Below are 134113 nucleotides of genomic sequence, written 5' to 3' on the forward strand. Positions count from 1 at the left end.
TATATATGTATATATAGTAACTGATTTTGATGTACAAATTATATTTTTGTTTTAAATAATAATGAGAGACCAAAATTATAAATATGAGAATTGAAATATTTAAAGAGTAACTTGTAGACTGTATGTTAAAAAAGTTGGCAATCGAATATAGTCGTGTATTCGACTCTCGTTTCTTCTTTTTATTATCTGTGATAAAATAATCATTAAAAGTATTTTATCTTTTGTGTTAAATTATTTAGATCACGAGTTGAATTTTTTAATTTTATTTTTTTTAACATCTGATAAAATATTTTGACTTTGATTATTATTATTATTATTATTATTATTATATCAAGTTTGTGTTAGGCATGGCTTTTTTTTGGAGGGTTTTATGTTAGGATATCTCTACTACAAATGAAATATATTGTTGTCGTCGACCATTATTAGAAGGCTTTCCCCACATTACATCATGCATGATTTGAATATTCATACTCTTCCCAGCTAAAAGACTAATGATAAGATAAAACAATAATAAATTAGAGAAATAATCAAGAATATGGGACAAAGGACTAGATAGATGAGGGTGCTAGAAATCTGATTTTATATATTAGGTTGTATTTGTTTATAGATATGAAACATTGAAATAAGGAAATAAAGACATAAAATTATGTTTAATAGATGAGATATGAATAAAAATATTGTATTTAATAATATTAAATTAATATATTTTGTGTTTATCTTAATAGAAAAGATTAATATATTAAATTAATATATTAAATAAAGATGGATTAACGCACAATTGGAAACTTGTGTGTAGTAATAACTTTCTCTGTATCCAATAATAAATACAAAAATGTTTTTTTACACCGAAATCAATCACTAAAATTAGTCACAAATGTATTTGTGTATAAATACATATGCGATTTAATTTATTTTTAATGTATATTTATATTCCAACATATATTTTATACTGGTAGCTAATTTTGACAATGACTGCTTTTGATGTACACGCAATATTACTCTAATAAATAATATGGTATTATATTTATATGAATTGACAGATCTTATTTAGAACACAAGTGTTACTTCTACACTAAAATCAGTCACCAATGTATTTGTATATAAATATATGTGTAATTTAATTTATTTTTAACATGTATTTATATTTTAGCATGTATTTTATATTGATAGCAGATTTTGATGATTGATTTTAGTGTACACATAACGTAATCCTAATTAGGATACGCATGCTACATGGTTCATGCTCATTGAACAATAGCATTTTGTTGGTAGTACTTATGTGTAAACTAAAAAGAATATGTGTAATTTTATGTTTGAATGATCATGTTAAGAGAAAACAAAATTAGCCAAGAATCGCAACAAATACGCAAAATTCTCGCTCTTCCCTAATTTAGTTTTCTTTTATTTCTTGGGCCGCTCAGCCTCTGCTTATAAAAAACCGCCCTAAGGCCATGCTCCTTTTTTTTATCCAAATATATTCAACCGGAAGCCCAGCCGATTAAGTATTAAACCCAAATCACATGAAGGTCCATTCCTCTTTCCCCAAGTAAGTTTATTACGATCATGATGAGCCCATTATGTGGAAGAGAACTAAGGGAATCTTTTTGTCAAGTCTTTTGTCCAAAAACATATATCATTCGAGTTTATGTATAGAAATGGCTCTGTAGTCTTAGCTGAATTTTTGACAAAAAGTTACCGTACAAAAATAAGAGCCATAGAGTGTCACAAAAAGAAAAAAAATAAACAAAAATAAAAAGAAAAAAAGACAGATAGATCTCTAACTTTTTAAATTTTTGACAAATATATTCCCACAAAATTTAAATACAAAAAATTTACTGACTCTAACAAATGGAAGACAGTTTAATCATTTCATCTATTTGCTTCTCATACATCAAACAGAACTGACTGACATGGTTGAAACGGTGTCCAGGTATCCGTTATGATGCCACGCTGAAAGAAGAATAAAGTTCGAAGGACAAATAGGTTCTTGCTAATGAAAACAACGTCGTTTTGCAAATAAAGTTCGAAGGACAAATAGGCCCTTGATATAACAAATTCTAATACACAAATAATGCACAAGTAAACTAATGCACTCTTGATGCATAAATGAACTAATGCTAACTAATGCCACTGGTATGAGAAAACTGAACTAATGCAATTTATCAAATTCTAATCTAATACAAGAATGCACTAATGCTAACTTAATACATGAATGATGCACAAGTGAACTAGTGCACTTTTGAAGCATAAATGAACTAATGCTAACTAATGCCATGAGAAAACTGAACTAATGCAATTTAGCAAATTCTAATATAATACACAAATGCACTAATGCTAACTTAATACATAAATGATGCACAAGTGAACTAGTGCACTCTTGAGCATAAATGAACTAATGCTAACTAATGCTATTGGTACGAGAAAACTGAACTAATGCAATTTAACAAATTCTAATATAATATATAAATGCACTAATGCTAACTTAATACATGAATGATGCACAATTGAACTGATACTAACTTGATGCATAAATGAATTGATGCTAACTAATGCCACTGGTATGATGAAAACTGAACTAATGCAATTTAACAAATTCTAATATAATACACAAATGCACTAATTTTAACTAATGCTAACTAATGTGAGAAAACTGAACTAATGCAATTTAAGAAAAAAAAGTAGAAACAGAACAAGTCTAATTTCTGTAATTTTAATACAAATAATCTAAATTGCAGAATACAACAAGTTAATTAGATTTTAAAATACAAGCATAATTTTATAAACTAACTTCTCATAATAGAAGCATAATGAGCTAAATTCTCAAGAACATATTTGTCCTTTCGAACTTTATTTGCAAAACGACGTCGTTTTCATTAGCAAGGATTTATTTGTTCTTCGAACTTTATTCCCCTTCTAGCGTGGTACCGTAACGGACACCTAAATACCGTTTTAACCACGTCAGCCAATTCCGTTTAGTGTATGAGATGCAAATAAACGGAAGAATTAAATTATCCTCTATTTATTAAAATCAAAAACTTTTTTGTATTTAAAATTTGTCAGAAATATATTTGTCAAAAAATTAAAAAGTCAGGATCCATTTTTCATTTTTTCAAATAAAAAAGGTAGAATATTCTAAATTTAGGTACCCACCTTTTAGGTAATATGATATCTTAATGCATACTTGATCTATGTTATCATTATTATAAATACATTAATGTGCTACAATATATATATATATATATATATATATATATATATATATATATATATATATATATATATATATATATATATATTCATCATTAGCTTCCTTTTTTATATTATTTAAAATTTAAAATGTACTAGAACACATTATTACATTAATCTTAAATATATATAAAAAAAATATTGGTACCCTTAATTAAGGGTGTTGAAATTTTTTGATAAATTTGTTAAATTTATTAATCATAAAAATATATTATGAATCATGATAACTTTACATTTATTATACACTAACATTAAAGTTATTTATATCTTCCTATGTCTAGTCCACAAAATACAAATACAAAAATCACCCAAAACTATAAACTCAAGACTATATATAGGAGCTTAAAAAATTTGAAGCATACAAATTAAACAAAGAAGAAACTTACTCAATTAGCTAGCATGTAAACTTATTTAATGTTATTACATTAACAATTATAGCCTTTTGCATCTATATATTAGGTTATTTAAAAAAAATTGCTTACGTTTCATTCATTTATTATTTTTTTTTTTACTTTTTTTTTAAGATGTTGTCTACTTGTCTTCACATATGGAATAGAACGATATATTTGTAAAGGTTTTACTTTCTAATTTTCAAAACCAAGATCTTTTTCCAAGAAACTATTTTTATATACACTTAGAGCATGGTAGTAAGTTAAAGTAAGAATAAACTAAACTTTGCATTATCCAATCACTTATTGAGACCAATAGCACTTGCAATAATTTGACCTATCTATATATATTATCATTATCATTATTGCGATTTGTGGAAGCTTTACATTTCACAAGGGACAGTTGAGAATTGACAACAAACTAACACACACACACACATATACACTCCACTGTTTCGGTTTTTTTCAGTTGCAAAAGTGGCAACTGCCATGGCCTAACAACATTAAATATCGAATCTTTGACTGTCCCTTGGTTTGAGTGGAACTAGAATCCAAATTCCAAAGTGTTGTTTTTCAGCCACATACATTTGCACGTGAAATCATTACTCAATAGTTCTCACAAGTCATAACAAAGGAACAGAATGTGTATATATAAATAATTTTGTTGATATATATATGTAGTTGATTATATATACGAAGATGGCTTGCATAGCATTATTTGGGGTTTGGGCTATCCGTAATTTCATCTTAATATATATACACCATTAGCTCCTCCTTTTGGCTTATATTATTAATCCTTGACTTATTATTTGAGTACACTAGTTCCTTTAATTATTTCAAATTTTCATAAAATAATCACGATTATTCCCGTCTTATAAATATTGGTTTGGTTCATAATCTTATTATTCGATCGAACAAATTATTAACATAACAATCGTACAATTATTTTTTTAAGAGTAAATAATTATTTTGATTTTCAAAAGATCTTCATTTTGACAAAATAATTCTTATAAAATGATAACGATAAAATTATCTCAAAAAATATATTCTGTTTGATAAAATGATCTAAATATTAGTTTATGGTTCATCAACTGTTAAATTTGTTATTGTTGTGAAATAAATAAATAAATAAGAGGTAACAAACATAAAGTAAAGAAATATAATTAGATAAAATTAACCACAATTACTATCTCAATATAAAAGAGATGATTCAAATATATTTATATATATGTAGCAACATAAAAAAGAAGAAGAGAAATATTAACAATGAATAGAAAAGGAAGAATATTATTGCTGTGTATAAAAGAAAGAGAAAGTGGATATGTTATTGTGTTGTTGTAGTGCACAATGTACAATTACATTTTACTATTTATAGAAGTGAAATGTTTACACTTTCAAACCTCTTTAATGTAATAAGTTTTGAGAATGTGTGAGCCGCCCATAATGAATGGGCATCCACATCATAATCTTTATCACAACACTCCTTCTTGGATGACCATTCAGGATTATGCCTTGTTAAAACCTTACTAAAGAAAAACCCAATGGAAAAAAAACTTTAGTGAAGAAAAAAGAGTACATTATCCTTTGTGATGAGAACTGCTTCGTTAAAAACCTTGTGCCGCAAGTCGAGCTTTGTAGTGCACAACTTCATTTTTCTCTTTTTTTTTTCTCACAAATACCCATCGGTATCCAACAGGTTTTACATCTGCAGGTATACGGACTACAGGTTCAAAGACTTCACGTTTTGCAAGTGAGTTTAACTCAGCTTTCATGCCTCTTTCCATTTTGGCCAATCATTCCTTTGTCAACATTCTTTGACTGATCTTGGCTAAGATCCTTACTTTCATGCATGATATTCAATGCCACATTATATGCAAATATTTCATTGACAATTGTCTTATTTCGGTCCTATTTCTCTCCTGTAAAGACATAATTTATCGAGATCTCGTCATTTTCACAATTTTCAGGTACTTGAACGTCTTCTGGCGTTAAAACTATATCAGAATTTTGGACAACTACCGGTATCTTTACTATGTCTTTTTCAACAGGAATCGTATTTGCCTCTTTTCTTTTTCGAAAATTTTTGTCTTTGGAACCGACAGGCCTGCCACGCTTCTGACGTGAATTTGCTTCAGTGGCTACTTGTCCTACTGGGACATCAGTTTGAATTGGGGCATTTTTCGCTGGTATATAAGATTTAGTTATCCTCTTTGTATCAGAAAATGCGTCAGACAATTCATTTGCTATTCTTTGCAAATGTATAATCTTTTGAACTTCTAGTTTACATTGCCCTGATCGAAGATCTAAATGCATCAACGATGATGCATTTCAATTAAGTTCCTTTTCAGGAAGCTTATTCTCTCCCCCTAATGTTGGAAATTTTGATTTATCAAAATGACAATCCGCAAAACCGGGTTTTAAATACATCTCCAATTTGTATCTCAATATACCTCACTATAGAAGGAGAATCATATCTAACATATATCCCCAATTTTTTTGGGGTCCCATTTTGGTGCGATGAGGTGGTGCAATGGGAACATATATCGCACACCCAAATATTCTTAAATGGGAAACATTTGGCTGCTGGCCAAAAGCTAATTGCATAGGAGAGAACTGATGGTAACTCGTTGGTCTCAAACGCATAAGTGCTGCGGCATGTAAAATAGCATGTCTCCAAATCGAGGTTGGGAGATTTGTTCTCATAAGCAAGGGTCTAGCAATTAATTGGAGGTGCTTAATAAGTGATTCTGCTAACCCATTTTGTGTGTGAACATAAGCTCCTGGATGTTCAACACTTATTCCATTAGCCATACAATAAGCATCAAAAGTTTGGGAAGTAAATTCACCAGCATTATCAAGATGAATTGCTTTGATTAAATTTTCTGGAAATTATACTTTTAATCGAATAATTTGAGCCAGTAATCTCGCAAACGCCAGGTTGCGAGAAGATAATAAGCACACATGTGACCATCTCGAAGATGCGTCTATTGGGACCATAAAATATCTAAAAGATCCACATGGTGGATGAATAGGTCCACATATATCACCTTGAATCTTTTATGGGAATTCAGGGGACTCAAATCCAATCTTTACTGGTGATGGCCTTAAAATTAACTTTCTTTGAGAACATGCAGCATAACAAAATTCACTTGATTTAAGAATCTTCTCGTTCTTTAGTGAATGTCCATGAGAGTTTTCAATAATTCTCCTCATCATGGTTGTTCCCAGATGACCCAATCTATCATGCCAAGTTATGAATTTATTTGGGCTAGTAAACTTCTGGTTTACAATGACATGTGATTCAATTGCACTAATCTTGGTATAATACAATCCAGATGAAAGTGATGGTAACTTTTCTAATATAACATTTTTATTTAAATCATGAGTCGTGATACATAAATACTCATGATTTTTCCTCATTCATTGTTTCAATATGATATCTATTTTGGCGAATATCTTTGAAACTCAACAAGTTCCTCAGAGACTTGGTAGATAATAGTGCATTATTTATTATAAATTTTGTTCCTCCGGGAAACAAAATTATAGCTCTTCCGAAGCCTTCAATCACATTGTCTGAGCCAATAATAGTATTAACATATTCTTCTTTTAGCACAAGATGGGTAAAATATATAGTACTTTTAAAAATAGTGTGCGAACTTGCACTATCCGCAAGGCAAATATCTTCAGAATATGTCCTTGCCATTTTTCTTCAAAAACAAATGATAATAATAATAAAATGAGTAGAAGTACATGCACAGTAAAATTATTCACATGAATACTTAATAAACACATACATATATCAAACTATTCCATCATTGATCCAATAGCCAATATTTCCTTCAGAATCCTTAAAGAAATTAGATACATCATAATGAGTGGTGAAATTTCCATCATTTAAAACAAAATTTGTTTCCTTTTCTTTGTCATCCTTTTTCAAGAATGCTTGATAAAGATCAACTAGGTGCCTTGGGGTACGAGAGGTACGTGACCAATGGCCATTTCCACCACAACAGAAGCATTTATCCTCAATTGATATACTTTGCCCATTATTTTTTTCTTTATCCCACTTCTGGTGAGATCTTTTCTTGTGAACATAATTTCTTTTCCTTCCATAATTTTTATTGTTATCAAAATCTTGCCATTTACCTCTTCTATTATAATTTGCTGCATTTGCTTCAGAAAATGGGGCGGTGCCAGCTGGGTGCGCTTCATAATTTCTTAAGAGCAACTCATTGTTGCGTTCAGCAACAAGAAAGCAATAAATTAGCTCAAATTTTTTTAAATCCTTTTTTCTCGATATTGTTGCTGCAGGAGCACATTCGAGGCATGGAAGGTCGAGAAAATTTTTTTTAACATATCGGGCTTGAGGAAGTATCACCGTCTTTTGATGATTGTACCTTTCTTCAAGGTCTTTCCATAGATCTGCAGGATCTTTTAATGTGGGATCTTCATTTTTCAATCATACGTCAAGATGACGATGAAGGAAAATCATAGCTTTGGCTTTATCATTTTGGGATGTATTATTTTTCAGCCTCAATGGTATCTCCAAGATCTATTGAATCAAGATGGATTTTACCATCTAGTATCCATGATAGATAATTATTTTCAGATATATTAAGAGCATTAAATTCAAGATAAAAGAGTTTTAACATAATGAAAATTTTTTACCTTGAGTCTTTCTAAAATTTTGTTAGAGTTTCGTGCTGATAACGTGTTATGAAATAAATAAATAAATAAGAGGTAACAAACATAAAATAAAGAAATATAACTAGATAATATTAACCACAATTACTATCTCAATATAAAAGAGATGATTCAAATATATTTATATATATGTAGCAACATAAAAGAGAAGAAGAGAAATATTAACAATGAATAGAAAAGGAAGAATATTATTGCTGTGTATAAAAGAAAGAGAAAGTGGATATGTTATTGTGTTGTTGTAGTGCACGAATGTACAATTACATTTCACTATTTATAGAGGTGAAATGTTTACACTTTCAAATCTCTTTAATGTAATCAGTTTTGAGAATGTGTGAGCCGCTCATAATGAATGGACATCCACATCATAATCCTTATCACAACCGTTATGATATTCTTGATTTATATTTGTCTTTTTTTCCCTCAAATATCATCAATATCACTTTTGTTCTCTCTTATTCTATCCCACTACCACCACCTTATATTATTGCCGTCATCCATTTTTGTCACCATCAACTTCTATCCTACACAATTTTACTGTCACTGCGCATTACCCATCCACCACCATTCACCCACGGTTGGAATCATCATCATCATCATTACTGATAATACTATCATATCCCATCTTATTGCCACCAATCCACCTCACCTGTCGCACCTTCACTCATTGGTAATATTATCATCTTTATCACACCTTATTTTTCACAGCCTCTCACCTACTACTATTGTCACTTTCAATCTCTACTATCAAATACTTAACCCTAACTCTTTTATCGCTATCATACACTTAAAATTATTATCATCATCAATAATAATAAAAAAAAATTGGGAGGAAGAAACAAATTGAAAATTGAGAGAGAGAGAAAATGATAGAATAAATAGAAAAATATAGTAAGAGAAAATTTTAAAGAAATGGAGGTGGATGTGATAGTCAACGAGGATAATGGCAACGATTGAGAAAGTGTGACAGTGATAAGATTGTAAGACGATGCTAATGGGTGTAAAGCGGCGACAATGAGATGGTAGCAATGGAATAAAATAAGTTAGGGATGAAAAAATTGGTGATGAGTAATGGTGATGAAAAAAGATTGATGATGGTAATTTTTATAAAAAAAAAGGAGAAAAAGAGTTTATCACGAGTGATGATGATGAAAAAGAGAAAGAAAATTTAAAAAGAGAGAAAAATAGGATAAAAATTTTATAAGAGAAAATAAAGATAAACTGATAATTTTGTAAAAATTTTAATGATTGACTAAGTAAAATAACCATTGATTAAATAAAATATATTTTTTAGAGATTATTTTATTATTATTTTATAAAAATCATTTTGTTAAAATTACAATCTTCTAAAAGTCAAACTAATTATTAACTCTTTTTAAAAATTATAAATAACATTCTTTTAAAAGTGATCTATAAACCGATTAAAATATAAATTTAGTTGGTATATATGATATATGATGATAATTCATATTGGAATTAGTGGCATGGAATTAGGTGAAACTCTCCTCAAAATTCAAACATTCAATTTTAGATCTAGTTATGTATCTAGGACTGCATAACAATTTATTTTTCTTCCGTTTTTATGATAATTTCCTTTTAGAGTTAGCAGGTAGAGAGTTCAAACACAAACACTTCGATGGTTTTACTAGAGCTTCAACTTTAATAATAGAACATTAAAGTTTCTTTATCTTTAGAGTGATTTGATAACAATCTTATTTTTTAAAGGTAGTTTATTAAAATTAATTTTTAAAATATAGTATTTTAAATATTTTAATATTATAATTGATAAATTAAATTAAAAATATTTTTAATAAATAAATAATAATTATTTAGTAAAATAATTTTAAAATCTTAAAATATCATAATATATGTAAATATAAGAGTAATTAAATTTAAATAGTCATTAATATATGAAATTATATTAAATATTTTATTTTGATAAATACAGATTTTACCAAACATAAATATTATTTCAAAAAATATAATAATAAGAGTTTAATTTTAATACGTTGATAATATAAAATATTTTATTAAATTGTCTAATCATATTTATTCTTTTAAATCATTTTAGAAGATATGCATAGGTTGAAGAAATCGGATTTAACTTAGTCCATATTTAATTCCAAACATATCTATGTCATTTTTTCAAACTTTACTTGATCCTAAATTCAACAAAACTTCAATAATTCTGGCCAATTTTATATTGGGTCTCTACTAGATTTAAATTTGAATCTAAATTGAAAAAAGATGTCAAATAGCATAACAAACAAAATAACAAATTAAACAATATCATCAACACCACAACAGATTGCATATATTCAAATTTCTTTAATTTTGTGTAAATAACCTCTAATAGAATCAACAATCATTCGTATAAAAGAAACAAATTGAAAATTTTGTCCATAACAATGCTAAATTTAGTCACAAGAAAAGAAGAATGAGATATAAGAATAAATCTAAAATGACGTGAGCTCCAAAAATAAAGATATAGAATAAAAGTTTTGATGAAACAATACAGAATAAAAGTTTAACAAAATAAAGCAGAACAAAAACGACGATGAGACAAAGCATAGAAAATTTTTTTATCAAACTAATCAGAAGTCTTATGATTGAATTATATTTGTTCGTGCCTTAATTCAAAGCATAAAGTTAAGCCCAATATGAATAAAGGGCCAACCTTAAAAGGTAGCCTCTATTTCATACTCAACCTCTTTTAAGAGGTTGGACATTAACAGAGGGTCCAACTCTACTTGTTCAAATAAGTAATTGTCTCTAAATATTCCTCCGCTACATTTAGATAGGGATCTTAACAGACTCCCCAAAAAAGGGAACATTTATCCATAAAGATAGAACTACTCTAATAAAAGTGGTTACTGACACTACTATAAATACACGGACATACCTGAGGTATAAGACACGTTCTAATCTACTAAAAATTTTTTTACCTAAAGTCCTTGCTAACTTAAGCATCGGAGTTTTTTGCAAGTATTACCCCCACCTCTTCACGAAGAACTCGGACAAATAGCACATCGACATCAATAAGTCGGACGCTGCCATACAAAGGACATGGACCTCACACTCAGACCCAAATAAACGTTTCAGGTAACTCTCGGACCAATATTTATCTATAATTCACATTGCCAATATAAAATATAATTATTTTTATTGATATAATATTATGCAATAAATTATATATATAAAAATTAGAGTAAAGTATTGTTTTTGTCCTCAACGTTTGGGGTAAGTCTCAAAATTGTCCTTAACGTTTGAATCGTCCTATTTAAGTTCTTAAAGTTTCAATATTGACTCAATGTTGTCCTGCCGTTACGAATTTGTTAGCAGAATTGACAGTGGGACAAAATTAAGATGATTTTAAAACGTTAGACACTTAAATAGGACGAAAACGTTAGAACAAAAAAGATACGTATAAATAAATTTTAATTTTATCCTTCACTAATATAAATCTTTTATGGTACATAATTATTCAATTATTTTTTAATCACATTTAAGTTAATTACACTTAATCACATTATTTTGATTCTAAATAAATTTATTTTTTTATAATTCTACTCTTAAAGATTTTTACTCATCATGAAATGTTTGTAAATAACTAGAATCACATTACTTTATTGTATATATATCATTTTTTTCCACAAATTGATGTACTATGATGAGTAAAAATTTTTAATAGTAAAATTATAAAAAAATTATTTACAATAAAATAATGTGATTAAGTGTAATTTACTTAGATGTGATTAAAAAATAATTGAATAACTATGTATTAGGGGTGTGCATGGGTCGGGTGAAACCGGGTTTGATGTGACCCATACCCGATCCGAAATATATACCGAACCTATTTATTAGACTCGAACCTGATCCTAGACCCGATGAAACCTATACACTTTTGGGCCACGATTATACCGGGTAAAAATTTGGGTGAAAACCGAGCCGTTAACATTACATTACCTTAATACCTTCTTATAAGCTAGCAAGTGAAAATATCCAAATTTCTTTAAAGGCTCCAACTATTATTTGACATGGTAAAATTCATTTAGAAAAATATAACAAGAACCAACTCTTCTCTAAAATTAAAGCATAATCATAATCAATACTAATATTGTATAATATCACCAAATATTTAAATCAATACAAATAATACAATATTATGCATTAGTCTAAAATCTTATGCATTTTAAACATAAAACATTAACTTATAGTATAATAACTAATAACACAAAATATTAAGGTTTACAATACTTAAATTCCACATAAAAATAGCCATCATCCATCACTAATAACACAAAATATTAATTGTGTATGATGACCGGGCTATCGGGCCGACTTCGGGTGACCCGAAATAATGACCGGGTCTATTTGTGAGACCATTACCCGACCCTAAACCCGATGAAATCACACCGAATTAGCTCCTAAAGTGCTTGGGGCTGGGTCGGGCCTGCACACCCCTACTATGTACCGTAAAAAGATTGTTTTTGTCCCTAATATTTTCGTCCTATTTAAGTTCCTGACGTTTTAAAATCGTCTCAATTTTGTTTCGCATTTAATTCGGTTAACAGACTCCTAATAGCAGGACAATATTAAGTTAATTTTGAAACATTAAAGATTTAAATAGGACAATTCAAATGTTAGAGACAACTTTAAAACTTACCGGATAAAAATGATAATTTAGCCTAAAAACATTGTAATAATAAAGTGATTTAATATAAACTCCTAGCTTTGAGCGAGGAGGGAGGGAGAGAAAGAAAGGGCAAAGGGGAGAAGCGGTTAGGGGCAAGGCAATATGGAGAAAAGTGGAAATATCAAATTTTCGTTTGATGCGATGACGTATATCTCTCGAGATTGAGAACACTCAAAGAAGACAACACAAACCAACCCAAACCCCCAATTTCTCGCTTCCAATGGAGGAGAAACGCCGCGATGCCGCACCTCCACCTCCTTCCGCCACCGCTGATTCACCCGCATCTGAGCCTACATCCACGCGCCGCCGTGCCGGAGCTCAGAAGCGCAAGGCCAGCTCCCTCTCCGGAAATTCCTCCTCCTCCACGCCTTCCAAGCGCGTCACTCGCGACAAGCCCTCACCTCTCCACCACCACACTCCTCCCCTTCACCACAATGGTCCTCTCACTAGGGCGCGTCAAATCCCCGCCTCCGCCGCCTCTGCGTCGTCTTCCGCGCCCGGTTCTGCCGCTGCTTCTGCTTCTGCTCCGCCGGCTGTGAAGCACTCGGAGCGCTGTTTAGGCGCGGACGCGGTGGCGCTGGCTGAGGAGATCAGGAAGGCGAGCGAGCGGGAGTCTCTGGAAGCTTCGATGGAAGCTGCTTTCGAAGCTATCAGATCTCGTGGAACTGATTCTCATGTCGTTCCGAGTCATTGCGGTGAGGATTTGTTCCTAATTTGTTCTTGTTTAGCTTTGGGACTTAAATTTTATGGTTTCAATGTTGTGAATTGTACATGACACATTCTTTATCTTACTTCATGTGATAATTGTTCACTTCGGTCTCTTGAAATGAGTGATTCAGCTTAACTGGCGTTTGAAGATATGATAGACTCTGTCAATTGGCATTTTACTTTCAACCATTTTGCATTTTGATTTTTTTTTCTTTAGTTCTATTGGTATCTGCAATTGTTGTATTATGTTACCCTTAGTTTGTATATTTGGTTGAAGAAGGTGAGGAAATTGAATGTGTTATTCTGAATTCAGAAATTTGAGTTAGGCAAGCTTAGCGGGTTTCTTCTCAAAATAAATTTTCAATGTTTAGTTATTGACTTATGATTTATCCTTTCACATTTGGCATTGAGTTTCAGGTTGGTTTTCATGGACTGATATTCATCCAATTGAAAAGTTTATGATGCCTTCTTTCTTTAATGGCAAAACTGAAAGTCGTACTCCTGATATATACATGGAGATAAGGAATTGGGTAATGAAGAAGTTTCATGCAAATCCCAACACACAAATAGAAGTGAAAGATTTGTCAGAGATTAATGTTGGAGACTTGGATTCTAGGCAAGAGATAATGGAGTTTTTGGACTATTGGGGTCTAATTAATTACCACCCTTTCCCATCTATGGGTTCTGCTGATGCCAGTACAAGTGATGATGGGGAGGCGGAAAGGAATTCCTTGCTTGAAAAATTGTACTATTTTGGAATGCACCAATTGTGTCCGCCTGTTGTTCAAAAGGCTAGCCTAATGACTCAAGCTACGACCTCTGGCTTGTTTCCGGAGTCTGCAATTGCTGAAGAATTGGTGAAACAAGAGGGGCCAGCAGTTGAGATGCTTGAGTATCATTGCAACTCTTGTTCGGCTGATTGTTCCCGCAAGCGTTACCATTGCCAGAAGCAGGTTGTTATCTGACTTTGAGTTAGTCATTGAAGTTTGTAATTAAGTGGTTCATGAAGGACTTTTTCATTTGCCTAACCTTAACTAGATATATTTAATTTATAGTTCCTACTGTACTTCTCAAATATGGTGTTCTTCGAAGCTTGATGTTCTTGTAGAAACACAGGGTAATGTACATTGTTTAGTGTAGTTGCATTTCCTATACCATCTGAGTAAAAATTTTAACATGTTTTGCTTCTAGAAATCTTATTTGGTAACTTCTATTTGTCATCTCTGCAGCAGATATATTGTGTCAGATTTCAGATACCTTGTGGGTTTATGGTTCTGAACCAATTTTAATCTTACCTGAATTGAATTAGATCTCTCAAAATATTTGTTCATTAAGTGCCCTATAGTAACATCTATCAGTGGCGGAAGCATAAGCAGAAGTTAATATGTTACGAACATCATATTCAATAGTTCTGAAAAATCAACTCAGTGACCTGTTCAAATACTGGCTAACTTAGAAGAGAATGCATTAGGCCTGGTGTTTGCAGATTTAGAATGTCCTTATTCATGTAGGTTTTTTGTTGGCATAATGATTTTCGTTTAGTTTGCAACTAGTTGGTTTAACTATTTTAACTTTTAGTTGATTTATCAAACATGCATTGTTGGAATGCTTGTTCCATTGATGATTATTTATTTGCATCTTTGTTTCATGTTATATATTTCATCAGTTGTGTGATGTGTCTGACAGGCAGATTTTGATCTATGTTCCGACTGCTTTAATAATAGAAAGTTTGGCTCCGGGATGTCCTCATCGGATTTTATACTCATGGAACCAGCTGAAGTTGCAGGAGTTAGTGGTGGAAAATGGACTGATCAGGAAACCCTCTTGCTTCTTGAAGCACTAGAACTGTATAAAGAAAATTGGAACGAAATTGCAGAGCACGTTGGCACAAAATCAAAAGCTCAATGCATTTTGCACTTTGTTCAAATGCCTATTGAGGATGCCTTTATGGATTGTAAAGATGATGTTGAAACCAGTTGTAAAGAAACAGCAGATCCAGCTGCAACTAACAATGATGCATCTGCAAATAAAGATGCTTCTGAATGTAATGAGAATAACACTGGTGATAATACTGAAGGCCATGGTGAAGCTTCTAAGTCTGAAGAGGTTAAGGCAAAAGTAGATCAGGAGATTCCGAATCAAGAGGATGGTGTGGGTGAGAAAACCTGTGAGGGAACTTCTAAATCAGAAGATGCCAATAAAGTCAAAATTTGTCCAGAAGAAGGCAATGACTGTGCCCTGATTGCTCTCAAGGAAGCATTTGTAGCTGTTGGTTATTCTCCTGAACCTGAAGGCCCATCTTCATTTGCTGAAGTTGGTAATCCTGTCATGGCATTGGTAAGTTAAATGCTTGAGTGTATGAACAATTGCATTTCCAATTCCCATGTTTTTGGACAGTCAACAAGAACTTGGTCTGAATTATTTATTTAAAGTCTTATCAGTTCAAAAAAATGATTTAAAATTAATTTTTATAGTTTTCTGTATATGTTGTTGCTATCATCTTGTTTTATACTGTTATATCTATTTCTTGCATGATAAGTAACAACTAACTTGCTAGTATTTAATTTTTTTTCTTATATACTATTCGTTACTGCTTAACTAATACTATGCTTCTACTTCCTTTCCTTCATCTCATGTATATGTCTCCTTGTCAATGTTCAGTCTTATGCATTGATGTCATGCTTTTTCTTTCTACAGGCAGCTTTCCTCGCACGCCTGGTGGGTCCTGATGTGGCTGTTGCTTCAGCTCATACCGCCTTAAAATCCATTTTGGGAAATTCTCCTGGCACCGAGCTTGCTGCAAGGAATTCTTTTATTCTGGGAGATCAACCAGATAATAAGGAACCAACTACGAGGTATGTGATGTTATGGAAAGTGTGCACTTTTGGAAATTCCATAACTATTCCATTTATGATTGGTTGGGACTTACAACTTTGTATCCAATATTTTCATAGGGATTCTAAAAATGAGGAAGGCCAGGATGGGGTAAATGCAAAGCAGGATAAACCAATCTCAGAGGACAAAGATTTAGCGAGTGATCACAACAACATGGAAATTGAAGATAATGTTCCAGAAGATAAGAAACAGCTAGCTTCTGAAAATGGAGACTTGGAAAAATCAAATACTTCAAAGGAGCAAGCTATTATCAACCATGAGGGTGGACTTGACAATGGTAACGGCTCCAGCAATTCGAAGCTACCCAATGATCAAGCACCATCCACTCTGCATGATTCTGGTGGTTCAACATCCAAGGCTGAAAATCCACCTAGTTCTGAGGAGCTACAAGAGCGAAGTTTGAATAAAGAACTGTCCCATTCAGAAGTGGAAACAAAGGACATGCCTGCTTCGGACTTGTGTCTGTCGGACAAGAATGGTCTTCGGCAGTCTGTTAAAGCTAATCTTGCAGGAAACCATCCAGAACCAGTAGAGAAAACAAAGAATACTGATGTTGTGTCTGATTCTGTGCCCTCAGACAAGGACAAGTCACAAACGCTATCTTCAAGTTCTGCTGGTGACACTCTGCAAAAGAAAGACTCCGTAATGGATGTTGAGCTGCCAGAGAAAAGTGAATCTCAGCCACCATGTGCTTCAGTTTCAACCGAACATAATGGGAAAGAAAATGATGTGGATATGATGTCTCCTTCACATCCAGTTGGAACAATTTCTGGTGCTGAAAATGGCACAAAAGCAGGTCTGTCCTTTTTTCCCAACATCCAGACACATTTAGAAGAAAAACGAATGCAGTGGTTATTTGTAAATTAATAAGGGGTGTATGTAGAAACAAAGGTCTAATTCAGTATGAGTTTTTTTTTTGTCTCTTTAATTTTTATTTTGGGTGCGTCATAAATATATCAGTTAATGAAAACGAATATAACCTTCATATAATGACAGGCAAAGATCAAACAGAGAATGGTGCAAAAGGAGAAGACGATAGGACGGAGAAGAAAGATCATAACAATTTTGAGAAAGTAAAATGTGCTGCAGTCACAACACTTGCTGCAGCAGCAGTAAAGGCAAAAATTCTAGCAAATGAGGAAGAGGACCAAATCCGAGAACTTGCTTCTTCATTGATAGAAAAGCAGGTAATCTCTTTGCTTGTAAGGTTCATTGCATTGTATTTATATGTGCTGATTCGTTGACTTTGTTGGTGAATTTCATCAACTTGCAGTTGCATAAGTTGCAAGCAAAGTTGGCTTTTTTCAGCGATATGGAGAACTTAGTAATGAGGGTAAGGGAACATTTGGAGCGATCACGGCATAAGCTTTTCCATGAGCGTGCTATGATAATTGCTTCCCGGCTTGGTATACCACCTTCCTCATCTAGAGGTGCACCACCAAACTTGCCAGCCAATAGAATTCCTATGAATTTTGCAAACTCGCTCCCAAGACCACAAATGATGATGAATCCCCAAAGACCACCAATTCCTCGACCTTTTAGCACGGCAGCTGCTACCATTCCAAACCCATTAGCATCTGCAACTGCAGCAGGAAATGCAGTTCGGCCACCGAGCCAGGAAAAACTTTCGTCTGTTGGGACAAAATAAATGTAGACTACATATGGAAGAAAATAGTTATAGTCGTCTTACTTACTGATCACCTGCCACCACTTTGACAATGTGAGTAAACATTTTGATTTTGTCGTGGTTCATTTCCTTCATCAAATGAATGATGACATATATTAAGATAAATTCTGTGTATAGTTAAGCAGACAGACCAGAACTAGGAACTGCAATGGAATTAGAATGAACATATGCAACACAACTTGAGAATATACATGAAATCAAATATTCCTAGTTAAGAATACATAAAATCCTATTTCAATTGATAGAAATCATGCTTTTTACACGTAGATTGCTCTTCTTTCAACCTGTTTTTCACTCTGGTATATTGGGGATATTTACAACTAGATTTTGTTTTCTTTGCCCAGCATTGTCCTCAGCTCCCCATTCTTCTAAGTATGATTCCATTTAATAAATCTGATTATGATAGACTACGAGAGGAATGAATGAATGAATGGTTAACCAGTGCTTCATTGCAAACTACTTTTTCTTTATTGTAAAAAATGTGTTTGATCCATTCTCCTTCCACCTTCTGTGCTGGTTTAGTTTATCCTTATAAAATGCCAGAGCAACTGGTTGGTTTATCCTTCTGTGCTTGTTAATTTATTTGACAGCCCCAAATGGCTTGTTTGCTGCTCTAGTTGCTTATTTGGTTCTAATCTTGCTACTTTCTAGAGATTAGTTGCTCTTGTTTGCATTATTAACTAATGATCAGTATTTGATGCAGTCAATTTGACGAAGGTCAAGTGCTGGTGAGGACTAACTCTAAATTGACAGCTATTGGGAGCTCAGTGACCACAATAGTGCATTGTTGTAGGCTCATCTTTTCTATATATAATGAGTGGCTAGAAATGAGAGGATGAAATATTTAGTGATACGATATATATTTGAATTTGTAGAGGGCAATTGGTTTTGTAGTTTTGAGGATGGTTTGATAACTTGAACAAGTGGATAGTTGTGCAAAACTGGTGCGTTCAATCCCTGTAACTTAAAAATGCTATTTACTATTTCATTATTGGTTAGGAGCAGCATATGGAAATTTGGGCGACTTTATTAAAGAATATTTTCACAAGTTGGCAAGGCAATGCTGCTCGTTTTACCATTCTCTTTTATCCAAATCCGCTTCCCAACCGAACTTTGAAAATTAAGGAATCTCCCCTTTAAGCGGTTTTGAAGACGTATTTAAAGGGTGTACTTAAATATTTTGGTTACTCGCAGACGGGAAAACATTAGGTTATGTTTTTCCTTGACATAAGTTCAGTGGAATTGCCAAAGCTCAAACATGATAGAGCGAACCAAATTTAGATTATGTTCGTAGATGTGTGTAAAAATTTTATCGAATCCTAAGGCGCACCTTATATAATACATGTGTGTGTGTCCTCACATTTATTCATTCTGATAGCTAATTATGATTCAGCCGCAATCCTGGTGCCAAAAGCCCAAAATCATGCTTGGCGAATTTCAATCAACGGGTAATTACTGATCATGCCTCAACCGAGTCACAACGACAATTTATTTTTTCTATAAACCATGTCTTTACCCATCTAATTTGAACAATGTTTAAACTAAATGAAATAACAATTATCAACTAGTGACCGAGGAAAAATCATATTATTATCCTTGATTCGTTGAACTCTAGGCGATTGTATCTAATAAGAAAAATAAGCAATCAAGTATTCATAACTGGAGGATTATCTTAGCCGTGCAAGCCTGTCACAATAATGGAATGACATACAAGGTGAAAAATTAATCCGATCAAACAGGCACCATGCAAATAGGTCTTGACCAATATGTTTTTGAGCAAACACCAATGTACAATGAAGCCTCAGACACCAGAAATAGCTAACACAGACAAATTTTATTGTATTGAAAACAAGTCTATATCTCAGCATTCACAACCTGTTGTCCGTTGCTGACTGCTGGTTCCAACATCAATTGTGTCGGGTAGGTATCTACAATAAAACAGTTACCACAATCAGAGCTTCGGTCAAGACGCGAAATCAATAACATATCGGATTATTTCAGTTTTTCCAAATTATATACGAGATCTATAAGGCTGTGTTTGTTTCCAGACACGGGATACTGAGATAAAGACACAATCATATTTGGCAAATGAGAGATGGACACAAACATTGTGTCTAGAGTCATTGAATTAGTATATTTTGTTTCCTTCATGACAAGAAAGAGACTAGGATACTAAAAAACGACAATTTATTTTTTCATTTCTTCTTTTATTATCTATCAGCTTTACATAATTATATTTTTTATCTTTATATTATTTTCCCTAAAATTTTTTGCAAGAAAAAAATGATTAAATTAGACTTTCATAATTTATTCTTTCTTATATTTAATTTATCATCAAACAAAATACAACACTCATTTTTGTGTCCTTGTCATCTGTGTCTTGTTCTCAGTATCCTGTCTTGTTCTGTTCTCAGAACTGAACACAGCCTAATATCTGGTAACTAAATCAAGAAAAAAATGAATCGAAGAGCTAACTTAAAAGAATCGGTTATACTCATTTGCAGGGTATGATTATATAAACTGGAACCACTATATCCAATGTAACTTTAAAGTGCGGTGGTACTATCTAATGTAACTTCAAGGTTTAATAATGAGTAGTCAACTATTCAAGGATGCCCGCCTTATTATTATTATTATTATTATGTCAGTAATGGTTTGTAATTGTTTCCATAATCATCATTTATAGATCTTCCCCTTTGAAGAGAGTGAGAGACAACATGTCTCTTGTGAGCTAAAACACCAATGGAATTATAGTATGTTCCCCCAACCAATTAACTGATGCTATAATCAGGGATTCTAAATGTATTTGTGCCTGCATTTGTCCACATACACTAAAGAAGAAGAGAGATAACATTTGAGAACTTACAATTCCTCTTCTTCCCCACTTTTCAGGGCATTCTTGGCTATGCACTGGAATGCTTCTTCAACGTTAATACCTTCCTTGGCAGATGTCTCAAAATATGGGATATTTCCTTTTGATGCACACCAAGCCCGAGCCTTCTTTTCCGAAACCTGCAGTGACACAATCACTTTCTTGTGTTAAGTAGTTCAGCTGTCCAGCAGTATATTTCAGGTATTTTATGAGTATGAACACATCTGAGCTAATCAAACATTTGACGGAAAGAAAAGAAACATGGAAAACAGCCAACTCTAGGAAAGAGAAAACGTACCACTCTACTGTTTCCACCATCAATATCTACCTTGTTTCCTATAACAACAAAAGGAAAATTCTCTGGATCGGAAGGACTAGCCTGAAAAAATTATTGCACAGCTTAACATTTGAAAAATCACTTAGACATTGCTTGTGATAATAAGACTGAGAAATATGTCCAGCAAGAGGAACGCAGGCCTACCTGAATCAGAAATTCCTCCCTCCAGTTGTTAAGGTTGTCGAATGATTTCATTGAATTAACATCATATACAAGAACACAGCAATCAGCCCCACGGTAGAAAGCAACTCCTAGGCTTTGGAATCTTTCCTGACCAGCTGTATCCCAAATCTGCAAGGAGCAAATATTAAAATAAGAATAAAGAATAGTAAAACTTGACAACTGTTGTAGCTTAAAACTTTCAAGAGATAACAAGAGAATTGTTGTGTCATGTATGTAGATAAGAGTCCAAGCATTATTTATATGACAAAGTTACATAGATGTATCAGATAGCACTCCAAGAGTGAGATCATTATATCTAATCACATGTATGTGCCTCATCGAAATGTGTCATATGATGAAAAACAATTTCTGAGACACAATAGGAAACAGTACCAACTGATACAACCAAGATCCCATTTTCAAAGACATCAAGAAGAAGAACCAATAGGTTTCAAAGACATCAACTGATACACTTTAAGGCTTAGGCTTTCTAATATTAAAGGTACAACAAGGAAAGAATCTTAATCCGAGAAATCATCACAAATGGTAAGAGTCTGGGGTAAATATGTTATGCATTTCCAACTAAGTGTTTTTTTTTCCACAAGCTGATATCACTCAGAAACAACATATCCAACTTCGTTCACTTAGAGAGTTGCAGCCTAAGTTCTTTACCTAAAATCAGTATGTATTATGAAATATAACATATAAAATACAGAAAAATCTAAGTAGTATCAGATAAATTAATAGTCCAACACATAGCATTTTTCAAGCAACTAGTCAGATATATCCCCGAGATTCGCCACCTTACCTAATTATCCAGCTTATGCATATGGATATGGTCAAGCACACACACATGCACAAAAAAAAAAAAAAAGCACAACTGAGTACCGTTCACAAACCTGCAAGGTGAAAAGCCTATCTTCAAATTGCACCTCCTTTGTTAAAAAGTCCGCTCCAATGGTTGCCTTGTACTGGTTGCTAAACTTCTTATTCACATATCTAAATTATATTTGTTAGGGAAATGCATGCTTTTAAGTCTACTCAACCGAAATTCAATATGTAACCCCTTGGTACAGCGCTAAACTATACCAAACAAATCGCGTAAAAAAAAAAAAGAAAGCAAGGACGAATGAATTTGAAGAACCAAACACCAAAGGATACTGATTCATCAAAGATGTCTTCCCTACCCTGCAACAGCACAAACAGTGTTACATAAACGCAAGCTGCTACCAAGATTGAAAGTGCACATATGATTCAAATCACGATCAAATATAGTGAAAATTTCTTTCCAGTATCAACCAATCGTGCGTATGCATCAAGAAAAAGAGTTGAAAACAAAAGGCAATTTCCGCAGCAGAAAGCGACAAAAATACAAGATCCTAGGGAGAAAAAAAATTCGATCGAATTGAGCTAAGTAGGTGGCAGAAAAACGGAAATCGTGAAGGTTAAAGCAAAGATCTGCAGAGAAATCATGATTGCAACAAAGAAGAAAGACTGGAATCGAAAAGTAACTTACCCGCTGTCACCGAGAATGATGACCTTCAATAGAGTTCTTCTTCTGGAAGGCATGGTTACTTTTTCACCGATCGGGAAAAAAAAGTGTAACCGCTTTTTGTTGTTGTTGTTGTTCTGTTAGAGAGATCGGAAAAAGGTGTAACCGCTTTCTGTTGAGAGTCTCAGCAAAGCAGTTGCGTTGAGAGTTGAGACTTGGGGCGAGCTTTCTAGTCCTCCTCAAATCAAAGCACACACACAACACAACCCCCAATCTTTTTTCTTCTTCTTTTTTATTTTTTTTCTTCTAATATTGAGAAGAATATTCCCCTGCTGACAGCTGTAGCTGATTCACACACTAATTTAATAAATAAACTTCACTTAAATGGCAAATTACAAATTAGTACAAATTTCCAACTTTCTCTTTTTTTTTTTTGCCCTAATCCTATTTCTGCAGTTCACTGTTGTAACTTGTAAGACCTAAGAACACGAAACGAGCTAATTAACAAATTATGTAGATAAAGTCTATTGTGCATTTTCCGGACAAGAAAACTACGTGATTAAGTAACTTCGCATGAGTTATGCAAATTTATGTGTCATGTATAAATATTGGTGAAAATTTAGTTGTAGTTAATTTGATGTGAAATTGATAATCGAGAGTTTTAGATAATAATTTAATTAAATTACTCAATTTTTTTAATAATTTTTAATTATCAATTTTACATAAAATTAATTGTACCTAAGTTTTTACAACAAAAGTTATGTTATAAATAAAAAATTTTGTGTTATGTAAAAAATTATGTTATATTGATAAAATGTTTTTTGTATAAATTTTTTTGTATTGTTCATAAAAATTTATGTACTATATTAATAAAATTTTGTACTTTTTAATAAAAGATTATGTGTTGAAAAATACAAAAAAAGTGATACATGCACACATTTTTTTGTTAAATTTGTGTAACTTAGTTAAATTTAATTATAAAAATATTTGTTCTAATGAATTATAGTTCAAATAATATAATTTAATATTGTCAATGAATTATAGTTTAATGGCATAATTTTCTCATATTCACTTAGAAATTATGGGTTCGAGTCTCCTTATATTTGATAGAAAAAAAAAGGTATAATCTAATATCACCATGTTTAAGGATTAACAATTAGTCTCTATTTCTATTGGAGGTTATAAAATCTATTTATAGGAGTCATTTTAAAATATAAAATTCAAAATATAAAGTTTAAACAAGCTGAATAATTATTATTTATATAGAGAAGATGATAAATAAATTTTTTATTTTTAATTTAAAAAATTAATTAATAAAAAATATAAAAATATTTTTCATCTTTTGTTGCAGAAGACATATGACTCAAGATAATAGTTGTGTTGCTTGTAGTAATTTCAAGTATTTGTTAATCGTCCTCTGCAATTGCATGATTGCTCATAGAACATGAAACTATGAAAGAACTTGGATGTTAGATTGAATTGTGATAATTTCTTCAACAAACCTCTCTTAGCTTGGTTAGTGAAGAATATATATCTGCCCAATCTCTCTTTAAAGGAGTTTTGTAGCCTCTTATTTTTGTATGAGTACTATATGGTTCTATTGTAACAAATTCATTTTTGACAGATCCAACGCCTTGGAGGTGGAGTCATATTACTTAGCTAAAGACTATTATTTGGTCCAAACAAAATTCTCTCAAACAAAAAGAAAAATTGGTGAATTTAAGAAAGACAAATTCATTGACATTTTCACAAATAACATTTTGCTAAACTTGGACAGTTCAATTTATAAGGATGGCAAAGCAGCATATGCTGGTATCTTTAGCATATGATGGCAAAGCAGCATATTATGATATTACTCTTGAATCTTTCATCTATGAAAATAGTGGGCGATTTCTTTTCTAAATATATAAGAAATTAACCTATATTGTAGCAGTTATTCATTAAGTGGACAATATTAATAATAGTGAAAGAACAGTTACTTATTCTTCAAGTCGGATGAGATATAGATAATGATATTCGTGTTTTAAATAAGTTGGGTTGGACACACTCTCCTCTAAACACTTCTTTAGGTCAATTTCTTTTAAATAACTCTTTTTCGACCATAACTTTAAGTGTTTAAGCATGGTATGAACTATTATCATATTTTTTTCTTCCCTTACTCCTATATTTCTCTTTGTTATCATGATTACTCTATCAAAAATTTCTTTTTTTATAGTCATTTTTGTCAAATTTTTGCTCTGTTTTGCATAAAAATATGTGTTTAGATAAGTTATTTTGAATGAAAAAATATATTTTTTCAAAAACAAAGTATTTTTATTCAATTTTAAATCTATTTGAATATATTTTTTTAAAAAATAAATTATTTATATTTTTTAGAAGCTAACAATATTTTAGTTAAAAAGATAAAAATAAAAGACATTTTTAATACTTAAAAATATTTTTTAAATAATCTAATCCAAATATAAAATAATTTTTGTCTATTAATTTTTAAAAAAAAATATTTTTTTTTTTAAATTCAATCTTTTCATAATAATTTTTGGTAAATATAAATAAAAGAATAATAAGATAATTGATTTTTGAATTTATAAATTGTCAAAAAAATACCAACAATTTTTTCGAAAAAATTATGATAAATTTTTAAAAAAATAAAGTATCAATTAAGTTTTAAAAAATTAAAATGTTGGACTTATAATTTTTCAAATAATTACAATATTCACACAACTGATAAATTCGTGTTGTAATTTTTCATTTCGTCAAGTACTTACAGTAATTTGTATTGTATTATTAGTCAAATATAAGGTCCCAAATACAAATAAATAAAGAAATAAAAAATTAAATTACCACCTCACCTATTATCATTGTTCTGCTATGCGTTTAAGCTTCACAATAACACATTTTCTTCTTCCTCTTATTCTTCGTATTTTCCATTGGTGGAGTTAAGTGGTGCACTAGCAGAGGCACCTTCAGACAGAGAGAGAGATTCGCATAGCTGAATCTTCCAGATCTTGCAGATTCATCTTCTGCTCCTCCCATGGCTCAGCCGCTAGTGAAGAAAGACGATGACCGCGACGACGAAGGTCATTCATTCTCTCGCTTGCTTATCTCTATCTTAATTCGATCTGTTATCTACGTGCTTCTGCTTCGCAAATTCCTAGTTTCTTTTCTCTCTATGCTGCTACTGCTTGATCGCTAAGTTTCGCTTCCAGATCCAATGCTTAATTCCCGTTTCCCATTCTAGATGCGATAGGATTTGCTTAGATCGTTCGGTTAGTGTGCTGTTGAACCTCTCGCGTGTTGATCTGGTTCCATTCAACATCGTTTTAACAAACTTGAGTTGATCTAGGAACGTAATTTGCAATGCGCATCGTTAGTTCTGCGCAATGGATTGTTTAGAAGTAGGAATGCTTATCCTGCTGAGTTGATAGATATTCTAGATAGATTTCTTCATAACTCCATTTTGCATTTTTAGTGCCAAATAACGGTGGTATATTTTGATGAATTGGACTATGCTATCATGAATGTAAGGTATATTGGTGTTGATATATTTTTTTTACTCTGGTTATTTTAACAGCCGAGTATTCTCCCTTCTTGGGAATTGAAAAGGGGGCCGTCCTTCAGGAGGCCAGAGTTTTTAATGATCCACAACTAGATGCTAGGAGATGTTCACAGGTTTCTATTTATTTATTTATTTATTTATCTGCAGCTGCATAATTTATATTGTTTCCCTTGAGTTATTCAGCAGTTGAATTTTGACGTTGTTTTATGTTGTACATTTTCAAGGTTATCACAAAACTGTTATACCTACTGAATCAGGGAGATACATTTACAAAGGTAAACAGTTTCACCTGAGCCTTTTAATTTGTTTATTTTATGGAGTTATCTTTAATATATATTAAAGATCCTTGCTTATTTATAGAGTCCTTCTTAGCCCCTTTGCATAATTTGTTCTTGCTGCAATTGCATAGATCGAAGCCACAGAAGTTTTCTTTGCCGTGACTAAGCTCTTCCAGTCTCGAGATCTTGGGCTAAGGAGAATGGTCTACCTCATAATAAAGGAACTTTCACCGTCTTCAGACGAGGTTACAAATTCTCATCCAAACTTTATTACTAGTCAGATATAAATATTGGTGTTACAAATTTAGTTTCTGACTGTTCTATTTCCATTTTTATCCCCCCCCCCTTCTTCTTTTTTTGTTCCAAAGGTTATCATTGTCACAAGCTCTCTCATGAAGGACATGAATAGTAAGACTGATATGTATAGGGCAAATGCCATTCGTGTGCTTTGTCGTATCACGGATGGAACTCTCCTCACCCAAATTGAGCGGTATTTGAAACAAGCAATTGTAGATAAGAATCCTGTTGTTGCAAGTGCGGCCCTAGTTAGTGGTATTCATCTACTCCAGGTATTACTAAATTTTATTTGTTTTCTTATTCTGCATATTCGATTACATTGCTTGCTTATCTCATGTCACTCCTTTCAGACAAATCCCGAGATTGTAAAAAGGTGGAGCAATGAGGTTCAGGAAGCTGTTCAATCAAGAGCACCTCTTGTACAGTTTCATGCACTGGCTTTGTTACATCAGGTATACTGCACAAATGGTTTGATAATATACAGGCGGCTATAGGTGTTTCAAAATAAATTATACTAAATAATGTGTCATCATTAATAACAATGTTGTAAGTCAATGCAAATTCTGTTGTTCATTTCTGTTCCTCTAAAGTTCTATATAAATATCCACATAACCTGATCTGGTTTACCTTCTCAAGATACTAATTTTATTATTACATTGTTACATAGTAATCTACTAAGCATTATAAACAGAGTTAGTGACCTGTGGTGGCTTATGCCATTGCAGATACGGCAGAATGATCGACTAGCTGTTAGCAAGCTGGTTACCAGCTTGACAAGGGGAACTGTTCGCTCGCCTTTGGCTCAATGCCTTTTGATCCGTTATACTAGTCAGGTGTGCTTTCTTTTTCATGGGTAGCTATCACTGTCTTGATATTTATTTGCATGCAATTCACTTAGCATAGTCTTTGCAGGTTATCCGTGAGTCAGGAAATAATACACAACCAGGGGACCGTCCTTTCTATGATTATCTTGAGAGTTGCCTACGTCACAAGTCAGAGATGGTTATTTTTGAAGCTGCCAGAGCAATTACAGAGCTCAATGGTGTAACAAGTCGAGAATTAACACCTGCAATTACTGTTCTTCAACTCTTCTTGAGTTCTTCTAAGCCAGTTTTGAGATTTGCAGCTGTCCGCACTTTGAACAAGGTCTACCTTCTTTAATTGTTTGAATTTCATAAGAAATGCTTGTTATGCTTGTTGATTTTGGGAAAGGTTGCATTACAACCCTTGTCCCCCTTAAGGAAGCATTTTTTCTGTTACATTTTGAGGAAAGTTGGTTGATTTTTCTTTCTTTATTTTTTTGTTAATAGAAAAATCTTCTGAGTTTCATAAATTTTCTTTTACAGCGAATGCATCTCAGGATTTAAAATTGATCATTACTTTTATTTATAACTAATGAGTATTGCTTTGAACTTTGCAGGTTGCAATGACACATCCAATGGCTGTAACTAACTGCAACATCGACATGGAAAGTTTAATTTCTGACCAGAACAGAAGCATTGCTACACTTGCTATTACCACTCTTTTAAAGACAGGAAATGAATCAAGTGTAGACCGTCTTATGAAGCAGATTACAAATTTCATGTCTGATATTGCTGATGAATTCAAAATTGTTGTTGTAGAAGCAATAAGATCATTGTGCTTGAAGTTCCCTTTAAAATATAGATCTCTGTGAGTATATGCGTCACTCTATTGGTCTCTTTTCACGGATGTTACATCTTTCTTATGAATATCTTTCTAGATAAGTGGTCTAAGTTACCAGGTTCTGTTATGTTATTATTCAGGATGAACTTCCTAAGTAACATTCTCAGAGAAGAAGGTGGTTTTGATTACAAGAAAGCAATCGTAGATTCAATTGTGATTCTGATTCGAGATATCCCTGATGCTAAGGAAAGTGGGTTGCTCCATCTTTGTGAGTTCATTGAAGATTGTGAATTCACTTATTTATCCACACAGGTATTATCTCTTGTTTTGTGCTTTGTTCTTTACCATTTGGTTTTGGAATTTTATCGTTTGGCATCAGTCATTTTTCTGTTGTACCCTAGATACTACACTTCTTGGGAGTTGAAGGTCCAAAGACATCAGACCCCAGCAAATATATTCATTATATTTATAACAGAGTACATCTTGAGAATGCAACTGTTAGGGCCAGTGCTGTGAGCACACTGGCAAAGTTTGGTGCTGCAGTTGATGAATTGAAGGTGCTACTTGGCTCTGTTTATTAATTATTTTTTCTAGTTGATGGTATTTCTCTAGGATTTTACTTTTATTTTTTTTTTTGTGACAATTGGTATTAACTCACTTTAAAACCTCATATATGCCCTTTTCAGCCTCGCATATTTGTTCTGCTAAGGAGGTGTGTTTTTGACAGTGATGATGAGGTAAGTTTTCTTTTGGAGAATATGATTGTGAAAAATATGAACAATTGATTTGCCTATTGATATTGACAGTAGAACATTCATATACAAAAATGTAAAAGACTATAGTCAGAACTCAGAAATTACAATAACTGAGAGTGATACTTTTTTAGGTGTGCATCGTTTCTATAAAGCCAGTTACTAGGTTTGCATAGTTTCTATGTAGACCATGTTTCTTTCCAATATTTCCCCTCAAGCTGGAGCATATAAGTTAAATGCTTCAAGTTTGCTACAAAAATACTAAATCTGAGGTCCTCTGAGAGATTTCGTGAAGATATTGGCTACTAGTTGTTCCCTGGAGCTTACTGATTCAGTCACTACTTTTGTGTGGACTTTCTCTCGAACAAAATGACAACCAACTTCAATGTGTTTTGTTCTTCCCAGAAATACTGGATTAGAATCTATATGAAGAGTTGTCTAATTATCATAATATAATTTTGTTTCTTTGAAGTCACCAAATCTTAAGTCTTGAAGGTGTTTGATCCAAATGAGCTCACAAGCCATAGCATGGTATTCTGCTTCAATACTAGAATGAGCTAAAATATTTTGCCTTTTACTTTTCCAAGAAAAAAACACAATAACTTGTAGTAGATCGCCTATCAATAGGACAGTCTGCCCAATCTGCATCGCTGAAGCCAATAGTCTGAGAACTCCCTCTGTCTTCCTAAAGTATCCGCCGTCCAGTAGATCCTTTAATATATCTCAATATTTGCATTATTGCATTCCATTTATTTGAGCAAGGAGATTGCAAAAATTGACTTACTACTCTAACTGTAAAACAAATATCAGGTATAATAATAATGAGATAGAGGAGGTTTCCACCTAGTCTTCTGTACTTTTCAGGACCTGAAACTAGTTCCCATTGATTAGGTAATAACTTGAGATTCAGATCCATACAGTCATCAGTTGGTCACAATTTATCATCCCATTTTCCTTCAGTATATCCAGAGCATACTTCTTTAGAGAGATAACAACACCTATGCTTGATTGAGCAACTTCAATTCAAAGAAAGTATTCTAACTTTCCTAAATCAATGAGTAGATAAATGTTCTCTTATTGGATTAATCCTCTCATGAAGGGAACCTTGAAGAATATGATTGTGAAAAATATGGACAACTGACTTGTTTATTGATATACAAAAATATAAAAGGCTATTGTAAAACGTTATAATAAATTAGAGTGATAATTTTCTAGGAGTGCTTAGTTTCTATGCAACTAGTTACTAGGTTTGCCTAGTTTCTATGTTGTCATTAGTCAATGTTTCTACCGACAACAATTACATGGTTTATGATATCAGCAGATTTTATGCCCTAGAGGTATGTGAACTGCTTCCCTCTTTGATTTTTTGTTGAACATTTTCATTTCTATGCAGGTCCGTGATAGGGCAACACTTTATCTGAACACACTTGGAGGTGATGGTTCAGTTGTTGAGACAGATAAAGATGTGAAGGACTTCCTATTTGGGTCATTTGATATTCCACTTGTCAATTTTGAGACTAGTTTGAAAAATTATGTAAGTGCTTTCCATTTTTCTTGCTCTTCATTTGTTAAGGACATACCTCATGTTCTGTATGTGAATGCAGGAGCCTTCCGAAGAGCCTTTTGATATTAACTCAGTACCCAAGGAGGTGAAGTCTGCACCTCTTGCAGAGAAGAAAGCAGCGGGTAAAAAGCCAACTGGTTTGGGTGCTCCTCCTAGTGGGCCTCCATCTACTGCAGATGCATATGAAAGGATGCTTTTGTCCATTCCTGAATTTGCAAACTTTGGAAAGCTATTCAAGGTTCTTTCACCCAACATTTTCAGAATGTTTTAGTTCTGTAATTTTCTTTGGATGTCTTGATGTCTAGATATCTAATTTGAAATGTATGCTGACATCATGTCTTTCCAGTCCTCAGCACCAGTGGAGCTTACTGAAGCAGAGACAGAATATGCTGTTAATGTTGTTAAACACATATTTGACAGGCATATTGTGTTTCAGTACAACTGCACAAACACAATACCAGAACAGTTATTGGAAGATGTAATGACCAATATTAGATACTGTACATTTTTATTCTACAGTTAACTCTGGTTCAATTATATTTGATCTTTTCCCCCCAATACCAGGTTATTGTAATTGTGGATGCTTCAGAAGCAGAAGAATTTTCCGAGGTGTTCTCCAAGCCTCTCAGGTCTCTTCCTTATGATTCACCTGGGCAGACTTTTGTGGCATTTGAGAAGCCTGAGGGATTGCCAACAGTTGGAAAATTTTCTAACATTCTGAAATTTTTTGTTAAAGAGGTATGTTTCCCTTTTATTCTTCTAAGCTCTTGGTTCTCTACTTCTCTTTGTCCCAGTCTCCCAATATGTATGATGATGTGTATGTTTCATGCCTAGAGCTTGTATTCTTTTTTGACACCAAGAACTTTTTAGAAAACAAAACCTACAATATTTTTGTGCAAGGAACATAGTAGACAACAAGTATTTTTGTCAGAATTTTATTTGTAGAATGATGTTACAATGCCAGTAACCCTCGCATAAATAACTAGGTCAGTCTTTCCACTTTATTTCATCCAACTATCACCATGTTTTGTGTAAAAAAAAATTGGTTGCATTTTGTGGTTGTGGAAACTTCATCACTACTACATAAATTTTGATCAGGTTGACCCATCCACTGGTGAGGCTGAAGAAGATGGAGTTGAAGATGAATACCAGCTGGAGGAACTGGATGTTGTTGCAGCAGATTACATATTGAAAGTTGGGGTCTCTAATTTCAGGAATGCATGGGAAAGTATGGGAGCTGATTGTGAACGAGTAGATGAATATGGTCTTGGCCCAAGGGAGAGTCTGGCCGAAGCTGTAAATACAGTCATCAATCTTCTTGGCATGCAGCCTTGTGAGGTAGCTGTCAATGTCAATTACTGCATTGGTAGATGTTTTTGTTTAGAGGTCTTTATTTTTGGTCTGGTTACAAGCCATTTGTACATTGCTTGGTGCTATACATGATAATCTTCTACTCCCTAGGTTTTCTGAGTTATAGATATATCTCGTATATATAGATTCAAATATGGTGACCCATATGATGATATAAAAGACTTTCTTGCTCTGATTCATCTTTTCCTTTGAAAGAATGGGAAGTTGAAGTTTGTTAGGAAAAAAGTTGAGTTTCTTAAATATTTAATATCTGCTTATGGTTTATTTACTGGTATAGTGTTATTTTCTTCAGAAAAGTGGTGTCTTATTAACTTTCATCTTGTCCACTTTGCAGGGCACGGAGGTTGTCCCACCCAATTCAAGGTCACACACATGTTTGCTGTCAGGGGTATACATAGGGAACATTAAAGTGCTTGTACGGTTGTCCTTTGGACTCGATGGTCCTAAGGATGTGGCGATGAAACTGGCTGTCAGATCTGAGGATGAAGCCGTGAGCGACGCCATTCATGAGATCGTGGCTAGCGGCTAGTTCACCAAGTCAAGAATTGTTGATTCAACTCGGCCTTTCTTTTTGTTAAGGAAAATGGAGTTAAATAGCAAATAGATAGACGTGTGTAAAGAATTGCAGAACTGTACGCTTTGGACGCATTTGCAATTTATGTCACTTACTGCAGGCTTGTTAGACTAGCAACCATACTCGGAAGTCGTGATTATTTTACTTTTAATCTTCTATACATCATTTTCTTTGTAGCAAATGTATTATGAATTTTGCGGATTCGCCATATAATGTTTGTTTCGTCAATGAATTTGACATTTTGTTCAATCGCAATGTCTACTGCGAAAGGTTCAAAGGCATTCTCTCTTATTTAGGTTTGAAATATATTCTTTACACATCATTATCGGGATAAGTTTTGGTTCAGTCAGTTTACTTCAAAACACAAATGAAATGAAATGATAAGTTTTGCCGCATTCACTTAGTTAAAATAGTACGCACGACTGCATGAGCATTCTAAAATTGGAAAAATACTCTAATTTTTTGAACACCAAAAGAAAGATAAGACGGTCAGCACAACAAATTTGATTTTAATATTTTTATACAATTCTACATAGTATTGCATGCTACATTGACATTGGAGAGGCAAGAAATCAAAGTCCATTATGGTTTACACACATTGACAAATGGACACAAGGGTAAAATGATCAGTCGCCCTAGTTCCAATGCAAAAAGGTTATAACCTTCGCATTCCACACTATTCTTCTCCTACAATGGAGAAACACCTGCACGCTTCTGAAACATTTAATGAATGCTCCAGGAACATTCACATCCACCAATAATGCTTTCATATCAATGGACCTAACAAGGGAACTCAATAAGTCTTTGCCCCACCTTCAATGGCTCAGACCATCCTCCTATGCCCTCCAAATGCCCATATCTGCTAAGACAGCAAAGTTGTTAGCACACAAGATCTACAAGTGAAAAAAGCATACTAGATTCAGTTGCATCACTGTTTTCATCCTATAATATCTATTGACTATTGGAAACTCAAGTCAAGCACACATATAACCTAATTTCATAACTGGTAACCCAACTTTGTAGCATCTTACTCTCTTTTTATCAATGTATCTAGATACAGTTATCATCCTAGATAAAAAAGAATAGAGGGGATATTTTATAAGGCCAAAGTGCAATGATCACCTTTAGGTTTGTGTCCCAACTTCCTGTACACAAGGCACTTCCATCAGCTGCCAGACCTAAACAGCTGATCCTGCCCTCATGAGAGTCTTGAAGAGACCCTAAATTCAACACCACCTGCAAAGGAACAAATAATCAAGCATACCTTACAAAATTTAACAAGCTTTCAAATTACATTACATTAAGGCACAAAGTGAGAACCTTTGCCAACAAAGTGTCCCAGACATAGCAATCTCCATTTGTGTATCCAGCAAAAAGGAGTCTTCCTGATATGGAGAATGCAATGGAGGTCACGGGTGGAATGTCATTGTCACTGTGCTTCTGACAATATACTTGAAGTTGGTGTCCAGTCCGAATGTCAAACAATCTGCATGTTCCATCATCTGAGCCAGTACCAAATCTATTTCCATCTGGAAAGAACTTGACTGAATTAACATCTCCTTCATGCCCATGGAATGTCCGAACTGCTCGACTTGCCACACGAGTATCCCATAATCGAGCAGTGGCATCACAAGAACCAGATGCAAATATTCTTGAGTTGGAGCCGTTAATGGAGATGCTGAGGTAGGACAAAGTAACAGCATATTCCTAAGATATGATTGCATAATAACATATATCTAGCCACCATATTGATCACCATCAAAATTTCAAAATCTTATCAATGGAAGTGCAGAAGAAAAAAATTATTCAAATTATATAGATACTTCATCTTATGAAGCTAAAGTGGCCAGATTATTCTTTCCTCCCCCAACAAGTTAAAAACAACAATTGTACATCGATAGTGTGTTACTCTCCTCACCCTAATACATGTACCATTCATAAAATGCCAAATAATAAGATTTCCAAAGTAGTATCATGCCTAACAAGTTCTTTGACTAAAAGATTATCTGACGAGTGTCCTGTGGTGAAAGGGAAGAGAACATTCAATATTTTGGTTTTAATTCAAAGCATTGGACACTTAAAGCAATCATTTAACTCTGCCGCACCCTAAAACAAATGTGCTCTTCCCTTTTCTCAAATTTAAAGATGAATGGCATGGGAATAATATTTGACTATGAAACATCCATGATAAATTGAATCAAGTAAACCCAGCACTGTTTTGAAGTTGATGCAATGTTTTCCAAAAAGAGATGGGAGTTATTTGTATGTCTGTGTAATGAAAACGGAAAAAGGTATGGTAAATGCAAAGTACAGTGACGGGGATAATAATATACTCCATGCTCTGAAAAACAAATATCGACACAAATAGTAAAATTAGTTTCAGCAAATCACCAAACATACCTAAGTACATCTGCAGTATGTCCAGACTGAAATTCACCTCCGAAGACAGAGGTTTTAAGGCCAGTTGTAATATCCCATAGAACACAAGTCTGATCACCAGAACCAGTAATTAAGTGAGTGTCTTCATCTGGAACATATTGACAAGATGAAATGTAACCCTTGTGTCCGCTAAGCATCCGGGAAACAGGTAGATTCCCATCCTTGTCAGTGGCAGAATTCAGATTGAAAATAGAGCAAACACTATCAAGACCACCGCATGCAACCGACTGACCAGTTGGCGAGAATGCAGTTGTCATGACCCATGCACAAGGCAGCTTTATGGCATGGATTTTCTGCCTTGTTAGAGCATTCCAAACGATTAATCGGCCATCTTGGGATGCACTAACAATCCGATTCCTCTCAGACGTCCAATCTAATGAATACACCTATAACATTTGAATGAAAATGAAGTTATCTAAATTCTTCAAGTTTCATGTTCAGTAAGCTACTCTAAATTTTGTCAATATAACTGACCAATGAAGCAGAGAAGGAAGAAGTAAACAACTCTTTTGATCAAGCTTAATTTCTTAAACAAATTTGTTAATGCAGCTAAGCTATATAAATAGAATAATCTCCACTCTACAGCTTCAACTTTCAAGGTATAATCTTTTCCATAATTCTTTAAGTCTCAACATACTAACGCTTGATATGATAAGGCAATTCCATAACCATTTACAACAAATGTGTTCTTGAGACCGAAAAGTCAAACCCAAGCTTACTGAAGCAAAAGAACAAGCAAATAATGCATAAAGAAGAGGATGAAAAAGGGTACCTTTCCTGTATGTCCCTGCAAAGTTCTACAGCAAACCAGATCGGTGGGTCCAAAAGTCACAGGACTCTTGCCCTGAGACCTCGCATACCCAGCAACTGAAATCAACAAAACAAAAATAGTTCAAACAATGAGTTCAGTAGATCTAAACCAAATTCCGCAGTATAGAGTAAAAAAAAAAAGAAATTGTTTTTGGGTTTACGATCAGTATCAAGCAAAGAACGGCGTGTATGGTTTAAACGTTGTTTGAGATTGTTGAGTGTGTCAGTGGCAGCTAAGTGACGCTCCTTGAGCTCAGCAACGGACATTTTGGGTTGAGAAAGGGACATATGAATATGAATGTGATTTTTCACAGCGCAATACAAGTTCAGTTTGTTCACAATGAATGCAAGTTAGGAAATTTATGTGGATCGAATGATGGGTTCTTCTTCTTCAGTAGAAAATCGGAAGAAGTCAAGAAGAAGAAGAAGAAGCAGCAGCAAGGTGTAGTACCTGAGCTGAACTGGAAGTGGCAATTTTTTTTTTCTTTCTGAAATACTTAAATAAGATTTTTTAAAAAATTTAAAAACACCAACATTTTTACTAAAAAAAAATTAAAGAATTGCATGCTGTTAGTTCTAAGATAAATATAAAAAATATTGATTACTTAATATTTATTATATGAATAATATCAAATGATTTAACTTGTCTGAAGTCATTGACTTATTTTAATGATGCAAATCAATTTAAGTGGATTATTTTAGAGGAGTTGGATCTAATATATTTTATTTTTTGGTATACATAAATACCAATATGTTCTATCAAAGTATTTAAGAATTAACTTAATCTAAATAAATTTCAATGTTCCTAACTATGTGATTTATTTAAACAATTTAATTTAATTACAACTTTTATGACTATTCATATAGGTGTTGCAAAAATAATTATTTCTTATTTACCAAAAACAATACAAAAGAATACTTAATATTTAAATTTTTTTAGACAAATTTTTGAATATCTATTAATAGAAGATCCATGACAAATTTTTAATCTCATTGAAATTCATATTTAAAAAAATTACAATGTAGACAAAATAAATTTTTTAAAATACAAATAATAAAATAAACTAAACGCATATAAACAAATTAATTAAATATTTAATTGAATTTGTCAAGTAAAACATATTTTTAAAAGATTATTTTATTATTTATTTTTTTGAAATTTATTTTGTGAAAATTATAATATTTAACGATCAAAATTGTTACTTACTTGTAAGAAATTACTTAACTAGATCTCTGTGGTTTATGCATTGAAATTTAATTTATTCTTTTTTTTTTAAAAAAAAGGTAGAACTTGAAGGTACACCCCGATTTTGCGTTTAAACTTTACAATACCACATTTCTTCTTCTTCTTCTTCTTCTTCTTCGTATTTTCTTTCATTTGTGAAGTTAAGTGGTACTCAGCAGAGGCACCTACATAGCTGAAACTTCCAGATCTCGCGGATTCACCACCTTCTGCTCCGCCCATGGCTCAGCCTCTAGTGAAGAAGGACGATGACCACGACGACGAAGGTCCTTCATTCTTTCTTTCCCTTTCTTCTTCCTACTTTCTTTCTTTCTCTGCCACTCCTCCATCACTATGTTTCGCTTCCAGATCCAATGCTTAATTCCTGTTTCTCATTCTTAGATCCTCGTGTCGGTGCCTTGTTGATCTGGTTCCGATTCGACATAGGACCTAGTTTATTAAGATACTTGTGTTGATTTAGGCACGTAATTTGCAATGCAGATCGTTATTTCTTTGCAATTGATTGTTTAGAATTCGTTATACTGCTCAGTTGATTCATTCATATTCTTCATAGCTAGTTTTCGCATGTTGCTCCGGAGTCACGCTTGTATACTGAGATGAATTTGAGTGTACTATCATGAATGTGTTGTATTAATTTCATTTTTTCTCCGGTTTGTTTAACAGCTGAGTATTCTCCCTTCTTGGGAATTGAAAAAGGGGCTGTTCTTCAGGAGGCCAGGGTTTTTAATGACCCGCAACTAGATGCTAGGAGATGTTCACAGGTTTTTATTTATTTATCTATCCTCAGCTAGGTAATCTATCTTGTTTCAGTCGAGTTATTCAGCAGTTGAATTTGATATTGTGTTTGTTCGTTGTACCTTTTCAAGGTTATTACAAAACTGTTATACCTACTGAATCAGGGAGATACATTTACAAAGGTAAAGAGTTTTGCCTAAGTTTCCATTTATCTGTTGTGGAGAGTTATCTGTTTTGTACCTTGAACACTTGTTTATAGATTGAGCCTGCATAATCATGTTAGAGTCATTGATATTTTGTAATTTATTCTTGCTTCAATTGTGTAGGTTGAAGCCACAGAAGTTTTCTTTGCTGTGACAAAGCTCTTCCAGTCTCGAGATCTTGGGCTTAGGAGAATGGTCTACCTCATAATAAAGGAACTCTCCCCTTCTTCAGATGAGGTACAAATTCTCACGCAAACTTCATTATTTGTCAGATAGACATTGATCTGTGCATTAAAAATTTAGTTTCTGACTGTTCTCTCTTTTGTTTTTTCTTTTGTTCCAAAGGTTATCATTGTCACAAGCTCTCTTATGAAGGACATGAATAGTAAGATTGATATGTATAGGGCAAATGCCATTCGTGTGCTTTGTCGTATCACAGATGGAACGCTCCTTACCCAAATTGAGCGGTATTTGAAACAAGCCATTGTAGATAAGAATCCAGTCGTTGCAAGTGCAGCCCTCGTTAGTGGCATACATCTCCTCCAGGTAATACTTAGTTTTATAGTTTGTCCTTATTCAGCAGATTCTATTGCTTGCTTATCTTATATCACCCCTTTCAGACAAATCCTGAGATAGTAAAAAGGTGGAGCAATGAGGTTCAGGAAGCTGTTCAATCAAGATCACCTCTTGTACAGTTTCATGCACTGGCTTTGCTACATCAGGTATGCTGCATGAATGCTTTGATAACATACATATACAGGTTCTTGGTGTTGCAAAATAAGTTGAACTAAAATAAATACTTTATTGATCATTATAAATCATTTAGTAAGTCAGGATCCTAGTTTTATTTTTACATGGTAATCAACTGTGAATTACAAACAGTTTAGTGACACATGGTGGTTTACAACATTGCAGATACGGCAGAATGATCGACTAGCTGTTAGCAAGCTGGTTACCAGCTTGACAAGGGGAACTGTCCGCTCACCTTTGGCCCAGTGCCTTTTGATTCGTTATACAAGTCAGGTGTGCTTTACTTTTCGCGTATTTCTATCGCTGGGATGATATTTGTTTGCATAATATTTAATGCATATTGTTTGCAGGTTATTCGGGAATCAGGAAATAATACACAAGCAGGTGACCGCCCCTTCTATGATTATCTTGAGGGTTGCCTTCGTCACAAATCAGAGATGGTGATTTTTGAAGCTGCCAGAGCAATTACAGAGCTCAATGGTGTAACAAGCCGAGAATTAACACCAGCAATTACCGTTCTTCAGCTCTTCTTGAGTTCTTCTAAGCCAGTTTTGAGATTTGCAGCTGTCCGAACTTTGAACAAGGTTAACTTTCTTTTATCATTTGAATTTGAGGGGAGAAAAAAAAAATGCTTTTTTTGGTTTCATTGATTCTGAGAAAGGGTCCAGCACAATCCCTGTTCCCCCCTCAAGGGAGGTTTTGCCTTTTGCCTGTTATGTTTTGGGGGAAGTCAGTTGAAAAACTTTTAAAAAATCTTCTGAGTTCATAAATTGTGTTAGCTAATGCATCATAGGATTTATGTTGGTCAAACCTGATCAGTTACTTTTATTCATAATTGTTGAATATAGCTTTGAACTTTACAGGTTGCAATGAAACATCCAATGGCCGTCACTAACTGCAACATTGATATGGAAAGTTTGATTTCTGACCAGAACAGAAGCATTGCTACACTAGCTATTACTACTCTTTTGAAAACAGGTAACGAATCCAGCGTAGACCGTCTTATGAAGCAGATTACAAATTTCATGTCTGATATTGCGGATGAATTCAAGATTGTTGTCGTTGAAGCAATAAGATCATTATGCTTGAAGTTCCCCTTAAAATATAGATCTCTGTGAGTATATGCGTCATTCTGTTGGTTTCCTTTTTCCCAGATGTTACATATTTCATACGAATATCTTTCTAGATAAGTGATTTAGTCTAAATTAATGGGTTCTGTGATGACATTATTCAGGATGAACTTCCTGAGTAACATTCTTAGGGAAGAAGGTGGTTTTGATTACAAGAAAGCAATTGTAGATTCAATTGTGATTCTGATTCGAGATATCCCTGATGCTAAGGAAAGTGGGCTGCTCCATCTTTGTGAGTTCATTGAAGATTGTGAATTCACTTATTTGTCCACACAGGTATTATTTTTTTACTTTGTTCTTTATTGTGTGGTTTTGAAATTTTATCACTTGTCATCAATCATTGTTTTTTCCCTGTCATACCCTAGATACTACACTTTCTGGGAGTTGAAGGCCCAAAGACATCAGATCCGAGCAAATATATTCGTTATATTTATAACAGAGTACATCTTGAGAATGCAACTGTTAGGGCCAGTGCTGTGAGCACGCTAGCAAAGTTTGGGGCTGCAGTTGATGAGTTAAAGGTGTAACTTGCCTCTCTTTATTATTTTATTGTTATTATTATTATTTTTTTTTTCTAGTGGATAGTATATCTGTAATATTTTCTTTAGTTATTTTAATGTGAAGTTGCTATTAAATTAGTCTGAAACCTCATATGTACCCTTTTCAGCCCCGCATATTTGTTCTGCTAAGGCGGTGTGTTTTTGACAGTGATGATGAGGTAAATTTCTAAACATATCTTTTAAGGGATTTCTGTAATTGCATGGTGTTTGATATCACAGATTTTCTCCCCTGGAGATGTGTAAAACTGCTACCTGCTTTGATTTTTATGTTCTTTTTAATTTCTATGTAGGTCCGTGATAGGGCAACACTTTATCAGAATACGCTTGGAGGCGATGGTTCAGTTGTTGAGACTGATAAAGATGTGAAGGACTTCCTCTTTGGGTCATTTGATATCCCACTTGTCAATCTTGAGACTAGTTTGAAAAATTATGTAAGTCATATCCATTTTTCTTGCTCTTCATTTGTTAAGGACATATCTAATGTTCTGAATGTGAATGCAGGTGCCTTCTGAAGAGCCTTTTGACATTAACTCAGTGCCCAGGGAGGTGAAGTCTGCGCCTCTTGCAGAGAAGAAAGCACCTGGTAAAAAGCCAGCTGGTTTGGGTGTCTCTAGTAGTGGGCCCCCGTCTACTGTTGATTCATATGAAAGGATGCTTTTGTCCATTCCTGAGTTTGCAAACTTTGGGAAGCTTTTCAAGGTTTTTTTCACCTTTTTTTTCTTTTTTTTTCTTCCTGAACCCGTTAGTTTTATATTTTTCCTTTTATATCCAATATGATATGTATGCTGACATCATATTTCTTTCCAGTCCTCAGCACCAGTGGAGCTTACCGAAGCAGAGACAGAATATGCTGTTAATGTTGTTAAACACGTATTTGACAAGCATATTGTGTTTCAGTACAACTGCACAAACACAATACCGGAGCAGTTGTTAGAAAATGTAATGTGAAATACATTTACTGTACAATTTCATACCACACTACCTCTCTGGGTTGACTATATATAATCTTTTCCCATATACCAGGTTATTGTAATTGTGGATGCTTCAGAAGCAGAAGAATTTTCTGAGGTGTTCTCCAAGCCTCTCAGGTCTCTTCCTTATGATTCACCTGGGCAAACTTTTGTGGCATTCGAGAAGCCTGAGGGATTGGCAACAGTTGGAAAATTCGCTAACATCCTGAGATTTATTGTTAAAGAGGTATGTTTCCCTTTTATTCTTCTAAGCTTTTGGTTTCCTTTATCTCAGTCACCCCAGTATGTATATGATGATGTGTATATTTCATGCCTAGAGCTTGTATTTTTTATTTTTTTTTTCCTTATGCCAGAAATTTTTTGAAATTACAACCTACCATATTTTTGTGTAACAAAAAGTTGAAAATACTCGGCAGCCAGTGTTTTATCAGAATTTTTATTGGAATTGCTAGAATGATTTGGCCACACCGTTTCCCCTTTGCATAAATGAGTGGATCTTAGAGTATCAAAAGAAAATAAATGAGTGGGTCTCACCACTTCATATAATCCATTTTGTGTATAAAAAATAATTTGATTACATTTTTTTGGTTGTGGAAAACTGGAAATCTCATCACTACTACATAAATTTGATTTTGATCAGGTTGACCCATCCACTGGTGAGGCAGAAGAAGATGGTGTTGAAGATGAATACCAGCTGGAGGATCTGGAGGTTGTTGCGGCAGATTACATATTGAAAGTGGGGGTCTCCAATTTCAGGAATGCTTGGGAAGGTATGGGACCTGATTGTGAACGAGTAGATGAATATGGTCTTGGCCCGAGGGAGAGTTTGGCCAAAGCTGTAAATGCGGTCATCACTCTTCTTGGCATGCAGCCTTGTGAGGTAAGCCGTTGATGTCGATTTGCTGCATCGTTTCATGTTTCTTGTTTTGAGACCTATTCTTCTTAGTCTGTTAATAAGCCGATTGTTCAATATTTGGTTCTGTACAAGATTAATCTTCTACACCGTAAGTTTTCAGAGTTTGACATATCTCACATATAGATTCAAGTACATTGGTGCATACAAAAGAATTTGTTGCTCTCATTCATTGTGTTCCTTTAAAAGAATCGGAAGTTGAACTTTGTAAGGATAAAAGTAGAGTATCATTTGTGTGTATCTTTTCATGACTCTCATCTTGTCCACTTTGTAGGGCACGGAGGTTGTCCCTCCCAATTCAAGGTCGCACACATGTTTACTGTCAGGTGTATACATAGGGAACATCAAAGTGCTTGTGCGGTTGTCCTTCGGACTTGACGGTCCTAAGGATGTTGCAATGAAACTGGCCGTCAGATCCGAGGATGAAACCGTCAGTGATGCCATTCACGAGATTGTGGCAAGCGGCTAAAGAACAAACGTTGACTCAGCTCGGCCTTTCTCTTGATGAAATTGGAGTTAAATAGCAACATAGAGTCATAGATAGACGTGTGTAAAGAATTGCAGAACTGTACGCTTTGGACTTGGCATATGCACCATTTATTTGTCACTTACTGCATGCTTGTTAGACTAGCAACCATACTCCAAAGTCTTGATTATTATACATTTATACTTCATTCTCTTTGTAGAACATTTTATACAAATTTTGTGCATTCACCTTAATATTTGTTTCGACAATGAATCGATATTTGTTCAATAGCAATTGTCTTGTCTGAAAGATATTCTCTCCTACTTAGTTTTGAAATCTATTGTTTATTTCTTGATATCATTACGTTACAGTGTTGATATGTCGCACTTAGAAAAGCCGCAATCTTTGTTTAAAATATTGAGATGCATAGAGAAGGTAAAAAATAAAGGAAAAAGAGAGACTTAGGATGCATAAAGAGCATTTGCCTATATATTCTAATGTTATAACGAACGTAAGTATTGTTTCATACTACATTCACAATCGAGAAAATGTTAGGAACGCTTATATATAGTTATATACTACATGCCTTAGGAACGTATATAGCCGCTCGTATAGCCTTTCATATAAATGGACCTAACAAGGGAACTCAAAAGTTTAGTCTGTACCCTCTCCTTCAATGGCTCAAATCATCCTCCTATGCCCTCCAAATGCCCATATCTAATCAATAAAAAAAGGGGGGAAAACAAGAGTTAAGTCCTACAAGTGAAAAGTATATTAGATTCAATTGCCTCACTGTTTTCATCCCATAATATCTACTATTAAGTATTAATTAACTAATGAAACAACATAAATATCAAGCAGACATGTAACACAATTTCATCAACTTCATATATTATGTAAGTTACTCCTTCCGTTTCTTTTTATCTGCCATGTCACTTTTGGTATATCATTAAATCAATTTATCAAGATACAATTACCATGACAGAAAATGAAACAGAGGGATTTGATAAGGCCAAAATTCAATGCTCACCTTAAGGTTTGTGTCCCAACTTCCTGTACACAAGGCACTTCCATCAGCTGCCAGACCTAAACAGCTGATCCTGCCCTCATGAGAGTCTTGAAGAGACCCTAAATTCAACACCACCTGCAAAGGAACAAATAATCAATCATATGTTACAAAATTTAACAAGCTTTCAAGTTACATTACATTAAGGCACAAAGCGAGTACCTTTGCCAACAAAGTGTCCCATACGTAGCAATCTCCATTTGTGTATCCAGCAAAAAGGAGTCTTCCTGATATGGAGAACGCGATGGAGGTCACGGGTGGTGTTTCATTGTCACTGTGCTTCTGACAGTATACTTGAAGTTGGTGTCCAGTCCGAATGTCAAACAATCTGCATGTTCCGTCCTCCGAGCCAGTTCCGAATCTATTTCCATCTGGAAAGAGCTTGACCGAATTAACATCTCCTTCATGCCCATGGAATGTCCGAACTGCTCGACTTGCCATACGTGTATCCCACAATCGAGCAGTGGTGTCACAGGAACCAGATGCAAACATTCTTGAGTTGGATTCGTTAATGGAGATGCTGAGGCAGGACAAAGTAACAGCATATTCCTAAGAAAGTATTCAATAAATAACACATAATAGTTTTCCAATGAACATGTTACCTAGTCAGCACATTGATTACCATCAAGATTTCACCACTTTCTCAGTGGGATTGCATGAGATGAAATGTTTAAAAGAAGAGCATATTCATTCTTTTGGTTTTAATTCAAAACATTGGACAGCACACCAAAGCAATCATTCAATTCTGCTGCATCCTAAAACAAATATGCTCTTCACTTTTTTCTCAAATTTGAAGTTGCACATGGGAAGAATGACTACAAAATTTCAACGAAATCAACTGAACTAAGCAGTATTTTAAGTTTAATTTTATGTTTATCACAAAGCAGGAGTTCTTCTGAACATTTGTGTAATAGATGGAACATCTTATTAAGTAAATGCAAACTATAAAGAAGGGGATAGTAATATACTCCAAAGTCCAAAGTCTGGAAAAAATCCACAAATAGTTGAATTAATTCATAAAATCATCAAACATACCTAAGTACATCTGCAGTATGTCCAGATTGAAATTCACCACCAAAGACAGAAGTTTTAAGGCCGGTAGTAATATCCCATAGAACACAAGTCTGATCACCAGAACCAGTAATTAAGTGAGTGTCTTCGTCAGGAACATACTGACAAGATGAAATGTAACCCTTATGTCCACAAAGCGTCCGGGAAACAGGTAGATTCCCATCCTTGTCGGTGGCGGAATTCAGGTTGAAAATAGAGCAAACACTGTCAAGTCCACCACATGTAATTGACTGACCAGTTGGTGAGAATGCAGTTGCCATGACCCATGCACAAGGAAGCTTTATGGCGTGGATTTTCTGCCTTGTTAGAGCATTCCACACAATTAATCGACCATCTTGGGATGCACTAACAATCCGATTCCTCTCAGATGTCCAATCTAATGAATACACCTGCAACAGTTAAATGAAAATAAAATTTCTAAATTCTGCTAGTCTGATGAGTATTAATCTTCGCGAAACTGTTGATATATAACTAAGCAAAGGACCAGGTCAATGTGGGGAAGCAGAGATGAAAGAATTGAATAACTATTGATCAAATTAATTTCTCAAACATTTGTTAAATTCACAGGTGCAGCAAAGAAAACTATACCCCCCTTGGTTCCAGTTTCTCAAACTACATACACACTAACACTAGTTTATAGATAAGGTATTCCCACTTTACAGTTTCAGCACACAAGATATGATCTTTTCCATAATTCTTTAACTCCAAACTCAAATTTCATGAATAATAGTTCATACTAATACTTGATAAGGCAATTCCATAGTCATTTAACAAAGTATTAACTGATAAAAACAACTAATTATTGAATGGAAAGAACAAGAAAGTAATGCATTACTTTTCACATATGAAGGAAAGAAGAGGAAAAGGCAAAAACAGCAAGAAAAAGGGTACCTTTCCTGTATGGCCCTGCAAAGTTCTACAGCAAACCAGATCAGTAGGTCCAAAAGTCACAGGACTCTTACCCTGAGACCTCGCATACCCAGCAACTGAAATCAACAAAACAAAAATGCTTCAAACAGTGAGTTCAGAAGATCAAAATCCAAATTCCACAGTATAGAGTAAAAGAAAAAAAGAAATTGTTTTTGGGTTTACGATCAGTATCAAGCAAAGAACGGCGTGTATGGTTTAAACGTTGTTTGAGATTGTTGAGTGTGTCAGTGGCAGCTAAGTGACGCTCCTTGAGCTCAGCAACAGACATTTTTGGTTGAGAAAGGGACATATGAACATGAATTTGAAGCACCACACAATACAAGTCAATTCACAACCACAATTACAATCACATTGCAGTGTGTTTCAGAATGAATGCAAGTTGGGAAATTTATGCCGATGAAATGATGGGGTTGCTTGAGTTTTGTGTTTGGTGCTGTGTTACTTTTCAACTTGTTCTTCCAAACAGAAGAAGAAGAAGAAGAAGAAGAAGAAGAAGAAAGGTGGAGTTCAAACTCGGGGAAGGAAAGTGTGAATGAATTATAAATTTTTTAAATAAATAAATAAATAGAATAATTGTATTTTGTACTTTGTAGGACATTTCCTTTTCCTATCTCTACTGAAACGAAGACCTGAGCTGGCAATTTTTTTTTTTAATTTGCCATATTCAAAGATCTCTGCTACGCGGACATTGATATTACATACTATTTTTGTTAATTAAAATAATTTAAATATATAATTAATTAATAAAAATTGTATTTTTATATGAATATTAAGAGCTTCTGGTGTATATCATACATTATTGATATTTGTTTTATATTTTTTCATTAGAAGCTAAAGAAAAAAAGGTTTTTTTTTTTTTGAAACATAGAAAGCTCAACACATTAAAGTGGAGCATAAAATAAAGAAGAAGACACACAACGAGCTACCAACCGAAACTGCAATGTTCTTTCATTTATAAGAATAAGTAAATAAATTCAAAACATGTCTTCTTTTTGTAAGATTTTGAAGTAATGCATACTTGAATCAAGTATATATTCTTTTAATTCTTTTTTTTGGTGACTCTATTCTTTTAATGTTTAACTATATTAATATAGTTGTACAGAAAAACATAATAAAAAAAGAACGAGAGATAATTGACTTTTAAAGTCTTAACCTTGGACACTACCCCACTTCCCAAGCATCCACCAAACACAAATTAAGATTAAGGATAAACATGAAGAATTAGGCCACCTCAACATGAGATCTTTTTCTAAATGGGAACTAGCCAAGTTGGGGTGGGTGGAATCTTTGAAAACTACGTTGTGTATCGAATGAGAAACCCGGGATTTTACAAGTGGCTCTTTTGCTCATAAGTCAAAACGAAATCTCTCATATTAGGAGCCCACCTTTGTGGAAAAATGCTCAAAATAAGTGTACATCATATCATTGTGAACAGAATAGCTAAATGAGAATTATTTTTTCCTATGGTTTTCCACGTATGTTATACTTCTCAACTTCATAACCCACACAGGCTTGGCTTTATATTTGACTTTTAGTGAAGTTTAAGTATTTAATATAAAGTTGAATGATGAATCTTCTCCTCAATTAATTAGTAACCTTTCATTAAGCTAAAGGAATAATGATGAAAAATTCCGTTGCCGGGAATCGAACCCGGGTTTCCTGGGTGAAAGCCAGATATCCTAACCGCTGGACGACAACGGATGATGTTATCAAATACTCCATGATATATTTTTATAGTGAGAAAAAACTTGAACGAAACTGAAGATTACATTTATGCATCTGCCAATTTTCTTTCCCCTAAGCAAATTTTTGTTTATTTTTACACTATTCTCTGCATAATGCATATTATTTATGTGACAGACAAATGTAAATCATGACAAAGATATTGTTAATAATTGCTTATCCTATTAAATCCTTCTAAGGTCCATATGGCCAACTCTTAATATTTTAAGAATTAATTTGGTGTAATTTTACCGGGTTTAGAATCGGATAAAAATCTTATAAAATAGTCTCTGTTATTATTTTGGGTTGGATCCGGGTCAAGACAAATTCGGCTTCATCCACTCCATATATACTCTAAGTAGGGGTAGAAAAAGGTCAGGCGGCCTGCCAGGGGCCTGGCCTGTGTTTGACCTGACCTGGCCTGGCCTGTTATAAAATAGGTACAGGCTCATGCTCTTTTAAAAGCTTTAATACATTAATAGGTCAGGGCTTACTAATTAGCCTTATAGGCCTGACAGGCCTGCCTGGACCTGTTAAAATATAATTAAATATATAAATAATTATTTATTATTAATAAAATTATGAGATATTTTAAATTTATTATATTTTATTATAAATATTTTTGTATATTTTAAATATGTTAGAAGTTTAAAATTTTTTATAAATATTAAATATATGACATATTATATATAACAATTTTTATTAAAAAATAATTTTTTTAAATAATATTTTTATTTTTGTAAAAAAAAAATTATCAGGCCTTTTAACAGGCTTCAGGCCAGGCCTAGTACTTTATAAAGAGCCTATAACAGGTTGCAGGCCAGGCTCAGGCCAATCAACTGTATGACAGGCCAGGCCTATTAAGAGCAAAGCCTGGCCTGACCTGACCTGGCCTGTTTCCACCTCTAACTCTAAGGAACTAAAAAAGATATATATGTTTTAAATTAATTTTGATATTATGTTTTATTAATTATAAACTTATTGTTTTATTTTCAATCACACTTGTTGAATTAAAAAATAGATCAAAGAAACATCAAATTGAAATTTATGAACAAATTCAAATTCAAATATGGATATCAACTTTTTTATAACAAGTTTTTTCTTTATAAATAAGTGTATCATAATAAGTTTTTTTATAAATTATTGTTAAAACTTTAAAGACCCGATTTAGAACCATTATAGTTGTGGTCCAAAAATATTTAGATTTTATCGGGTTTAAGACCAAGTTAGAATAAAAAAATAGACCCTGTGTATATTTAGGATCAGATTTGAGTCAAGACAAATTCGATTTCACCCGATCCACGAATATTCCTACTTTCTCCCACCGAAGCTTTTAGTTCCAATAATATTAATAGATATTGCTAATGCTTTTGGCTAAGGGATCTGGCTCGGGCAGAGAGAGAGAGAGAAGCAAACGATTGAAGTAAATAAGGATCATCTGAAATCTAAAAATCCAATTACATAACCCAACTTAACAAGAAAAACAAGCTCAAGCAGACACAAATTCTGCCTCCAAAAAAAGTCACATGGACATTATATTTCCAATGGTTCAATAAGCCAATGGAATAATTACACTGGTAAGAAGCCGATCATTCATATGATGAATCAAAACCTATATGTATATATAAATGAATCAAAGAAACAACAAATAAAATCATTCTGACAGCAATCCAAGGAATAAGATGATATGAATATGTAGATAGAAGCTTCAAACTGCAAATCAGTTTAGCCTCCAGAGTGAGAAGCTGGAGTTGTTTCAAAACGACCATCCTTGAACACATGGATATATTGTTGGGGCAAAGCATGCTCCACCTGTAATAATAGAGGAAGTGTTTAAATTTGGAATATTAAATAAATCACTTGAGTTCCCTAGGTCACTAATAATCTAAGAACAAGATAGATGCATCCAATCAATAATTTACAATGTAACAGATAAGATTTGAAGTACATGGTTGGAATTATTTCCCTTCTTTTGGGGATGGGGGGTAGAATAGGCTTTATTTCATATTTAGATGACAAACCATATTTTGCTATTAAGAAATTAAAGGATACAAATATTAGAAAAACCAAAATTTTCAATATATAATAGAACAAACATGAAACATACCCAATCACCATCAGGCTCAGCACCAGGAACCATTACATTAATCTCACTTGACTTTGCCGTTGATATGGATGTTTCTAAAGAATCCTTGCTCAGATAAAGCTGGCAGCCTCCAGTATTGTCCACGGAAATTGTTGGAGCGGAACCCTGTATCAGTGAAAGCAAAACATGATTATAGCTAAACCAGATTTGACTTAAAATCATTATTTATGATCAAACCTTTTACCCTTTATCATGTTTGACGTGCCAACAACATTAGAAGTTTAGGGAGTAAACTGTAAAAGGAAGAGGAAGGAATAAAAGTACCTGACACTGCACCTCTATCGAACTACAGTTTACGACCTCAAAAGCTGCAACAACATCCTACATTTTAACAACAGAAAAATTAATTTTGTATATCCCTCAATATCAACTGCATTCGTGTTATGGAAAAAAAATAAAAGCTGCATTTCTCATGCCTCACTAACCTTAAACACAACTCCCATCTTAATGCATTTGTCAACGGTTATATTGTTGACCTTGCCTGAAAATTGTACACAAGATATAAAATCAGTTTTAGCATTTTCACCAATTCATAAGTTCGAAACAAGCTAGTAAAGAAAGAATCTTGTAACACAATTATGATTACCTTGAATCTGTAAAACAGAGTTCTTGCATCCATAGACATATACAGACTGCTTTGCATCACAATCTTCAATGACCAAAGATTTATTCTCAATTTGATTTTCAACAACCCACCTACAGTGCAGAGAATAGTTAGGTTTGGGAAATGGACAAGTGTCATTCTTAATACTGAATCGTTCATAACACAGTGACTAAGACACAGACAGACATATATAAACCTACTTGCGGCCCATTTGAAGCTCAAATTTCGGAGGTCCTGCTTTAGGAGTTGCCTTTGGAGCTGCATGACTTTCTTTTTCAGTAGTTCCAACAACTCCAGTTCTATCCGTTCGATTCTTTGCTTTCATGTCATTTGTAACCTTTCTCAAACCTAGGATATAAAAATATAATTTATATAGGCCGAATGTTCACACAAGATTGCAAGAGTAAGAATAAACTACCTGAAGTAATATCTCCTGAACTGATCTGTTGAAAAACAGCAGACATCCCTACATTTGGCTTAGAACATGAAGCCCGAGATGTTTCAGAACTAAGGAGAGAAGCAGGTGGAGGAGGAGGGGCAGCAGGTGAATTAGATGAAGGAGCTTTTGATGCAGCAATTACTTTTCCTGTTGGACTCCATACAGGGCCTAAAGGATGAAATTTCTTGACATAATCCCTCAAGCCAGGTACATATAAATCTTTCAGAGCTTTGACCCACTCAACATGATTTGGGTCTTTATTTCTGTACTCGACAAGCACCTGATTATTACCAAAAAGAAAAATAATCCTTCACATGTGAAATTTCAGTGAATATGAATTAGTAAAGTGAAAGAAAAAGTCTAAGAGGCTATTGCAAGATTGGTACACATAATTATGTAACTAAAGTATTTGCAAAGGTAAATTGCAAATCCAGCATTTGTCATCATAGTTACCGAGTCTAAGCATAATATATTCCTCAGAATTAAGCCAATGTAACTCAAAAAATGGATATACATTCACAAATTACAGGGGAAAAGACAACTTTTCTATTGCGAAAATTATTAATGATTTCCATCGTTTGCGAGTTGCAGGCGTCACCTTCACAATATCCTATTCCTGCTTAATCTGAAATATGGAGGAGTATATGATTATTCAACATAAATCAAGAAGGCTCTGACAGAATACCTTGTTGCTATAAAACTCAGCCATCTGCCAACTGTCTTCCACGTGCGCAATAGGCATACTCATACCTTGAAACAGCAGAAGAAAAATATGATGCCAAAAAGATCAGAATTTATATGAGAATAACCAATTAACCATACATCACTTACCACATTCCTTCCCTGTATATGCAATCCATGCTAGAGCTGAGAGACTGTCTCCAGCAGCCTTCAAGTGATTGAAATAATCAGATCTCTTTCCTTCTGCCATTGCGTTAGCTTTTTTGATAATGTCATTCAATGGTTTCAGAAATTCAGCCATTCCCTGAGGGCTGGGCTTCTGCATGGTGACAATATGACATATTAAGTCAGCATTCACAGACATTGGGACTTTCATCCCCACCCCAACGAATATCAAAACATTGAACCACATCTTTTATGTACTTTCTTTTCTCCTACTACCTAGATGAATTTCTCTTAGCGATAAACAGAATTACAATTCTCTCAAACCAATCCCCGTATCCCACTGGATCAATTTCAAATTACACAAGCAGAGAGGGAAAATGTTTGATCGAGAAAAATAGCAACCTCAACTGAATGAATATACCAAAACATTAAGCTAAATTTCTTTATATCATTTTTTTTTCTTTCAAGAATTGACAGTGTCATTTTTTTTTTCAAATCTTATTAAACATGTGAACTCACTGTTTTCTCTTACAAGGACAACAGGTAACAGATGCATCGAATCCACACAAACCATAACAATGTTCATGCATTTGAATCCTAAAACATAACAAAACAAAAAATCAGACGAAACATGCAACTCCCTGCACTCAATTCCAGAATACTTATCACAGAAAATAATATTGTCATGATCCACGAAATGACGCACGTATAATTAAAAATCCATTAATTTCAGAAGAGGTAGAATTAGATGAACCTGAGTGTGCTTGAGCGTAATCAGAAGCTCCTTCTGCGCGGCGAAAGCTTCCTTCACAACGTTGCTGATACCCAACACCTGACCTCCGATGACCTCCGCCGCAGCAGAGAGCTTACTTAGGTGCTCATCAATAAGATCGCCGAATGCCACGACGGACGGATCTCGCGCCGCATCATCGGCACCAGCACCACCACCACCGGCCGTGAAAGCTCCGCCATGTGATCCGGCGGATAGAGCCTCCAAGCGCAACACCGCGGATTCCAACCTCTGTATAAGTTTCTCTTCCATCACTCTCACAATCACACACACTCTTCTCTCAGAAGATGTGAAAATAGATCTGGTTACATGTGGTGTTAGGCCGTTACGTGCTTTCTATTTTCCGAATAAGAAATTGAAAAAGAAAAAAAAAGAAAAATAAAGAGAAAGTTAGTTTCGGTTTGGGAATTGGCGGTTGCAGTTTTACTTTTCGCGCGGGATTGCAGCTTCGGACCTGCAGTTACACGTGTCCTTTTTTCTGGACTAAAAAAAATGGACTTTTTTTTTACAAAAAATTAAGCTCTTTTTTTTCTGGTTGCTCATTATTTCTTTTCTTGTGTATTTAGCAAATACATCAAATAATCGTACACAAAGAAAACAAAAAACATACATCAAATAATCAATTGCCTTTTTGCCTGTCATACACAAAATGCAATGATTTAGTAAAGGAGATCATCCTACTCTTCACTTATTAAATATCTTTTTAGTACGGTAATAATTCACATAAAATAATTTTATGTAGAAATATTAAATAAAAAATATTAGATAAATTAATATATTTAACTAAAATTTTTAATATAATGCATGTTTACATATTAGTTAACATTTTTATATGAATAATTATCTTTTAATAATTCAAGATTAAATTACCAAAAATACATCCATATAATATCATAGAAAGCCAGATAAAAATATAATAAGTCATGTGTGATATAATAACAGAATAAATCTTCTAGTATAAACATGAACGTTTTTAATTACTCTTTTTTTTTCTTTTTTCTTTTTTCTTTTTTCTTTTTTCTTTTTTTCTTGTGTCGCATGCAGTCTGGGTTATTCAATGAGCAAGGAAATTTTTACATGTTCTATTATTATATGTCCCACCATAAAATTGGACATTCTTTTTGAGTAAGTATTCAATTATTATCAGTAATGGAAACATGTGAGTTGATACATTCGGTGACCACCAACTAACCCACGTATACTTTCTGTTTCTCTCTGAGGTCTCTCGTGTCTGGTGGTGTTATGACTTTCATGTAACGTTATATGTATCTTCATCTAACAAACTAGATACACATGTTCATCCAAAGATTAGAAAGAACTCAAAAAGAATAAGATTCACTCATGCATAATTACTAAAAATGACACGTAACTTGCTATATGAATATGAACCATGCTTGCAGTGGCAGTAAAGACACCAAACTTAACTATACCTAGAAATCTAGAATCATGGAAATAATGCTGTCTTGGTTTAAATTTTGAAATATTTGTTAGCCGACTATGTGTTAGCTGCAGGCTCCATTAATGTTGCTGTTGACAAGTTTTTATTTTTTATTTTTTTGCATTTTAAGTAAGTTTGTCGTACCCCTGTCAAACCTCATTACTTTACTAAGGTTCATCATACCCTGGCAAATTCTAAGTTATTTATAGAGTTTGTCGTACCTCGGCGAACTTTCACCCAATTCTTCCAAAAATACCCATGCTAATTGAGGATGAAACTTAATACTAGTAGTTCATTCTTTTTTTTGATATTACTCTCTTTTCTAATTTATTCTTTACAATATCTGAAATTCTGTTGATATCTATTTATTATAATGGTAAAATGTGAAATAGTGTATGATGAAAAAGATTTATCGTATTTAGGTTTATTCAATCAATGTTTGCATACTTGGCACTCGAAATCAACAGTTTGACTGCGTTAAAGAATTTAATATTATATTCCATTGGCCAATAACACACGAAAAAAGTGAAAAAAAATTACTACATACATCCTTCATAAGTAGATAACATTTTGTTTTTCAAAAGATATATCATAGATGTTGTGATTTTTCTTTGTGTTATTTTTATTAGAGTTTAGTTTTTGAAAATATCTTATGTTTTTTTGTTTAGGTATCGGTTACGCGATGACGAGTACATACGTCATATAAGGGTGTGACACAATCGATGGACAAATGTTCATCTATTGGAATTATTTGTTTTCTTAATTGAGTTAGGTGGACGAGGATCATTTGTGGATACTGTTAATAATAGCCCTTTAAGTGGAGCAATCAAAAGAAATATTAGAAGGACGAGGGTTGACTTAAATATGCCATTTGAAGATAGTTAAGGGGGTCAAACGTTGAATATTCTAATAATGGCATGATGCAATGTGATGTTGAAAGTCATGAGGGTTCTACGATTAGGGAGCCGATGACAGATCCCTATCAGATTAATCTCGATGACGGTGAAGATATCGAGACTGAACCAACAGAAATTCCTAATGAGTGTGAGGAGAAAGAAGAGATGAGTTACTATGGTGACACACAAATCGCGTTGACATAGTCTACCGTTTCTGGACCATACAACTAGCTGGATCACTTTTTGACTTTGAATCTTGAGGCAACGCCTTCAAATTGTTTATTTAGTCATGGAGACCCCGAAGAGAATTCCGTCAGTGAGTTTGAGATTAGACAACAGTTTAAAAACAAGGAAGAAGTCATGTTGTCCGTTAAGACGTACAACATCAGGAGGACTATGGAGTATAAAATGCTAGAGAGTGACCAGTTAAAATATGTTGTACAGTGTACCCAATTTGGGTCCGGTTAGATGGAACATACACATATCTTATCATCGAAAGCAGGAAAAGTGGAATGTGACGAGATATAATGGTCCTCACACTTGCATGCGAATATCGGTGGGCCAAAACCATCGAAGGTTGGATTCGAAGGTGATTGCTCAGCACATATTCACGATGGTCAAAGCAAATCCAACCATCAGCGTAAGGGTTCTGCAAGGAGGTGTGGAAAATCACTTCGGTTACAAAGCGTCCTACAAAAAGTTTAGCTTGCAAAGCAAAGAGTCATTGGGGATATACGAAGATTGGGAGGAGTTATAGAACGAGTTTTTTCGTTGGTTATTCGCTATGCAGATGTACTTACTTGGTAAGATTCATTACATTGTCTTCAATTATGTATGCTTAACATAGTTAGTCCTCTTGTATTATAACATATGGGGTTATTTAAGTACTTGGGTTCAACTTGTAATACAATCTTGACCTGCTTCAGCTAATAGCCTGATACTGTCATATTTTATTGGGTATTCTGGATATTTTTTCCATGTGTTGAGGCCTTCAAGTACTGCAAACCACTTATTTTCATTGTTGGCATCCACTTGTATGGTAAATACGGAAGTACGTTACTAATGTCTATTGGATTTGTAGTTGTCGAGAGTGAGACAAAGGAGACTTGATCATTTTTTCTTTTGTATATAAGGCAACATGTTACATCCCAACCAGGTATCTTAGTGATTTCAGACAGGCACAAATCAATTAATACTGCATTGAACGCCGATAAAAATTTATGGAATACATTTAGAAACTCGGTTTATGTTATAATAAAGAATAATGCTATATAAATTTTATTTAGGCGTTCATATATTTGGACATTACAAAATTGTACTTATATATCAAGTTTAAATAAATGAGAAGTGAAACATAAAAGTATAATTTTATGGTGTCTAGATATATACACACCTAAATGATGAGTTTCATATAACATTGATCATAAATAATGAGAAGCTTTAATATAATCACATTAAGCCTTATAATTTTGAAAATTGCAACCTTGCAGTGGAGTATACAATGTCAATTGTCTTATAAATTTGCAAATTCATTAGTTATAGGTTAAGTACTTGTAAGTTTGTATGGAATTGATTCGTTCTTTCTCTTATTGCAAATTGGTGCTTATAAAAACATAAACCCATGTCATCCCATTAAAATTATCAATGAAGTTTGTAGTTGGATTAGTAAACCCACAAATGTCAGAGTGTAGCATCCCTAACAAGTTCCTTCATGTCATTTCATGGGACACACTAGTAATATTGCAAAAATACATCGACATGCAGACAGAAAATTGATATATCTTGAGATACATATTTACAAGGCTCATCTCTTCCATGTTCCCAAGATAAACAAATACATCAAAAAAGGTGCATGACCTGAACAAGTGACTACACTGTATAGCATATATGCACAATGCTGACTAATTTAATTTGTTCATGGCATACAAAAAATCATAAGAACAAACAATTTGATCTCCTTAGTTTGCGTCTCCAAAAATAAAATACAAGCAGTTATTTCCATCTTGATTTTCCTATGGACTCTGCATATTTTGATTCATATGGCACTCTTTTACTCGAAACATCTGCAGCAGAAGGGACATTGTCTTTCTCTTTAAGTGTACGAATTTCCTAATTAATAAACAAAACAAGAGTTAGTTATTTAAGGCAAATTGAATTGGCATATAGATTTTGTTATTATTATGTTTTTGAAAAGCATATAAAGGGCTTACAGAACGAAATGGAAAATCATCTGCCTCAAGCATATGAACAATTTGACCCATCTTTGGTCGCTTAACAACATCCAAATCAATACAGCGAAGACAAATGAGTAACATTCGCTTCAGGGATCTTTGAGAGGGCTGAACCTCGATTAAAGGATCGACTAACTCTTCACCACGACGATTTGCTACCATTCCCTTGAACCAATCAACCAAATTCATCTGAATCAAAATAAAAAACGAGCAGAGTTAAGTAACTATGGTGTTCATCGAATGAACCAACGAAAATCAGTTCAAAAACCAGTAATCACCTCTCCAGGAGGTCTAGAATAATCAATGGGGGATCTTCCTGTAATTATCTCCATGAGAAGAACTCCGAAGCTATACACATCACTGCGCTCATTAAGCATACCGGTGCTTGCATATTCAGGTGACACATATCTGCAGAAAATTAGTGGTAATAAGAAATAGTATAGATAACCAAATGAGTTCAATTTGGATGAACAGCAATAATTACCCAAATGTTCCCATTACACGCGTAGTCACGTGGGTTTTCTCGGATCCTAAGAGCTTGGCAAGTCCAAAATCGGATACTTTGGCATTCCAATTTTTGTCCAAAAGAATGTTACTGGATTTTATATCTCGGTGCACAACTTTGGGTTCTAAGCCTTCATGCAAGTAAGCTAGCCTGTTTCGCAATTCAGAACCATTAGTTCTCACTTAAGATAACATAATTTATTAATCATCATGGAACAAATAACATTCTGAAATACTTATTGGACATGAAAGATCCCACTTAACAAGTAATTGTATTATAAAATTAAATTTAAAAAATTGAAGTAATCCTTAAATGATAAGTATCTACTATTATCAAAGAACGAGATAGAATCCTTGAGATGAATTGATCAAATTTCCGGTAAGAGAATCCGACTAGCATTGACAAAGACCAAAAAATATAGAAGGTGAGATAAAACCGTAAACAATAAACACACCCTTTAGCAGTGCCAATGGCAATCTTCATCCGAATATCCCATGTCAAGGGGCTCACTGGTCCTACATCACCATGCAGCCACTGCTCCAAATTTCCATTGTTAACATATTCATAAACAAGCATCCTGAATGAGATGATAAACGAAATTGGCATTAAAATTAAAGTGGGATCTAAAAGACTTTGAATCAAAAGAAAATCAGGCATTAAACAGAATAATATAATTAACAATACCTTTTAGGACCTTCTGCACAATATCCTACCAGCCCAACCAAATTCTTATGCCTTACTTTTCCAATGGCTTCAACCTCCACCTTAAACTCCTTCTCCGCTTGACCCCTGTTCACCATACAATAAAAAAAAAATTAATAATAATAATTTTTAATAGGACTATATTATAGTTGTTGCATTGTATTATTTCAGAAAACTTGATTTGGCTTAAGGACTCTTCCATGTACTACACTCCTGAAGTCCTAATATTCTGCTGCATGAGTTGGAATTTGAAGTAACTTGATGTTACCACAATATATTAGTAATAAGTAGTTGCAAATCCCGGAATAGACATAAAGCGCGTTAGTTAACGTACTTGTAATCTTGTATCCAGTTCCAGAGTCAAGACACATTAACTCTTTTCCTGTATTTTAAACTAAAGTTTTCTCGGGATTAAGAAAGTGTCTTACCAAAGGACAAAGTTAATCCAGCAATCATGGAACAATATGTTAAAATAAACGGACAGAAAGTAAAAGTAAAGAGTAAAGTAACATTACCCCACCCCCAAACAAAAAACTGACTTTTATATAGTGAAAGTATCAATTAACTATATCCTAATATCATGCCATTAAAAATATATAATTAACAACATAGAAGAAAAACAAAGTGGACAGTTACTTTTTCTAATTGAATTTCAACAAAATGTAATACTCATTTCCACGGGTTTGATCCAACTTTCCAGTACTTTTGACCAGAATGAAGACCTAAATATCCCATTTCAGAAATTTATTCCCCACTTGCGAATTAATTAAATAAACGAATACATGCATGTGCATAAACAGGGAAAGAGTTGACTAAACAATACTTAACTGCATCGACTTACATTCTCATAATAATCATCATCAATGAAGAAGCAAGGTAACATACACAGATAATAAACACACAAGCATAGCTTAAGCACTGAAAATTTGAATAATAAAAGAAAATTAAAAAAAGAATGAACGGAAATGAAAATTGAAAACATACTTGTTGTTGAGAAGATTCTTGACGGCAACAACAGAACCATCTTGCAGAACTCCTCTGTATACAATCCCATAGCCACCTTCACCAATGACATTCTCCTGCGCGAAGCCACGTGTCGCCACCTCCACCTCCTTCAGACTATACCACCTCCCCCACCCGATGTTCGGATCCTCCACCGACATCGACGACGCCTCACTCCTTCTCCCACCGGAAATTGACACGTCATCACTCCCTTCTCCCCCACTCTTTTTATTCTTGGTGCCTTCACCTTCCTCCTCCTCCTTCTTCTTCTTCTTTAGATCATCATCAACAACAACAACGTCTTCGAGAATCTGTTGCTGTTGCTGTTGTTGTTCGAGATCTAGGGATTTGACGACGTTGATCTCCTTTGAAACCAGAGGGATTGTTCCTGAGCTATGTTTCCCGAGGGTTCTGTGGTTTCTGCAAGAGGAGGTTCTGCTTCTTCTGAAGCAGAGGAAGAAGATGAGCAAGATCGTTACCACGATCGCAATGAAGATAATTGCAACTAGAACCACGAGCTTCACGCCTAGAACCGATGATGTTGTGTTCAATTCAGGTAGAGGTTCGCCGGAGGAGTTACCGGAAACCGCCATTGACGTGAAGAAGAAGAAGAAAGTGTGAAAACAGTGAATACTTTTTTGTCTTAGCGAAGAAGGAGTGTTTGGTAGCTAAGAAAATTGTGAGAGGGTTTTTGAAGCATTGAAAAGAGAGTGTGGAGGAAGAGTGGGGTTTCAACGGATACAATAAACGAAAGTGAAAAACAACAACGAACAAGGGGGGAAAAAAGAAAGTGAAGTGTTTTTTCTGGGTTTTGGCGTGGAGGGTGTAATTACCGGAATGCCACTCTCACTCTCACTATCGCCCTTTGATTGCTGACTTTCTACGCACAAAAGAAGGAAACACACTGTGCCACGGTGGGGACATGTTGGGTAATTGGGAAGAACTCATTATTACATGAAATTGTGTTATGTAAGGGGAAAAAAATCTTACATTTGTAAAGGAATAAATTAAAATTTTCATCGCGATGAGCCGATGATATATGTTTTTTTTAACAAACTCCAATTAAATTGACATAAATTTAATAAAAAAATATGTGCATGTGTCATTGTTTTCTTTTTGGGTATACTTTTAGTATAGAAATTTTTATTGGATAATATCAAAATTTATTAATATAATACATAAATTTTTTACATAATACAAAATTTTGTATGAAATACATATTTATTGATATAATATAAAAAATTTTGTATATAATACATAAATTTTTATCACGAATATAATTTATTGGTATGGGTTAATCAATATTTTAAATAAGTAGTCTTTAAAAATTTTGTGACGTATATAAAAAATTTGTATTATGCATAAAAAAATTTATATGCACCCAAAATTTTATATTATAAGTATTTTGTTGGTTGAAGTTAATATTTTAAACATAAAATCATTCAAAAAAATTTTGTATTGTGTAACGGAGAACATACAAAAGTTTTAGAATATTATTTTCGGGCACTTGAACGAAATCTTTTTTTTGCAAATATATTTTTTTTCAGACTTATTTTTATTCTTTAGTCAATTGAATTTGTTGAATTGTTGTTCATATTATATTAATATTATAGTGAATCGAAATTGTCAAATATTTTGTGATGTGTATTAAAATTTATGTGTTATGCTTATTTTGTGGGTTAGATATTAATGTTCTGGAACATATGTGATTCTTTAAGAATTTTTTACGTTGTGCATTAAAATTTGTATACTGTGAATCAAAATTTTTATATTATAATTTTCAAAACATATACAGAAAAAGAAGATGAAAATAATGACGACAACGACGATAATGATAATGACGGAAGATGAGAAAAAAAAATAAAAAAGAAAAGAAATCAAACAAAAAAAATGTTAAAAAAAAGAAGATAACAACATTAAAAATAAACAAAAGAAAAAAAATAACGACGATGACAATAATAACGTTGTTGAAGTGATAATACGTATATATGTACGTTTAAAAAAGAAGTATGTTGTGATTTAGTTTAAAAAAAATTGAACTACTAATTTTATTAAAAATTTTATTAGTAGTGTTTAATTATTTTATTAACATTATAATTTTATTAAATTTATAATTAAATTTTTATATTATTTTTAGTTTTGTAATTACACCTTTATTTAGTATAAAAAAATTGGAGTTATCGGAAAATTCCGTTTGATATGCAATGATGACTGTTAAAATTAACTTAATATAGTCTTTTAAGCATATGATTATTTTTTACTTGATAAGCACATCTTTATCTTTTATCCAAAAAGAGGGTACATATAGTTGTTTGTATCTGAAAGAGAAAACGTCTATTTTAGATACCCTAATTGTCTAAATGATTTATTTAAATTAAAGGTCCTATTTAAACAATGAAGGAGACTCAAAATAAGACAGAGAAAGGGGTTGAATTTGGTATCCCATTGTTGAACCGACTGCTACGTCTTCAGATTTTTAAGCCATGTTTTAATATATTGGACATTTTTTAATTCGAGCCAATCAAATTACATTCTTGGAACATAATCCTTAATTATCATAGACCCTGTATTTGGATGTATTTATATGTCATATTATTGACTGGTTTGTGATTCCACACGAACGTGATTCAATATTAACTCGCCACCAAACGATTTTTTAAAGAATGAAATATTCCTCTAGCTTATGACAATTAATTTCACCAAACTCACCTTCATATTCATATGTATATATATAGCTATTTACTTATGGAAATAAATATATAACCTTTAATGGAGTAACAACACAATCTAGTACGTTTGGTATTTGGTCCGTTTATTAACTAATATTAAATAATGTTAAAGAAAAGGACAATATGGTACTTCTTAGCTCAGTTACTCAAACCTAATACATTGAAGGAAATTAGGTTAACACACCATCCACTACTTAACATATATTTTTTTTAGTTGTCCATAGTATTTTTAGTCCGATAAATAAAAAATTCATTCACCGTAAATTTAAATTTATATTCAAGAGTTTATTATTAATTAATAAATTATTATTTACACAAAACAAAATTTAAATTTTTAATATTTACTTAAATAAATAAATAAGTTGATCACTCGATCAATTCAATAATAATTTAAAAAATATAAGAATTAGAGTTAGATAATATATTTCAGAGGCACATTAATAAAAATTTTATTTATAATATTTAGATAAAATATTGTGGGAAGATTTGAATAGGATTTTTTTAAATTTAAGCCAATATCCTTTAAATTTGAATATAGATATATATTCTTATTTGGACCGAGATACTCCAATAAAGGGTATTATTGGGTTGACCATTACCCCGAATCCAACCGGAGAGCTAGTTCGTAAGAATTACATTTTTTTCCAACATATACACAATTATATTCTCAAAATTGAATAGAATAAATAATAATTAAGTGTACTATTAGCTAACAAATATGTATCTTAAAAATACATAATAAATTTATTATTAGTAAAAAAATTTAATTTTTTATTTAATAAATATAAAATAAAATGTTAAAAATTTCAATTTTTTATATTTTTAATAAACAAAATTTTAAATTATAATTTTAATATGTATTTTTAGAACATAAAATAGATAAATCTTTAAAATAAAAATTATAAATAAATAGTATTATTAGATAATATAATTAATAAAAAATATTATAGAACCAATAAAATTTATTATTTTTAGTCAGTAATTAATTATTAATATTTAAGAATATAAATTAAAATTTATTATTAAATTAAAAAGTTTAAATTAATAACTAAAAATGATCAAAATAATAAATTCTTGTAGCCTAGAACATTTCTCATCATTAATTATTTGGTTGTAGTTTATAATGAAGCCATGTAGCAATGGGAGATTGTGAAAGTAATTGAGTGGGGCTCCATGCGAGTTTGCAATATATATATATATATATATATATATATTAATGGACAGCTCAAAGTACGTGAAAAAATTAGACATATGCTAGCTGCCTTCGCTCGTGGTTATTCAATGTTTTCAGGTAAATTGTACCCCTATGTATTTTCAAAAATCAAAACCATTCAAAGGACCACCCTCGATTATATATAGTTTCAACAACTTTCAAGTAATTAATTAAGAGATTAAATTATAATTCCTATTGTGGCCAATACATTTATATAATTAATTATAATCCATTAACTATTTCATATTATAAATTTATATATGGGTGATTTCATTTATTATTGTAAACATTAAATAAAATAAGTCTAATAAATAAAATTAAACATTTTATTTTGTTGGATTTTAAGATTTTATAAAAATCACATCTAAATATAAATAAAAATTTTAAAATTTCAATCCAACATACTAAAATCGTCTTATCAATCCATTTCTGTTAAAAGAGTTGTATTCATCTCTCTTCTAAAGATTTTAATTGAAAAATCTGGAAGAATCACTAGCGATTAAAATCAAATTAGTACAAGTCAACACTGAGATTACTAACCCTCAATTATGTTCATAGATTCTTATATGCTTTCGCATTAGTATTTACTTTTAATGATATAACATTATTGATCTAGGTTTAAATTAAAAAGATCGGTTTATTCTAACATAAATAATGAATTATAAACTTGAGTAGTCTTTGTTTTAGGGTTAGTTTGGCTAAATTTTTTAAATAATTTAAAAAAAAGAGTTTAAAATATAAGAACTTTTATTAAATACAACTTTGAAATAAATTATTTTATATTTAAAAAATTATTATAAAAGTCCTTATTTTAAAGATGTGTATTAAGTGTAGCCATAAACTTATTAAGTCTATCTAAACATCATGTATAAATGAAACATAAAGACAAATTTCTAAAATTGTATAATTTTCACACTTTGTGATGATAACATTTTACATGAATGTGTATTGAGATGTGCATATAATGTAATGATTTATAGCTTTAGTGGACAAGTGAAGATATGCAATGTTTTCTTTCACTCAGCGTTTGTATTGTTGTCCGGTAATGGCGCAAGGCATCCACATACACCATGTGCCATGCATTAATGCCATGAAAATGATAATTAGTTTGAATATTGAAACAATTGAGTACAACTTTAGAACCTCACATTTACTATTTCATGAAAGTAATAATGGTGATGGCTTTCACAAGTTGGACCAGAAGAAATAATTTACCGAAAGCGAAGGCCATGCCACATTATTATGCTGTTGGAAGTGGAGAAGCACATTCAACTTCCTTTTTCATTTAACGTGTACCATTCCTACTATAACCAATGAATTCAACCATCAACTCTGACTTTAGTAGAAATACCAATACATATAACTAATGTTACCATTAAATCTTGTAAGTAGTACTTTGGATTCATGACTTATATTATTTTAATTTTTTAAATTCAAAATTTGTTATATTAATCTTTAAAATTCAGCTTTGGGTATTATATTAGTCCAATTTCCAAACCCTATTTTTTAACATATGATGTGTTGAACTAGTTTTAGTTTATCATTCTAATAAATATAGAATAGACATATCGTTTTTGTATTTAAATAAGACAAGACAAAATGAGAAGATGAAAAAAATTTATATATAATGTGCAAATTGTTTTATCTCCACTTATTTTTCAAAACCAACAAACATCATTTAGCCATATATCTAACGTAGTAAGTCAGAACATAGCTCAATATTTCATTTGTATTTGTTGACTTAATGACGAAAATAGTCTGAAAACCAATATAATGTTTGAAACTAAATTTTAGAAATAAATATAATAAATTTTAAATTTAAAAAATTAAAATAGTGAAAATTATAAATTTTAGAGAACAATATGAAAATTTAATCTAGTGTTATATATAATATTTGCCTTAGGCTTTAGTTGAAATAGAAAAATGATGGGTTGCCTCATTTTGAATTCTCGATTCATTTTTAATAATAATGTGTATATAAATTAATCTATTATTCATTTTTTAAAAAATCAGATCGGGAATTTCTGAATTTATCCAAGCTTCACCCTTCTCAGTTCTATGGTCTTGGACTGTGATGCAATTACTGGGAGTTTTGAGGTTGCTGTGGATTTTGCGTTTCTAACTGTTATGGGCTTTTATGTAATTAATGTATTCAGTTGGCATTGTTGGTAAATAATAAAAATGTAGGGCCATAGTATATTCTCAAATTGAGAACTGGGTTGTTGTTTAATTAGTTGTTTTTCTTGATTAAAAGTGAAAAACCAACAATTTAGGCCACCATACAATTTTTCAACTTTGACTCTGAGTGACTAACGTATAATGAATTAATGATTTAATGTTGAATTTGGTAGTGGTGGATCAACTATGGGAGCAATAACAACGTTACGATATAGCACTATTGTAAGGTTAAACCTAATGTTTTTAAATTTAATTTTGATTCACTAATATTATAAAATAATTTATACCATCATTTAATTATATTTATTTTATAATATAATATTTCATAATTAAATATATGTATATAAATTATTGTCTTTTGTGTATTGTAATATTTATTTTATGAAATGAGCATATCTCTTAAAAGAAGAAAAAAAGAAAAGGTATTGAAAAATGTTGACAAAGTTTAAAGAGAAAAAGTTATACCATAATAGAGAGTATATTTTAATAAAATTAAAAATTAAATTTTTATAATATAAAAAATAAAAAAATTATATATAATATGTATTTTTAAAAACATTAGCTATTTTATTTATTTATTTATTATCTAATTTCACTCTTTTACTAAACAAAATTTTCAAAAGAAAAAAGATAAAAGGAGCCATATGCAAATGTTGAATGAAGCAGTGATCCTAAAGCTAACTGAACTCACAAGGCCCAATAAAACGAAGCCCACAACTCACTTTCTATTTAGACACGATAGGGGTGGTAAACGGTAATAAAGAGAAAGGAAAATTCAGGTGTAGTCAATTTCATGTAAAGTTGATAATAAAGAGTTGTTAAATTAGTTAAATCATCTAACGACTTTCAGCTATCAACTTCATGTGAAGTCGACTGCACCTAAGTTTTCACCTAAAGAGAATAGAGTAGAGTAAGGTTTGGAGTCAATCTTAACTTTATCCGAGGGTTGAAATTTTTATATAAACTTAATTCTATCCTATTTGCGGATTGAGAATATCCTACCGTTCTTAACCTGTGAGTTATAAAAAAGATATAACATTATTATATAACTTGATGATAATTTAAAATATAATTGATTTTTATATAAAAAAAATTTAAATTATCAATTAATGATATTTTTTAGTGGCTAAAGATTTTTTACATTTAGTGAGAAGTCTTTCGTTCAATATCCACTTAAAACATATTTTTATATAAGTATATAACATATACATATATAAGGTGCGAGTTGGTCAAGTAGGGTTGAGGCTCAACCCGTACCTTACCCGGTCCTCATAAAATTCCTATTCGCACCCTATTCTATTTGTTGTGGATTGAATTGACAAGCCTACTCGACCGAGTAAAATCAGTTTAGATACCTACGTGTAGGATACATGTTGCCACCCCTTAATAGACGTATACTGCTATATACTTGCACGCTATATTAAGGACCAATTTAGATAACTTCATGAGTAATTTTTCTATTTGCAACTTATGAAAATTATAATATTAATGTTTAATATAATTTTTAAAATTAAATTATAATTTTTTTAAAAAATCATTTAAGTGTTTATAAAAAATAAAAAAATTACCTTTTTTTATAATATTTTTTTATTATTTTTATTTTAAAATAAATATTTTTAAAATTAAAAAATTAAATATAATATTTATGAATTATGTTTAATATAAATATTAATTATTTAAATTTTTTTAAACTGAATTAATCGGGTAGACCTAAAAGAAAAGAAAGCTAAAAGTAATGACAGTGGTGTCTCTTTCTATCCAAAACGGAAACATATTTGGTTTGAAGAGGAGGCAGTATGTGATTTGTCCATCTGTTTATGTGGTAGGACAGGGCACCGTCCAATGCATCCCTTTGGATAAATCTATCAATCAGATCAAATAATCCAGACTTAGCTTAATCTTATCCACCTCCTAATTCAAGATAACCATTTCTTTAGCCTAGCTCCTCACTCACTCTCATTTTATTAATTACATCACTACTGCTACGCTACTAGCCCAATATCCATCTCATCATATTAGAAAAGACTCAAATTTTCTCTAAAGTAGTATCTTTTTTTTTATCATATATTTATTAAATAAATAATTTTTTATTTTGATATTACAAAACAGAAATTTAGATTATTTAAAAAAATGAATAAAATAATAAAATAAAAAATTAATTAGTCTTAAATTAAAATAGTGAGATATTATTTTGTAAAAATTATACTTTTATAAATAAAAAATATTTTGTTTATAATTCGCTCTTAGCGAATAGTTTATGTCAAAAACGCTTCCAGAAATTTGTTAAACACCAAATTGTTCAATATTTAAGTGATTCACTAACAATAAAATAACATGTAAAAAATTAACCTTAAATAAGACAAAAAAAAGTATATAAAAAATATCATATAATCATTATAATGATAATTTAATAACATCAACTAAAATAAAAATAAAAATGAAAAAAAAACAGTTTCTTAAAATTAATTAATTTTTTTTCTTAATTAAAATCTCTCCCTCCTTAAGTTTTAATTTTTTCTGAATAATTTAGTCTATTTTTTTTATTAAAAATTTAAAGAATATGCCAAAATAACTATATCATCTATTATATATGACTAATTTTATAATTAAAATATGTTACATGTTACTCTCTCATTATAATTGAAATAAAATATTTTTTTAAGATTAAGGAGTTCTCCTTTTCTCCCTCTCCTTTTTTCTATTTCTCTTATTTCTTCACCTATTCTATCTTTTTTATATATCATTATCAATGACTAATTATAGATTTGACCATCAAAATATATACATGATATTCTCTAATTGGTTAAAATTAAATTAAAATTAAAATTAAAATATAATTATATTATATATTATATATTATATATTACTAACTAATTTAATAAAACTTAGAAGCCGATCATTGAGAAGATGGAGAAGAAACTGTTAAAATGGAAGTTAGGGTTACTGTCAAAGACGGGTAGGTTGACAATTATCAAATCGGTAATAAATAATTTACTAATTTACTATCTGAGTTTATTCAAACTAGCTAAGGCGGTGATTAAGAAGATCATCTTCCTGCAATCAAAAATTTTTAGAGTACAAAAGAAGGGTGAACAAAGTTACTAACTATAGCACGAGACACTGTACAGAAGCCAAATGAGCATGGAGGACTTGGAGTGGGAGATATCACTATTAAAAATGCTGCTTTATTGTTTAAATATGGTGGTAGAGATACTTAGCAAAGGATAAACTAATGTGAAATAAAATCGTATCTTCGTGTAATGTGGTACCTTTAGATGAACCGGTCGATGAGCATAATGTACCTAAGTCTAGCGGACCATGGAAGAATATCATAAATGGAGTTAGAAATAACCAACTGTGTAAAGGATATCATAATGTAACTTAAAATGTGTGTTGAAAATGATGAAAAATCAAAATTATGGGATGATAAGTGGTTGGATGATTTAAGACTCAGAGAAAATTTTCCAAGGCTTTATTTAATTTCTTCCCAACAAGCAAAATATATTGCTAACTGTGGTTTTTGGGACGGCTTTAGGTGGGTCTGGAACCTGAGATGGAGGAGACGCTTTTTTGAGTGAGAGTGTAAACACTGTGAGGAATTACTAGTATTATTATAAAAAGTTTGTTTAAATGCAGGTACAGAAGATAAGCTTATTTGGAGTTGCTCGGAGGATGGAAGTTTTTCAGTAAAGTCGTTCATCACTTCAGGGAAGTCAAAAGCTTTGGACTTTCCTGAAACACGTCATACTTTTGATAATATCTGGCAGAGAATAGTACTTCCGAGGATAGAGATGATGGACTGGTTTCTGATCTTAGGCAAGCTCAACACAATGAAAAGGTTGGCCCAGATTAATGTAGTGGGTACAAATGAGGTAACTTGTGTTTTATGCGGTTTAGATGATGACGATATAGATCACCTTTTCATCCATTGTAACTATGCTATTCGTTTGTGGTATAAAGCTATGGTTGGGGGGGGGGAATTACATGTGTTAAGTCAAAGGGGATGAGAAATTTTTTTGAATCTTGGTGTGAGCAAGAAGTGGTGAGAGTGGGAAGGAGAAGGTGGATAAATTGTTAGTTTGTAATAGTATGGGTGATATGGAGAATTAGAAACCAATTTTTTTTTTAACAAGTAGTTTAGGACCGAATATGAATATTGAATATGAATTTTTTTGTGGATTTGTGCTGAATATGTTGCTTCAAAACAATGTATGACAGTGGGTGGCTATCTTGTGAATGTTGAGAATAAAATTGTTGTGCTTTTAGTGAGTTTTTGAATGCAAATTCTAGAGTTAATGCTTTGGTGGAGTGCATTGAATTCCGTTCAATTCTTACTAGAGGAGTATAGTGCAGTTCTAGAGCGGGTGATTTTCAACACCAATGAAGCAATGTTGATGAGATGGGCCAAAGAAAAAGGAGATAACCAGGATTCAGAAAATTTTGATAGTGGGGACAAAAAAAAAAGAATATATAATAATAATAATAATAATAATAATAATAATAATAATAATTTTTATAATAAAAATATTATGTGTACATAAAAATTAGTTATGAATTATTTATTAATTATTATGTATTCGTATATAAATATATATATTGTTTAATTTATTTTTAATGTGTATTTTTTATTTCAATATATATACACAGTAGTTATTTTCGATGTAAATATAACATGATTAGTTTTTGTAATATCTAATTTTACAAATTAAAACACTAAAATAATCATTTATAAATAGGGTAAAGTATATTTTTTGTCCTTAAAGTCTGACAAAAGTTTTAAAAATATCTCTAAATTTTATTTTATTTCAATATTATCCCAAAAGTTTTCGATTTGCATCAAATATACCCCTAACGGCTAATTTTTCAAAAAATTTAAGATCGATTCAACAACAATTTTATAAGAACAACCCCTCAAAAGAAGCAAATCAAGCATAATTTTCATGTATTATTGTTATATTGGTCTTAATTTTTTTTTAAAATTTAGCCTCCGAGGGTATATTTGGTGCAAATCGAAAACTTTTGAGACAAAATTGAAACAAAATAAAATTTAGAAGTATTTTAAAAACTTTTGCCAAATATTGGAGACAAAAAATATACTTTATCCTTATAAATATCTGTCTTTTTATATAGGATAATGCTACATATTCATGTTTTTTTGTTAACCAAGTCCAATCAAATTTGTCTAAAACAACAAAAATCAGTTATGAGTAATATTATTTTAAATTTTATTGTTTAGCTTGGTTAGACTTAGTTCATAAAAAGACTTGGATGTGTAATATTTCTTTTACATATATATAAGTAAATACTTATTTAAAAATTTACTTCTTATACAATTAGAAGCCAATTCTTATTTAGAGTCATACTTGAAAAAGTTCTTTCAATTAATGTAATTGTTACAGAAAAAAATTAAAACTAATATAAAAAAGGATAAATAATACTCTTTTGAGTTGATTTCTAAGAAAAAATACAAATTTTATTTAAATTGAGAATTGATCATTCTAATGACATCTAATATAAAATTTTTAAATTGACTATAAAGTACCAAAAGTTGAATAAAAAGTTATTGTGGGGTCAAATTTAATAATTTAGTGAGGGCAAATAAATATTATTATCATATACTACTAAAAAAAATTTCAAATCGTAGTGGGAGTGACTGCCCCCACACTCATATACATACATCCGTCCCTGGAGATAACTATTAGAGGCTGAATGTTAAAAGAAATAAATTGAAAAATTTTCTGCAAAGTTTCAATAATATTAAGGTTCAATATGCTTCACACAAAGAGTTCAAATTCATAAACAACTAGAAAAAAAAATGGTCAATAATCAGAATGAGAATAGAAAAATCTTGTGGTGGTAATGAAAAGTTGTGTGATCACCAAAATTATTTTTGTGTGCAACTATGGCATTAATAATAGAGATGTGGTCTTTTATTAAGTGCTGGAGACGGAATATTGTAATAAAAGATGAAGATAACATAGCAAGAATTATTGTGACTCTAGTATTTAATTGGAGAACTTACTTTTTGATTTGGCATTAGTCCTTGAATTAGGTGTGATGTTTTTGTATTTGGGACATTTTAGTATTAGTAGTGTTGTCCTATTCTTGATCATTATTCTTGATGGCAATGTCGTAGGGAATATAATTGAGATGTAGAATTTGTTGTGTGTCTTTTCTTTTCTTTTTGGGTCGAGTTTGTTACCCAACAATCGAAAAAAAACTAATTTAATAACTAAAATGTGTCACATGATACTTTTTTTTATTAAAGTTGAGAAGATTCTCAAAAATTAATAAACTCCCTTTCTACATTTTTTTATCTATCTCTCTGTCATTTTTTATTTCTTTCTAAACTTTTCACTTTCTATATAATTTATAATTTATATTTTATATTAATAATTTGACAAACTAAAATGTATCACTAGATATTTTTTTATTACAATTAAAATAAAATTTCTCTTTTCAAAATTAACAAATTCTGTCTCTCATTCTTATTTATCTTTCTCTCTCTTTTTTCTCATTCTCTATTTTTTTTACCTTTTTATTTTACAAAAAATAAAATTAACAAAATAATATAATTTAAATTATTATTATTATTATTATTATTATTATTATTATTATTATATACATATTTTTATTTAGTTTTAAATTTTTACTACTTATCTTTTTAATATATATTTTCACTTTTCTTCCTTCAAATATTTATTACAGAGAATTTGAAAAGAATACTAATATTGTGATTAAAAGTTAGAATTAAAATTCAATTGTTTTAAAAAAATAATTTTGAGTTAATTTTATAATTATTAATATAAATTTTTTATGCTAATATCTAATTATATTTTTATATGTATAGAGAAAAAATATATTTAAATAATAGATATAAAAATTAATTATTTCTATTTATACAACAGATTTAACATATAATTAAATATAAAAATATACACATTGAATTTTTTTAAATTTAAGATAATAAATGTTAAAATGAATTATTTGTAAAAAATTAAACTTTTTCTTATGAAAAATAATAACTTATTTAATTTTTTTCTACAAGATTTTTAGCTTCTTAGCCAACGATCTTTTGTAAAAGCAATTTGATTTTATAATTTTTTTGTGTCATAATTTATAATATCATGAGAAAATTTATATAATTTTAAAAGATTTATATTTATGTAATATTATTACAAATAAAAAATACTAATACTAAAATGTTGAAAATATTTTTTTTTTGGTTGAATACGTGGCATTAATACAAGATAATAATAAATAAAACAAATAAAAAGACACCGTTCATGTCCCATGCGATCGCGTTCTTTCTTCACCGTTCTCGATCCATTTCCATTTTCTACTAAAAAAAAAAATCATTTCATTTCAATCCATTTTTCTTGTTCCGTCTCCGACAAATGTTTCCCGGCGCCGGCGTTTCCAAGAAGAGGCAGCGCACCACCACCACCGCCGCCGCCGCCGTTAGTCGCCATTCCTCCACCATAGCTAACTCTTCATACTCCGATAAAACCCTAACCGAAGTCTCTCAAGACCGCCTTCACCGTTCCCCGAGCACCACAAACGCCGCCGGGGACGCAGCCGCAGCTGAAGTCTTCTTCAACGACTCGTCCACCGCGGACGTCGTCCTTCGTCTCTTCATCGACGCTGTCTCCCCCCTCCAACCCACCTCCTCCCCGACCTCCGCCGACTCCGTCTCGATCTCCGACCTCCACGTGTACCTCCACTCCTCCGTCCTCCGCCGCTCGAAGTACTTCTCCGCACTCTTATCCGACCGATGGATCTGCCACGTCCACCCTCCGCCACCGGAACACTCCTCCGCCTCCACCACAACTACTTCCGACGAAGAAAACGAGCTCTTCCGCCTCAATCTCGGAGTTCCTCCCACACCTGGCTCAATCCGATCGCATCTCACGGTGCTTGAGCTTCTCTACACCAACGATTTCGCTACCGCAATCGACAGCGCCTCCACCGCGCTCGATCTCCTCCCGGTGGCTCTAGAACTTCTCTTCGAGGATTGTGTCAGGTCATGCGTAGGGTTCCTTGAAGCAGTTCCATGGACGGAAGAAGAAGAAAAGCGAGTCCTGAGCCTGATCCCGTTCCTCAGCGAAGAAGAATCGAAAGAGCTTCTCGCCAGGGTTTCACCGGTCGGAGAAGACTCTTCCGAGCTCATGCTTGAAGGCCTGATCTCCTCTGCGATGAACAATTACCAGAACACAGCGTTCGTGAAGGCGTTCGTGGCGAAGATCCTAAGAGATTTCTCGTCTAAGGAATCGGCGAAGAGAGTTTTGGAGAAGGCGTTCAAAACGAGCTTGTTGACGGTGAAGGAATCGTTGGAGGATTATTCGAGTCCCGTGTTCAGAGGGGACCATAACGAAACTGAGGCTCTTCAGAGGTTGAATCTGCATAAGGCTTCGACCAATGGGAAACATTTGCTGTGGCTTGTGGAGAGGATGATTGAGCTGAGGGTGGCTGATGCTGCTGTCAGGGAGTGGAGCGAGCAGGCCGCTTTCACCGCCGATCTTCAGAGGGCGTTCCGCGATGATGCGTGGAGGAACATTGTGCCTGGCCTCCCTGCTGTTGTCCTTAGGTGTACTTGCAAGCTCGCTAATGCTGTTAGTGCTGGCACTATTCTGGCATCGAAGCAGGTACCGTACGATTCGTTTTAGACTTATAGCTCTTGCATTTGCATTTGCATTTGCATTTGGGATATTGCTTTCTAATGTATGGGAAGTTACATTAACAATTGTTTCAATTACATTATAATTGCTGTTATTTTGAAAATTTTGGGAAACCATATGCTACTAAAGAGGTTGCCATTGCTATTGTGATGTGATTGTGGTGACTGTTGTAACATTATTATTCACGCTGCAATTAGGGTTGGGGGCAGCAATTTGCGATTTGAAACCATGTCACTAATGTTAATTCTATGACATCATCTGAAAGTTTCATTCTACCGAGGTATTGTTTGATCTTTGATGATCTACCTGGTGTTTCTCTAGGTTATTCGAATTGTTAGGTACTCATGACTCTAAACAGGATTTTTCTGTATGTGCTTGAATAGTTGAGCATATTGCTATGGTTATGACTCATGATGGTGCTTTTTGCGTGAGGTCAAGGAGTTGAGTAGTTGTTGCTTTAGTTCTCTGATTTCAGCTCCGGTTTATTTGAAAAAGTGTGTGTTAGTAATAAGGGCTGTTGCTTGTATAAAACAGACGGAATAATAGGAATTAGTTTCCTCCCCATTGGCAATGGGATGTTAACCAATTTGTGAAAATGCTGTCTGAAAAGAGTAGTCTATGTCCATTAAAATCAATGCAGTTAAAAGGTAACAAAAAGTTCCTGAGGTGCCAGGGGGCTCTGCACTTCTTGATGGTTAGGCTTTACCCTTTTGGTGGGACATGCATTTGGTGCCTTATTTTACATTACTGCTTTATCTGAGGAATGTTTTGGTGCCATATTGGTAAATCCTCCATCTTACTCATTGTGAATCTACAGGGGTATAAATTATAATTGTTTGAAGGTTAAAAAAATAGTTAGTTGTTGCATTGTTAGTTTCTGTCAACATTTCAGTTTTCCATTTTATTACGAATATAATGCTTCAGCAGTTAAGTTGCATCGAAAATTCTGGAGAGATATGTGTATATTTAGCTGTATTCTATTTGTGGTGCATATCATTTTGGTGCCTTTCATCTTAAGGGTGTGTTTGTATGGGGTAAAAATAAGGAGTTTACTTGATGAGAGGTTTAATTTGAGACTAATTTCAGTTGTGATCTGCATGCCTTCTCTCAGGTACTGTTCGGCTTCCTAATATTGTTATTTCATGTTTCAGATTAATTAGCTTCCATAAGTTACTACTGCGTGATATTCCAAATGTTAGTTTAGAAATATCAATAGTAAGCTCGAGTATTCACATCCCTCTTCTTTGCTTTGTTCAGGTTAGAAGGAAACTAGTAGAAGATTGGCTTCCCGTTTTGGTGGTTTGCAAAGATAATGTTTCGCCAATATCACCCAGCAATAAATCGCTATATCTGGAGCTGGAAGAAACATTTCTGCGGATCATATCCACACTGCCTATGTCTGATGCTCAGGAACTGTTGCAGCGGTGCCTAAGCTTTTCAACCCGAAACGTTGAAGATTGTCCTCACTTGGTGACAGCATTCAACACCTGGTTCAGGCGTGCCGCCCAACCTCTGAAACCAGATAGCTCTTTTGATCAATAAGAGACATGTTTCCGTTGCTTGCACCTTCTTTTGGTTGCCTTCTTGTCAATATTGTGTATATGTCCATGTCCATAACTAATTCATGTTCAGGAAGTTGACCATTAACATTGTACATATGAAGTAAATCCAGCTCAGTCCTTGCAGCGAGTCTGGAGGTGTTAGCCTAGTTCTTTGATGCAAAGGGTTTAGTAGGTTATGGGTTAAACTGTGCATAGGAAACTACAAGTCCAAAATGAAAATAGGACCCTTGATTTGACCCATTTCAAATAAGTTGGTGTTTTCTAGCTTTGAATAGAGAACAGTTTGAAGATAATCCGATTCTACATTATTTCAAATTTGCAACCTTGAAAAGGAACTACTTTTTTGTTTGTCCGTTGCAGATCTTAGCTTAATTCACTTGTATATCTGTGGTTTTCATGAATGACTAGAAGCTAGTTAATAACGTGACTGGCATATATTAATTTAAACTGAAGAATGTTACTGTGGTTTTGATGTGAATTAAGCGTAATTGGCGAGTTAAACAAGAGCAATTGTCGCAAGAGCTATTTAGTGATCATTTTATGTCTACCTCAACCTCAACCTCAAGCAGATGGGATAGAGACATTTGCAGGGATCAAATTTTAACCAACCAATTCATTTGGATTACGAAGGAAGGAAGGTAGGTCAATCTCGTGAATATACATACCTTTCAAGAGCAACTAGCAAAGGGAATGAACCAATAGCGCATTGTTTGTTTTGAAGCAAGTGGTCAGTCAATTCAATCCGTCAACTATTTTAATTGATGTTAAGGTGAGAAAACGTTGTCATCCTCGAATTGGAAGTTAGCATAGCAAGGGAAATCAATTTTGAGAAAGTCACAGAAATAACAGCCACCCATTTATGGATCAATTTCCTCTTTATTGAAGGTTGATTGTTATCATCACTAGGCAAATCCAACAATGTTATTACCATCCGAATGAGTTGAGGATTAAATAACAAAAAAACTCTTCCTGCTTTAAAAGAGAAAAGTCACTAAAAATAAACTATATATTTTACATATACATCAAACAAGCCAAACAGAACAATTATTTCCTGCACTCGATTGGAAAAAACATTAACCTGTTGTCTTTGGATTCAGGGAGGGTGTGTACAAAAGGTAGGTTAGTTGACTTTGGATCAACGGGGAAGAAGAAAAAAAGATAATAAAAAAGCACCAATTATAATAACCGTCTTCTGAAGTGGCGAGTGGTGCCTTGGTAGGTTTTAACAAGTAGGCCAACTCCAATGCCAATTCCAAGACAAACACTAAGTCCAATACCAACTCCCACCCTCACACCAGCATTGAACCATGATAGTTCTCCATCTTCACCATCTGCATATGCTGTTCTCGGGTACAGCCCGTTATAATAGTCGTCTTCTGGTTTGTCGCTAAGGTAATCTGGGTCCTGCAGGATTGATAGACGAGTACTAAGAAAGGACGGTTTGTAATTTGCAAGTAAATGGGAGATTCCTATTCTAATTTGTTTGGTTGTCAATTTTCCAATACTTATCAGGGGAAGGAATTTCCACAATGAGCATGTGGTGCTAATTAATTTACAACAAGTGCTCAAGGAGATGGGACCAAACTACTTAAAATGAAGGTGCAGGAATGAATGTCATCCATATCTTGACAGCTATATCTCCCTCGACGAAATGTATTCCGTCTTAGGTTTCAAATGACTCCTTGAGGTCCCGTTTAGTTCTCGGAACAGAAGTATAGAGACATGAAAACACAAACCTGCTTAGAGAAGATAAATACAGAAACAAGAAATATCTATCTATGTCCCATGAAAATTCATAATTTTCTTATCTCGTCTGCGTCCGTCTTTTCTATCCTAAGACAATTAACAAATTCAGCCTAAAAGTGCATTGAGGTGGTAAAAACAAGGTCAGATAAAGCAAAAGCAAGAATAAGGTTAACCGCGCTGACGAACCAACATAGCATGATAGTAAATAGTATAATTTGAGATACACAAAAGAACTTATGTGGCAAGCAATAATTACCTGCAAAGCAAGTGGTGAATAAGCATCTTTCCCATTTTCACTTGCATCATTCTCAGGAATTGCATCCAATGCACTTTTCCTTGTATATTTCTTCTGAGAACCGAGCTGCAGGGTCTTTGTTAAGATAATTGGAGTACCCGAGCAGGACCCGGCAATGTAGACCTCAATTGTAGGTGGAGCTGAGTCTCGGAACAGGAATTGATTCTCCTTAAAGAAACCGGTGCCGGCTATTACATCTGACTCACAGTTCATACTCCATTTTTGTCCGTTATAGCTTGATTCCCTAACAATACCGTTGCTATTACTTAATTCTAGAACTCCGGAAAGAAGCAGAGCATCTTTATCAAACACTTGAAACTTCACATTGCCACACATCCTTATGCTATCAGTGCTTACAAATGTTACTTCTTCCGATTTTCTGTCAACCCTGTCCCTTTTGAGAAGGGTTGACACCCCATCAGAATATACACCAGCACGAACTCCATTAACTTCGAGAAGGGTATCCGGATTCAAAGGAACATGATTGAGTGTGAGAACCTCAGGAGTGGATTGATCAAGCTCACACTTACAAACTCTTACATAGAATACTCTTATGTCGAGCCAAGGCAACGATGGCTTCATGGAGGGTTGATACGAGTGCCTCACGACGGCATATCCATTATCAGTTACCCCATTTCCATTGGCCTTACAAGAAGTCTCCATTGCCAAGAGAGTTCAGTTCTCCTCCCTACTCCAATTCCTTCATTTCAATTGGATCAATGAACAACTCTTTCCAAGTACTAATCCACTGAAATTAAGTCAAAGAGGAACAAATTCAGCTCAATTCACAGGAGATTTTGGAGGACTAAACAAAACCAACCAGAACAAGTTCATAAAAGAACACACAATTAAATCTAACAAGAACTAATGCAAAAGAACATAATTCCAACCCAACTTAAGAGCCCCAACCAGAACAACACTGGCCATACTAAAAAAACCAACATAGTTTCTTGAGAGACAGAACCCAATTGAGGAAGACATAGCAAACACACTCAATCAGATTAAAAGACAACAACCAAAAGAAATGGATTCAGCAAACAAACTGATGGATCAACAAACAAAGAATTAAAAGAAATCAGATTAGAAAAAGATATTCATGCAGTGGAGAGCACTAAAAAGAAGCAAGTAGAAAACCTTGGGAAAGAAGAGACAAAAAGAGGATAAGGGGGAAGTGTAGATGATAAATCTAGAAACTCCTCGAATATATTTATGATTTATCTGTTCGGTGGCTAAATCTAATGAAAGCACTCTCCGATTATCCAAAGAAAAATAAGAAATTTAACCACAAAGCACACAGTGAAACTAAGCAAGCAGCAGCAGAATTAATCCCCAGATGAAAAAAAAAATCCCGAACCAAAAATCGATCTTCTCTTGATGGAGAAGTTTGACCCCCCAAAAAGATGAAATAGCCGGTGAATAACGACGCACAGAAACGTTCGTCACAGGAACCCGACAAAACCATCACTAGCATGAGTTAAGTAACGATGCAAATACAACCCCCAAAAAATGATTACTTAACACCAACCACTAACCCCACTTACCGCAAAATATCTTGTGTCCTCAGCTTAAGCAAAAAAGGAGATTAAAAACGAAAAATCGAATTTTTATTATATTTGACAACAAAAGGAAGCTTTTTGAGTCAGACCCAGAATCTAATTCGGAGCTGAGAATTCAAAATCCAAATAGCTCAGAAAAATTCTGAGAAATGAGGATTCTCCCCTTGGTGTTGGGATCAATGAAACTGATACCAAAAACCAAGATAAGAATCTCGGATTCTATGATAAAATTGATAGTGAATAATCCCTCAGAAATTATAAATCATGGGCTGGCACTTATGGTGTTTATGGGTTGAAGTGTGAAGAGAAGAAGGTTTATTTGGAAAAAATGGTTGATATTAATGAAGATGAGTGTGGGGTCCATCGTCATATGAGAAATTGCAGCATTTCTCAAAGTCTTATCCAACAAAGGAGAGTGTGATTTATGGAGTTTGAGAATTCAGAGGAACCGTTAAAATTGGAGAGGTGAAAACGACATGTTGTGTTGTGTCGTAGGTTCGTTTTTTCAGTGGCTGTAGAAAGTAGTAGATTACTTGCAAAGTTGCAATTGCTTGCTAATATTATTATGGATACCTCAAAATTTGTAACAAAAAAAATAAAAATCAATGTATCTTCTTTTTCTCTTCAGGTTAGGCACTTGTCTTTTTCTCATAAGATCCTCTTAAGTTTTTTCTTATAATTATCTGGTGATTACAGCTACCTAAAAAATGAAAAATAAATACAAAATCAGGTGATTACTGATTATTGATCACTCTGTTGTGAGTTGTGACCGATTTATAAAAAATTCATAGAACTTTGATCAGAGGAAGTATAGAGAATTAATGGAGTATTTATACAATAATAAAAATTTAGAGATGTTCGATTCAGTAGGATATCAAATGTTTATTATTCCTAATATCTGGATGGTTATTTTGAATAGTATAAGTGTATTGTGTTTAAAAAATTAGTAGTATTTTACTTAGATGTTTATTTTTTAACTCATATTAGACCAAATAAATAGCCTATTAGACACATTATATAAATATTCTATTGGTTCTTTAGCGAGATTTGATTGATTAATATCTTTAGGATAAATAATTGCAATAGCAATGTTTTTTTAATAAAATTTGTATAACTTGTTATTTTTTTATAATAATTCATCCTGGTCAATTATAACAATTTTTTTTTAATTTAAATCAATTGAACAGTTTTTTTTCATGTATTTAAGTAAATATTAGAGATTCGAATATTATGTTTATATAATTTATTAGTTAAATATTAAATTCTTATATAAATCAGATTTTAAGTAGATTAGTTTTTAATTGGTTCAATTTGAAAATACCAAAAAAAAAAATTAGGTTTAACAAAGATTTCAAGGATTAGGACATGTACTTGGTACTTCAAAGATGTTTAGGGATAAAAAGGGGCCAAAACATGGAAATAATGCATTAATGTCGGCACTATGCAATGCATCAGCAAAGGCATAATCAAATCAAAATAAAATTAAAGGATAAACTCTTCTGTATGTTCTTTGTCTAGAGACAAAATAATTATCTCTTTTATTTTTTAGTTTTAAAATAAGTTTTATTTTCTAAAATTATTTAGATACAATAATTTCTAATGAATCTAAAAGGTAAAACAAAATTTATTTTGAAACGGAAAAAATATCTAAATAAAAAAGATATATAACCAAAAAAATAATTACTATATATTTGTATATTTATGTATGTTATTTAATATAATTTAATATATATTTTATACAAGTGATTAATCAAATAATTAATCTTTAGATATAGTAGCAAGATCACATCAATAGGACCCCAAAATATTTGATGATAGAAGGATTGAGTTGACACGTGTTGGTGGAGGTGATTGTGTTGAAGATTGAGGAGTAAGAAGTGCAAATTGGATCACCTTTTTACGTAAATGGACGAATGCATTGCAACGTGGTTGTTTTTGGCTCAATGTTAATGTAAGTATGTAACACTCATCACAAAACAATGAACAAAGCCATGTGAAATGGGCTACCACGATTCCAATGCCATTTATTTATTCTTCCTCAAAGTAGGAATTATCCAATTCATTGCCATATTATATTAAAATATTAATGTTTGCAAGACAATAAAAAATTAATTTAAACATTTTAAGATAATTTTATTTAATATTTATTTATTTATTATTGTAAAATAATTTGTATAATTTTAAATATATTAAATATATAAAAAATTATTAAAATTTATTATTTTAAATCGTCAATTAATTATTAATATTTAAGAATATAAACTAAAATATATTACTAAATTATTAAGTTAAAAAATTGAATTAATAACTAAAAAAAGGACAAAAAATAATACATTATAATAACTTTCTAATATTTCTCTAAATATATAATTACAATATTATTTATATACAATTATAATATTATATTATATAAGATCATTTTAGATATCACCTTAATATTATTGTATTAAAAATGACCTAATCACATTACTTTTTAGCACTTTGACCTCGTATTAAGATTATCATTAGTAAAAATTTTAAATCCTTTACTTTAATGGATACATAAATATTTTAACTTCATCCAAAAACTTAGGTACTAAACTAAAACTTCATCCATTTTTTTTACTATTAATGAGAAATTCTAAGTGAGGAATACTTTTTATTTATTTTTGCCTTATAATTAAATTGATACTAGCCAAGTCTTCTCTTCTTTTTACACTAAAAATGTTGACCTTACATTCTCTTAATAAAAACCAACAATCATCTAAACACACCAGCTAAGGCCATAATTAACAGCATATATATGACAAAGAAACAAGGGAGTTATCCTATAAAGTATAAAGAACAATTAAAAGAAAGAGACTGACAAGTAATCAAACTTACTCCCCCTTAAAAGAATAAAAGTTCCACAAATAATTCATAAAACTTGTCACAAGGAAATGAGAATAGATAGAAGGAATAATATGATTTTGTTAAACTAGATTGTGATGCTCCATAGAGAAGGGAGAGAAGATTGAAATGATGGAATCCTTTTAGTTTAGGCTTTGTCACCGAGGCACTGCAAAGTCTAGCATACACATCAATGGAAAATATAAAATTACAATCAGCCCAAGTTTTAAAAAAAGCATAGGTGATTATGTTTGACCTCAGTAATGCATCCCCTTCAAATCATTAACACAAAAACAGACACATAAAACATTGAAGGAAGGTTTCAATGAGAACAAAATGCAAACAACATAAATGTTATGAGATCATTTGAGCATATATGGAAAAACTTACATCTCTTATTGGTAGTCCTTCCAAATCCATTCAAGAAAAGAAAAGGACAAAATGACACTATAAGCACATTGGTCATGTATTAATTATCAGGGAAACAAGAAAATTCAATTGTACAGAGTCTGCACTTGCAGCATAATACAATGGCCAAACTTTCAACTTTCAATATTTAGAAAAGAAAACCTACAAATTCTCTCCTTTTTTTTACCCTCACTTTTTAGCTTTCATCTTGAATGGATCCAGCAGGGTCTGTCACAATGTTTTTTCAAGTCCTATACAACAAAGTAAAAGAACATGTCAGGATGAGAATGAAGAAGACAAAAGGCAATTACTAAAGCTGGACTCCCATCTAACTGTGTTACTATTACTATGGGGGTTTTTGTATGGTAGGTATCTCTTTCACTAGTAAATGAGTTTTCTTAAGGTTAAAAAAAAATCAGTTTTCACATATTTGTATAAATTTAATAAGATAACTTAATTCTTTCCGAAAGAAAGAAAAGGGAAAAACAAGTTTTCGGCTATATAAAACAAAGAAAGTCTAACCTACAAGCTTGGATCCCCTACATGTATAGTTTGATTAATTTCCACAAATAATGGAAATTCAGAATGCTAAGAAGGCATAAAACTTCTTATTCATGGCCTAGGCACCCCATATATGTATGTATTCGATTCAATTTATCTATGTTCATACCAACCAAGGTAGTCTAAAATTTCAGACTGTTTTGCTAACATAAAATGTAATCCTAATAGATAACAGAACATGATGATGTTGACTCCTTTCTTGTCCATTGACAAGATAGTGTTAAGAGTAAACAAATACAATAAGCACCAACAACTATTCAAGCAAGAATTTTTAAGAGAGTAAAATCTATGGAGTTTGAACATTTGTATTTAAACGACCATATTCTTCACAATTCATAATTATGTTAAGAGTAAATTCTGGCCAGCATGTAACCAGCAAAAGAAAAGTGAGTAATCCCACACCATTAGATGGAATCTCACACCATTAAAAACATCATTGATGGTTACTTGATGGCTACAAAACACAAAAGTTGCTGGCCCTCTAGCACTCCTCTTCTATTAATTCCATATTCTATGTTCTAAAAGCTATCAAAATACGAAATGGATAACATTCCATCACATACCAAATACAAAACCGGCATAAATGTGCACTCCATTCCAACACAAAGCTCAACCCCACAATGCAAAAATCGATTTTCCACCAAAAAAAAAAAGAAAAACCTCAATCATAATAGTGACTCTGTTTCTTCTTACCATCAAAAGATCAATCACAATATACCAGCATTGTGCAAACAGAAATAGATAATTCGATGCACATCCATTCAATCATTGCTGATTCATATGATGACATATATAATGAGATAATAACTAACACATTTAAGAATGCATGAAAAACTACACTTAGTTCCATTCCAACCTCTCATAACAAGCAAAACCAAAAAAAGGAATATTCTTTTTATTTTAAGTAGGTACCTCTAGAAAGCAAGCTCCAGCAGCTGGAATCAACAGCAATATTGGAAGTGAGTCTTGCATTTGCAATAGCACTGTGAAGTGGCATCAAAGACTCTAAGCTTCCAATAACAGACAAAACCCTTCAAAACCACACCAACATAATCAACACAACTTAACCCCAAAATGAAAGCTTTTTGATTCAAAATTATTCCAAAAAAAAAAAAACACATTTTGAGCTCATCTTACTGTAATAAAGGAACAAAATTGAAACTTGAAAGCAAAAGAAACACGGGGAAGCGCAGTGTTGCAATTGTACCTTGAAGCACGAGGAATATGAGTTGAAGAAGGCGAAGAAACCATAAACGGAGTTGAAGATCTCTGAGCGAAGCTTCTAGAACGATTCGCGAGCGTCCTTGATGCCACTCTCACAGCTGATTTACACAGCATTGTGGAAGCCATAGCACACTGCTAAGCTTTTTCTTCTTGTTCCTATCAAACCCTTAAACCCTAAATCAGAAAATAACGTTCAAAAAACATAATTGGGCCAATTGGATAGCCCAAACCCAAAAAATTCGGGTCATTTAAGTCCGACCCGTTTTTCTTCCAAACTCAGATTGAAACCTATCTTGCTTAACTTTCCGGTGGTGGCGCAAACAAAGGAGTGTGTCTCGTTGAAAATGGCGGAAGAGGCGATTCTGGGATACCTCCAACACACCGAGGAGATTAAGGATTCGGGTGAATTTGCAGCTGAGAGAAACATCGACCACAACGAAATCGTCAATGTGATTAAGAGCCTCCACGGTTTTCGATACGTCGATGCTGAGGTAACTCTTTCTGTTCCCATTCTCCGATGGAACTTTCTAGAATGTTCTTCTGACACGTTTGGAGTGAGTTTCAGGACATAAAGAGAGAAACTTGGGTGCTCACGGATGAAGGGAAGACTTACACTGCAACTGGATCACCTGAATTTCAACTCTTCAATGCTATTCCACCAGAGGGTATCCCTAAAGATGAACTTCAGGTTACTCTATCTTAATTTCTACTAGAAATGGTGTTAGAAATTTTGCTGCTGACACATACTATATGAATCTGAAGTGTTTGTTTTTTTGTTTTCTTTTATTTGGGTATTTGTATTGAGTTGTTATCCTTTTGTAGCGAAGAATTTTGGTTGGGAGAACTAAAAAGGAAGTGTTTTGTGGTTGCAGAAAAAGTTAGATCCATCTGTCTTCAAGATAGGTTGTGCTCAGGCTGCAAAGAACAAATGGGTGGAGATGGGCAAGCAACTTGTAACTAGAAAGGTAAAAGCCATTCCATTCATCTAACTCTGCCCGGAAGTGTCGAGTTGCGAGGACAGGGTTTGAGGCGACGGAGGAGGCTGTATGTTGAATGGCATCCTATTTTGGTTGCAAATGTTATATATTGAGAATTTAGAGTTGCAACAAATTCATTCTCTCTCTCTCTTTTGGAGCTCAGTCCATATGTGACTAAAGCCATTGGAGTTTTGGTTTTGGAACCCTCACTCTCTCTGTCTCAAGCCTTATTTTGCTCAACTAACAAAGTGTGTCTCCATGCTTCTTTCTTTAATTTTTCAGTTCTATTTTCAGAATTCTGTTTTGTGTGCATATGCATGTAATTGAAATAATTCTGTTGGTGTTCGGACATTTGTATACTTGCTCAGTCCTTTGAAATGGGAGTAACTTTGCATGTTATGAAACGTTTTATGAGCCAATTTATTCCTGCAGGTTCAAAATGTGGATGACAAAGTCAAAGGCCTGCTTCTTCAAATACAGCAGGGACAGGTAAATACTAGTTTGAATTCAACTGCACAACATCCTGAGATCCTTTTCTTTTTTTCCCCCTTCTTGGATTGGGAGAGTGGTTGCTGCAGTGTTTTTTTACCTTTTCTTTTTGGGATTCTGAAGTATCTTGATGAAATTGAGGAGATGAAATGTTGAGATATATCCATCTATAAGGTCAACATTTCGGGTTGGGAAGCGATTATTTGAGGTGTTTCATGCCTCTTTAGTTATGACATGCAACTTCATGTTGCTTTGTGGGTATTGGGGAAACATTTTCATCAATTCCTGTTGACGTTTAATTCTTTGGGTGGATTATTACTTTTTGCCTTTTCCATCTCCTTATGTTGATCTTTTTTGTCAGTCTTTTGTTTGCTTTACAAGTTTCCCATTTGAAAATTGTGTATCTCTAAGAATCTTGCCATGTGGTAAATGCAGGGCATTGGTTCAGATGATATCAAAGCACTCAAAGCACGAAAGCTTATTGTTCCTCAGTAATAATTTCTGTTGGTTGTGATGAAGAATTTTGAATATATACTGATCATGCAGTGAATGACTTGACTATTCTTTTCTTGTTGAAATTCTTATTAATATATTATGATCTAGAACATGGAAGGGCTACTCAGTGAGAAAAGGTCCTAATTATGCCCCAAAAAGAAAGCAGGTTGTGACTGATTTGACTCGGGAAAATTTTCAGAGGTATTTTATTTGTAGTCCAAATATGTATAAAAATGGGGCTTACTTAAAACCTCTGCATTAAATTGTCAACTTTATTTGGACATTTTAGTGCATTACAACCCAATCTCATGAACTTGCCTTTTTGTATTCTTTATGTCAGTGGTGAGTGGAAAGAATTGGAGTTCAAAGAGTACAATTACAGTGCTAAAGGTGCTCCTCTTGAGGGTGGCCATCTTCATCCATTACTGAAGGCAAGGAACCTTTTCTCCTTCTCCTTTCACTCATGCCCCATAAAATACTAGATTCCCCTTGATATTTATTAAAAAAAAAAAAGAATTGTCTGTTATTATTGCTGACAATTTGAATATCCATAATTACATTTGCACGAAAACTAAATGAAAACGTATTGTATTTTTAGATATTTAAATTTGAGGATTGATGAAGAGTTTTGCTAAGAAACTTGATGGTGATCAAAACATGCCTTGTATAGTGCCTTTTTATGTATTTATTTTAGTGGTTTTATATATATGCATGTATGCACTATACTACGTGCATAAATTGTATTGTGATTTTATTATGGTGCTTTCCTTATAAGATCCTTCCCTTGCCTATGTTATACTTTGTTTTCATTATTTACATGATCAATGCTAAAAGGTAACATGGTATTCGGTGTATACTCAGACTCTGCACAAAATCGTGTTCAATCTTTACGGAATTTATAAGTGTTACTAGAAAAATTTGGATAGAAAAATTTGGAAAGCACAATTGGGTCATCTGACGAAATTTTTCTCTACGTTTAGGTACGGGCTCAACTGAAACAGATTTTCCTCTGCATGGGGTGAGTCCTATCTTTGTTTTGCGGAAGCTGATGTCTTCTTTGGTTCAACTTTTTGTCTTCAACTTTCAAGTATACATTTTATGATCTAATCTGATGCTGCAGCTTTGAAGAGATGCCAACTAATAATTTTGTTGAGAGCAGGTAACTGTTGTTTCCTTATGAATATCCTTCCCTGTTCAACAGATTGTACACATCATGTGTATTATAGCATGTAGCAGCAAAATTTTGCTCTTTACATCTAATTGTTATAATTTGCAGCTTCTGGAATTTTGATGCATTGTTCCAGCCCCAACAACACCCAGCTCGTGATTCACATGACACCTTCTTTTTGGACGGTTAGTGAAACTACAATTTTATACATTCTATTCTCTCATTCCATGCTTCATTATGAGTAAACGTGGCACATACATCTGCAGCTCCTTCAACTACAAAGAGACTGCCTGAAGATTATGTTGAGAGGGTGAAGCAAATTCATGAAACTGGTGGTTATGAGTCTAGGGGGTATGTATCGCCTTGAGCACACTTAGGATATTTTTTGCAAGACATATAAGTTCCAATATGTTGTGGAAAACCTTACAACTTGTTCCTTGGTAGATATGTATATGATTGGAAAAGAGAGGAAGCAAACAAAAACCTCCTGCGAACGCACACAACTGCTGTTTCCTCGAGGATGCTTTACCAACTAGCGCAGGTGTCCATTTGTGTCTGAACTCAATTTTTTCTTATCAGGTTCTTCTTTGTGTACATCATTATGTCATGTGATGTTATGTGCCATTCATCTTCCTGCTATTGTTCTTCCTCATGATTGCAGATTGAATTTTCTAATGTATATCAATATGTATGTCTGTTTTTATGTGCATTGTATACTTGTTTGTGTTTTTTATTCATATTTAGTGATTATTCCCCAAGAATAAGTGATTATATTTCCATGTTCAAGGACTGAAACATAGACTGCATCATATAATTTTGTTTCTCTCCGTTTTAATGTCTTAGCAGAAGCCATTTGCTCCCAAAAAATATTTCTCCATTGATCGTGTCTTCAGAAACGAAGCAGTTGATCGAACACATCTTGCTGAGTTCCATCAGATTGAAGGTACATAAGTTTTAATTCTTTGAAATTATTCATTGTCATCCTTATGAAACAAACACCTTTGATATTCATCTCTCTTGAAGTCCTGCAATTTTTTTTTTTAAAAAAAGGGGCAAAGGAATAGACTACAGATTGCTTCTAAATTGTGTTTTTATTTATCTTGGGATTCAAATTTGTCAAAATGATTCCAACATTTCTAGCATCATTTTTGTTCAGGCCTTGTATGTGATCGAGGACTTACTCTTTGTGACTTAATAGGAGTACTACATGATTTCTTCTCACACTTGGGTAATACTTTCTTATGGCGTAACAATTTACGATTGTAATGTTCTCTATGACCCACAGTCATGTTGGATAAATATGGTCATTAGTAGCATAGTTAAACTATTGATGTTCCTAGCTAAAACATATTAATTTCATTGTTATTGAGATCAGGCATGACCAAATTGAAGTTCAAGCCTGCTTACAATCCATATACTGAACCAAGCATGGAGATTTTCAGGTGAATACTTCTTTTAATATTTGGCATCTCCCTATCCTGGTGCTGAGAATTAACATGGTCAAATCCTAACAGTTATCATGAAGGCTTTAAAAAATGGGTAGAGGTAGGAAATTCTGGCATGTTCAGACCTGAAATGTTGCGGCCGATGGGACTTCCAGAAGATGTCCAAGTTATTGCCTGGGGCCTGTCCCTTGAAAGGTGAGAAAAATTTGAAAAAGTTATTGCTGAGAATATAGCAAATCCATTTGTTAAAGTTACTATAATTCTTCTGTTTCGGTACTCATTTTCTGTTTGAATCTAATAAAACACTAGGAATTTTAGTACAACATATTAACTAACTACTGAACTTCATTCAAAATTGATTTTCACAAGTTCTTTTGTCTCTGGAAACAGGCCAACGATGATACTATATGGGATTGATAACATCAGAGATCTCTTTGGTCCCAAGGTAATTGTTAAGTTATACCAAATATATGATCCGGTGCAACAACTTTTTTCTTGATAAGTTTTACAAGTGATATTGTCATAAAACCATATATGTTTCGTGTTTGATGCAGGTGGATCTTGGCCTCATAAAGAAAAATTCAATTTGTCGTCTTGGAATTAACTAGAACAATTCATTTTTCCAGTGAATTTCTTGTCATTTGTTGAAAGAAAGTGAAAGAAGTTTTGTGGTCAAATATTAACTGTAAGAATAGTTAGATCTCTTATGAAGAATTCTGGTGTTGGAAAGTTATGGCATTTGCATTTTTTATTTTTCAGCTATGTTTTGTTACTATTATTTTCATATAAAACACTGAATTTTTAGCATCAATGGCCTTGTTACAACGTTTCTACTCATTGATAAAGCTTACATAGACTTCACTTATACAATTTATAAATTTCATTGTGGATATTAATGTACAAGGGATCAAATCAAGGAATGTTACAAGCAATTGTCAAGTTGTAATCATGATTGCATCCTCTGAAAATGAACAAAGTATATACATGAAAGAAGAAAGAAAACAACAATTGAGTGGTGCAACATGCACATTTCAAAGTATACCTTGAAGCAATGTTGAGTTTAATTCTGTATATATACAAGTAAGACAGTGAATGACAGATTACAAGCTTCATTTTGTTAGCATATCAACTGTTGAACAGAAAAATTATGATCTTATTGCAATTACTTGCAAGTGAAATTACTATATTAATCTGACTCAATGAAACCATTTTGCTTTCCATATAGTCATCAATTTTAATTTTATGATTGGAGTTTAGTAGCAGTATCCCCTGGAATAACAGCCTCGGATTGAGTCTCTTCCTCCTCTTCGCCAGCAACACCAGACTGAAACTTGTTGCGCTTTCTGATGAGATCATTGACCAGTTTCTTGAATTGTACATCACTGCTAGCCAGCATGTATCTCAGCTTAATATTAAGCTGATTCTCCACAAGAACCTTGTGTCTTGGGATAATTCGCCCTTCAAGAGAATAGCTGAAAAACCTGAAAACAACATAGGAGGTAGATAAATAGATAATCGAAGAAAACTATGCAATATTCTTTAAAAGTAATCTATGATCAAAGTATCATTATGTGATGATACCTTGGAAACTCGATGATATCTTGCAAAGGTCGGATCATGGTTCGCCGCAGATAAACATACTTAGGCCGAAGGACATCGGGATTGTATCTGAGCAGCAATGGGAAATCGGCAACCATCTCACCTAGCTGCCGGACATGTATGCCAAGAGACAAAAAATATTTAACATTTACTTCAAGCTTTTGTACAATGCTGCATCCCAAGAGCTCAGGTCCCAGAGCTACAACCTTGGCAATATCTTTCTCAGTTACTCCAGCTTTGGTCATCAAGAATATAACCTTCATCACATTGAATTTCAGCAGATGAGTCAATACATGTCTCTAGATGAATCATCTTATTCACATATAATTATTTATTTCAATTCTTTCTGTCCATTAATAACTGTCGAATTGACAAAATTGGTATATCCAAAAAGCAGTATATCAAGTTTGTCAATCTGACACTTGTTAATGGACGGAAGTAACATAGAGTATATAGTCCTATATGACACCAAGGACATATAAGTATCCCTTCTCACACAAATTTGGATTCCTAATTATTCATTTGTGTATTTGGCTATAACTGTAAGAAGATATGAAAATGGTTACTGCTAATATAAACATTTTTATCATAGTTGAGGAATAGAAGGACAAACCACTGGCCTAATCTTCTTGTTGAGGCTGTAAGTGAGTAGAGTAGGAAACTTCACAAGCATGTTGCCAATTGCATCATCTCTAACCCCTATGTCCTGAAAAAATTTTACCTTGATAATATAATAGGTACCATATTGTTAGCATCCTCATCAGCAAATATGTTGGTACAAAAGTCTTGCAGAAACTGCTGATTACATTAGTACAAATTCGTTAAGGGTACCTTTGGAACAATATTCAACTTCAAATCGGTACAAAAGACCATTGGTTTAAGGGTAAGCATTCTCCTCATGCCATCTTTAGTGATTCCATAATAGTAGAAATACTTAACAAGAGGTTTCCACTGTTCTTCAATGCTACAACCCATCAATTGTGGCCTAAATGCTAGCAACTTGCCAACATCCTCATTTTTAAGCCCAAATTCTTTCAAGTAATTAACCTGAAAATTACAACTCAAGAATCAATTTATAATGTCTATCTATCAGAAAACATTGCATATCAAACTACTGTACCTTTTGGTTCATTTCTTCCATAGTTAAGTGACCAAGTGCTCTGGGGAAATCAAAAACCATTGTGCCAAAATCCTTCTCATTCATACCCATATCGACATAGAACGCCACACAAGTCTTCACTTCTTCTAAGCTGTACGACAACAATTGAGGACATCGACTAATGACATAACCCACCCAGTCTCTCCTAACTCCATTGGACACCAGATACTCAACAATCTCATCAAGTTCCTTATAGCTGCGGTGCAAAATATTCTCACCACCCTTAACAAGCGCAACCCCAAGGAACTCCCCTTTCACATGAATCGACTTCAACCACTGGACACGGTCCCTTATCAAATCAATTCTTCCTCTTGACAACAAAATGAGCTTTGATATCTGAGGATATGATAGTTCATTATGCTTCAACCATCTAAGAAACACAAGTACAATCCAATCAGCAGCCTCCAAAATTTACTATAACCACAAACATTTTCAATTCCAATCATAGAACATACTAAAATTAAGAATTAAGAAATATAACTAATACAAGTAAATCTACCTAACCATATGAAGTTATTACTTCATTCCACAGAAACAAAAAAACAAACATCTTAGCTTCAATCCAAGTAGTCCTTACCTGATAAGTGGCACAACCTGGGAGTCCTCAATGACGGTTTTGGCGCGCAAATTGAAACTAGAGTTAGAATATTCTGGCATCCTCTTCAAGCTAGCAGCTTCAATCATAACATAGTCAAGGAAACCTTGCAGCCTATTAGCCAAGTTAGTAGTGTAAGTGATTCCAAACCTACCCTCCTTCATCATGGCTTCTTTGAAAATCTCCAAAGTCACCTTCCTACGAATCTCAACTGCACGCATTATCATCTCCTCCTCTTCTTCATCAACATGGCCACCACCATCATTGTCAACACTTGATTGAAAAAGGTTTCTTATAGGTGGAAGAGAAGAACCCACATCAGAGTCACTTGGGGACTGAACATAGATGGAACCAGGGAACTGAGGGGTCCTCTTCCTAACAAGGGAAAGTTCCAAAAGTTTCACCTTTTCTTGGTGGGGCATGATGGGGTGTTCTTCAAGTTCAATCTTTTGGGGAGCAGTGAGTTGCTGCTGATTCTGGTTGTTCTGGGAAAGGTTCTGAAGGAGAAAGTTTGTGGATTTGGAATTGTGTTTGCGGTGAACGGGGCTCTGATGATGTTCATCTGGGGCATCTTGGGAATGTGGGTTATGGCAGTTGAGAATGGTGGAAGTTGAAGTTTGGTTGCAGATGGACTTTGATTTGAATGGTACAAAGGAGCATGGAAGAAGGTAAAGGCTGCATTTTTGACATAAAAATAGCATCTTTTTTGTAATTGATTCGGTGAAGATGGTGATTGGAATTCGCACTGGATAAGAGTTAACAGTTGCAGCTCAGGTTCGAAATTTCGTTAGTTCCTGAATTAACGAAGAACAGGAATCGGAACAAAATATCTCAAATCTACAACCCTAATTTAAAAAAGTAAAAACCTTAGAACATCTCGGTCCCATGGTCTAGTGGTCAGGACATTGGACTCTGAATCCAGTAACCCGAGTTCAAATCTCGGTGGGACCTCTTTTCCTCTCTGTTCAATAATTTTTTTCCCCTCTTACCTGTTTTATAGAACTATGACATGATAAACTTTTTAGCTTCCTTATAAATTGTGCAAACCATATTTTCTGTTTATATTAAATTGAAACTTTCATAAAGCAAAACCAATAAACAGATGTGGGAAAGAATCCATCACTTTTTCATGGTTCATGCTATCTGAAATATGAAGTTGTAATACCGGAAGAAAACAAGTATTCAGATGATTCCAGACGAAGCTATTGTCAATGCTATAAAGTCAATAAGCAACATATTGGCACAAGGCCAACAGAATCACTATAGCATTGTTTTTATGCTGCTCTTTTTCTAAGATAAGTGGAGTATAGATGATACCAAATTTTAGCTAACTAATATTAGACAATTTTTTAATTATAGAAATTCTTATTCTTTAAAAGATTTATAATTTAAAATTTAGAATTACAAATTTATAATTTGGAGTCTAAAATTTAAGATAAATATAATAATTTTTAAAAAATAACGAATATTGGTTGAAAATAATTGACTCCCTAACATTAACTCTAAGTGTTGGATAACAAATGAATTTATATTCTAAGATAGGAACAGAGACAATGGGTTAAAAAAAAAATCAAAAATCAATTACAAGTGGGAGGGGAAAAATGGTGGCTTGTTTCTATCCAAAACAAGCAATAAAAATATGCATTATCTACCATGGCATTCATCCTCCTTCTGGCTCTCCATATCTCTCTATCTGTCCACCAAATTACTCTGATAACCACTGAAAATGAAAAACAACCCAATCCCCTTTGAAAAGTGACAAAGTTCAAGGGATATGAATGCAACTTTGACCTTAGAAATATACAATATGCACCTTCCAATACCAAATGCAATGCTCAAAATCAATAAGAGCAAGTGGTATTAGTGAACAGAAACACAAATGGAAAGCCTGCTATATCATCACCAATATTCAAGACTTCAGGCCTTCAACTCCAGATGGTTCTGGAGATATGGATGACATATCACCACCAACATTTTGGAGGCTAATCTCCGAGCCGGTAGTTCCCGAATGCTTTAAACTACTCTCTCTTTCTATTCTTGTACTAGAGGCTGCTGGAATTACTGCTACATCGGATGAACTCTGACGCCAACTACCAAACAATGTAGCGTTCCATGAGCCTCTCGATGAAGTTGATCTAAGCCGAGCAGAACTGGAATTTTCTTCCCTTACAACTTTAAAAGGGTTTTCTAAAGCCCTCAGAACATGTCTCATTTGGGGTCTTCTTGAAGGTTTAGGATTTAGGCAAGTCCTGGCAACAATGGCCACTGCCCACACTTCCTCTAATAAATCCTCGTCATCAACGATAAGAGATGGATCCACTATTTTTGTTATACGCTCCTTGTCATAAATAGTAATGCAAGGTAGAATCTGCTCCAGCCATTCCTTCGCTTCGGCATCACTGGCTGCACTGATTCCCAGCTTGCCAGTCACCAGCTCAAGTAAAACTTTCCCAAAACAATACACGTCATAGGCACAAACCGATGTTGACGAACCTGTTTTCAAAGGAGATAAAATTCATCAAATTATAACCACTTTCAGCCTAAGAGAAGTAGCAATGACAATGAGATGTGCCCAGATTTTTTTTTCTCTGTTTTTTTCCACCTGACATAACAATGTATCTTTCACAGCTATTGCCCAAAAAAATGCCACTTGAAACCAATTTAGATTACCATATAACATGATATTTCTGCTAGACCAAATTATATGTTGCCATAATCCCTCACAATGCAGTCAAAAAGGCAGGTTGATACTTGAAAGAGGTACTATGGAAGTGTGATATACAATCGAAAGTCAAGACATGGAACTATAAAAACGACTGCCGAAAGTAAAGTTGAATTTGTACTTACCAGATGTGCCTTGTTCAGAAGACCTGACACATAAAAATGGAAAACCAAACATTAGATAAATATTATTCTATTACAAAAATATGCATTTGGAAGATATATGACTTGTCAAAAAAACTTGATGCAAATCAAATGCATGTTAGTAGAGACAAAAGAAAAAGGAAAGAAGGAACAAAAAACTACTATATGATAATTCAATAATAAGATAATCCAACTGCATCACAGCTTATTTACCAAGACAACACTTCGGTACTCAAAATGTGAACAGATTCCAAGGTCTTACTGCCCGTATGTTTCTACAGGCAATTGATGTTTTAAAGGAATCAACTCTGAATATGCTAAAGCAATATAACTACACCCAATAGACAAAGCTCAAGAACATTAAAATTTCAAGAAGAAAATGCATAAGGAATTAGAGATCGCAGTCTAATGCGGATTTCAACCACATGCTAATGTATATTATGTGTACTAGTACTACACCAGGATAATCCTATGTTGATATATACCAAGCCTAGTTTAATTGAAGATGCAAAAGAGATGGGTCCACAGGGTCCATAACTGACATACCAAGACTTTACTGATGAAGTTTTAAACCGTGAATTATGAAACAACTTTCTTTTCCTTATGATAAAATGGATTATGCAAACAAATTAGTTACAATTATTAGAAAATCTAGCACACAAAGGACGCATTGCAATTTGCAAATATTTAACTCAAATAAATCAACAACTTCAAAACATATGCATCTTCCACCAATAAACAGAATAAAGAATAGTCAAAGGAAGCACAATAATGCAATGCAAAATGAATTCTCAAAGACCTGTCAGATCATGTTCATGGTATTTATCAGATACAATAGTTAGTGGAGTGCTTACTGGGGCAACCGTAGCAACCGGGTAATTTTGCTTTGTTGAGTATCCCCATCTTGAGGGCATGCTTCACTTAGACTCCCTAACCGAACTTCGTATTTATCTTCTAAAAGTATACTGCTTGCTTGGACATCTCTACAAGAATTAGGTGAGTTTTCATTACAAGCGTTTACAATTTGCAACATATTCAACAAACTAACAATAAAGACAAGAATTTGCAGATAAAACGGAAAATTTCAACCATACATCATATGAAGTTTCACAATAGACAAGCACAAGGACCATCTATTCTTAGCAAGATGGGAGTCTGGACATACCTATGAACAATTGGTGGATTACATTCATGATGTAGATAAGCCAGGGCCTCTGCTGCTCCAGTAGCAATTTTTAACCTTGTTATCCAGTCCAGTGACTTCAATTTATCATCTTCAGACACCGTCTTTTTGTAGTGCAAGCAACTCGACAAGTCCCCATTTGGCATAGCTTTATAAATGAGAAACTTTTCATTCTCAGTCTCTAAGCAGTGACCCAACAAGGGAACAAATCTCGGATGAGAAACCTTATTGAAAAAATCCAATTCCGACAAGTAAGCATCCTTCTGAGTTGATCGGATGTCAATCCTTTTGATGACTACAGGAATGCCACTTTCCAAAACACCATTAAAGAGGTCCCCACTGTGACCATGTTTAATAAGACTTGCATCACTGAAATCACTTGTAGCCTGAAGTAGTTCATGATATGAAAATGAATCTCCTACACTTGAGAACTTTATTGATGAACCAGCACCGGGATGTGGAGGACTGCCTCCAGCTGGAGCAGGACCCACGCCGTTGCCCCTTTGACTTGAATTACCCCTCTTACGAATGCATAGCAGAAGCAGAATGAGTAACAGCAGCAGCACAAATAAACCAACCCCACCTGAGATCGCTGCAATTAAAATTTTAGTTTTATTGCTCATTCCGGACGCCTTTCCTGCAGAATCTCCTGTTGAATTCGGACGTCCAAAATTATCAAAAGCAAGGCCCCTTGCAGCATAAAATGATGCACATTCTGCTAGTGTCCTCTGCCCTGTCACATTTCGGAGGCAATTCCTACCTATAGATGCATTAACCATGAAGTCCAGAACATTGCCTTCAAAATAATTGCCTGACAGATCAACAGAACTAAACCTTCTAAGGATAGTAGTAAGGCCTCCATAAAACATGTTATGGGAAATATTGAGCTGCCCAACAGTAGCATTAGCAATGGAACTAGAATTTGGAAGCTGGCCAGTGAAGTTATTGCTGGAGACATCGAGGAAGCTCAGTTGTGGCAGAGACCATAGCTCTACAGGTAAAGCACCAGTGAAATTGTTCTGTCTCAGCACTAAGAATTGCAACTTAGATAGTGTCCCAATGCCAGGGGGAATTGAGCCGGATAGATGATTAGCCGAGATGTCAAGGGAAGAAAGATTCCCAAGAGATGCAAACCATGTTGGCAAGGATCCATTAATAAAATTCTTGGAGAGATCAAGAACTGAAAGTACTGAGAGTTGACCAAGACTATTAGGAAGCACACCAGTTAGATTGTTATCAGACAGATAGAGGCTAGTCAGGTTGGTTAAATTCCCAACACCAGGGGGAATAACACCGGTAATGAAGCAAGACCGAAGATCAAGCACACGAAGTGAATGGAGCTTCTGGCCAAACCAATCAGGGATAGGACCGGGAAGCCGGAAATTGGAGGCATTGAAGGACTGCAAGAGGGTCAAATTGGCCAAGGCTTCTACAGAAAACTGTGGATTTCGCCGACCAATTCTGGTTCTCCTAAAGCCAGAGATGTTGATCCCAACAACTCTACCATTCTGGCACCTTACACCAATCCAGTTTGAGCAAGGATCAGCCTTTCTTGGCCATTCCTTGGACCTCAATCCGAGCGAGGACCGAAGTTGAAGCAGTGCTGCTCTTTCAGCTGGTGAACTCAGTTGCTGAACCTGCTGCTCCAATGTGAGCTCAAAATGAAACAGCTTCAACCACAACAACAAGAACAAGGGAATAAACGATACTATGTTTCGCTGATCCACCATGTCTTATTATCATTATCATTCACCGCTGACCAAAAGATCCAGACATGTATGCATTCTGTAACCATAAATGGAGGATCCAGATACCCAATAGGCCAATTCAGAAGGGAGAAAAAAGAAGGCTTTTTAAAGAAAAAAAAAATATATTATTCTCTCTTTCTCTCTCCCTCTCTCTCTCTCTCTCTGTGAAAAAATCTTAACTTCCACTTTCCAATAGGAAAAGAACAGAAAGATATGAAAACTCTTACCTCAGTCGCAAAATAAGGCTGTTGAATCTTCAAACTTTGGTGTGAGTGTGACACTCTCCCTATTTCTCTATCTACCTGTTCTATATTTTTCTATAACTCTCTCTCTCTCGCAACGCTTCAGATTCTTCGGTTGACGAAACCCACCAACAAAAGAACGATTTTTTAATTGAAAAATATTAAAAAGAAAAAAAAAAGAAAGAGGGCGGAAAGAAAAATAAGAAAGAGAAAATGACAAGTTGAATAGAATATGACACAGCCAAAGTAGCAGTTAGGCTCTGCCACAAGAGAGATGAAGAAGAAAATAACAAAGACAGAGTCTTTTTCAATTTCTAAAAATGGGGTTTTGTTGAATCAGAGTTGATGGTGGTGGGTTCTTGTTGTATGTTGGGCATTGCAAGATTGAGTTTGAAGTTGCAGAAGGAGCGCAAAGGAGAGTCAGTGTAACACTGATGCGACAGCGTTTTGATTCTGTTTGACTCCGGCTAACCCTTTCAACTCTCTCTCTCTCTCTGATGCAGTGGCAGGTTGGAAATTGCCATGGTTGGGTTGGATTTATGTTGGATGTGTTTAACATGTTCCATTGGAAAACTGAACATCGCTGTTCCAATAAATCAAGACCTTATATTTTTAGTGTCATTGATCAAGGGTTCATATTTAAAACTGTATTATAATGTAATAATGTATATTTTATGACCATTATAGACCTACAATTTTCACGTGCAGTTGACTTCACGTGAAGTTGATAGTTGAGAGTCATTAGATAAAAATTTAGTCAAATTAGTTAAATCATCTAACGGCTCTCAATTATCAACTTTACGTAAAATCGACTGTATCTAAGTTTTCACCTTACAAAAAATATTATTTCTAGCAAAAATATTAGGTGAATACTTAGTCATCAAATTAGTTATCATTTTTTATGTATAAATATATATTTTTTAATATATTTTTTATATTTTAATATATATTATGTATACTTGATTTAAAATTTAATATTTAAAAATACAAAAAATCTTAAAAAATGATATTGTTTAAAGTATGGTAGAGATATTTTTATTATTTGGAAATTATTTTTAAATAATTATAAAATAATTAAATTACCAATAATAATTTACGAATTTGAAATATAATAGCAAAATATTTAAATCATTAAATAAATATATAATAATATTTATAAATGATACTTTCAATGATTTAAACTAAATAAAAATGAAAAATTAATAATATAAAAATTAATTTAAAATAATAATAATAATTAAGCAGTATTATTACCATAAAATGACTTAAATGGAACAATATTACAAAATCAAGAATTTATTTGTCTAAAAAAAATCAATGACTTATTGGTAATTGACTTTATTTTTTGTCTAAAACGTTTTTCTTTGCACAACAAATAAATAAATAAATATTTTTTTTCAATAGAACATCAAATGGTCCAAATCACTAAGGGAACATTATAGATGCGTCCATGTTGTTTGTGCAGGTTATGCTTCTGTTTGATAAAAGTCCACAACCACAGCTCATTACTCATTAGTAAACTCTCCTGCATGTGTTACTATTTATTATTCATTATATTATTAAGATTCAATCCTAATGATTATGAATATGATTATCTTAATTAACCACTTTCTACTTGTTACTGTTTGTTATTCTCTATAGCTTTTTAACTTGATTAGCATAGTCATATTTAGACCAATTTAAATTAGTTAAGTAATTAATTTTTTTGCCTATTTAAATAAGGAAAATTTAAATTCTATTTTGTATATAGAAGCTCTAAAAGTGTATGGTTTGTGCATAAGTTGTAAGAAAACGGAATATATGGAATGTAAGTTTAGAAGGAAAAATTCTAATATAAAAATGAAGATTGGAGAAAACATCCTACCAAAAGTTATAAGTTTTAAATATCTTGAGTGCATCATACAGAATAATAGAAAGATCGAACATGATGTAAATCATAGGATCCAAGCAGGTTGGTCAAAATGGCGGAGTGCATCTGGTTTTATATGCGACAAAAAGTGCCTTTAAAACTTAAAGGTAAATTTATGGCACTGCTATAAGACCGGCTATGTTTTATGGTACAGAGTGTTCGACGGCTAAAGAGCAGTACGAACATAAGCTGAGTGTGGCAGAGATGAAGATGTTGAGATGGTTGAGTGGTCATACGCGATTGGATAAAATAAGGAATGAAGATATAAGGGAGAGAGTTGGAGTAGCACCCATTGTAAAAAAATGGTTGAATCGCGTCTCAGTTGGTTTGGACATGTGAGAAGAAGACCGATAGAATACCCAATCAGGATGGTGGATGAGATGGAAGATGGACAAGAGATGAAAGACAGAGGAAGATCTAAGAAGACCATCATGAAATGGTCAAACGAGATCTATATGTAAATAGTCTCTCTATAGACATAATACATGACAAAGTACAATAATATCGTTTGATTTATGTAACTAACTTTATCTAATAGAACAAGACTTTGTTGTTGTTATTTTATTATTATTGCATATAGAATAACATATTAATCAACAATAAATTTTTAGACAATTTTAATTCCCGATAAATTAGTCGCAACTTAACACTTTGCGGCATTGGGAGATTCCTACTTAATAATTACTGCATACAGTTTTTTTTTTTTGTGTAATATGCATACTTTTATAAATGTTCCACTAAAATTAGTTATATATATGGATTTGATCTTTGTAAAAAGAATAAAAGTGTGATTTGGTTTCAATTCTTTATAAAAGTAAGTGAAATCGATCTCTGTGATTATTTTTTATTATACTTGTGTATTTCTAAATTGATTTGCATACATTTAATTAGATAACCATTCAAAGTACATAAAAATCAACACCATTCTCTTATAATAATATGAAGTTTTGATTAAACAGAATAACCATCTCTGTCTAAGTTGCCTTGCCCTTGCTTCCAACATCATATGGATTGCTAATAATCAATAGTACACATTTGAAATCATCCAATATAAACAAAAATTCAAAAGATAAATTTTTTTTTTAAAGAAATGTTATTTTACTAATATATTTTTCACATCTATCTTGAATTTTTAAACTAACACTAACTAATTCTTCACTCTTTTTTTACTAAAAATATTTATCTCCTAACATTTTTCTTTTATTAATAATTAAACTGTGCATAACTACACAAATAATTAAATGGTTGTGTGTGGAAAATAGTAGAATAGCATCATATTGAAAATATTTTTTAAAATCTATTATCAGAGTTTTTAACAAAATCTTTATCGTTATATTAGATAATTAGATTGGTATAACTCATTAACACGTCTTAGTTAGAGTTAAAAAATACATTATATTATTATGATAGATCATTTCTAAAAATAAATTGAAATAATCCTTTAATATTTTTCTCTTAAATTAACGTGAAAGACTTTCTTTATAATATTCATGGACTATTTTATTAGAGTTTATCTTGTGTGTTGCATGAGTTTATTGATATTTTTAATTAAATTATTTAGTTAACAAAAATTATAACTGATAACCTACAATTAGATATAATATGTATATATTCTTTTATTTTCTCTATTTTTATCTTATCTTTTTATTTTATTCATTCATGACAATTCTACTTTTTTTTGTCTTTACTATATATAACAATTAGATTGTGTAAATTCTAAATTAGAATAGTAAAACTAATTTTTAAAATATGAAAATAAAGATGTTATAATATTTTTAATTATATGTATAATATATAATTAAATGAGTATATATATGAAAAATAATTAAGAGAATGTAACCAAATAAAGTAAATTTCTGTAAAGAACTACACGTAGTACAAAACAGAAAATTAATATAATATCTTATGTTGTATGTGCACTAATTTAATTTGGGAGGGAGATTTGTGCAATTTAATGATTTGTATTCAACTGAACCTAATTATTTCACATTATTGTTGAGTGTTTGGTAGCTAGACCGAATTTTTAATGCACATTATGGATGGTTTGGTGTGCACTCTCGATCTTTAATACGTTTTATGATTTTATGAAATGTTTGGTGCTTGGAATTTTTTATGAAGCATATTTTATGGTGAAATAATAAATTGTTATGAAATATTCAGCTTGGGAACTAACTACTTGCATTGCAAAATAATCTACCTCTTTCTCTAGTTATCTTTTTATAAGGTGGATTTTTTCCTTGAATATATATATAATATAATTTACTCAGTTATCACACTAAAAAATGAGTATATTAGTAAATTAAAAAATGGAAAGGTTTTATAAAAAAAATTAAAGTTTTTAATATCATTAAATATTTGTGTAGACGCTGTTAAATCGACAAAAAATATCTTTTATTTTTTAGTATATTTGATAAATTTCTAATAGTAAAAGTAAAAGTACTAAATGAATTAAAAAATATCTTTTTTGAAAAGTTATAATTTATATTTTTTACATAATAAAGGAATAAAAAATACTTTTATCTTATTTTATTTAAACATAATTGATAAATAAAAAAATATTTGCACATGATATATCCAAAACATAAAATCACGTTTATTTTTATAAAAAATATTTTTAAAAAATATTATTTAAAAATATCTTTTTTAAAAATAACACCCAAATAAATTCTAAATAATAAATATATATATATATATTATTTTAAATAGAATCATCTCCTTTTTTATACATTTTTAACAAGTATACTGGATGCTCAATGAACTACAAAATGATGAGAGAGTCCAATGTCTTATAAAACTCTTTTTAAGTGTTGACTTCTCACAGCTTGAGACTTTTTTAGGTATTAATTCTACGAAATTTGTAACATACTCATTAGTAAAAATTATAATTCATATTACATATTCAATCTTTTGTTAAGCTAAACGGAATATTAATTTTGATTTACAATTTCATTAGATATATAACGAAATTGTGATCGATGAGAATAATGAAATGTACTTTCAGCCTACAGAAAGTAAAAAAAAAAAAAGTCAGTCCATCATAAATTATCTTTTTAAAAATTTTACTTCTATCTTTTACTTTTTACACTTTAATCATCCACTTTCTAATGTCTTTTTTGTTGTATACCTCCTCTTCAAATTCTCATTCGTCGTCGATCCCTCCCTCATCAATCAGCCTTAGTGCTACTGAGCTTCTTCATCAAGCCATCGGTTTAGAATGAAAATAGCTATCTTTATACTTAGTAAAATAAACATCCAACAAATTTTATTATATCTATTTAAATTCAATCCAAATTAATTAAACATCTGTTTTAGAATGAAAATAACTATCTATATACTTAATAAAATAAACGTCCAACAAATTTCATTGTATCTACTTAAATTCAATATAAATTAAATAAACATCAACTTTAAAATAAAAATAATCATCTGTATATCTAATAAAATAAAAATAAATTATGGACATAGACCGAAAAGGGACTGTATGAGCTATGCCGCGAACGTTAGAAATAAGATTATCGTGGGATTAGGAATAATAATATGTAGTGTGAATATATTTAGTTGCTAATCCTAATTTTTCAAATTTTAAAATTTGATATTAATTAATCAATTAAAAATCTAAATTTTAATTTTAATTTCACTTTTTTTTAATCTATTATTCTCATTGTTTACAATTATCATTATTCTCCTATACTTCCTCTTTTGATTTATTTATCTACTACTGTGAAACATATATATATATATATATATATATATATATATATATATATATATATAATTTATAAGAGGTTGAGAAATTTTATTTGGCCATCATTCAAAATCAAATTGGTTGCTCTTTTATTTATACGAAATATTATGAAAATATCTAATTGATTTTATAGAGAGGAAAAACTCGATGATGACTTTTCAAAGCAAGTGGATCAGAATTCTAAAACTGCAAGTTTGATATTTGTTCCTCAATTTATCTTTTTATTTAATTAAAAAGACAGCCGGAAAAACAAAAGATTATAGCAAATAGAAATTCTTTCCCATCTAATTAATCAAGATCAAAGTCAAACAAACATATTATGTAGCTTTCAAAATGAAGGCCTTTCCCAAGATTTTAATTTTTTAGGCCTTTCCCAACATATTATGTAACCAATCTACCTGTTAGAAATGTAAAACTTATTTCTATTTTTAACATTTCATAATTAAGCTTCTTGAAAAAAACACTATTATTATTATTATTATTATTATTATTATTATTATTATTATTATTATTATTATTATTATTATTATTATTATTATTATTATGAAAACGTGTATACCATATTAATTAAAATATTAAAATAAAAAGTGAAAGCAAAAATCTATTTCTCTGGGTCAAATAATAGAAGATCAGATCATAAAAAATTCAGTAATCTATAAAATTTAATAAATTAGTGTAATTCAGCCTAGCCCGGATTGATTGAGTATAAACAATAAACTTTGAAAACACATGCAAAAAATCCAATATAATTAAGAGTTTAATCGCTAACAAATGTCTTAAAATAGCTATTGCGTATACAATACATAGAAAATTTTAATAAAAATATAATATTTTTATATTTTCAAATGCATTAAACATTGAATATCTCTAAACACTGTTTAACTAACTTCTATAATTAATATTGTTATGCTACTTTCGCTCTCAATCTCTCAGTCAAGTCAACCACCACTTTGGTCTTTCTTTTCTTAACCTTCAACCTTCTAACTGTTTTGATATTATTTTTTAATTTTGCTATTAATTAATAAACTGATTGTGTAACATATACCGTAAAAACATTTTAATATTTGTAATGTTACCTGTTAATTACGAATCCAAGCTTTATTTAATAATTTGTCGTTGACAAATAAATTATTATATACACCAAGCGAAATTTGAATTCTCGATACTTATTTAATTAGACTAATAAACTAGTTTTTAGTTCTTGTAATATTATTCTTTCTTAAATTAGACACACAAACAAAATTGTTTCTTAGATTAATGACTAAATCCCCATTTTAGTTCCTGATATTCACGCGATTACTCATTTTAATCCTCGAAATTCAAAATTACCTATACTGATCATCTAGATTTAAGTTTGGGCACTAATATGGTCCCTCGACTCTTTTCGGTGATTAGACAAATAGAGTGGTGAGATGACACCCTTCCAGTCATGTTGGCTAGCTGATATGGCAAAAGTTGTATTTGTATCCAATTTAGTCTCTGAAACCCTAATTATCTTATTATTTATCTGAGTTATAATGACAAAGTTTTAATAAGGAGGGACTAAATTGGATACAAATACAATCCTAGCCATATTAACTAGCCGTTATAGCGTTCAACGTGACAGGAAATGTGTCATCTTAGCACTTCATTTGCCTAATCATCACCCAAAAGAGTCGAGGGACCATATCGGTTTCCAAACTTGAATCTGGAAAACAAGTATAGATAATTCTAAATTTTAGAGACCAAAATAAGTAATCGCGTGAATCTCGGAGACCAAAATGAAAATTTGGTCTAAATTAATTATAAACTTTTACACAATCTTCACATGGGTAATCAAACTTATTCTTTTACGAAGATTTTTTTACGAGGAAGGATGCAGAAATGTAGAATTACAATAAATCTTTGTTTTTCTGTCGAGACTTAATTTATTATTTTCAGTTATAATTATAAAAAGAAAAAGATACATTTAATGTAGATACTGATTATTCAAAATTCGTTGCTGAATGTTGGCTGACTTGGCTCCTAAGTCATTTTCCGAATAAATAATGTAACGAACTTTCAATTTTCAAATATTTATCCAATATCCATCTTCTTGTCAAAATAGCCCAGGCATGCATGAAATAATATTTGTATTATTAATTATGTTAGGTGTATACTAAAATCAGTTATTAAAGTCAGTTATTAGTATAAAATATATATTAGAATATAAATATACATTAAAAATAAATTAAACTATAAATATATTTATACACTATATTAGTAGTTGATTTTAGAATATAAATATTTTTGTTGTATTATATATGTTTGTTTAAAGATAATATTAATTAGTGTAGGTATATCTTTATTAGAAGCCTCATACCGAAGCAATGTTCGAAATTCATATTCAACATTTAATTTTGCGTTGACTAATGAAAATTTATAGTTAAAAGCCTCTACCAGCAACAACGGCAGAGAACTGGTCCGAGTGGAAATGATTTGGGTCCTTAAGTATGTGATTTTGTGTTTAATTAATTAGGAAAATATTGTAATAGCAGTAAAAGTGACTTTGTTTTTTTAAATTAATTGAATGATAAATGTATTTTATATTATCAATTTGTTAAAATCAAAATACAAAATTAATGATGTATTGTCGTATTAACAAACTAACTAATTTCTAAACTTATTATTTAAAAAATTATTCAATACATGAATATGATTGAATGATTATATAAATTTTTTTATTACGATCTATCAAAATTAAATTACTTTAAAAAAAAAGAAATATGCCAAATGGGTCAAAATTAAACTCTTGCCATTAAGAATTTCTTAAAAACAAAACACTTAAACAATATAGTGAATTGAACAAATTCTATCAATTTTTTTAAACATTTAATAAGGTTAATTGTGACTGTATATATTATATAATTTATTTTTCTCGCATATGTTTTTAGATTCTATTTAAAAGTTAAATAGACAATAAATTATTGTTACACCTTTTCTTTTAATATTAAGTTAAAAAGAGCAAATTCATTTCTGTAAAACCACAGATCAAATAGATAAGATAACACTAAATCATTGAATTGAGAAAGCTATTCATAAAGGTCAGTGTATTAATCGGTTAATCCTATCAATTCAATTCTTTTATAAACTAAATATAAATAATAATAACAAATTTAAGAGTAGATATATATGTATTAAAATAAAAGAATCATGAATTTAATTATTAGAATTAACATTTTTTTAATTATATAGATGAAGGTATTCTTTTGGAAAAAAAATGTTTTCAAATTTTTTTCATATCTCTCTATGTTATAGTAAATTTTATTGTATTAATATAAAATGTAACATTTGATAGGCTGTGAAATGGACTAGTTTGATCTATTTAGGTCTGATCCGTTAAGTTCGTGGGTTAAATGGCTTGGACCGTTTAAATTCGCTTTATTCGTGTGTCATAATTTTTTAGTATGGACCTATAGGTTAAACAGGCTAAACCATTTATTATTTTATTTTATTTTTTAAAATATATTTTGATAAAAAATATTACTTTTAAGTCAAAAATCTTAAAAAATAATATTTTTTTAGTTTATTGATCGAATTTTCGGGTTGGATTAAAAGAAATATCGGCTTAAATTGCTACTGTTTTTGAAAAAATGTAAAAAAAATAAATAAATAAACGAGCCACTTGTTTAACTCGCGAACTAGCCTATTTAACCTGCAATTTTTTTAGATTAATCGGGTTGCCATTTAAATTGATAAATAGGCTGTCCGATGACTTTTGTCTATTTTAGCGGTCCTAACATTTGGTAACAATAATATCAGAAGAAAGTTAGCATATTAATACAATACACTAAAATATTTATTGGTAACTAATTTAAGTTAATCTAATGACTAATTTACTAATATACTTAATTTTTAAATAAAATTTTAATCTGCAACAAATTAATTTTTAATTTATTCAAATGGAAAATAACATAAAAAATAAAAAATATATATTTTTTGGTACTTCATGAAATTTCCATAATTAGTGCATGACGTAGGCTTAGTTATTATAAGTAGAAAATGAGACCACAAACATGTTCAGCGGCAAATCAGTTTATTGTAATAATAAATATTAAATAATATTACTTGGGCCATCAAACTAGCAGCAATAGTTTAATATTCCATTATTATAGCCATCATGCATACATGTAAATTAAATTAATTAATTAATTCCCTCATATGATCACAACTGTAGGTGTTTCATTTGTTTAATGATATAACTTGGACAACCCTTTTAGCCCGGTATGAACTTTGAAGATCTAATTTGTTTAATTCATAGTTAAGGATCAGGCCAATATCGTTGACTATATGTCACACATGCATGACACGTAATTATAGTTTGAATCATAGTAATATTACTTCTATTTTGATAATGTTACATTTTTTATTTTTATAAATTTATATAAATATTAAAAAAAATTATATGAAGAGTATTATTATAAAAAATAATATTATTATTTTCTGTATATTATGTATTAATTAGTTTGTAAAATAAACTGAAATGATGAAGAGCAGTAATATTTATAGAACAACACATAATTAAAAGTAATAAAAGAAAAAAAAAAGACCAAATTCATTCTTTAGCTCATTCCTAATTAGGGATAACAAAATTTCTCGACATGTGGAGATCCCTACAGAGACTATTCTGAATAGGAATTCAACTGTAGAGATTTTTTTTTTACGAAGATGGAGATGGGGGACAAAATTCTCTCGAAACATGCGTGGAGATCCGAGCGGGAATCCCCATCCTGTCCTCGTTAATATCCAAAATTCATAAATTTATTGAATTGTCCTTAATAGTTGAATTATACTAATAGATCCTCATTTGCATAATCCTTCTTCAATTCAGAGATCCTTAACACTGTTCATACTCCATCCAATCTCTCTGCAGCTACCCCCTCGCCACTCTCTCTTCTTGCCGCATCGTCACATCTCGCCGTGCCATCACCTTCATTGCATCGTGCTTTCTATTTGCGGTGTTTCTTTTCGTAACTCTGTCGTCGTGTCCATTCTCTTATCTGTTCCCGCGTCTCCCACCTCGTCCACTGTTCTGTCCTCTGGCTCGCCGTTGCTTCCTTCCACTGCGTCATTTCAAAAGAAGTCACCATCTTGTCGTTTAGACTTTTTGTATAAAATCTTGTTATTTTTGTATAGGATGGATACTTGCACCTCTATTCATATGGAAACTAATAATTAGTTAGAATTATCAGATAGATGGAGAATGGGATCCTCGCGAAAAATGGACTCTGTGGGGAATAGGGATGTGGAGCAATATTCTCCCACAGCGAGAAATGAAGACGGGGACGGGAAGCAAATCTGGGGGTGGGAATAGGGAGCAGGGAGGCATCTCCCATCCCTGCCCTGCCTCGTTGACATCCGTATTCCTAATGGCTTGATGGCCGAGTTAAAGAATTTTAAATTCTACAAAAAAAAATGAGTGAGACAATTTATAGAATAATAAAATAAAAAGATAATAATTATTAAATTTATAATATTTATTTTGTAAAAATTTCATAATTTTGATTTTTTGTATGTGAACATAAGTCTAAAAAATAGAAAAAATAAAATAAGAAAACAGAACAAAGAAAACAAGAAACAATGATAAAACTCCTAAGTTATGTTATCTATGACTAGTCAAATCAGAATAGGTGATAGTTATAACCAATCTCCTATTTTGTAGTTACTACGAGCTTCAAATTTTGCCAACCAGTCATCCACGGTATTTAAATTTTGCTAGATCAGCACAAAACGAAGCTCCCAACTTATGTTGTTTTTGAGCTTGAAAATCTTTTGAAGCAAAGTCTTCTCTTCATGTTCGACAGAAAAGCACCAATGACTAACAAGAAGAAATGCATCCATTAAGTCCACTTCACATATAATTTTGTTTGTAACAACTTCTGAAATCATTAACAAACTGCACCAAATCACCCAAATTTCTACATGAAGGACACTCACCCTAGACAGGTCCTTGACCTATCGTGAATCCAAATGTCATCTTCACTTCGAAAAAGGAGAACACATCTAAATTCCGTCAGTCCTTATTCATTGAATACACTTTTGTCGCAATTCAATTTCAGAAAACCATCCTCTATACTAGACCAAGAGATGGGAGGCAATTTAACGAGTTTACATGTGTTGAAAATCTCCACAATTCTAAAAGTTTCGGCCATGGCTCGTACTTTGAAGCTCACATAAATAGCAAAGGAGTCTTTGTTTGAAATGAATTCTTCATTTTGGTCCAAAACACTTTTTTAAGATGAAATTGACGAACAATTAATACCATTAATAGTGTTAATGAATGTCGAAATAAAAAAAATGTCCAAATCACCACAAATCGATTGTAGAGATATAAAAGTTGTTACTCCCAAAACCTCAAAGGATCCAATTCTTGAAAGTCTACTCATTGAAAAAAATTAAATTGGCAAGTTCCAAGAGATTTCATATAGTTTTAGCCTTTGAACAGTCCCTTAAACAATAAATGATAGTTTCAGGGTGAGCTTGACATCTAAAATAAAGTTTTGACAAAGCCAATCTCCTGTGGGGTCGAAGAGTAACGGTAGGGAATGTACTGTGAAACCCCAACCAAAAAGTAAACCTGAATTTTTTTGGAATATGTAGCTTCCATAACCACCTCCAATCTTCTCTAACATCCCAATCAACAAGCTTATTCAATAGCCAAATATCACTCTTCACAGTATACGTCTCTTTGACCCATCTCCATCCAGACTCAGATTCAGCATAAAAAAATACCTGCTGATTCAAAATCTCATTTCTCAACTCTTCTGACATATTGAAGAATATACAATTTAATTGCCAAAAGTTGTCCACAATGACATCTTTTATCTTGAAACCAGTTTCCGTTATCTCAATAACATCCATCTTGCTACCAACTATTCCAGATTTCATTCAATGATAAAACCAAAAAGAGTTATTCAGGGACCTAATTCACAAAGCAAGACCATTCTTTAGAGTAGCTACTGCTTTAATAATAGCTTTTCAAATCTAGGATGATTGATTCCCTACTTCTATATCAAATATATTTTTATTTGATAGATGTTTACTTCTCAAAATTTGAAACTAAAACTTGTCTTGATTGTGAATAAGTTGTCAGATTAATTTTTCTAGCATTGTTAAATTAATAAGATGAGAATTTCAGAATGCAAGACCACCAAACGTCTTGGGAGTAATAAGAATTTTTCATGATCTTAGATGTAGATCCCAGGTGTTGGCTGCACCACTTCATACAAATTGCCACACCAATTGATCAATCTCATTACAAGTGGCGATGAGAAAATAACTCACTTGCATTCTATAATTAAGAATGGAGGCAATGATAGACTTTACAAGGCAAGTTCAGCCAGCTATATTGAGAAATCTACCCTTCCATGAAGTTAGTCGCGTTCGTATTTTATCCAACACATCATTGAAATTAGCTTTAGATGGTATAGAGTATCCCAGTACTACCCCAAATATTTTCCAAAGGAGCTGAAAAATATTATAGAAGAAATGTTTGTGAAAATATAATTTCTCTGTCTAAAAATATTTTGTGAATAAATTGCTATAAATTTTTCAAAATTTATCTTCATTTCAGAATTTTTACAAAAGGTATTCAAGATCTGAAGTGCTTGTTGAACCTATATCCTGATTGCTTTACAAAAGAGAACTAAATCATTAGAAAACATTAGGTGTGAGACAAATACTAGTTTTCACAGTCTTTGCTCTACCTATTGAGTAATATAACATCCTAGTCTTTTCATGTACATCCCAAAGAGATAAGTCTTTCCATGTACATCCCAAAAAGATAAGGTAATTAGGGGTCTCTTTGGCGAAATCCTTTTTTAGGCTGAAAGTTGTTCAACTTATTATTTCATATAATAGACAAAGAGGATGACTTGCCGCATGACATAATGAGTCTAGTTATGACTCTGGAGAAACCAAACATAGCTAGAGTTAGCTCTAAAAAGTTTCAATTAACTCTATCATATGCTTTTTCCATGTCAACTTTAAAAGTCAGAGTTTTTTTTTTTTGACTTAGTATTCTTCATAAAGTGTAGAGCTTCTTGTGCTAGGACAAAGATTGATTGGACGAAAATCTTTCATTCTAACAGAATTATCAGTCTTTAGAATCAGAATAATCAGAATATCAAAAAGAGATACATCAATAAGGTTATCAGAAAAGGTTTGGCACACAAAGCTGCTAGACTTTATTACCTACAATATCCCAATATTTCTTAAAGAAAAAATCCTGAAAGCCACCAGCTCCTTAGAACCTTGAACGAGTTTATTCTTATTATTGCATTATGGACTTCCTCTTTTAAAACTCTTTTCGTTAGCTCATAGCAAGCCTCTGACAAAAGCTACGGAAGATGTTGAGTAGTGAGTACCTATAACTTCCAAGTCCACATGAAGTTTATTGCAAAAAAGTTTATTGTAAAATCTTGGAGTCTTTGCTTCAAGTTCTTGTTGATCGGTGCACTAAGACTCGTCTTCTAAAATTAGTCTGTTAACCTTGTTCCTCTTTTCAAATAATCGTCTGTATATAGAAGAATTTTGTGTTTTTATCGCTAAAATGAACTAATTTTCTTTATATTTTTTATACCAGAAAAACTCTTTTTGAAGAAGTATTTTTGAGTAATTCTCTTGCAGTTCTATATTTCGTCGCTTTAAAAAATCTATAATTTTAATTTAAAAATAATTAAATTTTTATTTTTTTATTTTATTAATTTTTTTCACTTTTTAAGAATTTGATTCTTTCATTTTATTTCCAACCAAGCTTTTGGATAATTTTTTTGAAGGGGTTCATCTGAATTTTCTCAAAATAAATAAATAAATAAATAAATAAATAAATAATAGTTCAAATTTAGCTTTTAGAAGCAAGCAACCACATACAGCATACACCAATGAATGCAATGTGGATCTTCAACCGACCAAAAGTGCAGTCTTCAGGTGACCTCAACGGATTAAGGTTTGAATAAAAGATAATAATACTACTAATGGTTTTTTCGTGGTTTTGCTAAGGAACCAACTAGAAGGCTAGCCAATTAGAGCCAACTAGTTAAGAAATAATAAGTCTATTAAAAAAAATAACCACTCACTATCTTTTTTTTTTTTAATTTTAAAACTGAAAATATAAAGAATTAATTTGAGTTGACATAGATTGTAGTTAGTTATTTAATTTTTTTTATTTAAAGGACTATATATAATACTCGTGCACACATCAATTTAAGTTGTAAATGAGTTATTAAATTTTTGGTTGGCAGTATAAAGTTGAATCTTGAAAGCCAGCAAAGGGGAAGTTGCAAACTTGAAATGAGAAAAAGTAAAGTTTGAGGGTGACTCAAGTTAATAATTAATTTAATAATAATAATAATAATATTCATTGAATGTTGAACCAAGATCGTTGGTAGTTTACCAAAACAATGCGGCTGTGGATGTGGTTGTCTAATCTAATCTAATCAAATCAATCATCTAAGTTGGAGTCAAATGCATTGCTTCGTTGACTTTTTACCTATTGAATAGGCCTACGTTTGACTTTCTATGTCAAATAATCCATAGATAGAAATTCATGCTTAACACGTAAAATATTAACTTGCGTACCTAAATACAAAAAATAATATAAGCAAATCTTGAAAAATTTTAAGATTATTGTATGAATCCCTAAAAAAGTAAAATATAAAGTAAATCTTTGAAAAATATCTGTAATTAACTTATAGAAAAATTATCCCGTATGCCATAATACTTTTACGGAACTTCAATGTTTCTTGTACGATCAAGTTGTAGGTAAATTTATTTGTCTTGTAATTTTGTATAAAATGACAAATATACTCCTTTAATAAAGAAGAAAAAAGACAAAAACAGTAACTTTAAAAATGACTCTATAAATAAGTGTTGAAATGAAAGGCCACAATAAATTTAAGGGATCATTTGAAATATAATTTTTTTAAAAGTGGTTGAAAAAAATGCTGTATAAAAAATTTTAGGAGTTAATATATATTTTTTTAATTTTAATCTAATTTTTAAATTAATATTATCTAATATTTTTCTCTTTTATAAGGTATTAATAGATCGGAATTTTTTTAGTGGGTGGACTAGGTGTAAAACATTTTTTTATTATATATTTGAGAATTTTTCAAAAAAAAAAACTCTTATTCGTTGGAATATTATTTTTTATTTTTCGGTATGTGCACAAAAAGTAAAAGCATATATGACGATTTGAATATTAATTTTTAATGTTTTAACTCAACTATTGATTTATACTTTGATAAATATATATATATATATATATATCAATTAATATAAAAAATTTCACATTTTTAACAATGTGATAGTAACATCGGCAAGAAAACTTCTTATTTTTTTTTATGTATTTCTCTTGTATATAATATATTTATTAACTTATAATTATTAATGTTACTAATATTTAGTACAGGTGTAGAATACATTAAAAAACCTTAATTCTCTTTTTCTCCTGCAAGAATAACACTTGGGTCTGCGACAACGCTCAAGCAATGCAACTATGTTTTTCGAATGTTGAAAATTAGAGTTTTTTAATTTGACATTTGGAAATCAAATTGATGCAACATACTAAACATATCTGATTAGCAATACGCACACCATGCCAAGTGTTAGGGTGGGCAGCCAAGTCACAGTCTACGTCAGCAGATTTCTAACAGCGATGTCATTGAGTTAACGGAAGGACGAACGTGGTTTAAAATAAATCTTTCGAGGACTAATTTAATTAAAAAAAATATCCGGGGACGAAAATGAAGATCGCGTGATCTTTCAGGGACTAATTTGAGTATTAACTCATATTTTATATAAATAGTTAATTAGTAAATAATTATTAATATACATATTGTATAAGTAGACATTTTATTATTGATTGTTATTAATATAGTTTTGAACATTACCTAAAAATAATAATTCATAAGGAGGTATATATTGTTGCTATATAGTAAAAATATTTATTTACAAATATTAATTCATACGATGATACATAAATATTATTCAAGTGTTATTAAATTAAAATTGTAATGGGACACATTTACTGAATTTATATATTATGCTCTTGTGTGAATTATGTTACATTTTATAATTTATTTTATTGTATAATTATCCATTAAATTCTATAAATAAGAATCTAATTAAGACACACAAAAAATACACTTTAGTAATTAATTTTTAATATAACCTACTTAATAAGAATAATTCAAACAAAGTATTTTTGTCATTTTATATATTTTCACAATTTCAATTTATATAAAAATAATTTTACCTACCATTCAAGATTTATATACAGTGATGATCAGATTTTAGTTCCTATATTATAATTAATCTTTTTATTTTTGTACAAATAGTACATAAATAAATAATGAGTTAATTTTGATAATGCCCCTCTTTTAAAAAAAATTGATAATATCTCCCTCAAATTCATATATATAAGTATATTACTTTCAATGTAAAATACATTGTTATTGAATTTTCATCAAATTAGACTAACATTATAATTTTAAAAATAATTCTTAAATATTTTTTTATTAAGTAAGAAATGTTATATTTTTTGTCAATTAAATAAATTTTAATTTTTTATTATTATATTTTATATTAATGCTTTAAATTGAGAGTTTAAAATTTACTAAGATTTAAGGCTGGGTTTAAAACTTAGGATTGAAAGTTTAGGATTTAGAATTCAAAAATTAAAATTTATACTTTATAACATTTAAAGAGCATTGCACTTTTTACTTTTTTTTTTCAGAGCACAATAGCATTATTTTAATTAGAATACTCTAAATATTTTTTTAAAAAAAATAATCTAATAGATATACATCACAAACTAAATTCAAGTATGTATGAAATTATTACTCAGTTATTTTATCTATTTTCATTCATATATATTTATATCATTTATAATATTTACACAATATTAATTTCCTATTCAAATTTTTTAATGATAATATAATTTTAATTTTATTAACGTATACCTTAAGGAGATATTTTAACAGTATCATGAAAAAAAATATTTTATTAAAAAATTATAAAAAATAGCTTTTATATTTTTTAATGTATTAAATATATTAAAAAATTAGAATTTTTAATTATTATACTATTAAATGTGTTTTTAAAACACAAGAAAAGTAAATTATTCATATAAAATACATATTAAAATATAAAATATAAATTAAAAATATATAAAAAATATTATGTATTTTTATACAAATATATAGTTATTAATTTTTAATATATATATATAAATATTTTTTTAAAAATAATTAAATTAAATAATGCACTCCTCCTGATATAAAAGTGTTAAACCTTTTAATAATATTAAAATTTTGTAAAATTTCTTTTGCAACTAACACATAAATTTTATCACAAAAAATTATTTCCTTATACATGTACATAAAAAGTGATATAAAGATTATTTTTACGAAAATATTTTGTTATAATTCATTATCTTTTTCAAACACAAAAAAAAATATATTTTTATAGTTGCATCTAAAATATTTTGATAAAAATAAAATTTAAATATTGATCTTTCGGTAAATATTATTTATTGAGATTATTAGATTATGATAAATATAAAGTTCATATTAAAATGAATGTTATAAAATAAATTTATAATAAAGATAATATTTTAAAATATAAAGATATAATAAATATCTAAATTAAATATTTATTTACTGTAAAAAAAATTGTATATATTACAAAAGCTTAAATAATATATGTGTGTGTAACATTTTATTAAATAAAATAATAATTATTTTGTAACAAAAATGCTAGTTGAAAAGAGACCTACTCATCTACTCATGTTAATCCATCACAAGGTTCAACTCTTTCCAATACAAACTGGAGGATAAGACGGTAACTTTATTTCTCATTATGTGGTGAAGGGAAGTGCAAGTTGCTTCTCTACTATACTCTTCAAACAAATAATTTTACGTACAAAATTCTCGCTTTCATCTCATTTTTCGTTATATTTTATTATAAATCTTATTGGTTAAAATGATAGGAACAGCAATGTTCTATTAAAATACAACAGTATACTTAAACAGCTTCCTAACTTATAAGCCTCTAAGAAAAAAGAGTATCTAATAAATTCTTAAATGAATTGAAGTATTGATTTATAAGTCTCTCAAAAATTCAAACACAATTCATCTTTTCATTACATACTCATAATTTTACCGTTGAATTCTTTAAAAACTTAATTGACGGAGTGCTTTTTCCTCTTAAAAATTTAATTGATATTTTTAATTCAGTTATATCGCAAACTTTAGGAATATATCTACTTATTACTCAAAAAATTAAAGTGATTAACTTATTCTACTAAAGAAAAAGGGAAATTACAATAATCTTTTCCTGACCTCCTATTTTTTGTCAAGTTTTTTTCGTTAAAATTATATTTATCCATTTTTTTATGATGTGCACTCTGAATTTGATTTTACTTATTCTAATATTGTCTCTTAAAATATTGTATTTAAGATTGAAATTTAGTTAGGGGTGTATCAGTATATTCACAAGCTAAGCTTTAAAGTAGTCTCTGAAATTACACTCGTACTTTATAATAGTCCCTAAACTTAATAGTTACCCATATTTATTTTTGAAATTGCATTATGAGATTCAGACTCATCCTTCCAGCACATTCCGTCCATCTGGCGCCACCGAAAAACTGATCTGGACTAGAGACTGACATGCTGGTGAAGCTAAAACGACGTAGTATTGGTGGTGGCACGTAAATGCCCTAAAACGATGTCGTTTCACTCTAAAATTGCTTTTGAAAAATCCTTCCTCAAACGTTAATATAACATATTGTCTCCCCCTCTCAAAACACAATACAAACAGAGTCTTTCCTTCTCCCCTATACTCATCAATGGTGGTGGTGCTATTGTTGTAACTGCAGCGATTTCGTTAGAACACAACTGGTCTGGAGGATCGGTTTTGTCATATGCATCAAACAAAGAGTGTATTGAAGGTTGGTTTCTCTGAAAGAGGTAAGCAAAAAAATAAAAAATTATGTGATAATAGGAGTGCTCTGTTTTTTGTTATTGTTGTTAGTTTGATATCTTCAGTGGTTAGAAATAATTTGTTGAAGTGTTGTAATGTATGCATGGTTGTGTTTCACAATATTTGTTAGAGTTTGATCACAATTAGCGTTCTGAGTGGTTAGGCTAATGAAATTGTTGACTGGATAAAGGTTGTTTTGTTATGGTGAAAATTTGTTTCTTATCTGTTAGGGTTTACTGCATTTACGGTTGAAAACATGATTTTATGTTTTAGTTTTGAAGTTGCCAATTTGTTAATATGGTTGAAGATTATGAGTTTGATCATGAAATTTTATTTTTGAATTACAGATGGATGATCCCTTGATTACCATCATATTTCACCATGGAAGCTCATTTATCACAGAGTATGATGGAAATGTGAAGTACAATGGTTGATAGATTTCTGAGTTGTCGAAAATTGACATAAACACACTGGATGTCTTTTTCTTCCGAGACTACCACAAAAATATTGGGTATGACAAGTGATAAACCCCATTTTTAGGGTTTATCTTGTATTGAATTTAGAGTGTTTTGATAACCTTTTGTCACATTTAGCCTATGAATTAGCATGGTTTTGTTATCTCTCCCATAGTTGTGCTTAAGTGTAAAAACATGCTTTTTAAGCCTTATTTTGATGAATTCTAATTTTTCCTTAATTCCATAAGATGCCTTGATGTGTTTGCTAGTAATTCCAGGATTGAAATAGGCTAGGCATGGATCAAAGGAGTAAGGAAGGAAGCATGCAAATGGAGAGAAGCACAAAAGACAAAAGAATTGATCTCGACCAAGCACACGCACGCGCACAAGGCGCTCGCGCGCACATTGCAGAATCGGCCAGGGGCGCGCACGCGTACCGTGCGCGCACGCGTACCGTGCGCGCACGCGTACCGTGCGCGCACGCGTCGATGACCACACATGACTTCATTAAAGCAACACGTGCCTGGCGATTTGAGAGGATTTCTGAACCCACTTTTGGCGCCAATTGCTGATAGGAAGGAATAAAAAGGATCAAGGATTGAGGGAATGCATCATTATTGAATCTAGGGAATCATATAGCATAACTAGGATGAGTTTAGAGTTAGTTTTCTAGAGAGAGAAACTCTCACTTCTCTCTAGAATTAGGATTAGGTTTAGGTTAATCTCTCTCCTTAGATCTAGGTTTAATTCATGCTTTGATTCACTTTTCCTTTGCCAATTCTTAATCTTCTCCTCTTCCTCTTTCTAGTTATGTGCTTTAATAATTGTAATTCTTCATTTTGTTTTGGATAGATTGTTGTTCTTTTATTTTCATTCAATAATGCAATTTGAGGTAATTCATGATAATTGTGATTTCCTTGATTGTTGTTGTTAATTCTTTGCAATAATTGTTGTTAGATTATATTTTTGTTCTCAATTTACTATGCTTTTCTTATGTGCCTTCCAAGTGTTTGATGAAATGCTTGGTTGGATTTTAGTGTAGGTTTTGTTCCTCTTGACCTAGGTAGAGTAATTAGTGACACTTGAGTTATCTAATTCCATTGTTGATTGATAATTGGAGAGATTGCTAATTGGTTTGGAGTGCACTAAAGCTAGTCTTTCCTTGGGAGTTGGCTAGGACTTGTGGCTCAAGTCAATTCATCCACTTGACTTTCCTTTATTTAGTAAGGGTTAACTAAGTGGTAGCAATGAACAATTCTCATCACAATTGAGGAGGATAACTAGGATAGGACTTCTAATTTTCATACTTGCCAAGAGCCTTTTATAGTTGTTAGTTTACTTTCTTGCCATTTATCTTTCATGCCTCTTATCAAAACCCCAAAAAATAACTCAACCAATAACAAAACACTTCATTACAATTCCTAGGGAGAACGACCTGAGGTTTGAATATTTCGGTTTATAAATTTAGGGGTTTGTTTTAGTGACAAACAACTTTTTGTATGAAAGGATTATTGCTTGGTTTAGAAACTATACTTCGACGAGATTTTATTTGAGAAATTCTAAACCGTCAAAAATCCAATCATCAAAATGGCGCCGTTGCCGGGGATTTGCAATGGTGTTATGTTATTGGTTGTTGTATATATGTGAATAGTGTGAATATCTTGCTTTTGCTTTATTCTCTAGTTTTTGTTAGTTTTATTTTGCTTTTCCATAATAAATTCTCACTTTGGCTATGAGTTTGGTTCTAATTATGTTGTAGGAAATGAGAGCTTTAATGAGGATGTGTATCAAGGATGGGACAATCAAAGGTGGGAGGAGCCACATGCATATGATCAATCTTCATGGCAACAACCTCCACCAATGCACTATGAAGAAGAGCCATTCTATGATGCATATCAATCCAATGGCTATGGTGAATCTCCTTGTGACTTTCAAGCACCACCATCATATGCCTATGAATCTCATCCTCAACATGAACCTCAACCATTCTCACAAGCCTTTCCATACCAAGCACCTTCCTATGATCCATATCCATCATATGACCAATCATCCATACTATATTTTTATGGCCATTATGAGCAAGAACCTCTAGAATCACCACAACCATATCAAGATTACTCTCAAGAACCACCTCAATACTCACTATCTCCATACCATTACCAAGAAGAACCACCTTCCTACCATGAACCCTCTCTCCAAAATAATGAACCTTCCTATTCACCCCAAGCCCCAATAGACGATTCTCTCACTTTGTTACTTCAAGGACAAGAAGCCATGAAGCGGGATACACTTGAGTTTGTGACCAATTTGACCAAGGTGGTGCACACTTTAGCCCACCAATGTTTGAACACTCAAGGTGCTTCCGTGACCACATGTGAAAGGTCAAAAGAAGAGCAAAGCATGAAGGAGAGATTGGAAACTCCGGTGGGGGATGAGGGATGCCATTTTGTATTGGAGCAACTAGAGGAAGCCATGATTATTGAAGAAAAGGAAGAAGTGGTTGAAGATTTAGGAGATGTTGAAAGTCCATGGGAATGTAGCACCATGGAGAACGCTTCCAAGAAGCTTGATATTGATGTTGAGGAGGATGCGCAACCTCCAAGGCATATCATCGTTGGAGACTTGGAAGAGGCTTATCAAGAGATGGATTCCATCATGGATGAATTTCTATCTACAATCGAATCCTCTCCCATTGGACATGAAGTTGAAGTTACAAAAGAGTGTGCACAACCTCCCATACCCTTAGTGAGCAATGAGAAAGAGATCTACCGAGAGGAAAACGTTGGCATGGTGTATATCGAAATTGAAGAATATGAAGAGGTTGATCAAGAGATGGATTCATTCATCAATGAATTCCTATCCAAAATTGACTCACCTCCTATTAGGCAAGAAATCAAAGTTCTTGAAGACAACACCAAGCCAAGTGGAAAAGGGGAAAAGGTTGAAATTGAAGAAGCTTGCGAAGAGGTGGAAGCAACCAAAGAAGAGCCTAAAGAAGTAGACCTTGCATTGTCTAAGTGTGGGGAGGTCTCCCTTCTCAAATCACCATCCAACACAACATTCAAGTGAGTAAAATTCTTATCCCTAAGCTTTACTTTCTCGCTTGAATATGGCTTGATTCAAAATGATGGTCAACTTAGAGCTCTTTGTGGAATTAAAAGCATAAGAGAGTTGTGTAGTGGTTGCAAGTTAGGAATTAGGCTCATTAAGGTCAAAGCTTCAAGGTATAGGAACGATGATTGGAAGGATACCACTTTGCATGGGTCTCGACAGAAGGCTAGGTGTGCTAAAGAGAATTCTATGTGTCAATCACCCTTATGTCAACCACCCGGAAAGAAAAAGTATGAAGATCAAATTGAAGACGGGTGCGAAGATAAGATATGGGATCCCGGTTCGCTATGTGAAGATCAACTATGGGGACTCATATCTTGGGTAGAACTTTGCCCAAGCTTGATGAAAATGGTTGGAAATTCTGTCAACCAATTGAGAGGCAAAGATCCTTGGAGATTCAAGGATGAGTACAAACATAAGCCATCATGACAATAAGCACCTCAGCATGTCCAACTTAAGGACTTAAACTAAAAGTGCTAGGTGGGAGACACCTCACCATGGTAAACTCTTTCCACTCTCTTTTAAATTTGCTTAATAAGTGATTTGAGTTACCATTGTAGGTAGATGTTTCACATAAATTTGTTTGTACAACTTAATTGTTAGCTTAGTCACATGTATGTTGTGTTTAGTAGTAGATGAATAATATCAAATTGCATTTTTTTGTGAATTGTATGATGGTTGATTGAATAAAGAGTTGTGAACAGTATGGGGAGCACCCAGCATAATTTTTCTGAAAAAAAAGGGGGTGGACGCGCGCGCACAATGTACGCGCACGCGTCCTTGTGCGGATGCATCATCGCCCACGTACCCGAGAGTTGGGCCTCTCTTGGGAAAACATTATGCCCTGAGCCCAACCTGATCCACGCTGACGCGCACTACGTGCGTGCGCGCCGATCATGAGAACAAGGACATGTACGCGGACGCGCACCTGCCGCGCCCGCGTCGATCTGCTGCCGCAAGTTTTTGAGCCAAGCCCCAGAGAGTTGAGCCGGCTCTGGGCCAGCTTTAAGCCTCTAGCCCAACTCAATTTGCGTGGACGCACACTTGCCGCGTGTGCGCCCTTATGCCCAAGGTGGAACAGACGCGAGCGCACGCGCACACGCACTTGCCGCGCGCGCGTCCCTTACATGCTGCCGCCACTCTAGGCTTCTGACCCGAGAGTTGGGCGTGCGTCAAGCCCACTCTAAACCTCAGGCCCAACCTCATGTACGCGTGCGCGCACTGTACGCGCACGAGCCGTTGCATAATCTGCCAACCCACGCTAGAGCGCACTGCACGCTCACGCGTGGATCTCCATTTTTCTCAATGCACGCGGACGCGCAAGGTGCGCGCTCGCGCCGATTCAAAAAAGGGGATAACCCTAATGCGCGAAGCGCACTGCGCAGTCGCGCACTCCCCATCCTCTTCTCACCATTTCCTTCTTCTTCTTCCCACCTCAGCCGCCGCTGCTGCTCCGACGGCAGCCACCACCGGACGGCCATCCTTTCTTCTTCTCTCATCACCACCTAATCTCTCTCTCTCTCTCTCTCCCCCTCTCACCCATCCCGTTCACCTCGGCCGCTGCAGCAACCACCGTCGCCGCCATTACCGCGGCCGCATTGTTCACCATCAACCCTCTCTCTCTCATCCATTCACTTCGTTCTCTCTCTCATCCACTCACTCTCTCCTTTTCCTTTCGGCCAAACCTCAACCACCGCAGCCATCCATCTTCCCGGCCACCGTCCACGGCGGTGCGGACTTCTGCCTCCCCCATCCATTCCGGTCAATCCCTATTTCCCTTCCCATTCCCAGTTCCTCCCAGCTCCCAGGTTCCTGCTCAATTTCTATTTTTTTCTGTTCTTTTTTTTTTCTTTTTAATTGTTCATTTCTGTTAGTTACTGTAATTGTCTGTTAGTTAGTTTGAATTCAAATGTTACATGTTAGGATTAGATAGAAATATCTGCTGTTAGGTAGCTAGGACTGGATAGAGGATTCTAGGCCTGATAAGTGCTCCGTATGTGCATATTTGCTGCTTGTTTCCTTGGGTACTGTATGTTGATTTTGGGTTGCTATTGTATGCAATATGTGTTGCTGGGTACTATTTCACTGCTGCTGTGTTTATTTGATGTTGCCTTCTTGCTGTTTGTGCTATTTTGCTATCCGGGAACGTCCAATTTTAAGCCGGAATGCTGCCCAATTTTCAAGAAAATTAGTTTCATTCTGGTCTTTATTTCAAATTTGGGCGAATTTCTGTTTCCTTTTGACTTCCCGGATTTGCATCATTCATTGTGAACATGAACCGCAACTTATCTTTTCTTTGAGCCTAAATATCATCATAGCACTAACCCACTTTTCTAACTCACTAGTTTCTTTAACCAATTAACCTCTACTCACATTTAACACTCTTTAACCATTCTTTCAAAATTATGATGATATTATTGCTTATTGAATAAGAGTTGTTGACCTTAGTGAACATTGCATTCTTGTTTATTTGTTCACTTATGATTACTTGTTTACCAACTCTTTCCAAATTCAGTTCACATCATGGTTGTTTATTAGCCAATTGATATTCTGAACATGCCTTCTCTGTTACATGCTAAGTGTTTCATTGCTTATATTCTATCATATTTTTCAGGATGTCGGATAAAGGAAAGGCTATAGCCACTGCCACCTCTTCCAAGAAGAGAAAACATTCTGCCCCCTCTATTCCCTCCATCTACAAGCATTATGCTAAGAATTCGTTAAATGACGAAGAAAAAGAAAATCAGCAGTTACCTTCTACCGATCCAACTAAGTTCCCCAATCTCTACTGTGAGCTTCGATTTTCCAAATATCGCACAACGAAGCTAAATACTGAGAAGAAATTGCTCCTACCCAATGATGTGAGACGGTCCATTACTGGTCGCATCCTTGAGTTGGGTATCGATTTTGTTGACAGAGATTTGGGGGATATCAACATTTCTTGGGTTAAGGAATTCTACTGCAACTTCTTCCGTCCTACTTTGGATTCGGTTCAGTTGAGGGGTAGAGAGATCATGATTACTGAGACTGCCATTGGGGAGGCATTACAGTGTCGACACATTCCTGATGACATGTGTGCCCATCAGCAGGCAGAGATGGCTATCCATACCATGACCTTTGATTATGAGGCGCTTAGGCGCGTGATTGGGTTACCAGATGCTACATGGGTCATGGATGCGACCAACACCAAGCCTAAGGGGATACTATTTGCTCACTTGACTAGAGAGGCAAAGACGTGGCAGATGATCTTCGCCCACTATGTCTTGCCTACCACTCATTTCTCTGAGATCCCTATGGAGATGCTTCTGTTGATTGGGTGTGTCATGGAAGGGAAGGATGTCTCTTTTCCTCGACTTATCCGACAGTGCATGTGGCGGGCGCATATTCGTGGCCTACTTCCATTTCCTACTTTGGTCACGAGTATGGCGGCCCTAGCTGAGGTCCCATGGCTAGATGATGATGTGATACCACCACCCCCCAATGCAGATGACAGGGAGGTTACTATTCCCTGGGGTGGTTGGGTGCACGAGAAGCCCCCTGCTAGACGCCGTTCTAGGGCCAGAGCAGTAGTGGGGACACCTTCACCATCAGCCCCATCCTCTTCCATGGCAGCAGCTCCATCTTCATCTACAGTTCCTCTTACAGCACCTGAGCCGACTTATCTACTGGTCCAGCGTCTATTTCAGTTTTTAGAGCGCGAGAGGTGCCATGTCAGACGCCGATTGGATCGGATGGACCAGGCGCTCATTTCTCTGGGTGCTGAGTTACCTCCGCTTCCCGACTCTCCAGCCTCCGATGAGCAGGATCATCAGGAGGAGGATGCGGAGGCACCGATTCAGCAAGCTGTCCCCCCCAGCTGCCCCAGACACCACACAGACACCACAGACTCATGAGGAGCCGGTTCCACAGCCTCAGACAGATTCAGCACCTACCGTTGTACCTTTCATTGATCTTCCAGTTTAGCATCGAGGACGATGCTTGATCTTAAGTGTGGGGAGGTCACCGGTAGCACTTTCCTAGTTATCCTATCTTGCATATCTTTTGTATATATTTTGATGCATTTTTAGTTTACTTTTATTGCTTATTTTGGATTTTAGATATTTTGATGCTTTTGGATATTTTTAGATGTTTTGGATGATAGATTCTATACTTTTAGTTGGATTTGTCTTTATACATTACATTTTTGCATATTTTTTGTGGTTGTGATTAGAAATCATACTTTGAATTGCAAACACTTAATCACCCTTTTTGCATAAGAAATTGGTTTTGAGCGAAAAAGGAAAGGGTAAACTAAGGAAATTTTTGAATTTTTCAATCACAACAATGCTTAGTCAAATATTGAGATTTTTCAAGAAATTTAATTATAGGGCATCAACCCAATTGATTGAAAGAAAATCTCTGGTGAAACTTGCTTGAATTCATACGTTGTGAAGCATGTATTGAATTAAGAACACAAGCTTGTGAGACTTGAGCCTATTGATGTGGTTACATTTTATAACCACTTATTTCCCATTCTTGTGTGAAATTGTTCTCTTTCTATGATTGTGATCCTTGATTTGCTTGATTCTAGATGTCCATTTATTTCTTGTATTCGTGCATTTGTATGATTGAGGCCATTATTTCATTAGCCCACTTACCCAAATAGCTTACCTTTTACTCCCCATTGTTAGCCAATTTTGAGCCTATGCTTAACCAACTTATTCTCATTTTAGCACATTACAAGCCCAAGGCGGAAAACCAATGAAAAGTCCTTGTTTGGATCTTTGATTAGCCTAGGCTAGTGAGAGTGTTTATTATTCAAGGTTGGTGAGGCTTGGGAACATTGGATGGGATAAAAAGGGTAGTGCACTTTCATAATTAGGAAATGGGAACATATTCATGTATTGATTAAATGTATAGACCTTATGCATTGATGCTCTTGTGTATAGTTTGAAAGAAAGAAAAAAAAAAGAGAAATGAAAAAAAAGAAATAAAAGAGAAAAACAAAAGAAAAGAAAAGAAAGAAAGAAAAAGAAAGAAAAATAATAAAAAGGGGACAAAATGCCCCAAAGTGAAGTCAACAAAAGGGAATCAATGCATAGGTGTTATGAATTAAGGAATAGAATGCATGAGTATGTAAGAAAAAGTGAAGAATGGGTAGTTAGAGTAGTTTGAATTTGTATAGGTCATTATGTAGGTTAGGTGGGAAAGTCTATACTAATCCAAGATCCAAACTCTAGTTCACTTAACCATAAATGATCCTACCTTGACCCTAACCCCATTACAACCTAAATGGAAGACCTCATGATGAATGTATGCATGCATTGAATGAATGTTGATTGTTAGAAGAAGATCAAACTTTGGAAAGCATGATTAGAGAAGAATTGAGTGAATTAACCCTTAAACACTTGAGTGAATAGAGCGGATACACATCCGGTGAGGGTTCAAAAGTTCAATTACATGTATTCACCCATATTATCTATATTCTTGCAAATTTGAACTTCTTTTTGATAATTCAATACAATTGTGGTTGAACTTAACTCCTATTGCCCTAACTATTGTGCTTACACATGTTCTCTTGGAAATTGATATGCTTGAACTAAGCATTTGCATTTACTTTAGGTAGTTGCATCTAGATAGGACTCATATAGTTAGTTGCATTCAATAAATGTCACACCCCTTAGTTCCTTCTTATTTTAGCATGAGGACATGCTAAGGTCTAAGTGTGGGGAGGTTGATAAACCCCATTTTTAGGGTTTATCTTGTATTGAATTTAGAGTGTTTTGATAACCTTTTGTCACATTTAGCCTATGAATTAGCATGATTTTGTTATCTCTCCCATAGTTGTGCTTAAGTGTAAAAACATGCTTTTTAAGCCTTATTTTGATGAATTCTAATTTCTCCTTGATTCCATAAGATGCCTTGATGTGTTTGCTAGTAATTCCAGGATTGAAATAGGCTAGGCATGGATCAAAGGAGCAAGGAAGGAAGCATGCAAATGGAGAGAAGCACAAAAGACAAAAGAATTGATCTCGACCAAGCACGCGCACGCGCACAAGGCGCTCGCGCGCACATTGCAGAATCGGCCAGGGACGCGCACGCGTACCGTGCGCGCACGCGTCGATGACCGCACATGACTTAATTAAAGCAACACGTGCCTGGCGATTTGAGAGGGTTTCTGAACCCACTTTTGGCGCCAATTGCTGATAGGAAGGAATAAAAAAGGATCAAGGATTGAGGGGAAGGCATCATTATTGAATCTAGGGAATCATATAACATAATTAGGATTAGTTTAGAGTTAGTTTTCTAGAGAGAGAAACTTTCACTTCTCTCTAGAATTAGGATTAGGTTTAGGTTAATCTCTCTCCTTAGATCTAGGTTTAATTCATGCTTTGATTCACTTTTCCTTTGCCAATTCTTAATCTTCTCCTCTTCCTCTTTCTAGTTATATGCTTTAATAATTGTAATTCTTCATTTTGTTTTGGATAGATTGTTGTTCTTTTATTTTCATTCAATAATGCAATTTGAGGTAATTCATGATAATTGTGATTTCCTTGATTGTTGTTGTTAATTCTTTGCAATAATTGTTGTTAGATTCTATTTTTGTTCTCAATTTACTATGCTTTTCTTATGTGCCTTCCAAGTGTTTGATGAAATGCTTGGTTGGATTTTAGTGTAGGTTTTGTTCCTCTTGACCTAGGTAGAGTAATTAGTGACACTTGAGTTATCTAATTCCATTGTTGATTGATAATTGGAGAGATTGCTAATTAGTTTGGAGTGCACTAAAGCTAGTCTTTCCTTGGGAGTTGGCTAGGACTTGTGGCTCAAGTCAATTCATCCACTTGACTTTCCTTTATTTAGTAAGGGTTAACTAAGTGGTAGCAATGAACAATTCTCATCACAATTGAGGAGGATAACTAGGATAGGACTTCTAATTTTCATACCTTGCCAAGAGCCTTTTATAGTTGTTAGTTTACTTTCTTGCCATTTATCTTTCATGCCTCTTATCAAAACCCCAAAAAATAACTCAACCAATAACAAAACACTTCATTACAATTCCTAGGGAGAACGACCCGAGGTTTGAATACTTCGGTTTATAAATTTAGGGGTTTGTTTTAGTGACAAACAACTTTTTGTATGAAAGGATTATTGCTTGGTTTAGAAACTATACTTTACAACGAGATTTCATTAGTGAAATTCTAAACCGTCAAAAATTCAATCATCAACAAGGTGACTCAATGTTGGTGGATAGTGCCTAATAAGCCTTTGCAAACTGGTTTTAGAGCAGTGACACATGACAAGGAGCTCATGGAGATGTGTTACCTTGCTGAGAAGAACAAGGGAGTTATCCATGTATACTATGAATATGGAGTCTCTGAACTTGCGTTTAATGAAGAAGCAGAACCAGTATCATCCAAAGGCAAGGAGTTAATAATGCTACAAGACCTTATTCCCCACCCATACCACACCATCAATGTCACAACCAAACAATTTTTTACCACATCACCATCAACTCCAATTTCAGAACCAACTCACACCACTAGCCCCAAAACAATTTCCATTCCCACCACATTACCACCAACTCCAATTTCAGAACTAATACACACCGCCATCCCTACTCCAAAAATAATTTCCACAACTAAGTCTCCTAGTAAATTCATTTCAAGACCAAAACATAAGACTCAACCTACTGCACTTTCTATTAGTAATCCCAAATCACTACAAAAAAGAATGGCAGCACCCACTGCTGATCATAGTACTAAGCCCAACCTACAACAAAAAACAATGGCCCAATTCACTGCTATTCATAGTACTAAACCCAACCCACCACCAAAATCAATGGCCCAGCCCACTGCAAAATCTCTAACTAGGTCCAAATCTAAATTTAAAGAAATAAAAAACTCTTATCTACCAAAGACAGGCTATTAAAAAGTCAAAAATACAGCATCACATGTAAGGAGACCTTTAACAAGAGCAGCTGCAATTGGAACTTTTGAAAGAGCATCTGTTAAGGAAAAGGAGCCCTAAACTGTATTTTTGACATTGTCTAGTGAGGAATAATCCTCAGATAGCCATGAAAGTTATGATAGTGTAGAGGACGAACCATATAGGCCTAGTGGTGATGAGGTTTCTAGTGAGGAAGAAGAAGTGATTGTGAATAGATCAGTTGGAAAGAAGAATGATGTTAAACTCAGGACTACAACAGATGAAAAACAAGTTAAAAAAAGAGAGCTATTATGGTTGAGGATGATGGGCTTGTATGTGCAGACTCAGGGTCTGAAGATTATGAATTATTTTTTGGACCGATTCCTAACATTGGTGAAATGGCACCGTATTATGATGCTCAAGATGGAGCTTATGATGAATCTGATGGTTGAAAGTCTTGGCACTTTGAAAAAATGAAGACTTCTCCGAACTCTGAGGATGAGTTAGAGGAGGTTGATTCAGATGAGGTGTTTCATTTGTTCAGGGAAGGAGGAAGGTTTGGCGAGCTTAAACTAGAGGTTGGAATGAAATTTAATTCAAAGATGGAATTCAAGGAGGCCATTCATGAGTACTGTATCCAAGAGGGAAGGTGGATCTGATTTAAGAAGAATGACAATATAAGGGTGAGGGCTGTGTGTAAGGGTGATGGCTGGCTTGTATATGCTTCCCGGGACAATGAGGATAATTGTTGGCAGATCAAAATCTTTATGAACGATCACACTTGTCCTAGAGAGACTAAGAATAGGCTAGCTAACAGGAAATGGTTAGGTTGCAAACTGGTTAAGAAATTAAGAAAATACCCTAATCTTAAACATTTTAAGGTTGTACAGTACTTTAAGAGTAAGTGTGACTTGGACCTGAACAAGTCCTCATTAACAAGGGCTATAGGAGATGCAAGGGTCGTAGTGTACGGAGATGCTGCTGCCCAATATGGTATGGTTAGGAATTATGGGTTGACATTGCTGAAAAGTAATCCTGGCTCCACTGTTAGTATTGGTGTTAGACCTCATCCCAATCCTAATGAAGATCCAACTTTTGAGAAGATGTACATTTGTCTTTATGGGTATAAAAGAGGGTATAAGGCTGACTGCAGATCACTTATAGGCTTGGATGGAGCATTTCTAAAAATACAACACGGTGGTCAAATCCTCTCTGCTATTGATCAAGATGCAAACAATCACATTTATGTGATTGCTTATGCAATTGTGTCCATTAAAAACACAGAGAATTGGCTATGGTTTCTGGAATTCCTGCATTAAGACTTGGGTGATTATAAACATGGTTGGTGTTTTATTGTAGACATGCAAAATGTATTGTTGTTGTTTATTGCTAGATATCTTAATTAATGGTAATAATTGAAGATTGCTATATATAACTGCTCAGAAGTAAATCCCTTTATTGTTGTTTATTGTTAGATATATTAATTATTGTTTATTGCTATATATGTGTGCTGTAAATCTGTTTATTGCTATTTAGAACAATTGAGTGATTGATGTATAAATTGGATGTTGCATAGTTGATGGTTGCTATATATTGGTAGTATCTGTTTATCATATTGAGGGGCCAATGTGATGTCACTTACACAATTTTAGGGACCATTCTGAGTTCATTAACACAACATGAGGGACCTTTTTGAGGCTCGATTAGAAACTTCAGTACTGGCTTTTTGGTTATGTAGGTACTTGTCCATGCACTTCAGGATATTTTTCCCAAACGTCCATCACACATTCTGTGTTTGACATTTATAGAGGAACTTCAACAAACAGTGGAAGGATAATCAGTTTAGAGGTTTGCTTTGGGAGTGTGCAAGATGTACCACTCAAGAAGGGTTCATTAAAAGGATGAAAAATTAGAGAGGCTAGATAAGGATGCATAAACTTATCTCTGCAAATGACCAAAGGACTCGTGGAGCAGGGCATTCTTTAGTAATGCACCTAAAATGGACAACATTTGCAATAATGCCTGTGAAATTTTCAAATCATGGATCAAAGAACCTAGAGCCAAGCCTATTATCACACTATTGGAGGAGGTCAGGATGTATGCCATGAGATCTATAGCCAGAAACAAGGTGAATTTGAGGAACAACATTGGGATCCTACCTCCAATACAGCAAAGCACGTTGAAAAAGATAAGAAAAGAATAAAAAAATTGGGTTTTCATGTGGTCTGGTGATACAGATTATGAGAAATTTGAAGTTCATGACTGGCTGACCAATGTGGATGTGGACTTAGGTAAGAGATTATGCACATGTGATTTTTGGTAACTAAGTGGTATGGTCTTTTATACATACTTTTTGGTTGTTTTATTCATTATTTGCAGTTGGAATTTTATTTATTTATGGCTGTAAATTTATGCGTAGGGATGCCATGTGTGCATGCATGTGCCACATTGGTAAGGGCTGGTAAAAAATCAGATGAATTCTGTCATCACTAGTTGACCATGGAAGCATACAACAACACTTATGCCTTCCATATAAATCTACTTCCTGGTTAGACACTGTGAAAAAATCACCAGTAACAGACTTCAAGCACCAAAGTTCAAGAAGAAGCCAGGGCCAATTAAGAGAAAAAGAAGAAAGGATGTTATTGAGAAGGCAAGTAGAGGCAATAAGCAAAAGACCTTCCTGAAAAGAAATTATAAAAAAGGACATTGTCACTATTGTGATGAAACATGTCACACCAAAAGGAATTGTGGTAAGAGGGCGGTTGACGAAGAATCAGCTGCTGTAGTTAATGGAGGTGAGGTCAACAATTCTGTTCCAACTACTGCTGTAAATGGTGGTGATGACACTCTCACATGCTCAGGTCGAAATTCAACTTGATCTTAGTCAGCCTGTTTTATCAGAAACTGATGACTCTCAACAGGTTTATATTATTACCCATATATATGTATATATAATTATGTAAATACATTTTTAGCTTTTCTTAGTCAGTTCAAATATTTCATACATAGGTGCAACTCACTTCTGTTCGGCCAACCAAACTGCTTCCTAAGAAAGAGTTGTCCACACCCAAAAATAGCACTCCATCAACAAGCATACCAGCTACCACCACCCAATTAGCTAGCACCCCACCTGCAAGCACTCCATCTGCAAGCATTCCACCAGCAAGCACTAATCCACCTAATCCAATATAAGGTGCAACACAAGAAATTGTATCAAGGCTTGCAAGCATAATGAGATTTGTGCCTAATCCTGAATTCAAGCCACTCAGAACCAATAATTAATGACTTAGATTATTATGTTTAGAGACAGATGGTGTCTTTGTTTATCTGTTTTGGTGAAGTAATTTACTTTGTATGTTTTCTTAATTAGGATCCAAGTGTTGGAAATTTTAGTATTGGAAACTTATTAGACCTATATTTTGACAATTCTGATATACTTCGTGATTATTGGTTTAGCTCTATAATGCCTTCTTTGGATGTATTTTATACATTATAAATATGAATTATGATTTTTTTGAATTGATTTGTGTCAGATGTTTGATTTTATTTTGTCCTCCTATATGTACTTAAGATGCATTCCAAACACTGTCCATTTTCATTTTATTGCAAGACAGAAATTAGGATCCTATGATTATGTAAGGCCTTAATCATGAAAATTTTGACAAGAATTATATTATGGATGGAAATATTAGTAGTTCATATTATTTTTTTAATTTCTAAAATATGCAAGCACATTAGTGTCAAACACTTTAATTTGTATTTCTTTCAAATAAACAGATAGATACAAGTACAGGAATAACATATGCATGTCATTTATTTTTTGCCAGATATAATTGGCCAAATTGTCTATCCAACTTTAAAAGAAGAACAACTACTGTAATTAGCAGCATAGATACAAACATCAAAATTCTATCTATTTTTAGAATCCTAACTTCAGACTCTAATCTTCCAAATTTTCAAGCAATCTTCATCTTTCATTCTTTATTGTCAATTAAAGGGCTTGTTTTACCATCACATGTTATCACATATTCTTCCATTATTTTATCTACCCACAGAAACAACCCACACCACCTCTTACCTACAGTCTGCACCCAAGAAAGTGAATCAACGAAGTTATATTCAGAATTACGGCAAACAACAACAACAATCATTTATATTGTAGTTTGGACAAC

The 134113-nt window shown here is 33.0% G+C and overlaps 14 protein-coding genes and 2 non-coding genes across 22 annotated transcripts; 6 read left to right on the top strand and 10 right to left on the bottom strand.

Annotated features, from left to right (window-relative positions):
- The first annotated feature begins 13035 nt into the window (after nt 1–13035).
- Nucleotides 13036–19383, top strand: LOC112788968 (SWI/SNF complex subunit SWI3D). 2 transcript variants are annotated; one of them, XM_025830655.3, is made up of 8 exons: nt 13036–13727; nt 14158–14693; nt 15427–16077; nt 16438–16595; nt 16695–17431; nt 17632–17822; nt 17909–18355; nt 19014–19383. In XM_025830655.3, the coding sequence occupies exons 1-7, from the start codon at nt 13253–13255 to the stop codon at nt 18281–18283; spliced, it is 3123 nt and encodes a 1040-aa protein (XP_025686440.1). In that variant the 5' UTR covers nt 13036–13252; the 3' UTR covers nt 18284–18355; nt 19014–19383. The 2 variants fall into 2 exon arrangements, with proteins under 2 accessions (XP_025686440.1, XP_025686439.1); XM_025830654.3 differs by having other exon boundaries at nt 19026–19383.
- A 589-nt stretch (nt 19384–19972) lies between these two features.
- LOC112788973 (ras-related protein Rab7) lies at nt 19973–23758 on the bottom strand. Its single transcript, XM_025830661.2, has 7 exons — nt 23210–23758; nt 22855–22881; nt 22593–22692; nt 21676–21822; nt 21493–21573; nt 21189–21334; nt 19973–20250 (listed from the first exon to the last, which is right to left on the bottom strand). The coding sequence occupies exons 1-7, from the start codon at nt 23260–23262 to the stop codon at nt 20184–20186; spliced, it is 621 nt and encodes a 206-aa protein (XP_025686446.1). The 5' UTR covers nt 23263–23758; the 3' UTR covers nt 19973–20183.
- A 2248-nt stretch (nt 23759–26006) lies between these two features.
- Nucleotides 26007–33470, top strand: LOC112788969 (coatomer subunit gamma-2). Its single transcript, XM_025830657.2, has 18 exons — nt 26007–26262; nt 26757–26854; nt 26966–27016; nt 27151–27264; nt 27388–27588; nt 27667–27768; nt 28042–28149; nt 28229–28462; nt 28737–28987; nt 29101–29272; nt 29362–29517; nt 29647–29697; nt 31106–31246; nt 31317–31514; nt 31623–31754; nt 31841–32014; nt 32375–32614; nt 32982–33470. Exons 1-18 carry the CDS (start codon nt 26217–26219, stop codon nt 33174–33176), a joined length of 2664 nt encoding a protein of 887 aa, XP_025686442.1. The 5' UTR covers nt 26007–26216; the 3' UTR covers nt 33177–33470.
- Nucleotides 33471–33697: 227 nt separating this feature from the next.
- Nucleotides 33698–37125, bottom strand: LOC112788972 (guanine nucleotide-binding protein subunit beta). Its single transcript, XM_025830660.3, has 6 exons — nt 36632–37125; nt 36433–36527; nt 35622–36046; nt 34542–34899; nt 34344–34457; nt 33698–34080 (listed from the first exon to the last, which is right to left on the bottom strand). Exons 1-6 carry the CDS (start codon nt 36756–36758, stop codon nt 34045–34047), a joined length of 1155 nt encoding a protein of 384 aa, XP_025686445.1. The 5' UTR covers nt 36759–37125; the 3' UTR covers nt 33698–34044.
- A 580-nt stretch (nt 37126–37705) lies between these two features.
- On the top strand, nt 37706–43750 carry LOC112788970 (coatomer subunit gamma-2). Its single transcript, XM_025830658.3, has 18 exons — nt 37706–37979; nt 38377–38474; nt 38580–38630; nt 38775–38888; nt 38997–39197; nt 39272–39373; nt 39567–39674; nt 39752–39985; nt 40265–40515; nt 40636–40807; nt 40897–41052; nt 41199–41249; nt 41382–41522; nt 41593–41790; nt 41899–42030; nt 42115–42288; nt 42703–42942; nt 43250–43750. Exons 1-18 carry the CDS (start codon nt 37934–37936, stop codon nt 43442–43444), a joined length of 2664 nt encoding a protein of 887 aa, XP_025686443.1. The 5' UTR covers nt 37706–37933; the 3' UTR covers nt 43445–43750.
- A 158-nt stretch (nt 43751–43908) lies between these two features.
- On the bottom strand, nt 43909–47618 carry LOC112788971 (guanine nucleotide-binding protein subunit beta-1). Of its 2 annotated transcripts, none has more exons than XR_003196145.3 (6): nt 46671–47174; nt 46470–46564; nt 45543–45967; nt 44670–45056; nt 44472–44585; nt 43909–44158 (listed from the first exon to the last, which is right to left on the bottom strand). XR_003196145.3 is itself a non-coding variant. In XM_025830659.3 (6 exons), the coding sequence occupies exons 1-6, from the start codon at nt 46795–46797 to the stop codon at nt 44123–44125; spliced, it is 1155 nt and encodes a 384-aa protein (XP_025686444.1). In that variant the 5' UTR covers nt 46798–47618; the 3' UTR covers nt 43909–44122. The 2 variants fall into 2 exon arrangements, 1 of the variants encoding a protein (XP_025686444.1); XM_025830659.3 differs by having other exon boundaries at nt 44670–45027; nt 46671–47618.
- A 519-nt stretch (nt 47619–48137) lies between these two features.
- Nucleotides 48138–48209, bottom strand: TRNAE-UUC (transfer RNA glutamic acid (anticodon UUC)). Its single transcript has one exon. It is a non-coding gene; the product is annotated as a tRNA-Glu (tRNA).
- A 1439-nt stretch (nt 48210–49648) lies between these two features.
- On the bottom strand, nt 49649–53602 carry LOC112788974 (cyclase-associated protein 1). Its single transcript, XM_025830662.3, has 10 exons — nt 53020–53602; nt 52251–52419; nt 52105–52169; nt 51399–51699; nt 51181–51328; nt 50963–51072; nt 50802–50857; nt 50641–50697; nt 50338–50481; nt 49649–50042 (listed from the first exon to the last, which is right to left on the bottom strand). Exons 1-10 carry the CDS (start codon nt 53305–53307, stop codon nt 49956–49958), a joined length of 1425 nt encoding a protein of 474 aa, XP_025686447.1. The 5' UTR covers nt 53308–53602; the 3' UTR covers nt 49649–49955.
- Nucleotides 53603–57148: 3546 nt separating this feature from the next.
- LOC112788980 (probable receptor-like serine/threonine-protein kinase At4g34500) lies at nt 57149–60732 on the bottom strand. Its single transcript, XM_025830668.3, has 7 exons — nt 59812–60732; nt 58810–58914; nt 58580–58702; nt 58105–58275; nt 57899–58028; nt 57600–57809; nt 57149–57498 (listed from the first exon to the last, which is right to left on the bottom strand). The coding sequence occupies exons 1-7, from the start codon at nt 60420–60422 to the stop codon at nt 57382–57384; spliced, it is 1467 nt and encodes a 488-aa protein (XP_025686453.1). The 5' UTR covers nt 60423–60732; the 3' UTR covers nt 57149–57381.
- A 12445-nt stretch (nt 60733–73177) lies between these two features.
- Nucleotides 73178–76504, top strand: LOC112788978 (BTB/POZ domain-containing protein At1g63850). The gene is made up of 2 exons (XM_025830665.3): nt 73178–74594; nt 75885–76504. The coding sequence occupies exons 1-2, from the start codon at nt 73347–73349 to the stop codon at nt 76167–76169; spliced, it is 1533 nt and encodes a 510-aa protein (XP_025686450.1). The 5' UTR covers nt 73178–73346; the 3' UTR covers nt 76170–76504.
- A 541-nt stretch (nt 76505–77045) lies between these two features.
- LOC112788983 (uncharacterized protein At1g01500) lies at nt 77046–80449 on the bottom strand. 3 transcript variants are annotated; one of them, XM_025830673.3, is made up of 3 exons: nt 79772–80449; nt 78192–78978; nt 77046–77593 (listed from the first exon to the last, which is right to left on the bottom strand). In XM_025830673.3, exons 2-3 carry the CDS (start codon nt 78891–78893, stop codon nt 77366–77368), a joined length of 930 nt encoding a protein of 309 aa, XP_025686458.1. In that variant the 5' UTR covers nt 78894–78978; nt 79772–80449; the 3' UTR covers nt 77046–77365. The 3 variants fall into 3 exon arrangements, with proteins under 3 accessions (XP_025686458.1, XP_025686460.1, XP_025686459.1); XM_025830675.3 differs by having other exon boundaries at nt 79585–80262; XM_025830674.3 differs by lacking the exon at nt 79772–80449 and adding an exon at nt 79365–79681.
- Nucleotides 80450–82407: 1958 nt separating this feature from the next.
- Nucleotides 82408–84998, bottom strand: LOC112788987 (uncharacterized). 2 transcript variants are annotated; one of them, XM_025830681.3, is made up of 3 exons: nt 84831–84998; nt 84536–84654; nt 82408–82832 (listed from the first exon to the last, which is right to left on the bottom strand). In XM_025830681.3, exons 1-3 carry the CDS (start codon nt 84971–84973, stop codon nt 82813–82815), a joined length of 282 nt encoding a protein of 93 aa, XP_025686466.1. In that variant the 5' UTR covers nt 84974–84998; the 3' UTR covers nt 82408–82812. The 2 variants fall into 2 exon arrangements, with proteins under 2 accessions (XP_025686466.1, XP_025686465.1); XM_025830680.3 differs by lacking the exon at nt 82408–82832 and adding an exon at nt 83097–83313.
- Nucleotides 84999–85162: 164 nt separating this feature from the next.
- Nucleotides 85163–90232, top strand: LOC112788979 (phenylalanine--tRNA ligase alpha subunit, cytoplasmic). 2 transcript variants are annotated; one of them, XM_025830666.3, is made up of 18 exons: nt 85163–85338; nt 85413–85535; nt 85720–85812; nt 86257–86313; nt 86749–86804; nt 86917–87009; nt 87149–87239; nt 87789–87826; nt 87929–87967; nt 88085–88161; nt 88243–88327; nt 88421–88517; nt 88823–88919; nt 89133–89204; nt 89352–89418; nt 89491–89616; nt 89812–89866; nt 89976–90232. In XM_025830666.3, exons 1-18 carry the CDS (start codon nt 85192–85194, stop codon nt 90027–90029), a joined length of 1467 nt encoding a protein of 488 aa, XP_025686451.1. In that variant the 5' UTR covers nt 85163–85191; the 3' UTR covers nt 90030–90232. The 2 variants fall into 2 exon arrangements, with proteins under 2 accessions (XP_025686451.1, XP_029151230.1); XM_029295397.2 differs by lacking the exon at nt 87929–87967.
- Nucleotides 90233–90429: 197 nt separating this feature from the next.
- Nucleotides 90430–94021, bottom strand: LOC112788977 (transcription termination factor MTERF2, chloroplastic). The gene is made up of 6 exons (XM_025830664.3): nt 92757–94021; nt 92141–92549; nt 91852–92067; nt 91634–91741; nt 91003–91277; nt 90430–90902 (listed from the first exon to the last, which is right to left on the bottom strand). Exons 1-6 carry the CDS (start codon nt 93473–93475, stop codon nt 90662–90664), a joined length of 1968 nt encoding a protein of 655 aa, XP_025686449.1. The 5' UTR covers nt 93476–94021; the 3' UTR covers nt 90430–90661.
- TRNAQ-CUG (transfer RNA glutamine (anticodon CUG)) lies at nt 93654–93725 on the top strand. The gene has a single exon. It is a non-coding gene; the product is annotated as a tRNA-Gln (tRNA).
- Nucleotides 94022–94283: 262 nt separating the features above from the next.
- LOC112788975 (probable LRR receptor-like serine/threonine-protein kinase At2g16250) lies at nt 94284–99324 on the bottom strand. The gene is made up of 5 exons (XM_025830663.3): nt 98798–99324; nt 96805–98607; nt 96494–96622; nt 95622–95644; nt 94284–95267 (listed from the first exon to the last, which is right to left on the bottom strand). Exons 2-5 carry the CDS (start codon nt 98550–98552, stop codon nt 94684–94686), a joined length of 2484 nt encoding a protein of 827 aa, XP_025686448.1. The 5' UTR covers nt 98553–98607; nt 98798–99324; the 3' UTR covers nt 94284–94683.
- Nucleotides 99325–134113: the final 34789 nt, after the last annotated feature.

This window comes from Arachis hypogaea, chromosome 3 (genome assembly GCF_003086295.3).
Source record: "Arachis hypogaea cultivar Tifrunner chromosome 3, arahy.Tifrunner.gnm2.J5K5, whole genome shotgun sequence".
NCBI lineage: Eukaryota > Viridiplantae > Streptophyta > Magnoliopsida > Fabales > Fabaceae > Arachis > Arachis hypogaea.

What these genes read in the sequence shown, in the direction of transcription:
- LOC112788975 (XM_025830663.3), bottom strand. Translation starts at nt 98,552, where the DNA reads ATGGTGGATCAGCGAAACATAGTATCGTTTATTCCCTTGTTCTTGTTG. An exon ending in AATCCACCAATTGTTCATAG is followed by an intron (nt 96,623 to 96,804) that starts GTATGTCCAGAC and finishes TAATTCTTGTAG; the next exon opens with AGATGTCCAAGCAAGCAGTA. An exon ending in TTCTGAACAAGGCACATCTG is followed by an intron (nt 95,268 to 95,621) that starts GTAAGTACAAAT and finishes CTTTGAAAACAG; the next exon opens with GTTCGTCAACATCGGTTTGT.
- LOC112788972 (XM_025830660.3), bottom strand. Translation starts at nt 36,758, where the DNA reads ATGTCCCTTTCTCAACCCAAAATGTCCGTTGCTGAGCTCAAGGAGCGT. An exon ending in TTCTTTGCTTGATACTGATC is followed by an intron (nt 36,528 to 36,631) that starts GTAAACCCAAAA and finishes TGTTGATTTCAG; the next exon opens with TTGCTGGGTATGCGAGGTCT. An exon ending in GGGACACTTTGTTGGCAAAG is followed by an intron (nt 34,458 to 34,541) that starts GTTCTCACTTTG and finishes GTTCCTTTGCAG; the next exon opens with GTGGTGTTGAATTTAGGGTC.
- LOC112788983 (XM_025830673.3), bottom strand. Translation starts at nt 78,893, where the DNA reads ATGGAGACTTCTTGTAAGGCCAATGGAAATGGGGTAACTGATAATGGA. An exon ending in ATTCACCACTTGCTTTGCAG is followed by an intron (nt 77,594 to 78,191) that starts GTAATTATTGCT and finishes TCAATCCTGCAG; the next exon opens with GACCCAGATTACCTTAGCGA.
- LOC112788969 (XM_025830657.2), top strand. Translation starts at nt 26,217, where the DNA reads ATGGCTCAGCCGCTAGTGAAGAAAGACGATGACCGCGACGACGAAG. An exon ending in TTTTTGACAGTGATGATGAG is followed by an intron (nt 29,698 to 31,105) that starts GTAAGTTTTCTT and finishes ATTTCTATGCAG; the next exon opens with GTCCGTGATAGGGCAACACT. An exon ending in CAGAACAGTTATTGGAAGAT is followed by an intron (nt 31,755 to 31,840) that starts GTAATGACCAAT and finishes CCCCAATACCAG; the next exon opens with GTTATTGTAATTGTGGATGC.
- LOC112788979 (XM_025830666.3), top strand. Translation starts at nt 85,192, where the DNA reads ATGGCGGAAGAGGCGATTCTGGGATACCTCCAACACACCGAGGAGATT. An exon ending in AGCAACTTGTAACTAGAAAG is followed by an intron (nt 85,813 to 86,256) that starts GTAAAAGCCATT and finishes TTATTCCTGCAG; the next exon opens with GTTCAAAATGTGGATGACAA. An exon ending in TGAGTTCCATCAGATTGAAG is followed by an intron (nt 88,920 to 89,132) that starts GTACATAAGTTT and finishes ATTTTTGTTCAG; the next exon opens with GCCTTGTATGTGATCGAGGA.
- LOC112788978 (XM_025830665.3), top strand. Translation starts at nt 73,347, where the DNA reads ATGTTTCCCGGCGCCGGCGTTTCCAAGAAGAGGCAGCGCACCACCACC. An exon ending in CTATTCTGGCATCGAAGCAG is followed by an intron (nt 74,595 to 75,884) that starts GTACCGTACGAT and finishes TGCTTTGTTCAG; the next exon opens with GTTAGAAGGAAACTAGTAGA.
- LOC112788987 (XM_025830681.3), bottom strand. Translation starts at nt 84,973, where the DNA reads ATGGCTTCCACAATGCTGTGTAAATCAGCTGTGAGAGTGGCATCAAGG. An exon ending in CATATTCCTCGTGCTTCAAG is followed by an intron (nt 84,655 to 84,830) that starts GTACAATTGCAA and finishes GTGGTTTTGAAG; the next exon opens with GGTTTTGTCTGTTATTGGAA. An exon ending in CTGGAGCTTGCTTTCTAGAG is followed by an intron (nt 82,833 to 84,535) that starts GTACCTACTTAA and finishes TGTGTATGCTAG; the next exon opens with ACTTTGCAGTGCCTCGGTGA.
- LOC112788970 (XM_025830658.3), top strand. Translation starts at nt 37,934, where the DNA reads ATGGCTCAGCCTCTAGTGAAGAAGGACGATGACCACGACGACGAAG. An exon ending in CCCTTAAAATATAGATCTCT is followed by an intron (nt 40,516 to 40,635) that starts GTGAGTATATGC and finishes GACATTATTCAG; the next exon opens with GATGAACTTCCTGAGTAACA. An exon ending in AGACTAGTTTGAAAAATTAT is followed by an intron (nt 41,523 to 41,592) that starts GTAAGTCATATC and finishes ATGTGAATGCAG; the next exon opens with GTGCCTTCTGAAGAGCCTTT.
- LOC112788974 (XM_025830662.3), bottom strand. Translation starts at nt 53,307, where the DNA reads ATGGAAGAGAAACTTATACAGAGGTTGGAATCCGCGGTGTTGCGCTTG. An exon ending in ATATACAGGGAAGGAATGTG is followed by an intron (nt 52,170 to 52,250) that starts GTAAGTGATGTA and finishes TGCTGTTTCAAG; the next exon opens with GTATGAGTATGCCTATTGCG. An exon ending in CTGAGTTTTATAGCAACAAG is followed by an intron (nt 51,700 to 52,104) that starts GTATTCTGTCAG and finishes GGTAATAATCAG; the next exon opens with GTGCTTGTCGAGTACAGAAA.
- LOC112788977 (XM_025830664.3), bottom strand. Translation starts at nt 93,475, where the DNA reads ATGCTATTTTTATGTCAAAAATGCAGCCTTTACCTTCTTCCATGCTCC. An exon ending in TGGAAGAAATGAACCAAAAG is followed by an intron (nt 92,068 to 92,140) that starts GTACAGTAGTTT and finishes TGTAATTTTCAG; the next exon opens with GTTAATTACTTGAAAGAATT. An exon ending in ACAAGAAGATTAGGCCAGTG is followed by an intron (nt 91,278 to 91,633) that starts GTTTGTCCTTCT and finishes AATGTGATGAAG; the next exon opens with GTTATATTCTTGATGACCAA.
- LOC112788973 (XM_025830661.2), bottom strand. Translation starts at nt 23,262, where the DNA reads ATGCCTTCCAGAAGAAGAACTCTATTGAAGGTCATCATTCTCGGTGAC. An exon ending in ATCATTCTCGGTGACAGCGG is followed by an intron (nt 22,882 to 23,209) that starts GTAAGTTACTTT and finishes GTGCTGTTGCAG; the next exon opens with GGTAGGGAAGACATCTTTGA. An exon ending in ATAGGCTTTTCACCTTGCAG is followed by an intron (nt 21,823 to 22,592) that starts GTTTGTGAACGG and finishes TGCTCCTTGCAG; the next exon opens with ATTTGGGATACAGCTGGTCA.
- LOC112788968 (XM_025830655.3), top strand. Translation starts at nt 13,253, where the DNA reads ATGGAGGAGAAACGCCGCGATGCCGCACCTCCACCTCCTTCCGCCACC. An exon ending in GTAATCCTGTCATGGCATTG is followed by an intron (nt 16,078 to 16,437) that starts GTAAGTTAAATG and finishes TTCTTTCTACAG; the next exon opens with GCAGCTTTCCTCGCACGCCT. An exon ending in AATAAGGAACCAACTACGAG is followed by an intron (nt 16,596 to 16,694) that starts GTATGTGATGTT and finishes ATATTTTCATAG; the next exon opens with GGATTCTAAAAATGAGGAAG.
- LOC112788971 (XM_025830659.3), bottom strand. Translation starts at nt 46,797, where the DNA reads ATGTCCCTTTCTCAACCAAAAATGTCTGTTGCTGAGCTCAAGGAGCGT. An exon ending in TTCTTTGCTTGATACTGATC is followed by an intron (nt 46,565 to 46,670) that starts GTAAACCCAAAA and finishes TGTTGATTTCAG; the next exon opens with TTGCTGGGTATGCGAGGTCT. An exon ending in TGCAGGGCCATACAGGAAAG is followed by an intron (nt 45,968 to 46,469) that starts GTACCCTTTTTC and finishes TAACTGTTGCAG; the next exon opens with GTGTATTCATTAGATTGGAC.
- LOC112788980 (XM_025830668.3), bottom strand. Translation starts at nt 60,422, where the DNA reads ATGGCGGTTTCCGGTAACTCCTCCGGCGAACCTCTACCTGAATTGAAC. An exon ending in GCCATTGGCACTGCTAAAGG is followed by an intron (nt 58,276 to 58,579) that starts GTGTGTTTATTG and finishes ATTGCGAAACAG; the next exon opens with GCTAGCTTACTTGCATGAAG. An exon ending in ATGATTTTCCATTTCGTTCT is followed by an intron (nt 57,499 to 57,599) that starts GTAAGCCCTTTA and finishes TTTATTAATTAG; the next exon opens with GAAATTCGTACACTTAAAGA.